Source organism: Falco biarmicus, chromosome 8 (genome assembly GCF_023638135.1).
Source record: "Falco biarmicus isolate bFalBia1 chromosome 8, bFalBia1.pri, whole genome shotgun sequence".
Lineage (NCBI taxonomy): Eukaryota > Metazoa > Chordata > Aves > Falconiformes > Falconidae > Falco > Falco biarmicus.
In genome coordinates this window covers 31,212,235-31,355,349 of record NC_079295.1, presented here as the reverse complement: position 1 = coordinate 31,355,349, position 143,115 = coordinate 31,212,235, and the positions used below count along the sequence as shown (strand labels likewise).

The following is a 143,115-nucleotide window of genomic DNA, read 5'->3' as shown; positions in this document are numbered from 1 at the left end:
GAACAACCTGTGGCATGTTAGTTGTTAAATAAGGCTGATCGGAGAGCACTGTACTGATCATTTTAGAGGAGATAAACCAGACATTCAAGATGCTTGTGACAGAATAATTCAGAGGACATGATAAGATGCAGTTGGATCCCTTGAGATTAAGGTTCTGATTCTCCTCTCATCTGTTCTGGTGAGAAGCAGGAGGAGCTGCCTTGTCAGTGGAGCTAGACCTGTAGCAAAATGGTTTGATAGGAAGAATCTCCTCCCTGGGTGTTGGCAGGACTACACTGAATTGAGGACATCTAGGTCTCCAGATCTCAGTACCATCTGGCTGCTCAGGGAACCCAGCTCATTTCCACAGTGGGTGTAACACACTGCAGAATGCATGGACCCCCTTGGGGTCCGGGGACTTCCAGGCTCCCTAGCGCAGAGGCAGGAGTCTGAAAGCCCCACAAGAAGTTTGCAGTTCCCGTTGCTGCTCTTGGCAGGGAATCCAATACTTCTGGGGTCTTCTACACACATAGACCTGAATCTGCTTGAGCCATGTGAAGTGCCCTTCAGATCCCAGTAACTAGCTTCGAAGGTACATATGCTGGGTCATGGATATGAAGCCCTCCTCAGAGACAGCAGAGAGAAAATATGAGGTACATAGAGGCAGGAATTCAGGCACTGATGACTGTGAGACCACTAAGAAGGGGGGAGCTCAATTTGCCATAAAAATCATAGACAGGCATATAAAAAGCTTTATAAAATATTCATTCTGCCTTAGAATTCATGCACAGGAAGAAATCTGTCAAGGCAAACATGCCCCAAGCAAGCACCACCTAGGAAATGCTGAGGCAGTTCTCCTGCCCGCTCCCCTCAGCACATTGCCATGTCAGGTCAGTAAAAACAGGGCTGGACAATACTTCAGTTTATAAAAAGGTCAAGGCTATTTTCAGCCAGCTGCACTTGGTATGTGGAGCAGCCCCAGCTCATCACATCTGTCTGCCCCTAATGCTCCATCCCTATGGTATTTCAGAACAGCTACTTTGACCACACTTAGTAAAACCAAATAAATCTGTATTTTTAAAAAGGGCTGTGTGGGAAACTCACAGTGTGTAAGTCTAGAATAAACGGAAGATTGTAGAAAAATTATGTCTGGTCATTGCCACACAGAAATCGACCTTGGAATGAATCATATGGGGCAACCAAGAAAAAAAGAAAGTATCGTAAATGAGACTAAAGAGAGCAGACCTTGCTGAGACACTGCATTGTGAATGAGGGCGAGAGGGATCTAGCTGCAAGTGTGTACAGTGTGAGGCCAAGGACACTGCCTCTTGACTTGGTTGAAAGCAGCATCGCTGCCAGATGCTCTCACATCTTTCTGTTGTACTCCAGTGCTACCCACAGCCAGGGAGACAAGCAGGAACCAGCTCACCCAGTCTGTCCCCATGCCAGTGAAGAAACAGCAATTCAGTGCAGAAAGTTGACACCTAGGCACAAACACCTTCCTCAAGCCCCTCACGTCACCAGGGTGGAAGATGGATCATTACTAATAAAAACAGAATGATTTGGTTTCAAAATGATCTCAGGGAGTCAACGGCTGCTGGAGCAAACAGCCTATTTCACGAGAATTTAGCAAGGGAATAATTTAATGGAGCTCAGATAAAAGGCAATCACCTGGAACTCAGATTTAGAAGGAATTGCTTTTTTTCTGAATTACTGGTTTGGAGGTTAAATAAGGAGTACTCATTTGACTGCACTTTTCTTGCATGCTTTCCCTGATCAGTGCACTAATGAACTCAACCATATGGGGAAATGCTTTCAGTCCCTCCCCCACCTCCCAAGTAGCAAGCTCTTTATTAAAAACTAATGATTCTCATTTTTAAAATTAGCACTCTGCAAATTTTGGGGCAACTTCAACCCCGGAAAAAATAGGAGCAATCCCCTTTGCACTGATTAGGAGTTCCTCGTTCTCAAAAAATCCCAAGGATCTCTTAAATTGACTGTCTTGATTAAAGATGGGCTTAGCTTTAATTGAGTAATTGGTGTGGTTTGTTACCGTTGGTTATGGCAGACATTTCCTCTGCTGTACCTTGGCCAGACAGAGTTGCTTCCTTTGCACCTCAGTTCAACCCTCCTCAGGCTGAACTGTTCAAACAATTACAGGTATCATATCATCAAAATACATATGAGTATGTATACATCTTGGCATTTTAATATGCCAGCATTAGAGGAGGCATTGTCCTGCCCAGTGGCAGGTAACACACCAGGCTGAAGTTGTGCATGGCATAGGTGGCCGTAGAAGACCAAGAGGAGCCTGTAGGACCAGATCTGCAGATATAAGAGTGTAATTCCACTGATTTCAGTGGGTTGTCACCAACAGTTCTGTGTGCCAGGGACACAGAGCTGGAGCAAAGTCTATTTAAAAACTAATACACGCTGCAAGGAGTGAATAGATTTACTGTGGTGATAAGCTGTTGGTAGCTCATACCCTTGTGCCTCACGTTATGAGTCAAGTAGCTACAAGACCTAGTGTAAGGGGAAACTTAGCTGAAGGTAAAACTAAAGAACATATATTTTCTTAAAGCCCTTTATAGGGATTTGGAATCAACTGCCAGTGAATGAGTAGTTAATGTCTTTGCTTGCAGTTAGGACTGTAAAACATGTGGATGTGCATCTCTGGTGTCTCACTATCAAATAATTTCTAGGTGCTTTATGAGGCTTATTACTGTAATTTTCTGATTCAAACCAAAGACAGAATTACCAGCATTTAAAAATGAGCTTGAATCCAGGAGAAACTAGTTCTGGAGTTAATTTTATGCCCAGTAGTGACCTCTTTGCCACCATTTAGCATTCAAGAGATAAACTGCCCGACTTTGCAGATCCACAAAAGCTCTAATTAAATCAAGCAGATTTACATTATACCAACTGATTATTTTTGTTTAAAGCAGGAAGTAGGGATTCACCTAGACCCATGAATAATGTGGGCTTGCAAGGGAAAGGAGTTGAGAAGATTGTCTTTATATCAGAAATGAGGGAGAGAATAAAGTTTCAAAATTATTCAAATATGTCATTTCAAATATTTAGTTGTTACAGTTTAAAAATCTGTAAACACATAGTAAATACAACTGAAATAGAAAATGTCAAAAACATTTTGACTGACTCAAGCCATGTTTTTCATGTTTTCATTCATTTCAAAATGCAGGCAGTTTGTTCAGCTTTGGGATAGGAAGATTTTCTAAATCTCAGACATTCTGGTGCTGTGGAAATGTGCACCTCTGAGCCTCTAAGACCATTACATTCCCAGATCTTCTAGATCCAGAGACAACTGCATTGCCAGTGCACTCTCCTGCCACTTTTCCACCTTGCTAATGGTACACTAGCATGGACAAAGCACATGCAATGAGGCATGTTATTGACAACGAGTGACAATGCAGGTCTTCTCTGCCTCAGCTGCCTCTTCAGTAAACATGATTCACTTATCAGTCAGCCAAAGAGGACAAGCTCTGGGGTTGTGTTTGCTGTTAGGAAACACATAGCATAGCTACCTGCCACCTGCATGGGTCAGATCTGCCCCACCTACCCACTCCATCTAGCCTTCCCTTGCTGGGGCAGACTCTCAGATACCTTAACTATGTGCTGGCTGCCAAAGCAAACTTCTCCATGGAGAGAGCACTCACCACTGAAACTGAAGCTTTTTGGGCATCCAAAAAATTGGCAATATGACAGGTAGCACAACTCTGCTAGACATTGTGGATCCAGGTGGTTTTAAATGGGGAAGGAGCCTGACTCATTCTAGCTCAAAGGCAACCACATCAGGGCAGAGCTATTGCTTACAGTGACTAAATTCTGCTCTGTAGTCATGGCGTTGGAGTACTCAGTCCCTCACTCTTTACAACAGATCCCAGTGGTGCAGAGATTTGTCAGATGCTGGTCAGTGCCATTCATGCAGAACAGATGACTCTGGTCATGCCAATGAAAGCTGTGGCTGCTTTGTAAAGCTGTGGCAGATGCACTGGGTGGTTGCCTGAGACAGTTGGTATTGATGTGCAAGCCAGGGAAGGGTAGTAGGTCTGCCCAAATGGCAGGATGTCCAAACACAGCTTAGACAGCACAGTGAGCAGCTTCTCTTCTCCATTAGACACTGGGCAGATGGCCTGGAGAGGGACAAGTCTGCATCACTTAACACCTTGCTGTAGGACAAGTCACAAAGTGCTTTCTTGGGCAAAAGAGTCATCGAAGGCAACAGGCTTCCTGCCTGCTCACAGGCTAAGGAAAGAGCTTTGGGACCACAGGCTTGGACCGCACAGCTGTATCTGGCCAGTGAAAGCAGGCTATGCATGTAGTACCTTCTGCTCTACTGTATTTTTGGCCCATACCCCACCCTGGCAGGCAGCAAAAATGAAATTAATTTGACATGTGATGAATCAAGGTGAGCCAGAAATGGGAAAGCAAAGGAAAGCCAAAACCAAGACAAAGGATTAGCTTACACAGAGCACCAGAGCCAAGCACCTGCCCCAGAGGATATGATATGAAAGGTCACTGCTAGCACTGGGTTGTTCCTGAAATAAGCATTCTTTGGCTTCAGGGCACACAACAGAAGCTCGCTTCATTGAACCTTCTGCTTCCAGCAAGCAGCTGGAGAGTGGGTGTCCTCCAAGTCACTCCAGAACCATGGTGATGGGCTATCACTATCAGCTGACAGAGGGATTTGCCTCTCTGTTCTTCAATATGTGGAGGGCCATTGAGCCACAGACTCTCCATCCCTGGTCTTTTCTCTTTCTATCAACTGTGGAAGCCCCCACACTCATTCTAGCCCTGATGGGTAAGGTAATCAGCCCTGGATTTCCCCACTGGTATCAAAATACAATTGCACTGCCATTCAGCAGCTCTCCAGCAGCCCAGCTAAAATGAACTACTGATTCCAGTTGGGTTCAAAGGAAAAACCAAACAGATATCAAAGCCAGCCCCATCTGTCTGACTGCAGAAAAGATGACTTAAGAGTCCCTTGAGAAACAGCTTTCCAGGACAAAGCAAGTCAGGCTGCTATACCCATCCTACCATTGCTAAGTTAACTAAATTGACTAAGCAACTCAAGAAGGTGCAGCTTACTCCTTCCAGTGGAAGTAGGTTATTCTTTAAACTTGATCAGGCCTGAGAAACCAGGCCATAGCTCAGCTCATCCCTGTTGGTTGCAAAGGAGGCTTTTTTTACCATTTGCACTGTTAAGAACTTCTTTAATGAGGAATCTTCCAGAATGGCAAACATACAAGGCTTAACATTCAAATTGTCTGGGAGGCCATCACATAGCCATCTCTTGATACACTGCCACAGCCCTTCAGGCAACGAGCAGTCAACCTAAGCTGAATTATTGTCATCTTGCTACTCATAAAAAAAGGAAAGGATCAGAGATAAAAAGGCCAAATATAATGCAATGCATGTCACTGCCTCCAGTTACACTGCACTGAATCTGCCACCACCATTTCTTTCCTTTTGCTTGAAAATTGCAATGATAGCACTTTGCAACCAACTTTCATGAGAGTTTACAAAACAGGAGTCAGAAGGGAGGGTGGTTTGAAAGATTACAGAAAGGAAAACACAGGGCACTGACTCCTGTTTGAAACGGGTCAGCTTCAGGACCTCAGCATTTTCCACAGCGCAGCCATGAACATAAAACATCTGTCCCTAGTCAGGTGAGAGCAACACATTGAGTGTAACATTCAAATTGATTCAGAGCGGTTCTTGTTTTGGAAGAAGATGGCAAGGGACTATCCAGACATTAAAGGGGCAGAAAGGATAATAATTAACACATCTGCCTAGATGTTCAGCTGAACAGATTCTCCTCAGAGCCAACAGGAATTGCCTTCCTGATATAAGTAAAGTGGTGATCCTCAAATCAACCACAAGCATAAACCCATCTAGAGTTTCCAGACAGAGGCATGATGGGTATCCTTTGACTGACCCAGGCTCCTTTGACTGGACCTAGAAAATAAGAAAATCAAAAGCTCCACAGCTCCACCCTTGGAAGTGATTCGAGTGTGAGCTGCCGCCACTTTGCTCATCTGAGAGAGTGCAGCTTGGGAATATAGTCATGTGGAACAAGCTTCCCCATGCCATGAGCACTCATGAAAGTTCAGCCCAGCAATATCTCAGTGATTTCTTTCAACTTTTTAAAGCAACATTGTCAAGAGAATTGGAAAATTGGCTGCCCTATGTTTTTGGATGTCATCAAACCCAGAGCTTTTCAAAGTTGCTCTTCTCTCTGCACAGTGCTTGTCACTGTATCACGGAAAAGTACAAAGCCACTTCTTTGGTCTCCCTCACTACTTGGTTACAGCTGAGGGCAGGCTGGGGTTGAGGGATGAGGACAAGGCACAGCCGAGGAAGCCCAGTTCTGTCACAGGACCAAGTCCTCCAACTTCACGCAAGATGATTCCTCTTTCAGACACCATTCACCCATTGGCTGTGCCTCATACCACAGAAATTTTTCCCCACCATTCTCCCTCTCCCCTCCCAACCTCCCTAACACACATCCATACAGAAAACACCTTGCCACACTTTGAACAGCCCCCCAGTCAAGCTTTTCTTTTTCATCTGCCTGACTGCCAGCCCCAGCGTAGCAGGGCTGCCCATTTGCAGAACTCCACGCTCTAATCCATTGACCTTTTACACATTGTACAGGATTGTCTATTTCTTACCACCATAGCCTATTCGAAGTAATTTTCTAGAAGTTCAGTTCATTCTTCTGCTTGCCTAAGGAAATATAAAAATTTACACCTATTGTAACAGCATGAATAAAAGCTGATTGCAGAAAGTAAAGACAATAATGTGCCCATAATACTAACTAGCTCACTTGCACTGCATTTCTCTTTAAGGGAAGATTTTTCTGATCATCAACAGGGTGTTGATTTAGATTGCTGCTAAAATTACCACTGTAAAAGTAAATCCACTTTTATTGCATTAGTACAGAGAACAGTTATGTACAGTTTAAACTTTATGCCTGTTGCCAGTGGTGATCAATCTCTTAATAATTAAGCCGAATGGATTCTGTGGCAGGAGATAACATATTTAGTGTGCTTGGGATATTTTTTGAAGAGGTTAAAATTTACAAAATAAAAAACAACAAAACCTTTTTAAAATAGAAATCAGCAAAGTTGTAACAGAATCAGGTAGAGAATTTGTGCCATTCTCAGATAAGGCTGTTTGAGAAAGCAAAATGAGGGCAATGCTCTAGGATTTAAAAGATTCACATTAACTTTCCAGTTCTGTACAGACTTCCAGTGTGACTGAAGCTAGTCTTTTGGGTTTGGGGAATGCTTTTTTGCACTGATATTGTGCAATTTGGCCTAATATAGAGAGAAAGAACTACATTCCCCACTAAGAGGCAGTCACATTCAGTGGCAGCCATATGCATTTTGATGACTTTTTACACAGTTCTCTGGTAATTTGATACTTGAAATGCAGGACACAAGTTTTGTTTGGCAGCAACTTCACCCTCCTCACACTCATGCATTTCTAATCTCAGTTCTGTAATGGGTAACCACTAAAAGCAAAGAAGTAGCTTATGTGTGAATGCACAGAAGGAAGAAGTTTGTGTGCATTCTGCATGTAGTTTGCTGTGTAAACACAAATAAAACAGGAAGGAAACATTTCATGTGAACAAATAAGAGAGTTGCTTGGATCTCCCAGTGTCCAGGTGCCATCACTTTCTGATAAGTGGAGAACATTAGAACTGGAAATATATCTAGAGGCATTCCTCCATTGGTTTCAGCACAGCACCAATCCACCCTTTACGCAGTGTTCACACTGTTTAGCAAGGAGAGCAAGATCCATCTTGGCCTTCGTGAACACTGCGACTTTGGGACTGTTTCCCTTTCATGTAGCTAAGATGCGAGTGGCTGAGCTACAGGCTTTTCAGCCCCACACAACTCACCTCCTCTCCAGGACTATACCATGTGGTCAGCAAGGGGCATGTATTGGCAGCAGGACAACCTGAAAAATACCAGTTGGAATCACTTTTATGAATCATTTACAGAAAACACATTCACAGATGAAAAGCACATTTAGCTGAAGAGCATTTCATCAGCCAGAAGTCACTCGGATGCACTGATAGGGAGAGCTTTGGAGAACACTTAGTACTCAGTTCTTTTCCATACAGCTTTGTTATGAGATTTGCATAGACTGCTTTCCAGTGGGTGATGTAGCTGTTTAGGAGCATCATTTTGACTGACAGATAACCCTGTTAGTGCAGGCTAAGTGGGAAGGCTGCATGCTTGGAATGGGCATTGCAGGGACTGCCCTTAAGGGCCAATTAGATCAGCTCTGAGAGAAACTCATTGGCTAGAACATTTCGAAAAAAGTGAGATCATGTGGCTTTAATGACTAATGAGAGATTTCTAAGATAACTCCCCCACCAAAGTAACAGAACCACCAGCCGACAGACTATATGGAAGAGAAAAAATCCTGTATTTCAGCCTACTTCAGTGCATGAGAGATGGCACACAAGTGGAAAATCAGGTTGTTAAGGTACCAAAGTAGCACCTTGGTTTCCATTCTCAGCTGTGTCTCATCTTTCTGTCATGATCTTGGGCAAATTACTTGACCTCCCATAGCTTCACTGCCTCAGCTTTGACATGGGAAAAATTCTGCTGCCTTGATTACTTGGCTTTTAAACAACTTCAGTGAGCACCTCTTTGTGGGGGGTTGTACAAGTACCTAACATATCCTCTGTGTGGTTGTTTTGAGCGGGAAGCTGCACCCTTTATAAACCTTTGTAAATATCACTAATTAATAATCACTGAAAATTTTCCCCTGTATCTATATAATTCAAGAGGGGTGTTCTCATTCCCAGGCCACAGAAATAAGCAGGACAGACTGAATTCCTCATACCTTCATGAGAGGACTTCAGATGAGATACTGGCTGTCTGGGGGTTAAAGGTTTTCAGCAGCCCTTCCATGGCATTGCCTGTGGAGTCTTCAGCCCAAATAAAAAAGCAAAGACTCTCCAGGTCTTTTGGGACTAAGAGCAAAAGAAATCTTCCTTTGCATTGAGGAAATCTTTAAAGAAGGGACTTCAGACCTCCAGTGATAAAGGAAGTAAAAAGCATCTGCACTGACAGCTCCAGTTAGGAGCAAAGAGGCACAAAGGGCTTTGAAAAACAACCAGCCTTTCATCTTCAATAGCAAGCTCAACAGCTCTGCACCAGCTGCTCTGTAAACAGTATAGCAAGGGAAAGCAAATCATTGGCACCAAATGCATTAAACATGGCAGTGTCTTCAGATGACATATTTTGTAAGCTTCCTCCTTACAAGTTATGCCATTTCTTAAATCTAAAGGATTACCTGCTCTATAGCAGCAGAGTCATTCCTCCAGGCAGCTGGGCAGCTTCATTACCCATGTTTCTTGCTGAGTTTCCCATAATGCAGACAGGCAGTTTGGTTAAGAAAGCATCCAACGGGATATCAGGTGACTTGGGTTCATCTCCTCTCTCAGCTTTACATTTTCTGAGGGACCTTCAGCAAACCTTTTCATCTTTGGGACAAGTTTTCACCTGGAAAAGGAAATGAACTATTCTTTTGTCTTAAAGCATTCAGCCCTTTATAAAAATAATTTGCAACCTTTTATTGACTAAGGATAAGAACTTTTTCGGGAGACAAGTAGACACTGCTTTGCAAACTAAAGCCTCCTGAAACTGAGCAACTTTTCTCAGCTCTGGACCACACAGCAATAGCCCAGGAGCACCCAAAAACACGCATAGCACAGGATGAACTTATTCCAAAGTGTAGGTTCATAAACAGCAAATAAGGGAAATTTAGCCTAAACCTGGTGTGGTTAATTTGTCATCTCATGTGAGATACAAAACAGTATAAGCAAATTTTAAAAGAAAGCACTAAGAACTGCCCTATAGTATTTTGGGTGCTGAAACAGTTAAACACGCCCAGCATCTATGTACATGTATGGAGAGGGATTACAGCATCTGAATGTCTTGATTCTTGTGGTCTATTAACACCAAAGTGACATTTTCTCTAATTTCCAATTCTGTTTCTATCATGAAAACTAAGTTAGAAATAAAGAACAAGCACAGTTAAGAACATCCAGTTATCACTTCTAATGCTTGTGGTAAGGCATGACAACACCCCCACCTTTCCATTTTCTCCTCACGCAGAAATCTGTTGGAATTCTAGTCACTTAAAGTTCCTAAACCTCATTTTACTAATAGAAGAATCAGAATGCCAGACATTTCTGGAGTGCACCAAGGCTTAACAGTAACACGATATACATAATATGTCTGTACTGTTTAAAAACCACTATAGGCTCTTTTAAGTAGCTGCCTGCCCTTGCAGGGAAGCAGCTGAAGAGTGTTCCTGTAACCTCATTCCCCAGGTTCACTCTGCCAGTGGTAACTCAGAGTTACAACAAAGAGTGAACAAATCCCACTAAACACATGATAACCACTGCTGCTGAGCCTTAAAAAGCCCCATTGCATAGGTCACAGCCCCTTCTCACCTGGCACATGACAGTCCCGTGAAAGGCACCTGACACTGCTTAGTGGGGAGTGTTTGGGACTGGCATCTGCCCCTCAGTCTTTGCCAAGCTGTCACCCAAAGACTTCCTCAACAGCAAGCATTCGCCAGCCCCTCCACTTCGGGCTAACTGGCTGTTGTTGCTGGGCCAGATGCTTTCCCTTCCACCAAGCACAGATAGGCGGCTTCTCAGGAACTGCCTTGAGAAGAGCACAGCTGTCTCACTGTGCTAAAATAGGCACTTTAACTTGTTCTTCTCACTTTGACCAGTGAAATAGCATATGGGCTTCTGCTCTCTTCTTTAATTTGCTGCAAAGCAGCCTCAGGGTTTCAAGAGACAGCATTTGGTGATTATACTTGTAATAACCCTGAACATGCGTCCAGCTGGTATCTGCACACTGGCTAATCATTCAAGTATGGGGAACAGCAACACTACATCCCACATGTCCTCAGGTCTGCATCTCACATCTTCAGAGCAGGTCACACCAGTGGCTCCACCCTAGGCACTACACTGCAGAGAAATTTTGCTAGCAAAGTCCTTTAGTTGCTATTAAATACCTGGGACACAGGGGCAGGCTTTGCTCGCACTCAGTACAGCCTTAAAAATCTTATCTTCTTCTTTTAAAGTTGATTCATGAAGCAAATATAGCCTGTGGAAAGCCAGCGTTTTATATACCCTGCAGTGGTGGGTCCTTACGACTCGCCTTGAAGAGACTAGCCAGAGGCATGACACTTTCAAATGGTGACCACAGACTGGCTGGTACACAGCTAAGCTTAAAAAGCCTCTGGTGCTGCTTGGACCTGGTGGGATCTGCCTTCCTGTTTTAAGGAAACAGCATGAAGAGGTGTCACCACGTGGCCAGAGCCAGCCACTATTTTAATGGCAAAGGCAAGTACCCTTCTGCCTTAGTCCCAAAATCAACCTCCTTTCACTCTCTGGGAGCAGCAGCCCCTCAGGCACGGACAGCCATAATGACACAGACATCCTTCCTCATGTCCTCCCTCCCCTTGGTAGACCAGCATTATTATCCTATTATAAAACAGGGGAAACTGAGGCACGGAGCAAGGTGGCAACTTGTCCATGCCTGCTCAGGGCATTGCAGTCAGGAGGCTACATGAACTGCCACTCTATGGGCAGCAACTGTTTGCCTACAGCAGCCTCAGAAAGCCAAGCTCAGTGGCTGGGAGGATGCTTTTTTGGGTGTCTACATGAGACCTGAAGAAGACCAGGGTGACCAGACCCTGATCTGCAGCAGGGTTAAGGACCCCTGACAGAGCCTGGCTTTCCTAGGGACAGTCGGCAGGAAGAGGTCACCCCTGTTGCCCTGGAGGCCCCTTCCCCCTGCCAGGCAGAAAAGGGGGAGATCTCTTCCCTGCTCCCCCAGCCCGGCCTGCTTCTCTCCACGGCACAACTGACCCCAATTCAAGCTGCTGAACACTTTTGCTCAGGGTGTTTCAGAGCTTCGTTATTTGTGAATGCCTTTTTGTGTAGCACCATTGGCACCAGCACAGCCTGTTCCCAGCCTGTTCCAGCAGCTCCCCAATGACTGAGGTGACAGACTCGAAACAAGGCATGGGCTCTGAGCAGGTCCGCAATGGGGTCAGGAAGAGACAGCAAGCATTCTGATGGATCTTCCTTTCTTTTCCAGTTTCCCATCCCTGTATACCTCCATACACAGCCTTCATTTGCTGCTCTCCAAGAGCTCAGTGCAGAGAACTGCTTACTTAAAAATGCATATATAAATACATTTTTAAATCCCCAGCAGCAGACTGGGTATCAACAAACTGCACAACGTTGGGAGAAAGGCAGCAGAAATGGCTGGGAGGCTTTTGGGATTGATTCGTGAGGAACAGATTAAAACACACTAAACATCTATATCCTGACTAAGTAGTGGCCAGCCCTAGGGCAGGGAGCCAGCTGCACACATCAGGGAGATAAGTGCTGCGAGGGACAACCCAGCATATCTGCAGTCACCTTAAGAATCCTCTATTTAAGAAAGGGAGGCTTCTCCTGCAGGGCTGCTGCATTAACTGACAGCCAGGGACCACTACCTGAATTGCTCATTGTCCTCTCCACATCCAGCTTGTAGATGATGCCAGGCTCAAGTTAGGAAAGCGGCCAAGGTGCATCCTCAATCAACTTCTCAGCACAGAGATCGGGTGGCAAAGCAGTGTGAGAGAAAAACAAGAATAACAATAAGAGAACAGCATTGGCAGGATAAATATGTTTCCACCTTAGTCAGAAGCCTGCCTCCAACTGTGCAAAAGATGCTCAGGGAAAAGTACAGTAACAGGGCAAGTGGCACATTCCCAAATGCTCCTCTAGCATCTGAGTGTGCAGCTCAGGAGCTTCTGTTCCAGAGGAAATTAATGACAAAGAGAACCCCAGGTGGGAGAGCAGAGCAGTCTCCTAAGAGCTGAAATCCTGCAAAAGCATGCCAGATGAGTAGAGATCCTTTGAAAGAACATTGCTTTCTGTATAGAAACGATATCATCTGTTCAAAGGAAAACAGCTATGACCTGTATAACAAGCCTTAGTAGGCATCTTAGTACCTACAACGTGGACAATGTAAGATATTTTTCTTAAAGATACTTCATGTTTGAAATTATGTCAAATGAAGCTGTTAGGCATGTTTTTCCAGTCCCACATAATTTGGAGAATTCCCCCTTAGCATGGCTGGGGTAGTGAGCCATTTTGCACAATATCTGCTTTCTGCAGGGTCTCATCCAGGGCAGTGGCTCTAGCAAGCAGTCTGCATTTTGACAGGGCTGTTCTGGTCCTGCACACCCACACACACGTAGTCCAGCTCTACCGCATTCCTGTCAGACCCTCACTGTATCTGCAGCCACAGCACCACTCCCAGACTTCTATTTACAAATCACACCTTCTTCACTGCCAGAAGGGGAATTACTTTTTCCAAACAACAATAAACACGGTTTATTGAACACTGAACACAGCTATCAATGTTAGCTAGCCCTGGCCACTCAGGAATAAAGACAAGGAGCTTTGACACACCCAAGTAGGAGGTCCAGTCCTGACTATGCCGTTGAGAGGGGACAAAGCTAAAAAGCATCCTCAAACATCCACAATCAGCTGAGCTTGTTCTTGCTGTCAAAGGCTAAATTTCCCTATTTATGATGCTCAACATGAATGCCTTATTTTTCTATAGAGTGCAACATTTGAATTTCTCAATTACAATTTTACAAGTAGTCTCCCGTGTCAGTCAATGGAAAACTATTAAAAACCAAGTGCTTCAAATGCAGGCTAAAATAATGTAGGCCAAAGCCCAAGAAAATAGCCTGTATCATTGCTACAATAAAAATCAGACTCCTAGTACAAAATACCCCATGCTTTTTCTTTTCCCCTGACAATGTTAACAAATTTATGCAGTTATCCTACTGATAAATATCTGGAGGGAAATGTAGCTAAGCAGGTACTTACCAAATCTGCTGTCATGGGATGTGGGTGATAGGACACCAAAGTACCTGAAAGCAGCCCACAGCTTAACCTTCTAAAGCAGCATAAATCCAAACAAATGCTGCTTTCATTATCCTCAAACAATTGAAGGAGAAGAGCATTCAAACAGCACTGCAGAGCCTGCAAAATTTAGCCTTGAATATCAGCAACAAAGCCTATCTCATCCCCTTCTGACACAGGCAGCCCCTCTAACAGATGTGCACCCCAACAAGCACCAAAGTGAAGGACTTCGATGTAGAGACACATCAGGTCAGACACCAACCTGGGGGACAACTGGGGTCCCAGAACTGTCCCCCCTCACTTTTGCCACCACAGATTCCTGCACAGAGAAACCAGGTCACCAATACAATGGTGAAAAGCAACCTAATGGGCATCACCTCAGACAAAATACAGGAATGAGGGACGCTTCTTCCTGATCCCAGATGGGTGCTGAGTGACCTTCAAAATCAAACCAGATCAGGGTAAAGGAACTGAGCCCCATGACCAGTGGAGGATGGACAGGTGGATTCCTGCTGCCGGGGCTGATGCCGCATCTCATGCAGTTCATGCAATGTCCTTTTTACACTTGAGAAACCCCTTGTTTTCTTTCCTTTCCCAACTTTCCCTTGTTTTCTTTTGCTCTCCTCTCCCTATGGCTATTACGGAGAATCTAACTACTTCCCAGTTTAATTGCTTTCAAGCCATTTCTTTTCCCACTCTAATATCCCCAGCTGCACAACCAGGAGTGGGAAAGGGAAAACCACAAGGAACTGTGCTGGTTAGTCATGGCTACACCATCGCTGTGTTATCAATCTCCGTGGGATGACTTTCCAGTGCATTAAGAGGCATTTCTGAACTAAAGCCAGAGTTTTAAGACCATAAAGGACCTACACACTCCATTTAATTGATGGAAAAATCACAGCCCATAATGCCAAGGGAATGAAATCTGGTCTTTTTTCTCCAGGCTGATATTTCCTTGTTAATTCTGTGGCTTATTGTTGTTTTTCACTTTCTTTATCACTGACCTTGTCCACACTGCACCTGCACTAGACTGAGAAAACCCATCCTGCAGTCAATCACAGTGAGTCACTCAACTCAAAAGGTAAAGGGTTAGGCCCACATTAGAGGTCAGATATGAGTAAATACTGCTCTGAAGGGTTTTGCATTTTGGCACAGGTAAGTGTTTGTCTTACTGGAAAGCTGCTTTAATTCATTTTTTTTTCAGTTAAATAAACCCAAGGGCACAAGCAAGCCACTGACACACTGAAGTGCAGGAAATCTCTGGCACATAACAGAGTGGCCAGAACACAAAAGCATGGTAACTCATTCAAGTGCTTAGACATTGTCAGCTGAAAATTACATTTTATTATTTACAGGTCTGGAGTGCTCTGTCTGGGAAGACAACCCATTTAATCTGATCACTTCTCATGGGTAAAGCCAATGCCCAGGTTCTGGACCAAGATCACAGCCTTCATGATAAGGCAAGAGCAGCGTTTTATACCTTTCTCCATAAAACACCATGTAGGGCACAGACACAAGTACCTTTCCCTGCCACATGAGTTACAGGCTACAGGATTGATTGACCCATGAAATGAAATAAGCAAATCACCCCCAGCCAAATCAGATCTCCTCAATCCAGAGGGCAGCTGGCAGAGCCAAATCAAGAGGGAGCTAAAGACACCAGAGATTACCTTGCACTGGAAGCTCCTTCCTGCCTCTTCTTCATCTCAGCCCCTCCAGGCTCAGCACCAGGTATGGTATTAGCATCTTGCACCAGTCACCTCTGCCAAGGGATGGTGAGAAATCAGCCATATTACATCCACTCTGCAGGGTGTGCAGAGGGTACTGAACACAAGCAGCCCTCTGAGGGGGCAGTTGGCATTGTCTCGTGTCTGACAACACAGCACTGATCAGCAGGAGGTGTAATAGATTAGAGTTAGCAGTAAAACTCTCAAGGCAGAATGACCGGCAATGCAATGATATCAGACAGCTAGTAAGCACCAAGGATAATTCCAGACAGTGAGCCCTTTTGGAAGAAGTTCTGACAAAGGTTTGCTCTGACAATCAGGCCCTTGGGAGCATGATTTCTGGCCCTCACATGGATCTAATACAAAGTCACAGAGCTTTATAAGCAGAGGACTTGGAGCTCATTACAGCAGCAGGCCCAAATCTTCAGTGGGATTACAGTTCCAGCAGCTGTAAACAGACACGCACCCTGCATTCAAAGCACCAGACATTAGAAGGAAAGCAGGCTTCTATGATCTCAAGTGGAGGTTCATTAAAAAAATATTAAGAAGTATTTCTGACTGTGTTTTTCGCAGACATAAATAAATTGATGTAGTCTCTGTCCAGGAAGAGCAGGAAAATGCTACCTTGTCTGGATTGCAGTAACAGATTTACCAGCTTTGTCCCTGCAACCAAAGGGCATGTCTGAGATCATCCAGCCTCATCCAGACATGAGCTGAATGAGAGGCTGCCACTCTCCCATGACACCAGTTCAATCAGGCTCTTCCTGGGTGACAGTCCGGGTTAATGGCAGGGGTCAACACCTGAGCTCAGGGCACCAAACACTGCACAGGGCAGCTTTCACTAACACTCGCCTGAGGCAGAGGAAATCTATTTCCTTTACCTGAATGGAGGAGATGAAGTCCCACTAAGGTCAGCAGATTTCATAGCTCTTAATGCATGTGATGGGCTGGACTGAGGAGTAGGGAACAACCAGCCACGGGTGTTTGACTCCTGGATCTTTTCCTAGCAAGGCCAGACACTAGCTGCTACACCTTAAAGCTCTGGGACTTTGCCCTTTCCTTGGTGGAGCAATGGGACTGGGTAAGCAGTAAGCTCCAGGTGTTGGAGGACTCTGCTGAGACTCAACAGTTGTTTTTACACACGGACCCATCATATGCCTCTGCACCTCAAATCTCTCGTCAGACACACCAAACTGCTTGGGGGTAGGAACAGAGTGCTAATAGACTACCTAGAAAAATGGAACCTCAGGCTCCACTTATGCCTCTGTGCACCATGCAAGAGAAATGCCAACAGAATACTTCCAGGACCAGGCTATGTTCAGAAACTGGGAAAAGCCAATGGCACACAGAAAGGAGCCAAGGAGGAATTGGTGTGGAGCAGATCTGAAACAGTGGCCTAAGTCAGCATAGTTTCCATGTACACCTCCAAACCAGCTGGCTGGGCACTGACTTTCCTGACATTGCTGGAAGCCTTGGGCCCAGGGGACAGGTAGTTTGCAGACAGTTCACAAGGAATAAAATCCTCTCTCATAGCTGCCAGATTGCCAGACTGGCCTACATGCTCAGGAACACATTGCTCAGCTCATCAAGATCAAGAAAAGAGACCTTCTTCATTTACAAGAGACATCTGAATGCAGTGAGTGAATGCATACTCAGACACATGGGCCAAACCTTGTGGCCTTAAAATATGAAGGCCAGCACCAAGGAACCCCAAGTGATGCACAAAGAGCAATTCAACCAACATTAGAGCAGAAGGAAAGACAAAGGAGACCAGAAGACCAGATTTCACTGGTTTTCCCAGCCAACACCTGAGACAACAGAAACAAAGTCACAGACCAGGGCTATGCCCGTGTGTTGGGCTGCATGTTAGTGAGTGGTGGTGATGCTTGGCTCTACATGGGCACCAGCTGCTCCAAACACAGTGTCTCACAGGAAGACAAACGTGCTTCCTGGTTGTGGCTCAGACCAGGGTCTCACCATCCCTTGGGACCACCAGATGCCACTGGTCTCTTCCTGGCTGCATGGGCCAAGCATACAGGATGTGTCCCTTCCACAAGGCAGGGGCTGATGAAGAAGCAAGCACTGCAGGTCTGCCACTGAGAGAGAAAGCTGGACTAACCCTGGCTACCCTCCAAATGCAACACCCACCAGCAGGTGAAGGTCTTCGTCCAGGAATACACTAATTATAAGGAGATTTGCACTTCAAGGCGTATCAGAGCCCTTAATCATCTCCCCAGCCACACTCACCCAATTCTTACCTCTCAGCAGCCCTGAAGGTAGGCGATCCAACCACCCTGATGACCAGCCAGGGAGGAGAAGTAGCCAGGCCAAGAACTACTGTCCAGCTTTGCCTCCCACCACAGGTGCCTGCACACCTGCAGGAACAAAGGACAGGCACATTTAACCTCCCCAGAACTAGGTAGCAAAATTGTGATCTTTCCAATGTGGATAAGTCACTTCCAACTGAGCTATTAAGTTATTACATTGTATTATTATATTAACGTCATTGCCATTTCCAGGAGAAGATAAACCTAATTTTAATCTGTTCTTAATTGAAAGCTTATCAAGAGACTAGCTCCATCCCTATGCAGTGAGATGGCTTTTTTCCCTTCTCCTTCCCTTCCCCCGCTCCATACGCTGCACTCTTTATGCTGATGAAAAGAAACATCTCTATTCATTAGAGAAAAAGCAGCTTGGAGTCAATCAGGCCTGTTAACCTACAGCCTGGGCCGTTATCGAAGATCAGACCTTTCCAAACAACAAAAAGCTGCTGGGGTCTGTGTTTTTGCAGCCTGTTGCAGTGAGTTTGCTAGTAGTTTGTTTTTATGTTGGGGTACTTGACAGTTTCCATTAGAGGAAGTGAGAATATTAGAGATATTTGAGCAGCTCTGGGAGAAAGTTAAGTATATAATGCAAGAAGACTGTGCAGATTTTAATTACAGATTCCCCCAAAAATCCATAGAAACTCTGATTAAACTCCTAATTACTTTTAAAGAAGTGAATAAGCAGTCAATAAGATGAACACCAGTCTCTCATTCTTTCTTCTTCTTGTGAGCAAGCTGCACACTGATAGCATGCTGCAGATGTATTAACACAGGCAAGTTAACATGAGACCAAGGGACAAATATTTCTCTAAAGACTCCTTCAAAAGAACTTTTTGCGACATCTTCAATACTTTCTGGTTCAGGCTGGTCCTGAAATCGATCAGGTCACAGTGATTTACACCAGCAAAGGATGTGTCCATTGCCTCCAGCTGTGACTTCACTTTGCAGGATTACATTGGCTTTTCCAACAGAGCTCTACTTCCCCACACAAGCAGTGCTGGCCTTCAGGGAGCTGTGATGGGGTTTCCTGCCTTGTCTAGGGCAGGGAGGTGATGCTTACAGAGACACGGGTTTTGTCCCAGGGGGCTGGATCCAGTCCTCCTGGCTGTGTTTTACTAACAGCCTTCCCAAACATGTCATGTAACCACACTGAGTAACTTCACCTATCCCCTCTCTGTCAGACCGTACAGCTGGCAGCAAGTCTCCCCTGAGAGCTGCTTGTCCAATGTCATTGCTCAGCCACAACTAATATCTCCATAGCTGAAGATGGGCACCTCTGTGCTAAGCAAAACACCAGCCCCTGGCATAGAGAAATACTCTTATTCCAATTCCAAGGGGAGCTCTTACTGGGTGGAGAGAAAGTTTTCAGTCCCAGACCTGTAGGCCATGTTGCAGCCCCTCCACCCAGGTCCAGCCACGCAACGTGGATGCACCTGATTACCCACACATCATGAAAAACGAAAATGGTTTCCTGTAGAGGAATGCAGGCAGCAGGCTGATTATCATTGATAACACACAGCTGTGGTCTTGCCTCAGAGGCAGTGGGTTGATTAACACAGACAATGTACAGGTGTAGCTTGTTGCCACTAAGTGGTTAAATAGCCCTGAGGATTAGGGAGAAGGGGTCAGATAGAGGAGCAGTGTGGTCTGACCTCTGGAGGAAGGAGGTACAGCACGGACAGTAGAATTGGACCAACAGTAAAGCCTTGTTGCAGTCTATTAGTTCAGTTGTTGTAGTCTGAGTCCAACTCAGTCAGCCTCACACGGGGCACCAACTGCTGCAGCACTCTCCAAGCTATCAAGCTGCAACAAGGTCTCTTACCATCTCATACCAGCATACTCTTCATACTAGTTCCTCTGCTGCCTTCTCCTCACCTCATCCAGGGCCTGTGTTCTCTTTTCTCTTGCTTCTTCCTCGGCTACTCTCTCTTCATTGGCTCTCAGCCACTTAATTTAACCAGCCACACCTGTACCTTATCTACATCAGCTAACCCACAGTTGTATATTATCAATGCTACTTAACCCAGCTTCATTCCTCTACGGTTTCCCAGTGAGGCTTTTAAGTTGCCTCCCCAGAACTTGCTCAAACATGATGGATTTGTGAAGAAATTTCTTTCTTCTGAGCTTAGCTGAGACCCACAGTAAGCTACAACCCGTACTCCTAATCCCTGTGAGCATTGCCCCTCTCTTCCATGAAGTCTCTGGCCCTCACTTAGCCAGAGCTTTGCTACAGCTGTGCCAGAGCAGGACAAGACCTGCTCACTCTCTCCAGGCACAGCAGTGCTAAGAACAGTGAAAAAGAGATACCTCCCCTAAAGTAATTAAAAGTCTGAAGGTGGGACCCACTCTGAGCTGGCGTACAGCAGCAAGACATGCTGAGCAAGCAGTGACTGTTTCCAGGGCACAGCCATGCTTCATCTTCCTGTCGACTCTTCAAGCCATTACTGTTTATTTTGCTGTCTCCAACGCCCATAACTTTAACCCTGGAAATAGCTTTCATTTCCACATCTCAGGAAGCAGAATGGGAATGCTTCTAGGGGGTCAGCTGTGCTTGTGTTCAAGGGCTCTCATTCTCCATCTGCAAATATCGCTGCACTCTGCCTCTCACCTGATTCTTTTTTACATTTATCCCACAGAAAAGACTCACAGATACCAAAACCCTCCCTCCTATACCACTGCCAGCAATTTTCTAGCTAAAGCACAAGACTGTAAAGCAGCACCCAGCTGTTGTGGGGCAGTAACCACCCATCTCTCCCATGCCTGCGCAGCTGCAGTGCCAATGCAGTTTTGTGCTGGTTTTGGCTGGGGTAGAATTAATTTTATTCACAGTAACTAGTATGGATCTGGGTTTTGGATTTGTGCTGAAAAAACTGCTGATAACACAGAGATGGTTTTGCTGTTGCTGAGCAGTGCTTACACAGGGTCAAGACCTTTTCTGCCCCTCACCCCCACCCCACCAGTGAGGAGGCTGGGGGTGCACAACAAGCTGTGAAGGGACACAGCCGGGACAGCTGACCCCAATGGGCCAAAGGGATAGTCCATACTATGTGACATCATGCTCAGTCTATAAAGCTGAGGGAAGAAGAAGGAAGTGGGGGACGTTCAGAGTGATGCCATTTGTCTTCCCAAATAACCGTTCCATATGATGGATCCCTGCTTTCCTGGAGACAGCCGGACACCTGCCTGCCCATGGGAAGTGGTGAACTAATTCCTTGTTTTGCTTTGCTTGTGTGCATGGCTTTCGCTTTACCTATGAAAGAGTCTTCATCTCAACCAATGAGTTTTCTCACTTTTACCCTTCCAACTCTCTTCCCCATGCCACCAGGGGGGAAGTGAGAGAGCAGCTGTGTAGTGCTTAGCTGCCAGCTGGGGTTAAACAACAACAGTTCTTTTTGGCACCCAGTGTGGGACTCAAAGAGTTTGAGATAATGACAGATTTGATTGGAATATGCTAGATATGGAATATCTATAGCTGTCGTTGATATTAATTGACAGGCTTCTGTGCTTGCCATGGGGCTTGCTTGCCTCACTGTATATTAGAGTCTAATGCTTGTTAGTGGCTGCTTTTTGCTTTCACTGCTTGGTGCACTGCTTATCATCTTATGCTGCTGTGCCTGGGAACATTTTGATAACAGCAATGGCAAGGTCTGGGCTGGCAGATGACCACCAGGGCATTGCTGCTGTACTGGGCAGGCTGGAACTCCAGTGTGCACTCGAGTCAAAGGACAGTGACCTGTGGATCAGTCCATGTGGGAGCAGGACACCCCAAAGCATCTGTGGCCATGAATAAGTCTGCACCACAGCAGGTACATCTCAAAGTGTCTATGGCCATGGTTATCTCTGTGCTGCAGCAGGGGTACCTCTGAAGGGATTGTGGCCCAAGGATAAGCCCACGCTGGAGAAAGCACACCTTGAAGCGGCTGTGGCTGTGGATAAGTCCATGCTGCAGCAGATACACCTTGAAGCATCAGTGGCTGTGCATGAGGTCATTCTGGAGCACCTCAAAGTGTGTGGCCTTGGATAAGCCCATGACAGAGTAAGTACACCCCTCCAGGGACTGCAGCCATGGGTGAGGCCATGTTGGAGTAGGTTTACTTCTGAAGGGACTGTGGCTGTGAGTAGGGCCACAGTGGAGCAGGTCTGTCTCTGAAGGCATTGTGGCCCATGGATAAGACCACGCTGGAACAGGTACACCTCAAAGTGACTGGCTGTGGATAAGCCTATGCCACAGCAGGTATACCCCTGTGGTTCATAGTTAAGGCTCCACTTGGAGCAGGTGCACCCCTAAGGGACTGCCTCATGATGTGACCAGAACTGTCCTTACTTTATCTGACTGCCCAGGTCCCACATATCTTTCGCAAACCTTTCAGACTAGTCCCCAGACATGAAGAGACCTTAACCAGAGGATGCAGATGACCTCTTGTAAAACTGCTGGTGCAAAATGGCTAAAGCTATCTTGTGCACTGGGTACACCACCTGACAGAATGAGGCTCAGTGCTGTCTGGGAGGTCTCAAGGCTTTTGCCATAGAAATAATTTTGACAGAGAAAACACAGCTAAAATAGTAAGGTTATAGGGCATGGACGTTTGAAGCCTGATTTGTTTTTTTGGAAGAAGGCTACAGTGAGGTCTTCAAGGGGAGAAAAGAATTCCAGGAAGGCACTTTTGTATCACTTGTCTTCAAGGGGAGAAAAAAATTTCAAGAGGACACTTTTCTATCAGGAAGGGAAGGAGTTTTTGTGGTGCACTGGAGAGGTCAGTTAATTCCTAAGCCTTAAGACAAGGGGATGGGAGGGTAGAGAAGAGGCTTGGAAAGGGAAGGAGGGAAGGATTTTGCTCTGCAACCAAAGCTGGGTAATAAGGCATATGTGGCTTCCAGTGACAGTGTGAGAATTTACAGTATAATAAAGATATATATGGCCATTTGGAACAAGCTATTTCTAACGTAAAACGACTCTGTATATTGATTGCCTGAGGAATTTGTACAGAACCTTATTTCCAGACATATAACTGAGCATATTATTTACTCACTATAAAAGCTGGATAAACGGCCAGGCTCCAGAAGGGTGTGAAGCAACAGTAGTCGTTCATTGGCAGATGAATGGAAGGAGGTTTGAGCCTGACACAGAATGCCAGGGTACTGGGATCTATCCCACCCAGGCAGCAGTTTCCACAAGTCACTGCTTGTGTGTACCTGCTTACTCTTCAAAAGAGCCCTCTTGAGAAGGCAGGAGCCCAACATATAGGAAAAACATGTTTTCTGCTCTGGAGCAGCACTAAGAAATGAGGAGTCTGAGGTCAGCAAGTCCAGAAATAAGAGATTTGTCATGGTTTAACCCCTACCAGCAACTAACTCACTCATTCACTCCCCCCCACTCCCCATCCCCTAACCCTGGTGGGATGGAGAGGAGACTCAGAAAAAAGGTAAAACCTGTGGGTTGAGATAAGGACAATGTAATAACTGAAATAAAGAAAAAAAAAAATAGTAACAATAATTATAATGAAGAAGAGGGGGAGAGACAGGAATAAAATCCAAGGGGAAAAAAACAAATGATGCACAATGCAATTGCTCAGCACCCCATGACTGATGCCCAGCCAGCCCCCAAGCAGCAACCAACAGCCACCACAACTTCCCCCGGTTTACATGGTCAACTGTCCTGGCTCTGCTCCCTCCCAGCTTCTTGTGCACCTCCTCACTGGCAGAGCACAGGAAATGGAAAAGTCCTTGGCTTACAGTAAGCACGACTTAAAAGCTAAAACATCAGTGTGTTATCAACATTATGCTCATACTAAATCCAAAACAATGCACTGTACCAGCCACCAAGAAGAAAATTAATTCTATCCCAGCCAGAACCAGGACAGGTCTGAAGCAGAGCAGGCTTTTATACAGCAGCATATGAGCAACTGCTTGAGGCCCCCAACCATGGACACCCAGTTAGATCCCACATCAGTCACTTCATGGTGAGAGAGAGATGCCAGCCAGTTAGCCTCTGCCTTGCTTCCCATGAACCCAAGGCCATCCTGGTCTGAAGCAGGTCCCCCTCAGCAGTACTGAGAGCTACTGGCTCATTTCCAGCTGCAGGGAAGTGCCTGAATGGCATCCTATGGAATTCAGACAGCCAACACTTCCATATCCCTGTTCCTTTTCTTGAGAGACCCCTAGACATACTGGTGTCCAAAGGGAAAGGGCTTTGCAGCCTTCCTTGTCTCAAGAGCAGACCATAAACTTCAAAGCATTTCCCAGGGAACGTGATGGACACATCAGCTGGGAATTTCCTTCCAAAGTAAACAAGACCTGAAGGAAGAAAGAGTCTGAAAATTAGGGGAGGAATAGAGAAATACCTTTCCACCTCCCAGCAGATAAGCAAGCAGTAGGGCCATCCCAGAGATAGGGAATTCTGCAAAGTTTAGCAGCAACACTGCAATTGTATTTAGACTATTGATAGTTTTCTCTCGACTCATAAAACCAGCAAACAAACAAGACAGTAATCTTGAGCATCCTTGTTCCCCATCTTCAATACTGAGTCCAGACTGAGATTCCCTAGGCAGGGATGGCATCATTTCCATACTGTTAAATGTCCAGATTGTCATATCAGTTACAGAGACCCAAAGGACTGCCCAGACAGGTGAGTCTTGACTCATGACTTCAACTCATCAGCAAGTTGCTCTAATAATGAAAATAAAAACACATGTGTGTTAGGCTGCGAAAGAGTTGTAAAACTAGGTTTATGTACAGCAGGGAGCCGCATCACCACAGCAGCCCAGAATATAGAAGAGGGTAAATATTCTTGTACTCCTGCTGCCACCTAAAGGAAATTTCTCAAAAATGTTCTGAAATATCCTGAAATAAACATGTTTATGTTTCCAGGCTAGGGTGGACTTTTAGTCAAAGAAGGATCCTTTTGGAAAAAGAAGTATTACAAGCAGGATATTTCTGCCTCCAGGAATCAGCTCTAGTGTCCCGGCAGATTTCCAGTACAACCATAACTGCAAATGGATGGGGCCAGGGGACTTCTGCTGTCAGCACTTTGAAGACTCCAGCTGTGACCATCTTGGTGGCCATGGTCTAAGGCTAGAGATGAGAGAATATTTGTAGACAGGAGCAGTATCTTTCATTACATGAGTCAACCTAAATAGAAAGCCAAAACAACTGTAGGGTCATAAAAATATCTTCTTCAAATAATTTAGGGCTCAACACAAATATCACCAGTTCTTGTTCAAGAGCTCGCTCTGAAATAGTTTTCCTCAAAGCACCCGATTCCTGTGATTGAATTCTCCTCATTATCCAAGGTCACATGTGGTCCTTTGGTGCTTTTGAAGAGATGGTGACCAGGTCAGGCCAACTTTAGAAATCTGGCATCACATCCTGATGGTGGCTGCCTATGCAGCTCACTTGGACTAATCCATTCCTTTTGGCTTTTTTTGGCAGAATTGTGTGTACTCCAATGGCTCTGGTGGTAGCTGGGCAAAGGGGAGATTTCTGAAAGGAAATGTTCCCATATTGTGCATAAAACAGCAATAACTTTGTTCAAGCTTCTATGCTGAATAAATGCCCAACACCAGAAGTTCTGTACAGTCAGCACTAGTGAGCCCAGGGAAATATTAAATTGCCTCGTAAACTGGAAGCCAAGTGGAAGTATTACTTAAATGCTCAAAAAGTATAATTTGCTGCTGCAGATCAACGAATTGCCTTATTAAATAGAGGGAACATTACTACATGAGTTATGAAATTGGCTTTACAACTTTAACTATGGAGTTCACATTTTAATAACCTTCTGCTCAAGGGGTAAGAGAACAGAGCCTATTAAGTTTTCCACCATGTATGCTCATGAGGGCATGCATGAAAAAATGTGCATATGACATTCACAGTGCTCAGGTACAGAAATTTCATTGACATGTATCAGAGGGTAGGAGCACTTCTCACAAATAGGATGATACCTCCCACTCAGAACACTGGTAAAACTCTCCAATCCAGGATGATTAAGTAGATGCTTCTAGATATTCCAATATGAAATTGCACGTTTGTCAAGAACAGGCAACAGTGCTCAAGCTTCAGTGCACAGTACACTCTGATGTATCTTTCCATGACATGAATATCTAGTGAACTTACCTTCCCTCCATATTTACTTTCCGGGATGAACACTGTATTGTTCTTATTTCACAGCGATTTAAGCTGAAATGCATATGCATTAAGCAATTTGCCCCAAAGTATCATATTGTGATGTGTCATTTCATGATAGCTGCGATTTCCTGGTGTTACTCAGGAAGCCATTTGACTTCCAGCCCGTGACTAATGTCTTGCCTGAGCAGTCTTGTCAAGAAATGTGGTTTGTACATATGCCTGCCTTCTCCCTGTGTTCCGCAGAAACTGTATCTACCCAGTTTGGTCTGGTACTTATCCTTACTTACCCTTACTAGGGAATTTTAGTTTCTCTTGAAAGTGGAAGCAGAAACTATCTAGGGCACCAGGCACAGATGAATATGACCTTTTAATTAAGTGTTATGAAACCGCTAAGGAATTGGGACTAGAAGACAATATGGTTGATTTTGAAAAAGAAAATGACATAAAGAAAATCATCCTTTCAAAAAGAATCATCTCCTTGTGATGCCTGTCCTGCTTTCCCTCACAGACCTCATCACAGGTCCAGCTAATATTCCTATAAACCCTCAAAACCAAGGTGACACAGGAACACTGATGTGCTCTGTTCCAAGGCACTGTGCAACATTAACTCCACAGCCAGCAGTTCTCATGACAGATATCAGAACATACTTGATATCAGAAGATGAAAACCAACAGGGAAATCAGAATGATGGGATTTTATTTTACAATTTTATTCCCCAAATGCACAAATTGGAAAGTATTTTTTTTCTCCAGTACTTGGGAGCATGTACTTTCAGCTACTTGCAATGCATAGCATTCACATCTATCCCCAGCGGCCCTTTAGGTGTTGCCTACAGAATACAAGAACACCCAAAGCCTTTAAGTATAGAAGTAGTCAGGTAATTCCCAATAAATATCTCTGCAAGTGTGACCACAGATATGGGACACCTCTCACCTACCTTCAGCTATCCAGCAGTGATATCTGTAGTCTAACCTACTCATTGAGATGGTCTCTCTAGTCACTGGAGGGAGACCAACTCCTCTGGCGAGTAATTCGTCTGCCCATCTCCAACCTTTCCCTTAGCAGGAGATGAAGTCTTCTCAGCTTACATTTAGATGGCCTGCAGGCAGCAGACAGGACCCCTGCCTCAGAAGATTCAGAAGGCTGTGTGCCACAGTCCTGCTGAAACAAAGGCTTGAGGAACTACTCGGAACACACTCCACCTCTTTTTTTGTCTCTTCCAGCAACACAAAGTAAATATACACATTAATAATCAAGCACAGAAAATCACAGGCACAGACCCCTCTGAGACAGGAGTATCAAGTTCATATTGTAGCCATACAAAATGTGTCCCTGAAGCCTTGGAGCAGTGTTTACCTCCCAGCCAACTGAAATTAGTTTTGCTTGTAACATGAAACAGTGTTCCTAATACTTTATTTTACACACTATGTTCTTACCTACATCTATTATTTTTTTGTAATGGTACCCAGGAAAGAGGGCAAGCAGATTTGCTTGGCACACTTTGGTTCTGAAAACAAAAGAATCCGGGAGCTATCAGCACGATTCTCCTCTCCAAAGCAAAAGTCCTCACTGCCTCTTGTTGTTATGCCAGAATCATAACTACCCCACGACAATGCCTTTATGTCTTACTTGGTCTCAGTGCCCTCCACTTTAACGCAAGGTTTGATGTTTCAAAATTCCAGCAATAAAGCTGAGCAATACGAAGCACAAGACATGCTATGCGTGTGCCAATGCTTGTAAGGCCTTAAAAGCATGTCTCTAGCTTCTGCACACCAGGAAGATGGAGTCATACTGGCATAGCTTTTTTGTCATTAAAAAAAAAGACGTAATTGTTCCTCAAGATCTTTCCTTCTCTGAATAACCTGTCTTTCAGCTCTCTGGCCTTTTTTGGGTTTTCAGCGGAAAGTCATCCTGCTGGATCACTTATCATCATTATTGCCACAGACAGAAAGGCAAGATGGGAACTCAGGTGACAAGTCATGGAAATGGAGAGCACTTCATTTTATCTCAGCATTGTGAAGGAGAAAGGATTTTTATTTTCACTCTGTTAACATGTTGCCTGTAGAGATGTTTCCTTCACGTCAGCAGTTCCATCTGAAGCATTTCTGCATTGCATGTGGAGATAAACCAACGTATTGATCAGAGTAAAAGTTCTCTGGGATTAGGAAAAAGTTCATCTGTGGTCTTTATTCTCTTTTTAGCACAGATTGCTGTGAAGAGCCTGAAGACAGCAGTGGGAGTGATACTGACCCAGATGAGGGCCTCATTGCCATTCACCCACTGTTAGTGTTGCCAGGCCACAACACACAAAGCAGACCCCCAGCCTGCGTGCTAGTGAAGCAGGACTGTGGTTCACAGGGATTGACTGAATCAGTTCTGACATGGGTACAGATGGAAGACTGGGATGAAACCTTGCTTGGATTTGTTCCTGATACTGGAGCAAAAGAAATTGAGCACATGTTACCTTGCTTCACATGCTTACCCAGCTGGGGACTAGTTACAGCTATCTAACACCAGTCTTGCACATACAATCAATGTCATCAAATATAAAAAAGATCCGTGAAGCTGAACAGACTATCATGAGGATTCATGCCTTCTTTGAGGGAGCCTGATCTACAGAAAACCCTAGTATCTTCTACCATCCATTTCCATCAGTCATGAATCTCCTGAGTTCTTCCCAGCTTTAGTGCAACACTAAGATATCCTCAGATTTTTTTCTAACTTACACATTTAAGGTTTGAAAAGTGCCCATGTAGAGAGACCAGTGTTCACTTCCACATGCCTTAGAGCACACAGTCAAATACACCCCTCTGCTTTCACTGAGAAGGCATTGGATTCTCTGCAGATAGAAGCCAAAAAATGAGAGAGAATGGCCCTATTAGTACCACCAGGGTGACATCTTTCTTATCTGCACGTGGGAGACACCTGCACGCCCAGCTCCACTGTGGTAAATGCCAAACAGGCCTAATAACAGACGAAGTTAGTACCTGAAATAACAACAGGACACAGAAAAGAAAAGTAACAGTACTAAAAGGGACCTCTGCAGCATCAGTGCAGACACGGTTTGGGGAGCAGAGAAACCCAGGCTCTGCCCCTGGGTACTCTCACACACAGGTCCATGGGCAACTGTAAAATTACCGTTTGACCTGCTGTGAGCTCAGGGCTAATTACAGGAGTCTAGACTAGGAGCAAAACCCAAGGCATTAGAAGCCAATGTGTTAAGGCCAGAAAGTAAAGAGGAGTACAAGCAATAAAGAGAATTGGATTAAAGATATGAACTACCTAGCAAGGGGAGTAGAAGACCTATAAAAACAAGGCTAAGTGAGTTAGGAGGATTATTAAGGAACCAGAAAGAGATATTGAGTATCAGACTTACAGAGAGGTTCCCAGGAAGCGTAATGCACTGTACACAAGTCTGTACCAGACAGAAAGTAAACAAGGCGATTACTCCAGTTAAAATGATAGGGGTGAACTGGAGTCAGCAGCTGATGAAATGGGGGAATTTATGAAGTGATTTTTTTTTCCTTCTGCCTCTTTGCAGGGAAGGGAAGACCCAATGCTATGACAGGGACTATATCTCTAGGAGGAAAAGGAATAGATAATGTATAGATAGCAACAAAAGTGGTTCTGGAAAATATAGGGTATTCACCATCACCAGATACATGAAACACCCAGTTAATAGGGAAAATACACCTAACAGCTGTGCGGGAAATGAAAATAACAGCCAGAGAGCATCAGATCTAAGGAAGCTATTTTAAAACATTAGGTAGTGCTAGCAAAGGAATACGATGAAAGACATATTTTGATTAGTATTGGAATATTGCTACTGTATTAGCACACCACTGAGATACCCGAGCAGGATCAGGCGAACAGGCAGTAAAGCAGACGCCCTGACAGCCCCAGGACTATGAGACTGGTGCAGTTACCCCATGAAGCCCCATTTCAACAGGCACTGCAGAGCTCCTAGGTACAGTTAATCCACGCACATACAGGAAGAAAGGCAGATCCAGAGCACAGAAGAATTTGGCAATCTGCTTTTAACAGTACCTCAAGGTAGCCCTGGACAAATAGGTGAAGTCTTTTCCCCCTGCTTTACGATAATATCCAAGCAGGAAAAAATGATGTGCTTTAGATATGTGTGGCAGCAGGACAGCAATAAGGCTCATGCCATAGCTTCTGGTCAGGACTCTGAGGATCTGCCATTAGCTCTGCCCATGAGCCAGAGCAGACACTGGGGATTCACTGTATTTGGTGCCTTCCAGTCACAGCAATAAACAAGACTGTAAATTTGGGAGAGAAGAAACTGAGGCACAAAGTATTACAGAAGCTTGGCCTCTTCCTTCACATAAGAAGTCCATGGCACAACTGGCAATTCCTTCTTGTAGATCAGTAACCACTCCAGTCAAGCCAGTGCAATTGCTAAAATGAAAAGAGAATCCAATCTATTTAACCAGATCTATTGACTTCCACATTAGCCCTCAAAAATCCATATTTCAGACTGAAAGCAGATTTGCAGGGAAAACAAAGTACAGAAAACAGCTGTATTTAACCTCTTCCTTAAACTCAACATGCTGGGTGGTAAGCAAAAGCATGATGATACTAAAACACCAGACTATTTGCGAAGGAAAAGCACAGTCCCTTGCCACACCTGCTCCTACAAGTGCTTCTGCATCGGGTGAGTCCTATTGAACAACACTGCCCTCATGTAGGTGTTCAGAAAGGAAGAAGAGCAAATATTCAAAGGCCTGATCCTGCCCCCTCCTTTGTACATTATCTCACATAATTGCTGTATTCCCACAGACACACACACAAGATTTTTCCTTAGAAACAAGGCAGAACTGTTTTCCAGATCAAATGTCACTAGGCCTATGCTCACTGAAAACAGGGAGGGTGCTTTCAGGTCTATATGATCAGTTAGGAAATAAATGCCTAATGCTGTTATGCCTGTTTGGTAGCTGGTTCACTTCTCATGACCCACAGTCAGCCCTTAATTAGTCCTTAACTAGTCAGTAGGGGCAGTGATTAATAAGGTGAATTGCCACTCAGGAGACCTAATTTCCCTCCTGCTTCTTCTATTGTGTCTATATGGACAGTAAATTCTTTATAGTAAGGACTGTGTGAAGTGTGTCCACCTATTTTCAGGTTTTGTACCTATTCCCATGGCAATGCTGTTCAGGCTCAGTTTTCCATGACAAATGAATGTTTTAAATTACATCTCCCATAAGCATTAGCTCAAGGGACTATATATGGAAAATTTACAACTCTTTCAATTTGTCTACAGGAAGATGAGGAACATGACTCCTTGTAAATAACAGGTTTGAGGATATAAATCATCCCTCTGCTTCCATCCGTCTGTCCCAGAGACTACGAAGCTAAAAATGCACAGTTCATTACCCCATAGTTGTTACTCAGCCAAGTCTCAAATAGCATTAATATGCATCTTCATGTATTGGTGACAGACGAGGGTCAATCAGTTCAGGCCTGTGCTGTGCATGGCAGAAGCAGTAATGTTGGCTGGTAGAACACCTTCACAGGTGCTGCATGTGCTCAGGACAGTCTCCTCTGCAACACTGTTCCCTCAGCTCAAGAGATCGGCATGAGGGAAGAGGCAGTTTAAACCAAACCCAGTACAGGACTCAGAATTAAGTTATTGTCCTGCCTTTTCTTTCGAGCTTTCCAGAGACAGGACCTTGTCTGAGGAGTAAGACACAGTCCTTGGACAGAGGTCACTGGCGCCACCGATCTGGGGAATCCAAAACAAGGAGACTTGTGTCGAGCTGTACCACAGGTTTCCACCTGATCACAGACATGCACTTCCACTCCACTCCCCCTTTTGTGGTGACGGCTGTGCAAACTTTACCTCCTTCCCAAATGCACTGAGGCTTAATATATTGATTTGTGTTGGGAAGAGGGCAAAGCAGACACCACGAGAAGTGCAAAGCAGCGTCTAGCCGGCATGGGTAACCAGCTGAGTGATGGGTGCTACAGGAACACTCACAAGTAAATAATAAATCTGCCTTGTCTGGGATGCATGTTGCACAGCAACTAACTCCTTCCCCTCCATATAGATGCTGCTGAAGTATGGTGTCTGGCTGCGTGCTCAGCAATGGCCTGCCCCTGAACACAGCATAGCAATGCAGGGCCCTACCGCACTGTCTTGACTTTGAAGAATATTATAGTAGCTTTAAAGCTCTCAGACATTAAGAGACCATTACTCACTGTCTCCTCGGAGCTGATGGAGTCCTTGCCCTACGTGTTCTCCATTTAACAAATGTCACTGTTTTACAACACATTCCAGGGAGGAACAGAGGAATCTTTCAATTCAAACAGAACTGCGATATATTTAAACAGCCAGGAGTGCTTCATACTTGCTTGGGAGTGAAGCATTTCTGCAAGCTAAGGTCAAGGTAACAGGTCCTAAGAAAAACTTCCCTGAACAGAAGGACTTTCTGCTGGCAAACCCCGCCCATCCCTTGCAACCAGTTACAGGTGGCTGTACCGCAGATCCAGCAATAAGGCTGAGATCAATCATGCAGTAAATCTGCAGTAAATGTGCAGGATTAGGGCTCACAACACTCCAGCTCCTGCCCAGCTGAGCAGCGCCATATGTGATGAGCTCTGGATATTGCAGTCAGGGTTCCAAGGTACCTGATGCGGGATGAAAGACCTGCACAGAGTTAGGAAGGAGCTTCCCATGCCAGCAGCCCTGGCTCAGCCATGCTGTTGTTTCAGCTTCCATACAGTGGGAGAATGAGCTGACATAAATCATCATCATTTCAAGCAAACATGAACATTTCCCCTATGCTAACCCAGGAAATAATGTGAAAGTCTACAAATTTAGTCAATGGTAATCATGAACCTACATCACAGTAATGCTGCAAAGGACAAATAATAGTTATATTTCTCTTAATACAGAGAAAATGCTGCATCATAGCTGAGCATTTTTTTTTTATAATGTGAACTCAACAAAGGTAAAATGGCACAGAAAAACTACAGCATCATAAAAACTTCCATTCCCAGTGTACAATGGATTTAATATCGTTATCTAGAGATAGTATGTGTTCCTGTTCTTCTGAAATCATCCATTCCTCATCCATGGTTAATTACTTTGTATGAGAGATGCTTGAAAATCATTTCCCCCATGTGGAAAACTTGGATGAAAATGAGAACATTCTGGTTTGGAATCAAAATTCTCAGTAGAAAACTGTTGGGTATTTTTTTTCCTTTTCCTCAACTGCACAAAGCAATGTATTAAAAGTTTTGAGTTTTGGTTTTCTATGAAAAAGTATCAGCTCCCAGGTTTTTTTTCAAAGAAAGCAAATGTCCTCCATAAGCTGCTTTTTGCTATATCAAAACTGAAATTTTCTAGGCATTACGTCTAACCACACACCAGTCTCACTGCTACCACAGCTGGCTAATATCCAAAAAGGACTCATTATCGCTGACAGACACTTTTTTTTCCCGGTGCTCTGACACTGTGCCTTGCACCAATACCCTGGATTGTGCTCACCAGAACAAGCTCCATGGAGAGGAGATGAATTTGCAGATTCAGACCCAGGGACAAGGGTACAAAATATTTTGGAACACAGCTCCTTTTTCCTTCAGGATACTGCCAGAGGCAGTTTGGCAGTTCTCAGCACTGGTTTCAGGAGACAGAGTGATTCTGTGCAACCACAGCTGGAACAGACTTTTTCACCTTTTAGCCTAGGACCAAACAACCTTCCCCCGGGCCTTGTCAGACCCATCCATTTGTGAAATGGCTGTGCAAAAGGGGCACAAAAGGCAGAAGGAACATGGATGCTATTTCAGCCCTAATGTAATAACAGAGGTGCTGCTCAGGAGTGATGTACTCTGTGTCCCTCAGTGCCTCCAAGATCCCAATTAATATGATTCCATTAACTTCAAAAGGTGTGCTAAGTAGTAATGCTCTGGGCCATTAATTCCAACAACGTCAGCATGCTCTTGCTATGACATTTGCCTCAATTAGTACTATAACCCACTACCTGACTGCAAGCTTTGCTGGTAATAATTCATATGCAAGTCCTCCATAAACAGAACTTTGGGTGCTCTCTGCTAGAAACTACACAAACTGGTACTTGCTAAAAAAAATGGCACTGAGTCACAGCATTTAAAAAGTTGTAAGAGAAAAGAAAGGTGTTTAAAAAGATGTCAGCAGAGTTACTGTAACTCTTAGAGTCTCAGTTACCCCCTAGGGGTCTGTTAAGCTTCAAAACTGATGGTTTATGATGTTCTTCAGAGATCCACCAAAAAGCAATAGACTGGAGAAAGTGTCTCTGGATGGCATTAGCCTGTAACAAACTCTAGGTAGCTTCTAAAATCTTTACATGGATTAGATTGAGCTGAAAATTATTTGGTCCCTTGAAAATGAGAAGCAAGGTCCTCATCCACCCTGAAAACAACCCCTGAAATACTCAAAATGCTGCCAGAAATCAGTATGACATATGTGTCTTTATTTCTCTCAGTGGTAACAAGATTGTCCTTAGGGAGACAACCCTTGGGGGGGTATCTGCAATTTAGAATGGGGCAAGTACATATACCCTGGGAGGCCATACACTGGAAAGAGGGAAAATAGAAACAGCCCCAACTTTCCCATAACTTCTCTGTTTTTGCTGTAATGTATATCAAAGTCTTATGGAAGAAAAGTGGGGATAAATGGGACCCAAGATCACTGTAATAAGAAATAGGTGAGAAGCACTCATACACAGGGAAACAAGCAGTGCAGGTCTGTCCAGCCACCAGGCACCCACATACAGTGTCTTCCCACTCATCTCCTGCAGCAGCAGCTGCCAGAACTCTCATCTTACTACCAAAACAAAAACAACTTCCACAGGCCAAAGGATCAGGATACCTAACTTCACGTTAGGATCCCTTACAGATCTGAGCTTAGTTCACTTTCCCCTACACCTAAAAACAGTCAGCAAAGCAAATGCCCATCTAGGCAGTGTTTTCTGAATAAGCCAGCTGCAAATAACTTAAGACAGAAAAAGCTGATGATGCCCTGTAACATCCAAGTTCTTGAGATAGGTACATTTTGGCCAGAAGTCTTCCAAGGTCAAGTCTCCCAAGAACATGCAGATGCATTCTTGCTAAAGAGTGAGATCTCCAGCAAGGCATGCTGGAAAGGAATCAGTACAAGAGGGCAATGATGCTAGTGGTTATGTGCCAAACAGTCATGCAGAAAGATGTAGGCTGATGGAAGGACAATGAATATTGAGTAAAGACAGGGAATGTAACCAAAGATGTCATCTCCTTCAAAGATGGTCTGTTTGGGATTGGCTCTAGAAAGCAACAGAGATTCAGATGCATAGAATGTCTTCTAAATGTTATCTTTCTCCACCTAGACATGAGAAACAGGTGTTCCTGGTAACAATCCCTCCTGTAGCTGAAGTAAATAACATGGATGGCAGAGAGATGCCAAAAATGTTGTTTCCAAACCACTCATTCCTTGTTTTTCCAGCTGAGACTGCCAAGAGAGGCACTGACTGCCAGTTAGAGTTTCTGAAGGCAACACTACTCCAGAAAGAATCCAGATGAGACCAAACCATTCATTTCCCCTAGGATTTAATTTTCATCAGCAGGAAAGAAAATGTAATACAATCCTACAGGCCTTTTGACACTGAAGCCTGAGGATCTCGGTCTGATCTCTATTATCCTCATGTAAATCAAGGTCTTTTTGTGCCACAGAGTCAGTGACATTTCACTGCTGCAGTATTAATAAGGTCCCAGATATCATCTTCCCTGACATGCATTCTGAAAGGAGATGGAAGATGCCTTGATTATAACTCACTGCCCTTTCCCTTACATGTGTGACTTGGCCGATTGCTAAAAGAAAGGAAGAAAGAGTCCTGAGGTCAAAGGTTAGGCCTGTGCCGGTGCAGTAGCTGGAGCAGGTCTTCCCCATACTAGACCAGTGCAAATTCACTGGATGAAGAGGTTAACTGACACAAGAAAGGACATCAGTCCCTATCTCCCAGCTCTTTGCCACAGCACTTGGATTTCACACGTTACCAGTGCAGTCTCCTGCCTTCCCTCCAGCTTCACGACATATGAATGGCATGAAAGGAACCTAGCAATGCCTGGAGCCAGCGTCAGCAATCCTGCACTTACCCACCCACAGCACACAACCCCAACACACGAGTTTATTGCCTGTGGGGTGTTCAGACTGGGACACCATCCACCCCACCAGACTGACGCCCTCCCCACACCAGCATTCTTCCTCTTTCCCACCAAGACTCTGAGAGCCTCAGTGATTCTGGTCATTCTCCAGATTTCTGCTAGAAGTAGACCGAGGAACAGCCCAGAAAAAAATACCTGTTTGAACCAAGCTGAGTGTGATATTTTGATGGAGTATGATGAGTTTTGCAGCCACCAAGGGATCAGTCATAAACATCCATTCCCACTAATGCAGTCACGAGCAGTTGCTCTCAGTAGATCTGAAAAGCAATACAAGACAGCAGCCATCAGCAGGTTAAATGAAAAATAAGCAAAAGACATGGGCATAATCCAAATCATTGCTCCAGTCTCTGTGTGTTCAGTGCTAGAAATAGCTCAGACTGAGGTTCAAGCCACAGGATTTCCAAACAGCTCCCTGACCCCTCACACTTCAGGAAGGCTGAGACTGGTTTTTGTGGCTTGACTTTTACTGCCAAAGACTTTTTCTCAGGGGCCGGTCCAAGTCTGTAGATTGTGCAGCCTGCAAGACCTTAAATGCGCTACAAATAGCCCTACCTCTCCTTCCAAGTGCGAGGCCATTTCCCAGTGAGGCAGGCTATTTAATGCCACTCATGCTTAAAGTGAAAAGGTTGTGCAGTTTTTTTAAGTTCTCCTTCTACTGTCTTCTGCTGGGGCTAGGAGAAAAGTGGAAGCATGTGAGGAGCCATTGGCTCTCCTCATTTAATGTGACAGACAGGCACCTCAGCACCATCAATGGAACAGATCTCTAATGGCTGGTTAGAAGCTGCCAAGTCTCCATCCAAGCTCAAAAACAGCACCCGATCAAAACCACCCATAAGCATCAAGAAATTCAGCCTGGATTCTGATGAGGGGGGCAACGGCCAAACTATACAATTTTCCACATCACTCTGGAAACACCCTATCTGCTGAGGAGAGAGTCACTAAACAGAAGTGCCACTTGTTTCAGACACACATAGCTGGCTTTGGAAGGTGTCAGCTCTCATATAAATTAGACACTATAAAACGGAAAGCCCAACACTCGGGGAAAAAAAAAAGGAGGGAATAATATGAGAGGCTTTTCTTGGTTCATGACTGGAACAGCTACTGTCATTTAAATTTTATTAGGAAAGATTAAAATGAGCCTTGGAGTGAAGCTCCTGTGATGAAGTGGTCCCAGGGTCTCTATAACTGTGATTGGCACCATACTGATGTGTCAGCCTGACAAAGTTATGATAGTTACTACACTGGCCCTAAAACAGACCCTTCAGCCTCAGGCAAAATGATAAAAAATGGGGAAGAAATCTCCAGAACTCGGGAAAACTCAATCTGATTGGGCACAGAGATAGACATTTTCCTCAAGGTTTTGTTTTTGGTTGTTTTGGGGTTTTGAGGTGATGTGGAATAGGCAGTCAACACTGCCAAATCCGTACACGGATGACTTTTCACAGATGTCTTTGTAGTCTGGCCTGTAGGTGAGGTTTGTTGCATGCCCGGTCCAATGCCTCCCCTCCCCTATGAAGTGCAGCCCCCAGGGCACAGGAAGAAGCAGGCTGAGAAGCCTCTCAGCAGTTCAGGACAGTGCCTGCCTTACTTACTGGCTGTTTCTGTCTCCCCAAAACATCACTACAACAGGCCCTGTGAGTCAGGCTTAGCACTCACTAAGCAGTACCTCTGGTTTTATATCCATCTTCACCCTCAGCCACAGGTAAGGAAGCAACAAAGGGTTCTTAGGCTCTTGCCACCACTCTGAACGGCTCTGGAGAGAGCTGTCACCTAGAAGTCACAAATGCCCATCCGCATGTCACCAGCCTTACAGCGCAGCTGTAAGAATCTCAATTTCTGCAGGCTGCTGCCTTTGAAAACTCTGCCTGCCCTCAAGATACCTTTTGACGCATGCAACCTACTCACTGGCCGCAATACACCACACATCGAACATTATCTCAGGCCCCAAGAGACACTGCCTGCATAAGCACAGCTAACAAACAGAAGCATAATGAGCCCTTCTCACCACCCCAAAGTTGAAGGTGAAATCCCTTTTTAATAATAGGGTATTTGGAAGGATTTATAGGCTCTGGTTGTCTCAATACACAAATGACAGCATCAATCAAAGCCAGACAGCAGAGGAGGAAAGCAATATACCTGCTAGGTGAGGAGAATGCTGATGTAAGGCACAGGCAGCAGGGGCTGTGACTGGCAGGAGCTGAGGTTTGTAACTGTACCTGGTAGGAGGTGTGGTAGCTAGCAGTAAATATGAAAGAAAAACTGCATTCTGCATCCCAAGCATGTTTGGCTTGTATTTAGGACAGACTAAGCCGCCAAAGAGGCAGCTTCTTCCAGGTCTGTTTGCACCCCACAGCCCCTCACTGCTGCTGAGGTGGTAAATGTAGAGTGCAGATCATTGCTAACTGAAAGCCCTATGATTCCTCCACCAATTTAAAGGCCAAACACACCAGGCAAAATCGAGGCTATATTCTTGTTCAGAGGTTGAAAAAACAGGAGTTGAGCTGCAATATCTGCATGCTTTGAAGACACCTTAAGGAAAGAACAGTACTTTGAGGTAACCAAAGATAGGCAAGGAGATGATAATCCTGTGTTGCTGTAAGCACACCCTGAACAATATTGCATATGAACTCAGACAGTCTGGGGCACTAGGTTATCTGCCAGTGGAGTCAACCGGCAATCCACAGTACATCTGTGCTGGCCCACCACCCTTTCTGTCCCTACATATGGGAGGGAAATAGCTGTAATAGCAGCACAGGTGATATTGTACAAGAACAAGGCAGGTGATACTCTGAAAAGGGGCACAAGGTTGGAGAGATTGTTTTTACAGTGTTAGATCTGCAGAGCCAAAGCAGAAAGGGAGTGTTCCTCTCCAGTGTTATTATTTTAATTCAGATTCACCCAGAGAGAACTATTTAATTTGAGCAGGTCAGGGTTTCAGCTTGCTCTGTGCTCGCCTAGTTATTTAACAGATAATACCTAATACAGTTTGAAAGGAAACTTATGCTCATGTATTTTCAAAGATTTCCAGCAAGTCTTCTGGGCAATGCTCCCAATTTAGAACTTATCTGGAAACTAGAGAAACCTAATGAGTTGAGGTTTAATTGTCCTATTCCATTAGTAATTGCAGGCATGTGAACACACTGTACAGTAAATCCTGCATTTCGCTCCTGTGGCTGCTCTAGTGAAACAAATACTGGCTGGGAACTTTTGAAAAAGCTTCTCAAATCCTTTCTGAAAAGAAATGCATGTGTACCCCAGTGGCTAGGGGCTATCAGCTGGGCTATCAGGGTGAGACTCTTCAAGTCCAGGTTGACTCCTCAGCAGGTCTCCCACAAGCAGGCCACTGGGCATGTCATCATCTCTGCTGGTGGAGCTTCTTTGCACTCCATAAATACCACAGCTTTAACCAGTGACTTGAACCCGGCTTTCTCAGGGCTAATGAATATTTCTTTTCTACACAGTGGAACAGTTTCAATAGGACAAGCTGATAAAAACGTGCCCCAAAAAACCCATGAACCTAGTACATGAAGCTGGGATACGTTCATCCAAGCTCACATTCAGCAGTCTCTCACAGCTTCTGCTACCCAGGAGTGCTACAACTCCTATGCTATGCACTGTAATAGAGCATGCAATCATTTCTCTGTATGTCCTTGATCCTAGCAGAGTTTAATCAAAACCACCTCCGTTTTGAGAAGTATTTTCTGAGCAAAACTATTTCATCATAATATTTTCAGCTATTTCAAGTACAACATCTCAAACCCATTTGTTGCATTGTGCACACTCTGCAATTTAGCAGATCAATAGGCAATCTTTGCCTTTGTCACTAGCTACAGTAAGAACCTTTGCTGCTGCAGACACTCCCTTCTTTCCCTGTGCTTTTAACAACACTTCTGCCTCCAGCTTCTCTTTGCTTCAACGCACTTGGCAGATACACTTGTGAGCGAAGTCAGCATCTCATTTATGGGACAGAGGAGGCAGAACAAGAAGAGGACTGAAAATACACCTCTCTTGTAGAAGGGGAAGCTGAAGTCTCTGTCACTCTGCAGGGCAAACTGAGCAAGCAACAAAGACTCTCCTTCGGTAACAGCCTCCATGAAATCCAGACGCAGAAAGCCAGCCAGGAGGGCAGAAGCATATTGTGAGCAATTGGGCTAACACAGTGAACTCCCAAATGGCACAGGACTGAGCGTGTCCCCCTGTACTCCACAAACTGCAGCTGATTAATTCAATTCCTTCCACATCCTCCCTCCATCCTCCTAGCACAAGACAGCCTGCCCAGCACCTCCCTTGTAGCTAGCATACACCTTGCCAGAGCCGATGTCTGGGATTTAGCTTTGCTTTCAGTGCCACTACATGGCCAGCCCGAGGACTGGCATGTGCTCCACTAACCTCACACCTGCCTGCTACAGCAGTGCATTACAGATGTGCTGTCCAACTTGCAGAGCTCACTGAGTCACTGCTGCATTAGGGACATACAGGAGTGCCATGCAGCACACAGGAGACTCCTTCATGGACATCCACAATTTGATGGATAAGTCAGGTTTTGAAGATGATGCTACATATGTTTTTCAGACATTTTATCACTCTTGACCCTTAGTAATCAAGTCCTTACAGAAGAATATCTCAATTTCCCTAACAGCACACTCAAATAACTATAGTCACCAAGCACTCTCCCTCTCTTCCAAGAAAAAACACGCAGCATTTCCTGACATAAAGACCTCACAGTCACCACCAGATCTTGGGAAAGAGCTGCAGCAGTTTCTCCCTCTTCCTCCAGGGCCTTAGGGCTCATTACCAAACTAACAGATAGACAAGGTTTACCTGTTCGGAGCTTTTTTGTAAGACAATCTGCCTACAATTCAGTTCAGAACACAGCATGAATGCAATACAATTTATCTTAACTGAAAGCAGCTTCAATCTAGCAATGTTTCTCTTAGAAAGTGAGTCTCCCTCCTAGGGTCATTTGAGTTACACAAAGCTGTGTCACAATAGGTATGTAAAGGATGATACTAAGCACTTGCTACTCAAGGGGGAAAGCAAGGCAGGGAGCCCTTCTGGGCAATCGCTCTGTATCTTACAGCCCATCCAGCTGAGGAGCTGTAGGATACAGTCACCAGTTTCAAGTAGTTCTTTGGCTGGAAACTGCTAGCGCTGCTCTGTGCACCTCACTGAGATGCAAGCTGAATTCTTCCAGCAGATGAAAGCAGCAGCAAACTGTAACTCTGAGGTAAAAAAAAAAAAGTATCAGGAGTCTTTTTCATCAGCCCAGGTTTATCATGATGAGGACCTGGAGCTTTGGATGACAGCTGAGCAAAAAAATTATCATAACCCATAAAACAGGCTGACCTCAGGCAGTTTCAGGCTTTTTTCAGGCTTTTTAAGTCAGCTCTGAGCCCTTCCCTCCTCCAGGTCACTCTAAGTGTTTCACTTTCCTCCCTAGAAATTGTAGTGATTTAAATAAACATCACTTTCAAGAAAATGTGTCACCTTTTAAGCAGAGGCCTTCAGAAAAAAACCTTCCTTGGAAAAGTTCTCCTTCTTCATTTTTGGCCCAAACAATTCACTGAACTCAGCCCATATTCCCAAATAATTTTGTTCCAGAAAACTGTATTTTTCAGTCAATTAAGTATTTCTCAAAAGGCATTTCCCCCTTTTTGTAATGACCTCTACCATTTTATTCTTTGATGTGGTAATAACAGATGACTAAGCAAGAACAAAACACTACTTGAGTGTCGCAGCACTCTCAAAACTAGCCAGCTGCAACAAGGTCTTTTACCATCACATACCAAGTTAACTTCAATAAGAAGTTAGTACGCCTTGCCCCAGCACGGCCACCAATCCCCCACAAGGTCTCAAAGGTCCATCTACTGTTTGTGCCGTTTCTTCATACTTTTCAGGCCAGTCTCTCTGCTTCTCGCCTCTGCTGCCTTCTCCTTGTCTCTCCTCCCTCCCTTTTTTTTTTTCCCCCCTAACATTTCATACCTTATGTTTTTAACAATCATCACAAACTTTTTACAAATAAACTTTTCATACAGTCCTCTATAATTCCTTTACAGCTGACCCTGCATGAACTGAGGAAACAAGGACGCAGTGTACCTTGCCTATTTCTAGCTCCTACAGCTCTGTGAAATCTCAGCGTGATTACCAAATTCTCTTCCCCAGAATCCCAGCTTCAGTCAATGCTTAGCAATGACTGAGCATTATGCCCTCCTCCTTGGGGGGCACTGAATTCAGGTGCAAGTAAGACCTGTATTTATTTAACACTTCCACAGACTCCATGGGCATGCCTGCATAGACACGCACAGGTCCACCAGTCCCGAGCTCTGACCTGCCTGGTGCAAGCCAAATCCCGCCTGGAAATCTGTAGCACAGTTAGTGCAGCACTGCCTGCTCTTGCTCTTGCTCATGCTTGGGGTAGTGTCAAGGTACCTACGCAGCCCCCAGCATGCATGTGTGACTGCGGCAGTACACAAGCACAGCGTGTCCCACCACCTTCACCCAGGCAAAGCACTCTTCCTGGGGCTTCTTGTCACTAGTAAGATTTGTACATTTTCTTTCCTGCTTTCTTATAATTAGCATTCTGCTGGACGGAGCAACTCCAAGGAGTCCCAAGGACATGGGGAGCGCGTGGCGCACACTGCACGGGATGAAGCCTGGTCTCACAAGCACTCGGCAATCAGCAGGCTGTGCATTTTTCAGTAGCTGCTGAGCATCTCTGCCCCTGAACTGGTATGTTTGAGAAACACAAGTCTATAAAGGATAAAAGCCCACGTTACCAAGTGAGGAAAGGGATGGGAGAACAAATCCAAACCACAAAATAGTGCGTGCTTTTTTGGCTGTCTGCCTTACTTGTTAAACAGCGGCTGCCTGCTAGCAGTGAGAAGGAGTTCCCAAGCAAAGAAGACCTTGCTGTTCCAGCTGCTTCTGAGCCCTGTTTTCACCTGGGCTCTACTCATACCCCTAGCTGTACTCCGAATTTTCCCTCCCAGCCCTGGTGCTGGTGTTTCATCCCAGTGCCGAGGCCGGGACTGGGAGCGCTCGGGGGCGGCCGGAGGGGCGGAGCTCTCCTCACGGAGGCAGCGGCCGTACTGCGGGAAGGGGTGTGAGAGCCCGGGCAGTTCTCGCAGCTCCTGGCCGACGCTCGCTGAGCCCCCAGCCCGTGGACCCGCTCCCGTCCGGGCCCCTCTGAGCTCCCCTTTGCTCCCCATCCCCGCTGTTCCCTCAGCGGCATTTCCCCGGCGCTCCCCGGCCCGGCCTTCTGCCCCTTCTGCCGGGCGGCGGAGCCCAGAAGATGGCGCCGGCCCCTCAACCATTGCCGCCCTCCGTGCCGGCGAAGCCGCGGGGTTGTGGGGGGCGGCACCTGCTGGGAGCTGAGATGAAATACAATGGAGGAAACCTCCCCTGGCCCCCGGGGCTGAGATTAAAATAAAACAGCCCCTTGCCGTGCCCGCAGGGGAGCAGGAGCCATCGCCCACGCAGCTTAGGCTGCCGGTCGCGGTGCGGAACGCGCCCGCCTGCAGGGCGGGAAGCCGGAGGGCGCTCGGGGCGGTGCGGCCGGCCCTTCCCGCCCTCCGCGCGCCCCCAGAGCCCCACGGAGGTCTGAGGGAGCGCTTCGGGCCGCCAACGACCCCTCTCCGGGGCGGCCGCCTCCAGCCCGGCCTTGCCCGGGCACACTCCCCAGCCCCAGTGGCACAGGATTAGGCGAAATGGGAATATAAGGGGTCTCCCCTGGCGGGGGGGAACACTAGTTTTCGTTATGGCAGCCTTCAGCAGGCAGAATTAAGCCGTGACCTGCGGAGATCAGATTTGCTGCCTGTAGAAAAAGTTTTCTGGCACCAGATGGAGCAGTCTAGGGAACCAGCAAGTGAGGCAGCCTGTGAACACCTAGGCCTGGACCTGCAGCCAGGAGGATATTTCTCTTTCCTTTGGACTGGGCTGCAGAGGAGTGATGCGCTCTCCCTGGCATTCTCCTCAGCCATCACTACCTTTAAATCTTTAAATTGCCGCTGAGCTATTGCCAAACAGCTTTGGTGCCAACCTGGTGGTTTCAGGCTGCGGCAGGAATTCTGTCAGGGAAGGTCTGACATGACAGCTGGGACTAGGTGCTTATGACAGACCTCAGGAAATACCAGAGAAAATATCCACTTACAAACAACAAAGATGCAGCATAAAGTTGTTTGGTTGTTTTTTTTTCCAGGGCTGGAAATGTTTTTCTGTCAGAGCTGCTGTTGGGAAGGTGATCCTTCCCAAGCATGGCAGTCTCTCATGGAACTGAGGAAGGAAATAGCTCCCTCCCTTCAGGAGCTACTCCTGTCTCCCCTGTAGACGTACATGTATACATCAACAGCAAAGCCTGATATCTCAGCAGTGACAAACTGCATCACAAGTTAAACTGGAACATCAGGAGTGCTTTGAGAAAGGGAGTCAGAGATCCCAAACACCATCACTCTTCAAAGACAACAAAACGCTGGGCAGCTGCCTCGTCTGGCACCTGGCCTGAGTGCCAAGGCACATTATGCCCACTGGAGGAGCAAGACAGGAGAAGGTCCTTGAGTAGGAGCAGGGGAGAAGCAGAGTGGCAAAGCTCATGGGCTTGGTCACAGTGACACCCAACAAAGAACCGAGCCCACTGGAAATGATGTCTAGCTATGCATTCAATCCCCATTATCATACTGTCGTCAACATGAAATGATTCTCTTCTTCTCGTGAAGTTAGGTTAGTGGTATATCTGTATCAATGACTGTGCCCTTAAAGGAAAACTACAAGCCTGATAAAGGGAACTTGGAGGTATCAACAACCAGTTGATTGCAACAAAGACAAGAAGTCGGCACAATGAGACTGTAACTAGGGCAAAAGTAAAGGCAGCAGGGGGAGATCTTGACCACTGACTCAATTCAGGACTAAAAAATTCACCCCTCCCCCACTGCCCTCCGACATGACATGCACAGTAAATTAAAAATACACTGTAACTTTAAATTGAAGCTAGACATATCTAGAACAATAGAAAACTACTGTGCATACCTCATTACCAATAGTATCTTTTAGGTAGAGTTTGGAAACTACATATATATAACTAAACTGTATAAATACTATTCTCGTTCTTCCGAGTTCTAGGCTTGCTTTGCAGAATACCACCTAGCCCGCAGCTTTGCGCAGATCTGTAGTGAAGAAATACCTCAACTCTAGTACACTGGGTGAACAATTCCACTTTTTGGACAACAGATAAAGGGCACACGCAGCTGCCATCTGGGTGTTTGTACAGTTGTCAGAGTTCCCTCTGGGCTAACACCTTCTGTGGGAGATGTTTCAAAAAGCTCTGCTCTATTTGTCTTGTCTATTTTCTATCCTTGCTAGTAATCGGCCTCATATTTTAGGTGCCCAGTTCTTTGTGTCTTTGTTAGAAGATCTGATGGCACTCAGGCCATCATTAAGAAATCCTTTAGTAAAAGGTCCTGCTATGGACTGCTCTGTGGAATAACCTTGGGAAGGCCTCTGAGCTCTGTGAGTCCAAATAGATACTGACACCAGCTCTCATGGGGCTGGTTCCCATCCCAAGTCTCAGAGGATCTCTCCACTCTCAAACTGAGGTTGCGGAAAAATGGTCTGCCTTCCTTGGCAAATGGTGGTTGCACAAGAAGAAAAGCACACAGCATGCAAAAAGAACAGATTTAAGAAGGCTGTGGGAAAAGGCCCCAAACCAAATTGCTTCAGATTTCCTTGCAAACCAAGAGTCCAGGGAACCAAACTATTCCTGAACACAGAACCGTATCCTGTCTTGCACACAAATCCTCCAGTGCCATGTGCTGAAATACCAGTTTGAAGGAAAGTTACATATGCACTTCACCAGCATGTGAATGTAGCTCTTTGGAGAACTACATGCTCCTGGAAACAGGTGTGTGTCTGCAGGAACTTAAACTTAAGTAAAGGTTTGCCCAGAGAGGGTACAAACCAGACTTGCAGCCAATCTGGTCAGATGTGTTAACGATTTGGAATGCTGGGTTCAGGCTTTTGGAAACCTGCAAGCACAGGAAATGCAAGTACTTTCGCCAGTCGAGGTGTTTTTTAATTGCAGTTTTTAAAAAAATTAAAATCCTGCTTTGATTTAAACTTCTTTGCCGGGGAGCAGCTCTAGCTCTAGCTCAGCCCACATCCAGGCACCAAAACCTCCAGGAGAGGGGATGCTCTCAGGACCTTTACCCTCTTCCCACCAACAGCCCAGCTGTGCTAGTGCATAGGGATGAATGGTCCTGTTGGCAATCACTAGAAGAGTGAAGTGCAGAAAGACCAACCAAACCACACCAGTCATTCAAAATAAGCTGAGAAAGGGGACTGCGGACATCACTGTGCATGTATCTAATCCCTGTGGAAATTACTTTTCCATGCCCTGAAGAATGCCACTTAGATATTTGTAAATTCAAGTTGTCATTCTGGTCACATGGAAGTCAGTCAGAGTTTTGCAATTAATTTAAATTATAGTCAGAATTTCAAATCCATGTTACTACCCTGAGGCATTTAAAGCTGTTGTAAATGAAAAAAGAAATTTATCAGCCATTTCTCCCTCACACTGAACAAGTGCCCTTCACTGAACAATTGCTGCATAACAGTTGTCTTCATCCTGCTGAAGCTGAGACCAGAATCTACAGCACCAAATGCTCTTTCTTCAGAGCTGTCTGTATCTCAGCATACACACACAAAGGAGAGTTAACAGCAGGTCTTGCAGACATGTGGCTTTATCTTAACACAGCTAATACATTACCAGCTAATTCCTGGAAATTCAAAACAGCCAGGTCTCAGACCCTGCTCGCACATGTTGCTTGTGATAAGAAGCCACACTTTTGTATTTATGCATCTGTTTGTCAATGTGACTGAACAGGTAAGCTGGTTTACTGCTAAATACATCCTGACCATCTCGTTTCCTCCCAGCCCAGTGCCAGCCAGCTGTAAGCCTGCCTCTCGGAAGAGTTATTTTGGCACTACTGGTTGCTAGCAAACAGCCATCACACTCAAGTCTGGGGGAGGCTGTGCTGTGGCTGGGAATGAGTAAATTTTAAGCTGTACATACAGGGCCTCACAATTAGATGCTTAATTGTATCATACCCTGAAAGCCTCAGGTAAAGCCATTTGGGAAAGCAGTGCTCTAATTTCTAGTTGTTTTGTTGTTCAAGAACTAGAAATGTTAAAAGCAGGAATAAGATTCTAGTCAGTCAAATGTCTCTGCAAATTGCCAGAGATACACAATTAATACTAAACTGTCATTAACCCTGTGTACAGCTTTTCAAAGCAGACTATAAAATAATCTGAAATTATGTCCTTGCCAAATTCATCAGGACATGCCTTTTCAATACAAAGACGTCAATTGTTTGAAACAGCTCCTAATGAGTCACTTTGTGCCACAGATAAATTGTTTCTGCCTCAAGGGATTCAACTCTTTGTCAGATGCAACAGTAGCAACAATATATCCCTGGTTTGCTTTTTGTCATCAGTTTTGTGATGTCTCCATGTAAATTCAGCCAGACCCAAGCCTGGGATGCCATTTTGGAAAGGTGGCCCAGGATCAGAGTTAAGACGTTCCTGCATCAGCAGCACCTTCAACACCACCTTGAGCTTCAGCACAGCCAGATCCGTTGCCTTCAGGACAAATTGGGAGCAACACCTGCCTGTTACTGGGGTGGGTTAGTCAGCACAGCCTCACCTAATCCTACTCACCCACCATTTGTTTGTGACTCAAGCATTGCATTTTATGATTTATCATTCTTCATGGACAGCAGTGCCAGAGACTGGGAGACCATGCAGCTGGGTGGGTTATGCCCTGACAAGACTGTGAGCTTGGATGTGTGACTAACTCAGACCCAGAGGGTAAAGGACTACCTAGTGTGTTTCCCATGGCTTAGCTCCCTCCTGAGATGCCTGAGATGCAATTTCTTTATGCTTTGAAAGTGGCACCTTTAAGAAGACTGGGCCTCACTCTCTTTTGTCAGAAAGGACACAGTAATGAAACACTATTGCATTAACTGGGCCAATACAGAGTAGCTGCATGAAGAGTCATGCCTGCTGGTTATGGACACAGGACCAGTTTACTCCATGAGACCAGGCTCAGGAGGCCTCAGCAAAGCCAGGAAGAAGCAGGGGTGTATTATCATTTCCCCATAGCAGATGCAGTTAACACAATTGTAAATACCCACTTCCACAAGAAGAGGGAAGGGAAGCTCATGCTAGCATGGGGGGAAAAAAACCTGTGAGACCAAGTGGCCTGATTTCACTGGAACCATGTTGCTTGTCAGTCTGGAAAGGCTGAGGTAGCACAGCGACCTGGGTGGGTGTTAGATTGTGCAGCTTTGTCACCAGAGCAGAGTCCAGAAGCTAGGAGTCCTGCTACTGAGCCACTGTGCAACCTTGAACAGTCACCTTACCTTATTGTGTGATGACCAAAATATTTCCGCCCGTGCTAAGCATCCTGCCATTATCCCTGTAAACTGGAAAGGTGTGAGAGCTGCCAAGGCAAGCAAGCTTGAAATTACAGTTTTCGTTTAGCTTGGAAAACAAATTTGTCATTTGTACAGCCCCTCCTCCTTGTGAAGTAAGTACAAGGTGAAGAAAACACAGCTGCGAGGCAGCCCCTTGCAGCTGAACATCTATATCAGGCAGGAGGTCTCTGTGTGGTGTGAGCTGCTGATAAACCCCAGGAGATTCTCAAGCTACACACAGTAGGGAGCAGTCTGCAGTTTCTGCACTTCCAGCAACCAATGCAGCTGCCTGGGGGTTGCTCTCCAGGTCCCAGAAAGCATCCACCAACACCTTCACGCACATCCCATGGACACTGGCTGTTTGCCAACCTGCCGTCACAGAGCTGCTCCCATTTGGCTGAAGTTACCTGACAGGGATCATTCTCCAGTACAGCACAGACAATCTCACACATATTTCTGTTAGTTTTGGAGAGATTTCTGCAGCACAAGCACTTCTCATTTCCAGAACAGAGGTCATTTGGATCAAAGGTTCGGATGTAACATGGCAGATTCTTTAGCTTACCCGGCTCAGAGCCTCTCTACAGAATTATAAATATAGCCAAGATATTATTAACATTTTAACAAGTTTCTCTCTCGGGAATCTCAATTATTCACCTGTGAGTAGCTGTTGTTTCATCACCAGGAGGGAGTCAAATGGAAAGTACAAAAGTAGGGATGGGTTCTAAGCTTTTAGCAGTCATTTTGTTTTACAAATTACCGGGGATAGAAAGTCCCCACTAAGCTCAGTACACTCCTTCCAGGTGGTACTTTCTAAAACTTACTGATTGCGGCAAGAACATCTTAAATAGCTTAACGGTCTTGCATCCTCTGTTAAACATAACCACAGGTGCTGATCATCAATATTCTTGACAAATACCATATCTTGGTGAAGGTTACTAGGCAAAGTCTGGCTTGTAAGGCGGAAAGGAGCTCAAATAAGGGAGCAACACAAGTATAGCTGCCAATCTGCATGGAGTTTTCCCCACCTACATTCAGGTCACATTTGGCAAACATTTTTGATAACCAGTACTTATTAAAAAAAATTATGAAATGTTAGCGAGATGTTTCTATTGGTAACTTTCTCACAGGGCAAAAACCTCTCCAGGTTATCATGCAGCACGGAAGCAGAAGTTGTTCACACTGGTGGGAGAGGACTGTAAAGCATGCAACCTTTCCAGAAGAGCTGCTGAAGGACGGCTAATTCCTAAACAGTTTGTCTGACCTTGATGCTCTGAGGGGCCCATTACCCTGTGCTGCCTCGGTTGTGCCCTCATTATTCCAGCAAAACCCAAACCTGGCACAAAACCTGTTCTTATTTGAAGGGGAAATCTCAATTGGACATCGGTCTTTAAAGCAGCCTTAGCTTTTAGGAACACTTCATAGTGGGATATTTTTTAATATTACCATAAACACTTGCATCAAAACTCTGGTAAAAGCCAAGATCATTTCATAAATTGTCAGTGTGCAGAGAGTCAGGTGTAAAAAGGAAATTGGTTAAGGTGAAGAGATGAGTTTGTATTTCAGGCTGAAACCAGCTCCCATGTCTCTATGGGAGCTGTATATGAGGACATCCGCAAGTATTTATTCCAAAAATTGTGGCAATGAAAAGGTGTGGGGAAAAGGGGAGGTTGCAGATTTTATTGGAAACTCAATACATTGAGGATCTTAGAAAAGGTACAGCCAATTAGGTGAGCTCAAGTTTAATTCTGCTGGTTGCTAAGAGGAAGTCGTCGTGCAACTGTTTTGCAAGAGCATTGAAACTGGTAAAACAAGATACACAGCATGTGGAAGTGAAACTAAAGATATTAAAGAACAGTTTGGGTTGTTGGGTCTTCTTTAATTACCTTTTTAAGACACTCCACTTTTCTTTAAATAACAGCATGAAGAAGGCCTCATCTCATAGAGGGAGCAAATAATCCTCTGTCATGCGTAAGCACACTTATGAGAACAAGCCAGGTATGAATTTTCAGGAGACAAACCAAGCTGCACAGAAAAGACAGCATATGGGAGATGAGAGATGGAGAACAGGTTCTGTAACAAGGGCCCCTGTTCAAAGCGAGTCAAGAGAGGTCTCAGTGGCTAACTCACCAGGTATGTGTTGTACATCAACAAAGCCTTCTCTGTTGAATGAAAGGCTCCTTCATCTTTGCCTCTAACCTCCATTCCTTCCTCACCACAGCAGAGGGATTTGCTGTTCAGAGAAGGAAAATCTGAGAACACACTCATTTCTTCTATGGATTCAGAAAACCACAGAAACAACTAGAGCCCAAGCCCTCACTGTTCCCAGCAGGCCAGACCCTTCACTACAGCAGATACAGCATGAAGTTGGTATCTGTGCTTAGGAGCTGAATAGTTCTTCCTGCTGAGACAAACTCTGAGCTCTGACTCTGCACTTCAGGAGCGTTTCTCCAACCTGAAAATCTGCAAGCAGTGAAATAAAAGCCACAGTAACAGATTCTTTAGAGCTTTCCACTAATTCAGCCCACTCCTGTGTGTATAGCTGGTAAGCAAGGAGCTGCCGCCTGCAAATACCCAGGCCATCATGAATTATTCTTAACACAGGGGACCAAGATCACTTGGGACATAACTGCTAACCAGTCAACAGCCAGAAGAAGCTGTCACACAGTTTCATTGAACGAGCAGAGTAATAGCTGAGACACATAGGTCTTTCAATCCTCCCCTTGGATGTGGATGACTACTTCTATCAAGTTTTAGGTCTAAATTGTGAAAGAAATTATCATTTCACACCTTTTTTCTCATTTCAGTACATCTTCACCTTCTTTTCACATTCCCCCTACCTCCCCCAAAGCAGCAGGAATATATATTTTAACAAAATGCCAACACCTTATTAGAAACTTCTCTTTTCCTCATTCTTTTTACATCTCCTCAAAAAGCTGCTCTGAACTCCATACCTACTTAGACTGTCCTCAGCACCTTATGTGGTTAGCTGAATGACCTCAAAAAGTAGCGAGAGGAAGAATTCACATGTACTGCAAGCTTCCAGCCTAGGAACCATCATAAGCCAAGTCACCTTCTTTTTCTTCCTCTGGACTTCTTAGTTTCCATCCCGCCTAGGCATCCTCATGTCTTCTGTTTAAGAAGGACTCAACAGTCTGCTTGGCTGTTGTCAGAAACCTTTCTGTAGAAATGCTGAAGAAAATAAAAAGTGTTGGCCAGCAATGGTACAAATGTTGTGGGCCAAAATCTTGAGGACCAAGGCAAACTATTATCTGAGATGATATGTTCATATTTGGTTCCCCAGAAGCCAGTCAAGAAAGACTCAACAAACAATTCTTCTTAGAAATACTGTTGATCTGCTCTCAAGATGATTCACCGTCTGTTAGCACAGAAGTGACTTACTAAAGTCCTTCAATCTGAAAAATGGTTATTGCCTGCCTTCCTCCAAAATAAAAAACAAAGCTTATGCAAGTAAAACTGATCATATCAGGTTCCTTGACAATAAACTTCACAATGGGCTGTGCTCCAGCTTATGCTGATGTCATGACTTTGGTGAGCAGCTGTTTTCAGTAGTCCATGCCTAGGCATCAAAATAATTTTCAGCCATCATACAGGAAATAAGTACTTACCAAACAACTACAAAACACATGGACAGTATATCAAGTTTGATACTTATAAACTACAACTTCCTAAAGGCCCGTTACAGCATTAGGGGCAACGATCTCAAAGAGAGAATTACAGATAGACAGAAAACCCCAAGTAAATGGTGGTCCCAGTGTTAGTCATGGAATACAGCAATGCCAGGGCTGCCCTGAAGAGATCACCTCAGCCTCTCCACCTGCCCCAAGGCAGGGTTCATGGAAAACAAGAATATGACAGAGATCTTACAAAAATTGGAAGCTGCCAGGCAAGGTAGTTACAACTGGTAAGTGTACATAATCACCTTCTCAGGACTTAACAGGGGTTGAATACTGCAACCGTGAAGAGATAGTTACTCAACAAATTGTGCACATACCAGGTGCCATGCAGAGAGAAGGGCTCTGTGAAGGTGAGCTGTGGCTGCAGTGGTCCTTAGCACTGCAGTAGTCGGAAGACAAAAAATTTTTTTTGCTGGTTTTGGAAGATATATTTGATTTATTGATGTAAGTGATATGCAGATGTTCCTCAAATCCAAACTATATACAATAGTTTAATTATAATGTCACAATAAAATAAGTCTTCAAATGTATCTACTGCTTAGAGATACACACACACGCGCTTTAGATTTCTAGATGTAAAGTCAAAATAGCTGAAAGCAACAAGATAGAAGCAGATACATTTCAGAAGATTATTTTGAAAGAGGCACTCAGAGGTCATAGGAACAGTGGTCATAGGAACTTTGAGCAGTTGCTGATTTTATTCATTTCTAGTTAAGTTCACATCACAGGAATAAAACTGTTTTTCAAGGAGAAGAAAATAATTTTCCAATCAGGATCCAAAAAAACCCCAACAACTCCAAGATCAAAAAGATCAAAAAGACAACCTAATTTGGTTTCCTATTGCTAGAATAACTCCCTTATTTAGGCTTCTAAATCTCAATGCAACCACCTTCTCACTCCATTTGAGAACAGCCTGCAGTAGGAACAGGGGCCCAGCATCGCTCAGGACCCACAAACCAAGCCTTTGGGGAGGAAGTACCCTCAGCAAGTCCCAAATTACATCCAACCCAATCCCCTCTGTATGATGACAGGCCCAAGCAAGCTCTGTAGCTCACTTACCTGTGTTTGACACACAGAGGAGTCAGATCACATATATTTGGGCTGGGTATGGCATACAGAGCTTTTTTCCTTCGCACATTTAATGTTTATTATCTTTTCCCCATTACCTGTATAAGAACACTGTTCCTCTCCACTGTTCCATTATCTGTATAAGAACACTTAATACCCTGTCTTGATATTTAAAGAAGCCTTTCCTGAATTATTACAGCTGTGCATTTGACAGAATATATCCATCTATATCACATACTTATTTATACCGGGTAGTGCCTGACTGGCCACTAATCACTCTGTACTACATGCTGTACAAAAGCTTAGCGGAGACTCTTCCCATCTTAGAAAGCTTTCAACCCAAAGATCAAATCCTAAAGATAGAATAGGCTTAGTTACAGTCCTGAGACTCAGGAACTGGGAAATCTGCTTTACTCCCAGAGCTACATAAAAGCACCTGTATACACGTGAGTGAAATTATATACAAATACAGGTAGACCGTACTCAGCAGTTACTGTCGAAAAAGTGATTATAATCCATGAGTAAACACACTCTTCATGATTTAGACCCTGGCCTGATCAGCGCTTCCACACATCTGCTCACTCCCGTACACCCTGAATACACAGAAAAACCAGCAGCATTCTGGCTAAAATTAGAATTCAGCACTGGCCTAAAGGCAGGTTTTAATGCAGATAAACCACTGGGGACAGAGGGAAGGCAAAAAGAGGGCATTTCAGCTCAGAACACACCCCTTATCATGGGCCCCTTTCTATTTCGCACACAGAGCTCCTTAGTCCTAAGATTACCTGCAATATCTGAGCTCCTCACAGTGCCCTGGCAGACTTTGTTAGCAGCAGGTGCCAAGAACCAAGTACTCTGCAAGAGTTCCCACACCACAGCGATGATCCATCAGAGAACTCTGTGCCCTTTCACTTGAGACAGTTTCAAGTATCTTATGGAGGTTATTACCTAGCATCCTTCCTCAAGGTTTCTCATTAATCCTTTTCTTCTCAAAGACCTGTTCTCCCATAGTTATTAACTTGAGCTTCTCCCTTTGAGTATAAACAAGAAAATGTTTTGCTTTTTATGATACCAACTTCAGGAAGCTGAAAGACTAGCAAGCTGTTACCTGGTGCAGAGCATGGGCCAGTGCCGTAGTTCGGGGCACAGAGCACAAGGTGTGGAAGCATCAGAAAGCAGCATTTCCAATACCACATTTCTGCCTGGTGGTACCAACAAAGGTTCCTTTGTGAGGAGTAGACATGGTTTCGGCCTCAGTCTGTGTAGAGGTTAAGCATAGGCTGATACTTGCAGCACAGTTGAGAATAAGCTAGTCTAGTACCATCTGCTGTATACATTATGGTTTAGTGGTGGACTTGACAGTGTTTGGTTAACAGTTGAACTTGATCTTAAAGGTTTTTTCCAACCTAAATAATTCTATGATTTACTTAGCGTGCATTTTTTCACATCTACACATTCAGGGTTACATATAGGATTCAGTCCTCCCAGTTTAGATACAGAGCTGAGACTCAGTCCCTACAATATAGCACAGGAGACTTCTGTGCAAGACTGAACAGATTTCTCTCATTGAAATTCATCCTACACACAGTTGCTACTGCTGGTTACAAAACTCTTCAGTAGTAAACTACAGGATGAATTCTGGACTCCTACCTGCAGTTCTTCAGGTCTTGAAATATAATTTCAAATGAGGAAAAAAAATAAGACCTTTTCTTGTCTAACGCAATATCGCTAATGCAATGGCATTTGGATATAGTCTGTAACAAACAAACATCAGTACACTAGCACCACCATAAACTTTTGGCAAGCTCTTATTAGGGCTTGCCTCAATGCAGGCAAACACTTATGGGCTCCCCACCCCATCAGTGAGACTTATGAGCTACAGTTTCATTGCTTCCTACTTCTTTGCATGACCCTTTCACTGGGTAGATAGATAGAAAGTGGAACCCTTAACCAGTTAAAAAAGAATCATACACATGAAAATGATAAATATTGCTTTATTAAATTACTTTTATACTCCTACAAAGAAGTTTTCTGATTTCCGTTACAGAATTAAATGAAAGGAAATTCATTGCTGTCTCTGCAGTTATCTAAATTTAGATACAAAAAGGTTGTAAAAAGACCAGCCTATTCAAGTTACATAAAAAAAGGCAGAGAATAGACAAGTTCCCTTAGGAATCTTGAGGCTCAGAAATATAAAGTCCTACAATACAATGAAATTAAGAATTCAGCAATGTGTTGAACAATTGTAAACTGTAACTGCACTAGTGGACCACATTATTCAGCAGTTTCCTTAAAGGTATGAACTGTGAACTGAACAAAAAGTGTAGCTGACACAGCAGACCTCATTTAGTTGTTCTCCCTTTCACTCCCTCCAAGTAAAAGTTGTGAGATCAGCATTCAGCATTTAAACGATAGGAAGGAAACTTGCCTCCATAAATATCAGAAATTTCTCCATTCCATAACTATTTATATAAAGTAACTAGCTGTTACAAATCAGTTTCAAGTAAAACAGGTGGCTGAGGCAAACATAATCAAAATCAGATCACATACAATTTTACTGTAAATACAGTAATTTGAAAGATAAACACATAACCATAGCACTGACAGGATATCAATGCCGCTGTATTATAGACATGATGTGTCAGTAGAAAATTAGGATGTCTATTATCAAAATCGAGGACATTCATTCCAGTCTCTGGTAATCTAATCTTAGTGCAAAACAGATGCTAAGACATATTTAGCAAAAAAGGTGATACATTTAAGGCCAAAAAACTGTTCAGTCATCACTATCGCTTCCAGATTCGCTCAGCTGCAAGTCATTTCCTAGAAGAAAGAGTCATCGTGTTAGTCATTTTCAACGAAATACTTTTCTTTCAAGATATTCCCTCTCCCAATTAAAGGCTTACAAAAACTAATACCAAACAGGTCTGCAGGGTTGGACTCTATAATCTTTAAAAGGTCTTTTTGAACCCAAACTATTCTGTGATAAGAAAATAAATAGGTGTAGAACCAAATTCCCCAGTGACACAACCTTAGGAAGATCACTTTCCTACAATTTTAAAATCTTGGCAAGGAAGCCATTAGCTTATTAGCCACAGTGCATTTATTTAATATCACCAGATCACAGAAGACAACACCTAGCTATCTTTGCCACCCACATTTTCATGCTTCGTAAGTGGGAAAACTGCTGGTGAATGCAGTTTTCTGAAAAACAAGTTGTTGGTTTTTTTAACGCATCTGAATGCTACTCAGCTGTGCTTGAAAACAAAGTGGTGTCTCAATCAAGAAGAGCAGCTCTTTGATGTGCCATTTAAAGATGTATCAGTGACCTACTATTTCAAACAGGTTTTGGAACAAGTGAACAAACAAAACATCAAAAGAAATTTTACACAGCTCTTTAATTTGGTGGCTATATATGTTTCAAAATGGGGAAGTAAGAAGAAAGACTGTGTTGTACTTGCAATGGATGTCCATAAGCTTAGGGGGTGGGAGGGAGGGAATCTTTCCAGGATGACAGATAACTAACAAAAAATACAGTAGCACACTATACAGAATCTACATCTTATCCAGCAATTTCCCGCACATTAAGAATTTGTTCCAACTAGTATGCTTTTATTCACACCTCCCTTGCCAAACCGCCATTTAAAAAAAAGAATGTATCTCGGGTTATGCAGAAATGGCCTAAAAAGCAAAACAAAAAAACCCAAACAAACCAACCAACCACTGACACTGAGTAGGCACACTATTTTCACATGCCCTTTCCTCAGCTGCAGCACCATTCACAAATCACTTTTGCAGATGGGTAAAAAGTAACCTCAAGAGGGTAAACCCAACAAGACACACAGATTGGATCTTTTGTTATCAGGCATATAATTTCTGCCAGAACACTGAAGTCTTTAACATGGCTGCATCTAGCCTTCCTTTGTTTTCCACTATGTCATCACTAAAGCTTAGAAAGCGGTACATGATTTTCTGCAGCAAAACAGAAAACACTTTATATAAGACAAGAATAGTGAAGATGGCTGTTTCCAGCAATCTTTAGAGTACTACTGTAGCCAAATCTTTTCCAATCCTTTATATAGAGACAGCATGTACAGCTGTGTTATTTTAATATAAATTAAAAAGCAATTTTGAAAGAACAAAATAATTTGTCAATAATTATTCAGGACACTATATTATCCTAAGAAATAATATTTCAAGACAGAGAATGGTATTAGTAGATTAAAATCATACATTTATCACTCAAAGGAAAACTTAAAGTGAATTCTTAGAAATCCCAGCCCTGTTATGCACTACCTGCTTTAGGAGAGGACTGGGAGTATGAACAAGAAGATAACCTTCCAAAAAACTTTTGAAGACTGCAGGATAACTATTTCAACAAAGTTAACAGAAATTACACAAACCCTGTAACACCAGCCAAAAATACCAGTGCTTGTGAAAACCAGCAGATGGGAAAAGCAAGAACTCCAAGTTCCAGAGTCAGAAATAATGCATTAGGATTTACTTCAGGGAAAAGTTTCTGCCCCATTTTTATAGCCCTATCTCCAAAACCACCTTCAGAGATATGGCAAAATAACACAGACTGGAGTTAGTAGTTTTCAGATGGGTTTGGTGCAAGAACGGAAAGTTCATTTAAACTAAGACTCTGATCAAACTTCTAGACTCTGTTGTACTTATGAGGCAGCAATAAAGTGGGGAAAACTGTTGAATTTGGTTTTTCACAGTGCCAATTGCAATAGTAAGTAGGGAAATAGATTGCATTGCAAATTTCAACATTTCCTAAACTTTTACATTGACTATTCCGTTCAACTGAATTCTTGTGAGTTATAGGGGACAGGGAAACTCATAGGAGCGACCCGTGTTTCGCAGATCTTGGTGGTCACACCAACACCAAACTAATACAAGGGAAAATTATTTCATGACTAGCTGCTTGTACTAGCACTACGTATCAAAAGAAGTTGTCCTGAATACCACACACATAACACAAGGCCCCAGAATAGCCAACCTACGTTAAAGTAATTTTCCAAAGAAAAACCAGTGTAACACTTGCTTATGTCTACTTTCTGTTTAAAGCAACACATGATCAAGTATCTATAAAGAACAGATTCGTTAGCGCCACCATTTACAAACTTTCTTATAAGGCAAGTTGTGAATCTATACAATCATCTTCCGAAAGTAGAAAGGGGAAGAAGCAGTATTCTTGGAGTGAGGGGAAGTCCTGAGCCCCAGATTCCTGAAGAGGTAGACTATGTATATCTGACAGAAGTATTTGGTTGCCATGCTCTAGACACCACCTCCTGCGTTTTCCAATTTCCAAAGCCTCAGCTGTACGATTTCTACATGCAAGATGAAAGTCTGCTCTCTAAGCTTTCCCCCAGCCTTCTGCCTGCACACAGCAAGCCAAAGGAAAACTTCACTAATTACCCACTATGGCCCCGATTCTACAGAGGTGCACAAAACTAGTCACACACATGAGCAGTTAAACCTCAAAAACAGGATTAGACAAGCCAACAGCTTGTGCTAACATTTGTTGATTCAATATTTTGTTTTTGTAAAACATTTTTTGAGATGGAAGAAATGACTGTACAGGACCCCGACTGAGAACTCTTGCCATTCAAGCTAGAACCATGTGCTATCCATTTAGTTTCTCCAGGTTTCACTCTCCGGCCAAATTCACTCAGCAAGGGAGCTAGAGAAATGCATTCTACTTGAAAGTAACTGTTTTAATCTTTGACTAGTTGAAGTGTATTTTAAGTGTTAACCACACTGGAAGTGGCAGACAGAATTGTTTTAAGCAGTAAATAGATCTCTAACCATAACAGCAGTAAATGGGGTTAAGTTAAAGATCTAGGCAAGCTCAGATAGTGAAGCCCAAGGCTTGATGCTACCTATAGAGGTTCTACCTGTCAACATGGCTCTTGAGCACCATCAAGCCACCAACCTTCTCTGTAACAGTTTTGATGTTGTCATGTCTTAAGCAGCGTTTTTGCACTCTGACTGTTTGAACTGGTGGACTTGGCGACCTCTACTTGTAAGCATATTTCTTAGTGGAAGCTTTGCCAGCTGGGATTCTGTCACTGGGGATAGAGCTTAACCTTGTTTTCGTAACAGTTTTATTTAAAGCATGAAGAACGGGAAATCCCATTTGTGAACAAGGACTGAAATAAGTGGCACACTCTAAAGATACGCAGATTATAAACATGAAGACATTGTTCTCTACCATGACAGTAAAATGAAAGCAGCATTTAGTCCTGCACACAGTCACAGGACTTTTCAGTCTGATCTTATCTGTTAATGCCATATATAAATAACCAGCACAGATATTTAATTGAGTATTTAAATACTAGCTACAAAAAAAACCCAAAACACATCCAAACCTGTTCATGTTATCCATTAAGTATTGAAATAAGAGTAGATCTGCCAGAGTCTAAAATTTCAGCGTAACAAGTTTACATATAAATGATAAACCTGGAAGATCTCAGGCTGCAAACCAGGGTTGATGGGAATCTCTTCAAACCAAGAGCCCGCAGCTAAGCATCTAATTAAAAACATCATCATTTCTGAAGAGTCACCATAGCTGAATATTCACTTCTATTTCTGAATACTCCTGCTTTTTAGGTGGCAAAGTTAAGGTTCTCTACCTAGTGGGATTTTTTTTCTGTCCAAACTCTCCTTTTTTGAATACACTGAGCACTCAGTTCCAGGTGGTGCAGCAACCACTTCTTGGACAACACCACAGCTACTCTCCCATTTACATTTTTACTTGCCTGAATGGGTAGGATAAGATAGTATCACCTGAATGCAAATCGCCTCCTTCCTTATGTGCAAAGGACAGTTTTGCCATGCTGTCCAGTGGAGCAGTGCCATGAATAATAGTAGCTGAAGTAGCTAAGAATGCTCCACCTCTTCTGTAATTCAGAGTATTGTGAGTAGTATCTTTCCCATAGCTCTGCCCAAGAAATTATAAGCATATGTTTTGGGAGTGCCCTGGTAGTTCAAGTATTTTCAATATAAAATTGCTGTTCTCCAGTCCCAATGTATATAACTGGGAAGAAGCCAGAAGACCTTAGGAAATATTTTCAACTGCATCAGCTTTAATTTAATACCTCTGGGGACCAAGAACCTTCTAGCCCAGTGTCTAATTCAGACCGCTGCTGAACAATCAAACCCTAGCATCACTTCCCACAGTTTTAATTATAACAGAGACATACTTAAAAACAATATGGTTTCCTTTCAGAATCTTGATGTCTGGAATTGTGCACTAAGAAAAGAACAGCTTTTGTACTTACGTAGTGTATTCATCATATGACCACTGCTCTCTTGGGATCTGTTATGACTGGCATCTTTGTCAGGGACAGCCTGTTGTGGTATGGCAGACACAGTAGGCTGCGGCTGCAAATACGGCATTGACATAGGAAGAGAGGGCTTCGTTTCCTCATCTTCAGAATCACTAGAACTATTTTCACTACTTGATGAAGAGGACGAAGAACTTTTAGAGTCAGATGAACTGTCAGAGCTACTCAGCTGGTCCATGATACTGGCTTCTGCTTTTAGCTCTGCAAACAACATGATTTGTTTCTCAGTTAACATTCATCGTAATTGAAATGTAAGGGGGGAGCGGGGGGAAACATAAAAAAGAAAAATCAACAACTGAAATCTGGTACACGCATTATAGCAACTAAAAAACCCAAACCAAAGCCACCAACTCTCCAGACAAACAAAAGGGCACAAGCAAACATCCAGCCTGTCATGTGGTTTTCTTCTCTTATAGCCTGGGCACTTTCTCCCTTTCAAGCCAAGTGTTAGAATAAGCGTGACTGCAAACCCAAATGCTAACCCCACATTCCACAGGGCAGCGCATCTCACATAGTCTTTAATTTCTGCAACTAACAAATCATCTGTATTTGCCTTAGCCCCCCAAAGATGCTTTTCACTGACTAAAATCTGCAGTTGCAATCACAGAGATAAGTTAGTTGTAAGATGTCTGCAGCTGCAGCCAAGACGCCTCCCAGCAGTTCAGTGTTACCATCAATACAGTTGTTTGGACTATGTGACATTTTGCTCAAAACCAAGTTAAGCATGAAGAATATGCAAAGGAACCATCCAGTTTACTACTGGGAAGATTTCACCAAATTATTGTTCTCTTTATAGATCTCTTTAAAAAGACTAGAACAACATGAGCTAGACAATAAATACTGGAAATTAACAGATCAAATTGACTCAACCAACTTGCATTTTTGATGAAATAACTCACCTGGCTACAATAATATTTAGGAGAGTGTGACTAAATACAACATCTACACAGTGTGCAATCGTGATATATACTAGCCGAAGTACAACAGAAGAGATTAAGTTTTGCAGAAAGAGCACACATAATAATTGTAAAAAGCATCTACTGATGCAAGAAGTCCGAAACAGACGGATGGAGATTTTATACAGCTACTTGAGGAGTTACCCAGAGTACACAAGTTCATCGTTAAACGAGATTGTAACTACCCAGCCATTTGTTAAGATGGTCTTAGAAGCACTTGGAATACTTCAGGACGAGCTTTGATGTACCACATATAAAAAGCAGAGTAGTTCATCTTACTTCAAATTTACCCAATACAGAAGAAGAGGTTGAGGATGAAAGTCACTGTGATGCAAGACAGCTCAGAGCTTAATCAAGAGAAGGGACAACAAAAGAATAAGCTTCAACACAAACTTGTATGAAGCCTTCCAATTCCGAGTTATCAAAGCCCACTCTAAAGAAAAATTACTTAGGCCAGTAAGCCTTATCAAAGGCCAGTCTAAAGGAAAACTGTGTTCAGGAAAAATGGCACCTGGAATAGTGCAGCAACGGCTACAAGGACAAACTAACCCAATGCAAAGGAAGAACAGAAAGCACAATGCAAGTCCATACTGGCTGACTCAAACATAAAGAAAGAAAAGGCAAGGAGGGGAATAAATGGAAATATGCTCCATATACATCCAAGGACATGTATAAGAAAACAGCGTAAGGACAAAAAAGAATACAGAAAAGCTAAGGCAAAAATTAGGATGTAGCTAGCAGAACAATCGAGAAAACATTTCAAAATTAAAGAGAAGAAAGGCCGAAGAAACAACTGATCTACCACACATCTGGAGCTGTAAACTAACAGAAAGATACCGCTCAAGTCCTACGCATTTAATTCTACTTCCTCCATGCTCTCACCAATGTCTAATAAGAAAAATTTTTAGTGGAAGGCTAATACCAAAAACTAAGGAATAAGACTTCTGCCTTGAATTTTGACAGAATTTATCTGACAGAATTCAAATTAAGTATTTTCAAACAGTGAAAGAAGGGTTGTATGCATACTAGAGGACAAAGGTACAGTGATCTCCCCCCACCCAAGAAAACAAAGTTAGTAGCAAGTTCAAGGTAGTGACAGGAATAGTCAGTTACACAGCCACGGGATGAAGAATGATTAAGTAGGCAACATATCTGAATAGTCTTTGACTTACAGTGGATCACTACACACAGTTCTACCACACCATGCTGTTGTGGAAATGACAAGCATTACACTGGGACATGATAATATTTGGTCTTTGTGCATAAAGATTAATAGTGCCTGTAAGACAGCCTTCTTGTTCAACTCAGCACTGATAAAACCTTACCTGAAAATAGTAAATCTATTTAGGCACTATATTTCAGGAAGTTTTTGGACTCATAAGACAGTTAAAGGATTGTGACAATGAATCAGGGATCTAGAAAACTTAACTTCTAAGGAAAGGCTGAATCAGCTGGCATCATTTCACATGAAAAATGGGAAAAACATAGCAGCTTCCGAGTACATGAAGGACGCTAAAAAGCAGCAGAATAATCTGGTCTATACTTGCATGATCAATATGAAAGTAGTAACGGGCTTGCTGTCAGATTATTTATTAGGAAGAACCTGAACAGTGAGGAAAGCAAAGCCCTGGAACAGATTGCCAGAGAGAACACAGGATCTGTCACTGGAAGGCTTTAAAAACAGGTTTAAAAATTACATCAGAAATCTGACTTTAGGACAGAAAGATGGATTAGATGACTTTAAAAGGTCCCTACAATCCCTATTTGTCAATTATTCTGCATTCTTTAATAGTACTCAAAATTGGACTGGCATGACACAAGAGTTTGAATACATGTTGGCAGCCACTTTGGTGGCCTGCAACATGTTTGACACGCCACTCCCCCCAAAACAACTGACCACTAAGAAAAAGCACAATTTTATTCTACTCACTCAAGTACTCCTTCCTCTTTGAAACCTTATATGTATCCTAACCCTGTTCTGTAGTATAGATTTCTGCTCAGAGTTTAAGACCAAAATGGAAAAAAAAAAACCACAAACCACCTTCATAATGACACATCTGAAAAAAAAAAAAATTCTGTTTAAAGGAATTCAGAACATCTTGGGAGGCAGATGTCAATTCCAGTCAATGAAACTGCCACCTGTCAGCATTTCTGTAGCAAGTAATTACCACCTGCCATCTTCCTTGTCCTCCAAAAGGAAATAAGGCCTCCTATTAAGTGAAATATGAGTGTTTCATCAAACCAGAGTCCCTCAAGAATACAGCACATAGCACTGTTCAAGGATTGATTTATGCAGGTTTTGAGCCATCTTTTTCATTGGAACCTCATCTTTCACAAGGTCTTATGCAGTAATTTAAAATGTATTCCGAGTTGTAAATCACTGTAACCTATACGTTTGCTGAGTGCAGGGAAAGAATGAGAAGCAGTGACAAAATGGAAGGGACTCGGTTCCAGTGCCACAATACAACCAGCTATACACTCGATTAAAATAGCAGCAGAAGACAGAACCGAAGAGAGAGCAGCAAGATCCTTGGCATTATAAAACCTGACGGTCCATCTGATTTTTTTACCCTAGCAAGTTTGAAATACTGCTTTATTACCACTTGAGCCAGAGTGTTCACCTTCATATCAGGGTAAAGTGCTTACATAATTAGCTTCTAGTGTGAATCTCAAATTAAAAACAAAAACAAACAAAAAAACCCCATACACAAACAAAAACTCTTGGCTCTCAAAACTAATTGCTAGTTAAGAGCAAAGTTTCTGAAATTTATGTGCCAGCAGAGCTTACCTCGTTCAATATCGTCCATAGGAGAAGATGGAAACATCTTTTCTTTTGGTGGAGAATTTTTAACGTTGTTTGGAATCTTACTTGCATTTCGCATTTGTTGCTGTTGCTGCTCTAAGCGAGACTGGACTTTACTGCTTCCTTCAGCTCTGTGTGTAAAGGCAAAAGACTTTGAATTAATAGAAGACAAGATGCAAGGAAAAAGGCAAGAATACAGGGGAGTTAACACCTTAATTTATAGAATTATTTATCATGCCTTTCTAAATAGCATAATTAAATTTCTAGGTATGTTATTATATTGGCATATAATTATATATCGATATATGAAAATTTGTTTTTTAATACAGTGCTAATAACTTTATAACCCTTTGCCAGTTGATTTGTTTTAATACCTGGCTGCCCAGGATCACTTCATAAGAATCCCACTGGAAATTACTTACATGGAATCAGCAGTAGAAAAAAAAAAATTCAAAATTTGTTATGAGAAAAACAAGCCATTAATATTGCTGAAACATGTCACAAAATTTATTTTTTTACTTTTCTCATTGAGGAGTCAGAAGACAGTAGGCAAGCTACCTTCCAAACAGATATTTTTTTCCCCATCTGAACTCATCAGAAAATAGTTACCATTTCTTTCAACCACATGACAGGTTTTACTTAAAAAAAAAACACCAAAAAAACCCACACACCAAAATTCCCATTTCTTCCACCAGTCAAGACTCGAAAGCTGTGAAGTCAGTGTGCTGAGAAAGCAGGCTTTTCACCCTAGCGAACAAGGCCAAGTACTTTCTAAAAATTATGTTTCACCAAAAATAGTAATGGGTAGTTACGGATCTCAATTTAGACGCCTTAACAAATTGATTTTCACAATGAGTAAAGCACACTTGTTTCTCCTGTAAATCACCCACCTGGTTTTTTTCACAGTGATGTTGCTACTAAGTTTCTCCAGGCGACATTCTCCAGTGTCATGGTTGATAATTAAGATACATTCTTTTAGGTAAGGTTTCTTTGAGCCCTTGAACACAGTCACTGGTGGAGTTGAGCCCTATTAAATTAGAAGTCCAGTGTTACTCCTGTAGTCTTTTTCCCCCCCCTTCCCTAGAAACAGCAACAACACAGTGATGACAACTTCTCTACAAGTGATCATCTCTAGCCTCTAAAAGTTATCAGTTAATTCAAGTTAGATTCACAGTAACCATGACCAAAAGCAGCTGGTGTCTGAGTGCAACAGGATTTCACCCAGCTTAGCTTAGTTTGAAAATTATTAAGCTTATTTCCCAATGAGAGCCTGCTCACTGTAGGACTCCTTTTACCAAAAGGGGTTTCAGTTACCATATCAGTAGAGCAGTAAAGTGTGGCAGGTAGTAAATTTTCCCTTTCCAGTCTTTCCTGCTTTAGAACTGCACTAGAGCAGTAAATACCAAGGGGAAATTTGCACTGCCAACACACACACGAAGCTTTTCTGTGTACGCAACACTCCTGGATCATCCTACAGCATATTTCCAATGTGGTGAATACACTTAAAGTTATAGAGCAGCTGTTTAACCTTTAGGTCTTTTGTAATTTTATGTGCTTAGAGCAATTGTTTTTCTACTCTAAAAATCACAAGCAGCTCTGAAAAAGTACTGTAACTTCATATCCTTCTGTAACCAGTATGCAAGTATGACAACAAAATAAGTAATTTCCTTAGGCCAAACACTCTTCAGCCACTTCACTCACCTCAATATTAGGCAGTGTTATTGTCACCTGTTCACCTTTGCCAACTTCAAGGTCTCCTTCACAGGACATATCAATGGACGCAGGCTTAAAGTCATCTAAATATAAAATCAAACTGGATTATTTAGAGGCTTTTCAGGAATCTTATAAATGTAGACACCTTTTAATTGCAGTTGGAGACTATTAAGTTAAAGCCTTTTTTGCTAGTGTAACACTTGGTATTCCCATGAGCAGATTATTCCATAAGTCCGTAGAATTAAAAGACGATGGTTTTCTCAAGAATCAGTATAAACTTTAAAATGTTTTGGTTAACATCAGAAAACGCTCTTAGGTTTTAATGAATAAAAAGGCTGAACAAGTTGTGTTACATTTCAAAAGACAAATCCTCACCTAACTACTTTCAGACAAATCAACAAATAGTTCTTGAAAATGTTGATCCCAAACATGGGCGATGTAGACAAGTGACTAAAAATGCAGAGAACGTCAGTCCTCAGTATCCATTTCCGTATCCATTTCTGATTTTACTATAACATGCAAATCAGAAACTGACCAAAGCTTGAGTTTCAGTATATTTATTTTTGTCAAAAGTGAAATTACTTCCCAATTAAATATTAATTTCCTCTTTCTTTTTCAACACCTGAAGTATTAATTAGAAGAAGTTTTAAACAAAAGAAGGTATCAATTTCTGGTCCCTTTCAAAAATCTGAGACATTGAAAATGAGCATGTGTTCAGGCATTAGCACTGCAGCCACGTAACATACCATCATCTATGAAATATTATTTCCACCACAAATGAATGAGGAAGGGCTACAGGGCTGAAAGGCCTGCTGGCACAGATCTAGGGAGATAGGACAGCATCAAAACGCTCTGCAAGGCACGTGGTAGAGGGCTTGAACCCATGGTTCCAGCAAACGCAGGCACATGGCCAGCCTGACACCCCGGGGATGTCCGGTGCCCTGCCTCACATGCTGTGGAGAGACACCCTGTTGCAGCCGAAGAGAGGCATGGAGGGACCAGGCACGTAAAGGGGACCCACTAGCTGGCACACTCCCCTGCCTCACAACCTGCTGGTCACAGGCACAGCACTCTGTTATGGCTGGGGAGCTTCCCAGTTCAATAACTGCCCACAGGCCACAGGCCAGGCAGCACAGACCACAGCTGGGAACCGTGGCTCCAGCCTGCACACCGACCAGGCAAGAAAACCGAGCTTCAAGAGCTGGTGGGCAGGACTATGCACGCAGCAGAAGGCTTTGCACTAAGACTCAGGTAACAGCCCCTGCTAACCTCGTTTACGGGAAAAATCCCACACATAGTCTTACAGGGATAAGTGTACAATAGTTCCAAAGTTTCTCACCCAATTAGAGAATGTTTGCTTTAATATATGGCCACTGCATTGTTAATACTTCAGAAAATTAAGATACTTATTCCGGTGTCCATAAACAGATTTCTGATCTTAACTTTTAACCAGCAGATGTCTTCCCCTTTACTCATTCGTTAACAAAAAATTCAGGTGTTGGAGGATATTTTTGGATGGGCACTTGACAGAACTGATTGAACACGCCAGTTTCTAAGTCTCATTTGTTGGAAAGGAAGAGAGATTTCCAAACAGATTTCAGAATAAATCATCAAATTGCAGGAGTCGGCAAGAAATCATAAGGGTAGGAGGTAACTAGACGTGGTTTTTAGTCCTCTTTAAAATTAGGGTAAATTTCAAGTTACAGCATTTGTTTAATTCCATTTATAGCTTTTGCTTGCTCCCTCCCACAGTTGCAGACAATCCCTACCAAGTGCCGTGCCATTTGCTCACGGAAGGCACTTTACCCATCCCGCTGCACTGCGCGAAAGCATATGGGCCATTCTCCAGAGAACCTACGTGAGAGCGAATCTTGGGGATCGGTCTATAAATAATGAGACATCAAAACCAGAAGCAGCAGTCCTAAATTACCAGAACTATAATCCTGAGAGCATTTGTTTCCTAGCTACCCTCAGAATCTTTGAGCACACACCTCTCTAGATAGTAATTATGTACTCAGGGAGGGTGCACTCACTTTGTGATTAATACTGCCTGTAACCTTTGATTGCTGAATGGTACTTCTAAAAACTAAGCACGAGAGCACAAACCCGGAGGCTGAGCCCGGCTCGGTTTTCAGCAGAACCGCACCGAGACGCTGCTGGGGGCGCAGGGGATGTACAGAGGGACGTTCGTGCCTAGCGCGGGCAGCGCCGGGACGCAGCGGCCGCGCACCCCGTCGGCAAGCGGCGCTGGGCAGCGGCCGGAGCACGGCTCGCAGCGCCCCAGCCACGGGGGCTCGGCCCCCCGGCGCGCCCCGCCACCCCGGGCCGAGGCCGACCAACCCGCCTCGGCTCCCCGGGCCCCGCCGGTGCAGCCGGCCGGTGTTTCAGCGCCCAGCGGGCTGCCGGTGCGACCTGCCTACCGCACACGGGCAGCGCTTCGGCGTCCGCCCAGGCGGGGGGGCCCGCGCCCGGCCACGACGCACGCCGGCCCCGCGGCGGCTCTGCCACGCCGCCCTTCTCCGCCTCCAGCGCCCGGCCGCCGGCCGCACCGCGCCCGCCCTCGCACCGCTGCCCGCCCGGGCCGCTCCGACCCGCCCGCGGCTCCCGGGCCTGCGAGCCGGGCCGCGGCACCTGCCCAGCCAGCCTCCCCGCCCCGCGGCGCGGCGCGCCCCTGGGGGGCTGCCCCGGCCCCGCGCTCACAGCGGACGGTGTGGAAGGCGCAGCGCGGCTGCTTCTCGAAAGTCTCGCCCAGCTTCAGCACCCGCTCCTTGGGGTCGAAAAGCGAGGGGACCGTCCCGTTCATCGCGGCGCCTCAGACCGCGCCTCAAACCATGGCGAGCCCGGGCGGCCCCCGCCACTGCCGCCGCCGCCGCCGAACATCCCTCGCACCGCCCGGGCACGCCCACGCACCCCGACGGACGCGCCCCCCCGGGGCCGGCCTAGGCCCTGCCCACCCGCACTCCCACAGGCCGCCGCCGGCTGAGTCCCGCCCCTCCGGGCGGTGCGTCACGGGCAGCGTGGTCTTGGATTGGGCGACCAGGCGGCCCCTCCGTGCATTTCCACGAGTGGAATCGTCGGAGGCGCCAGCCCGCACGCGGATATGCAAATGACACCCTCCTCCTTCAGGGGAGAGCCCTGGTTGGTGGGGAGCGGCCGCGACCACACAGCTGGGAGGGGAGGGGGGTGTGTGGAGCAGCGGGCGGGTTCGAGCCGTCGGGTTCGATCTTCCAGTCCCCCCGCCTCGAAGTGGGGGAGCCCCCACGCGGCGGTGAGAGGGGCCGGGGAGCGGGAGGGGGGCGCTGCCCGCAGAGCGCTGCGGGCGGCCACGCTCCTGGGAGCTAGGTGGCCTCGGGACTGCCGCCCGCGCAGGCCGGGGGGGCGCCAAGGCGACCCCAGTGGGACAGGGCACCTCTCCCTCGCCGCCCTGCTGGCGGGCAGCGCCCGTCCGCGGCCCCTTCCACCCCCTCCGCCCCTGGCTGGAGGAACGCCGGCGGCCCCCAGCAAGGCCGCCCGCCCGCCCGCCCCGCGGGGCCTCTCTCGGGCGCTCCAGCGGAGCCCTGCGCTGCCGGCAGAGCCGGTCCCGCGGCCTCGAGAGGCGACGCGAGGGAGCGCGACAGCCCTTCCTCCATGTCCGTTCCCTTCCTCAGGGGGGAGACCTGAGGCGCCCCGCGGAGCGGCAGCTCCCAGCCGGCGGTGCAGGAGCGGGACGGCTGACGGACGTAGCGGCCTAAGGACCCCGCGGCTGCGCCGGAGCAGTTCAAAAGGGGGAGAGAGGTGTGAGGCGGTGGTCGCGGCCATCCCGCCGCCATGGCCGGCGCGCCCCGCGCGGCTGCGGACCCCCAGGTGCTGGCCTTGGCTGCTCAGGTCACCGAGAGCAGCGAGCAGGACATCCCCCTGCTGCTTCTGCAGTTAAAGGGTAATTAACACCGTTTCTAAAATAAAAGGATAGGGTAGAGAAGTGTAGACAGGCCGCCTTTCTTCTGCCTGCTTAAATATAGGAGGGTTCTCTGAACACTTGTGGCAGGGCTGGAAGCGCTGAGGTTGATAATTCGGGTTTTCCTGGGAGTGGTGTTGGGTGGCATTTGGCTTGGCAATGGTGAGGAGGAGCTGGGGACAAGCTGGAAACGATGTGTTTTCTCATCAGCTGTCACCCTGTTTGTAAGCCCCTGCTGATGTGGGCAAGGATCTCGCGCTTGCTCAGATCGTGTCCCCGTGCTTTTATGTGGAGGGTCCGAGTGCTCGCTTCGATTTTTAATTCTTGACATGGAAGTGCAATTGCAAGCTCCCGTGTGACTCCCCCTGCCTTGCCTTTTGCTGCATAGCCACTGCTCACAGGAACGGTAGAAACAAGTTAGGTCCTGTTCTAAACTGGGATGTAATTATAAGGAAGCTATATGTTTCACAGCGGTTGTGGTTTTAGCTGGCCTAGGAAATTCATACAAATGGGCTATATCCCAAGTGATGTATGTTTTACTACTAAATGTGTAACGAGAAAATGTAAAAACCGAAGTGTAGCTATCCTTCCTAATTGTCATATCACCTAACAAATGGATTCTAGCTGTATGAGTGAAAAATGCTGACAAAATACTTTATGCTGATGTTAGCACTTTTAGAATTACCTTAATCCTGGCTCTGTGTACACATACTCCAGTTACGTTTTGGAAAAAGAAGAAAAAAAAGTATCTGGCACATTAGAATCTTATGCTTTTCTGTCTCCCTCCTGCTTTCTTCCCACAGGAATTTTAAATAGTGCCTCCTTGGGATCTGAAGAATCAAAAAAAATTAAGCAAGATATATATGATTATGATCTTACTCGATACTGCCTGCTGGTCCTTAGACAAGACCACTCTCGACTGTGTGGTGGCTGGGCTACTGCTACCCAGCTAGCAGAGATTCTAAGGTAAAAAAATTGCTAGTAAGTTGTATTCTTGTTTTCTTTCTGGCCTTTCATCTTGCCTTTTTTCTTTTCAAGCTGTAATACATTGGCTCCCATCCAGAACAAGGCTTGTTGTTCAGGAAAGGCCAGGGTTAAAGTGCAGGGAGCAGTCAAGAGCAGAGGGGTCAGGCATAGCCTAATTGGTCCCCTTTAATTCATTCGAATTGTGTTTCATTGAGCTGGGTAAACTGGTGGGAACAGTTTTTGTGTTGGCTTTACCTTTTTTTGTGAACAGTACTCATCAGTGTCACAGTTCTTACCCAGTAATTGCTTACCCAGTAAAGTAACTGCAGTTACTTTAAAAAGTTTGTGTACTTAAAATTTCATCTTGCTAAAATCGTCAACCTGATTGACTCATACCTTGGCTTGGCTCTATTTAATATACCCATTTTAAATATCTATTTCCATTTTAAACATAATAGAGGACACAATTCATACATTCATACAGACTAGATAGCTTGATGTAGTGATATTGTGAGAATGGCATTATTAAATTTAATTCATAGCTAGTAAATAAGACAACTTTAAACTCAAATCCTCAGTGATCTAATCTCAATTTTCGATGTCAGGAAAAATAATAAGTTTTAAATTTTCCCCAACTTGCACTTGATTTTGGCGTAACTATGAAGCAAAATTCTAAGGCATGAAGCAATTAGGCAACAATCTCTTATTTATGCTATATCTGCAGTATGAATTTTTAATGCCAGGAATTTCACTAAGAGATGTGAGATTTATCACCAGAATTGTGTGATACTTAAATCATCTCCTGTAAGCTATTTCAGTTTGCAGAGAAAACTGAAATTTATTTTAGCTATAAAAATGTCATTTTGTAACTAGATGAATCTCGGCTTCGTGCCTGGAATTTGCTTTCCAAGGGCTTTGGTAAGCAAAGCTTTACGCATGTGCATTCACAAAAAGCTAACAAAGCCTATCTAGAAAGCAAAATTCATAAAACTTAAGACTTTTTGGTTGCACTAGTATCAGTGCGGAGTAGAGAATTGAAAATCTTCCCAGCTGTAAAACATGCAGTTTCTTGTAAAAATTCTTCCAGAAATGACCAACATGTTTGCAGCGAGTCATATAAGAAAACTGAGGTCTGAAGACCTGATTTCTAGCCCACGTGTATCCCTCAGTTAGGGGAAAGTTGTAGGCAGACTTGCTCAAAACTTTGCAGTAAGTAATATTTCTTTTATACCTGTTTTCCTTGCTTGATCTGCACCTCCTTCATCATTGGGCTTCCTTTGATAGGTTTTTGTCTACCTTTCTGTTTTGCCTTTTGTTTTTTTCTTTCCTTTATGACCATCGGAGCCCTTCCCTCGCATGTGTAACAAGCCTGAACTGATCCTATGAAGCTAAAGGAGAGAATGTGCTTTGGATGTGTTTTAAACCAAGACAGGCTATAATACGCAGTAATATACTTGCTGTCTCCAGCCTGCCAGTGATTCCCTTTCCTTTTGAGGCAGCTACCTTGGAGCCAGTCACAGCAGTTAACTGTTGTTAGTGCTGAATTGTCCCATGCCAGTGAAGCATTTCTTCTCCGATGACGTGACATTCATTCAAAACTGTTCAAACAGGCCCTCAACTATTCAGGTTGATTTTTTTTTTTTTCCTCTCCCCCTCCCCCCATTGCAGTCGTTGCTGTGTAGGACTAGAGGTGAAAGAAGATCCTGAGGAATTTTACAAGACATTTCTTCCTTCAGCTATAGACAACCTGCTGGTTTTGGGAAGACGCTTGCAGGCACGATTTATCCGAGCAATGAAGGTATTCAAATTTCATCCTTAAAAGAGCAGAAAACCTCTGTAAACTTTCCAAGGTTACATACTCTATGAGTAGGATATTATTTTAGGGACATTGTATTATGAAAACTTGTTTTCCAGAAATTACAGTAGTTTTTCTTAAGCCTTGGAGCTTTGAAACTGAAATCTGTGGTTGTGGAGGATTTGGTCCATTACATGTGCAAAGCTGTTTTGTTACCATAGGCTTGTTAGAGAGTTTGGCTACTACTTTTTGCAGTTTTTAAAAGGCAGGGGGAAGGAATGCCATTGCAAGTAGGTTAGAAGAATTCGAGCAGTATGATAGAAAAAAAAATGCCTTACAACAAAAGGCAGCATCCCAATCATGGTAGTGTCTTTTTAACTTTGCATATAATTAGTTCAGTCTTTGTAATGGCTGTGTTCCCACTGCTTTGTTCAACTTTACAAAAAAGGTTTAGGACATCTAAGATTTTAAATTGTATTTGTTGAAGTTTGTTTTGCCATACAATTTCTGCCATGAAATTGGCAAAAAAATCTGAAAATACTCACTGCTGCTGAACCTGCACATTGGGAACCCCAAAGGCAGACTTTGTGATTTTGTGGATGTGAACACTTTCTCACATTTCTCTCCCCCTTTGCAGAGAAGGGTTTTACCCATCTAGGTTCCCTTGTGCTTTTGAAGCATTCTGAGTTCCAGAATCACAAGACAAAAACAACAGATTAAACCCACGAATAATTTAAACAACCAACCTCATGGATTCTGAGTTTCTTTTTAATATCCCCATTTTTCCAATTTCTTGGCTTACTGGCTTTTTGCACTTGGTCAAAGTTTTCCTACAGAGTTTTGTGATGGACAACACAAACACAGCCAATTCTCAGAAAGTATCAGTATAGTAACGTTATTTTGTTAGTTCAATACTTCAGAAGTGCATTTAGTACTTAAGAAGGAAGCTTCCTGAATGACGTCCCAGGAGACTCAAGTCTTACCCGCAATATGTAATTTCCCCCACACTTTCTTATTATGTCTCAGCCTACATGCAACTTGAGTCATGCTTGTGGGCAAAGATTTCTTTTGAATGCAAATGCAGTCTACATTATAATTAGTACTTTGGCTTTTAAACCTTGTGGTCTCAGAGGTGACTGGGCACCCAGACTTGGTGCTTGCTCAGTGGAACTCTGGAAATCCCACTCTACCAGTGGAGATTTGTTGGTTGTTCTGCCCTCATTTGCTTTTTGTACAAGTCTTTGAAGTCAAGGGAAGTACTGAAATAGCTTTCAGAAACTGACATATTGCCAAAACACAGGACAGATAATATTACAGCTTAAATTATTACTGTGATTTTGTATCTTTCATTGTCAGTAAGAAGCAAATACAGAGTTGAAGTGTGACTGATGGCTGGGACTTGCAGCACAGATCTAGGAATAGGCTTTCCAGAGTTTCATTTGTGGAGGCTCAATTAAAGCACTTGGCCTGATATTTCCACATTATAACATTTGTCAGCAATGTAGTGCTACCAAAAGGTCCTTTGCTGTCTCACACACCAGGATTTTACATTTCCTGTGGCTTGCACCTGCAATACAGTCTCTGGACTGCACATCTGTATGTGTGTTCACATGTTAAAGACCTCGATTATTCCTGGTCATTTTTACCAGTCCAGTGTTATCACAGGCAAGCACATAACAGTCTGTTTGGCAAATGGATCAAACTTCAGCTTCATAGTCACTTGTTTGCTCACAGACCTCAGACTAGGAGGTGCTTCTGAAGCCTCACCATACCAGTTTTTAGGAATCTCTTCCATTTTAACTGTGTCCTTGGCCACTTTGTACCCCTTTTTGCTGTGCTTTAATCTTAAAGAATATATTCCCACTTTATAGATTAAATCTGTGATGCATTTGTATTGAGCTATTATTTGTCATCTTAGCCCTCTTAAGCTATCAAATATTTTTTAAGGAGTAAAGAAGACTTCTCGCTCTCTAGTATGATTTCTTAAGGAATGGATGCTTTTTGTAGCATGTTTAGATTTTCTGTATTGATCTCTGGCCTTGAAGGACTTGCAAATTGGTTATTTTTGACTGGTTCCTACAGTTTCATCAACCTCATTTGGGAATTTGATGGAGTTTTGGTCTCCACATCCCTGAAGCATACCAACCTTCTCACTACAGCAAGCTGAAGTCTTCAGTGAAGACACCTGTACATGCTTTTACCTACTTCTCTTTTGTTTAGGATGAAGAAAAACAAGATTTTTTACACTGGTTCCGAACAGTAACTGATGCCATCTGCTGGCTGTTCGGTGGGCATCTTCAACTAGCAGTGTGCGGTAAGGGAAAAGTAAACCCATAAAACACCTGAAAATTTATTTATGGCAACTACAGGTATCAAGAATCACTTTTAAGCTAATTTCTACCTAGTTTTCTAAACTGCAGTAGATGTTATCACTCTTAAAGTAGTCCACTCAACAGAAATAGCAATATCTAAAATGGAAAAGATCGACTAAAGGGAAATACTGAAGAGCTGCCCTTCTAGTCTTTGAGACAAACATTAAAAGTCTTTTCCTGTCATTTCCCTTTGTAATTCTATATCTTAAAAAACCCATATATTTTTTTTTCTGATAAGATACAGTTGATCTTTTTACCTGTGTGTGATTAACATATGCAGAAATTTGACCAGAGCACATTGCTGGCCCTGAAAAGTGGATAGACTTGAAAACAGATTTCTGAAGTTGTCACCATGCCAGGAAATTTTACAAATGCCTAACAAACTTCACTATACAGTTCTTGCCAAAATAAGCTTTCAATTAAGTTAATGTTAATCACATTGATTTTAAAAAGCAGAATTTGGTTTTGTTTCTAATGTAGACCAAAACCCTAATGATGGTAAGATGCGTAACTAAAAAGACATATGGCCAGAAAAATTACTAAATATATAGGCAGTGATACACTAGAATAAAAAAGATCATACTTTAATGACATCAGTGGACTTGCATTAAATAAACCTCATGTAATAAACTGTCAAGGTTAAAGTCCTTATCTTTTCCGGATATTGTTGCCCTAGTGATAATTCCACTGCTGTAATAAGCAACTGGTACTAGTGCAACATAAAAGGTTTTAAAGCTTTTATTCCGTTGCAACACCAGTGCCTGAGGGATATCCAAAGGCAGAAAAAACAGGGCTCAACATGTTTTTTGGCTGTTGAAGTAGTTTCTTATTCCAGTATAAGTGTAAAAATTATAAAAGAGGGAGTTTGTTCCAGAAACAGTATCTGTTTTTTCTTGCTATGGCTTATGTTCCATAATTAAGTTCATTTGTTTTATGGTATTTTCAAGTCTGGTTCTGACTGAGTGATTTCTTGTTTGCTTGTGTTTGTTTTTTTGCAGTACTGCAAAATGATCACTTCCTGCAGTTGTTAATAACAGATGATGTTGAAACGGCAGTTATAACGATGTCTGTTTTACACAGTATTTTGAGGGTCAATAGGTTAGTTTTCATATAATTGATTTTTCTGAATTTTATATTTAAAACTCAGTTCATTACTGCTTGGTAAAATAGAACTTTTTTCATATACATATGTGGTGGGGTTTTTTCTTCCTAGTCTTTGTTGTAGAAACAGAAAAAAATAGCTATTTTCTTTATGTTGTTGTTAAATTGTGGGAATGGGAATCAGTTGACTGAAGCAGTAGTACTGCCTGAATCAGATTGCTGGTCCAGCTTGCTGGATGTTGGCTTGCTGAGTGCCTGACATATCTAAAAATAAGTCACTGTTAAAAAACTTATCGTTTGTAATTAACACTTCAATTCTATCCCATCTCCCTCTTTTTTTTTTTTTTTTTTTTTCCTCTTCTTTTTGAAGGTCTGTCTTGTATCAGGTTGATGAAGAGACCCTTCACTCTGTTTTGGATGAACTTGTTTATAAGCTTTCATCTACTACCAATCCTGTCGTGGGAAATGCTGCTACGAAACTGCTATTGTTGGTGGCAAAATTTTGCAAGCAGCTTGTGAAGTTACTCACAGCTCGCTACAAAGGTTTGTAAACATGCATGGTACTAATCAGTCAGCTTCCTCTTAAATTCACTGTAAAAAACCACAAAGATGTCCGATCTCTGTTCAATAGCTGCCCAATACAGATGGAAATTGAAGTGCTGTGGTGTTGATTTTCCTTCTTTTCTGTTAATTTTCATTGTAGTTTAAGGTGCCACACCTCTTTCTGTTTCCTAGATTTATTTTCTTCTGTGTATTAAGGACTGCATGTGGCAACTTGCCTCTTAAAGCTGCTGTTTGTCACTTCCAGGCAGATGGGCTTTACTTCTTTCTGTGTGATGTTCTGCATCTTTTTTCCTGTGCAGGTTGGATATTGAGAGATTCTAGAAGCAGGGTGCCTTACTGCCGCAGTAAGAGCCATGTGTCAGACATCTGCCAGTGTGCAGATGGCTCACTAATCCATAAACATGAAAGTTTTACTTAAAGCCAACTTCTGACCCTGGCTGTTCCAGGCCTGTTCATGTGATAGGTGCTGTCCTGTTACTGGGGACTGACTGCTTTTGATATCCAAGCGATTGGAATGAACTCTTCCCAGGAATTAATGAAATGAGTTTATTGTTTTGTCTTGATGCTTTAGATGAGGAGGCTCATTATACATATCATTTGCTCTATTTTATTCGTTATTTAATGAGGTGTCCCGTTTAATGTTTCTGTCTCTAGCCTAGGAGGGAGCTCCAGGAAACCCCCTAGTCCGTCATGCCCATGGACACTTAAGAGGCTTTGCTGTTTGCCAGGTCTTCTTTTATTCTAAATGTCATTGGTGGTGAAAACTATTTGTGAGCAGGCTCAGTCCTTTAGGGACAAGGACAGTGAGAAGTGGGTATGCTGGACAAAAAGGTCCAATTCCCTTTTTTGATGCATGTGCTGACTATTTACTAGGCAGTGCCAGCCAGACAAATTTCTGGACCAAATGGGCAGCCTTGCCGTGCTTTTCTGAACAGAACTGAGGGAGAAGGACTTCCTTTTAGTGTGAAATTAAGTATAACATGCCTAAGGCACGTTGTGGATTCTTGTGAAGCTGCTCTGATGGTCTGATCATCCAAGCTATAGAATGCTGGCTTGTCTGAAGAGGTGCAAGTCTCCATTAAAGGACTATGCTGTATTTTGCTCTAGAATCACAATATGCCACAGTTATTTAGAGACTCTTCATCTTTCTTCCATACATGTTTCTTGTTTCCACTGAGAAAAAACCTATCACTTTTTTTCCCTCTATTTTTTGTTTCAAGTTAAGAGTCCTTATGTTTTCACTCAGGCTTTGGAATCCTTTAGATAGTTTGATGAATAACAGCAACAAAGAAAGCCTTGCAGCTTTTCCACCATCTGGCCATCTCATTGAAGTAGCTTGGCTTCACGGTGGCTCAGCTGTTGCCAGTATGAGGTACTTCAGTGCGAGCTTTTTGTCAGTAAAGGCAGCCTGGTGGAGGTGAGGACATCACCTGAACCTCATGTCTCCAAGACTAGCACAGTCACTACGTCAGGTTTCCTGGAGGGCCTGGCATTTTTGTCTGCATGGGTTGACACATCAGAGAGGCATGCTTGAGATACCCCCATTAGTAGCTGAAAGCTGCATACGGCTGTGTAGGCTGTACAGAAACTGACAAATGGTTGTGTCAGACCCACAGGACGTCTCTGAGGGAACTGCCCTGTGTAGCCAGGCTACATGCTTTTTGCAAAGCTCAGGCAGCCTTAGGGCACTCCATTTGAAGTCTCACCTGTCTCTTTCCTGAAGTGTTTAATTGTCATTGACTTTCCAAAATGGTGCAAGTATGATAGAATGGAGGTGCGTCTTCTGTTTGCATGCAGGACTTTGTGCTCCATATCCAGACCCGGTATGTATGAGTGTTGTAGTTGTCCAGTGTATGAATATGCTTATGAAGAACGACTTGAAGATGGAAGAGTTACTTGAATCTGCAGTTCTTTGGGAGACTATCCAAACACACGTCTACTTTCGGCCCTTCTTCCTTTTTCTTCCAGCTCCCTGCATACTCTCAAGGCCTAGGATTTATCTGATAAAAAGCCAAAAAGCATGTGTTACTGTCTGCTTGTGTCCTGTGTGCAGCACAGGGAGTGTGTATGTGTTGTGAGGGGGGCACTAGTGTGCTTTTTAGCTACTGTGGACCTAAAAAGCTGTTTTGTCTCAGGGATTGGATGCACAATGTGCTCACAGACTATGCTATGCAGATAAGACATCAAAGAATTCCAGTTATAAATAAATAAATTGTATTATCAAAAATATGAAAGCAGTGCTAATAAAACCTAGCACTTGCCTGGTGCTTTACATCCTTTTAGTACCTGACAATGACTCGCTGATAAGACTCTGAAAGTACATTGATAATTTAACTGCCAGTTTTGTAGACACAATAGATAGTGACTTGGACATACAAGATTACACTCACTCTGTAATGCTTCTCTGTGATAGCTGGAGCACTAGCTATTAATTGATAATATTCTGCATTGAAACTCAAAGATGACTGGTGGTGTTCGGCTCTAGTGTTCCTTTGCATACAGAATCAGATTTGATATTTGACTTGAAAATTGTTACTTTGAAATGCTGAAAAGAAAAATTCACCTTGGCCAGTATCATGTGCTGCTTCTTTCTCTCGTAGGATTAAAAGGGCTTTTAAGTAAGCAGTGGACTGGCAAAGGGTTTGATGGGGATCTCAGTCAACTCTTGGACCTACTATACTTGGAACAATCCAATGGAAAAGGAGAAATACAGGTGCTGAAGTTTAATGAGACTTTTGTTTGTGGAGCCCTAGTTACATGTGATTTATGTATGTTTGAAATGGATTTACTGTATCACTCTGGCACTTTTCAAAGTCTGTGTTATTTTTTCATTAATGGATTTTTAAATTTCCCATTTATTATTCTTTTTCCCTCCATCATTTTTGAAGACATCATGAAATGGTGAAGTGATGAAGGGACTATGACTCAAAGGATTGACTTTCTGTTGCATGCTGACCATAGATTTCTGTACAACTGTAGGGGAAAAATAATTGATTTTATTGTGATAACTACAAAACAAAAATAACTGTATCTGCTTTTCTCACATCAGTGTTACAGATTTAGATCTGTGAATTCTAAGCAGCATTCACACAGAATTAAGGCCTATAGAGGAAATGTTCAGTAAGAATACCTTCTGGGCTGTGTTCCCAATAAACAAAACAATATGTGTTTTATTAATGTCTTAAAATTTTGCATGCAGGTTTCTCAGAGACAATACTTTAAAGGAAATCAGAGTTATGTTTGTAGAGACCTGCTTTAATCTTCAACTGAGCAGGGTCTTTTGTGTTTGGGTTTTTTTTTGTTGTTTGTGGGTGTTTTTTAAATCTATTTAAGAATAGAATTGATTTTTTTTCCATGTTTGCATTTCAGTGACTTCTGATCATACTGCAAATGTAACATTTTTTTTCTGCTGCTAATTCTCCAAACTTGTCTTTCTGTCCTGTCTAGTGTAGGTATTTTGATTGAATCACCACTTGAAGTATCAAGTGCTTTGGTGTTTTAAATACAAATTTCTAACCTTGATTAATGCAGCTAATATGTATTTTATATTTGTGCTGTGGAGTCATTTGTTCACCACAGGGAGCATCAATTCAGATGATTAGGTTAGGTGCCTTTGAAGCAAGTACAGGGTTCATGATCGTAACTGCCTTATGAGACCTTAAATTCTCCAAGCTGTTACAAATACTGAATTTTGATGCATTTGAAAACTGATGGTGTTTGGTCCAATGTTGAGATGGTTCCAGATATGCAAGCAGTAATAAAGGGGTTTTATATGCAGAGAAAATATTCTACCAACTGCTTTATTAATTTCAGAGGCAGCATCAAGCAGCTTGTATAATCCAGGCTATGTGGAGGGGATTTCAGACAAGGAAAAGGCTGAAAAAACTACCCCAGGCAGTGACCACTTTACAGAGAAGCTTCAGGTAAACAGTATGGCTTTGTAAAAAGCACTAAGGAAAAGAATGTAATAAGGTTTGGTTTGGTTTTTCTCAGGTCACAGAGTGACAGGAAAAAATTAGGTCATCTAATTTAATATCCTTTTTGAAGTAGGGTTAGCCTCAAAGTGGGATCAGCTGCTCAGGGTTGTATCCAGTTCTGGAGGTCTCCAGGGATGGAGATCCCACCACTGCACTTGGTCCCTGTCCTGGTGCTGGATGACTTGCCTTGTGAAGAATTCTTCCATTAGAGCCAGTGGGAGTTTCTTTGTTACAGCTCTGCCTCTTGTCCTATTTCTGTGCACCTCTAAGAGTCTGGCTCTGTCTTCTCTATAACACTTCCTTTAGGTAGTGGAAGACAGAAATCAATTTCCATTCCTTTATGCTAAACAAACCCATCTCATCTCCTGCCCTTGTATATCATACGTTCCATAGCAGCCCTAATTCTTGTTGGACAGCATCTATCCCTCCAGTTTGTCAGTATCTGTCTTTTACTGGGGGGGGTGGGGGGGCAGTAGTGTGACCATTATTCCAGCTATGCCTTCAAGAGTGTAGAGTAAAGCGAAATAATTATCATCTTTGACCTGCTTTGTCTGCTTTTGCTAGTGCAGCCCACTACACAGCTAGCCTTTGTTACTGCAAGGTTCATGTTCAACTTGTCACCACCAGGAACTCCAGGTACTTTTCATTGGAGCTGCTGTCCAGGTAGTCAGTGCCCAACCTGTACTGGTTCATGAGGTTATCTTGTACCAGGTGCAGAACTTCCCATTTGAACTTCATGTGGTTTCTGTTGACCCATTTTCTGTATTTGTGGAGGTTCCTCTTGAGTGTCAGCCCTGCCCTGTATGGGACACTGTGATGACAGCCTTGATAAAAGTCAAGGAAAATGACATCCACTGCTCTCCCCTTGTCCACAGAGCCGGTCATCTCATCACAGAAGGCAATCAGGCTGGTCAAACATGATTTGCCTGTGATATGTCTATACTGGCTGTTCCCATTCACTTTCCTGTCCTTCCTGGAAATAATTTCCCTGAGGATTTGGTCCCATGTCCCAGGGTGTAAGTTTGGGCTGCCCAAGAGTTCCTTCATCTTGAAGATGCCTTTTTCCAGTCAGCTGTTATTTCTGAAACATAAAGGTAATGTAATGCCAACGTGAGCTGTCTCACTACAGTTTCTTTTAGCAGAAACATCTAAACTGTGATTTTTCCAGCAGTACCAAACTGCTACTTCTGGTGCCAAAAGTTCCAACTGTCCCTTTCCCAGCTGCCAAACTTCTCCATGAAAAAGCTTGCTTCTGTGATACTTTTATATGTTTTCTGTGTAAAAATTTATAGCGTCTGGAAAACTAAAAGCACAGCACACTGTAGCATGGGATTGCACTAAATAGCACTAGAAGGTGATGTACTGATGGTAGAACAGTCAACTGGTTCACAGTTAACTTGACACAAAATTCCACCATAAATTGACTGTGGAGCTGTCCTGGAGTTTCCAATCTGCCTTGCCAGAGTGCTGCAGAAACCAAGGCCCATAGTACTTGTTCAGTGTAGTGTTTGCAAGACCTTGTTCTTCATTAATATTTGAAATCTTTGACTCTCAGAAGTGGAGCCGCTTCAGTGACCTAGAAATTGTATCCTCTGACTTGGAGTACCACAGGAGGAGGAAGCTACATAAATAATACTTGTCCTGCTTGAAGAAGAATTTCAGCAGTAATGTTAGCACGTTAGGCTAAGTCTTTTGAGAAAGCTAGTGTGAATTTGATGTAGGTTAAGGGATCTAAATCAAGTTTAGACTCCACAGCAGGTTTTTTCAACCTGGAAAGCAGGCGGTTATGATTTGTCATCTAGAATGTAATTCTTACATTCTGGAAGATTTGCTGGGGCAAGCAGTGTGTGTATTGAGGGCCACTAGCCGCTCCAGCTGAAACAGCAAGAATGACATCCTTGTCCCTGTTTTTACTTCACCATACACTTTGAGCCAATATTCCTGCCCTCATCAGGCACCTTGCAAGTAACTTGCAAAAAACATAGCCTGGAAAACTTGGGTGATGGGCTAACATGTAACATTGTAAAGCAGAAGGGAAAGGTGGTGAGGCTGTCAGCAAGCTACTTGACTTTCTTGTGTCATATTTTCAGCATTGTGTTAGTGAGTGCCTCTTAAGTAGTTCGTGAGTCATTTAAATGGACTTTTGAATGTGTTTGTTTAATATTAAGGGAAATGGAAATGTATTAATGTCCTTATAGTTGCATGCTTACGGCTTAGTAAGTCCCCATGTAACTACAGCTCCAGTATTGGGTTTTATTCTGTCCAGCTCAAAGCTGCACTTTAGTGTTATGCTGAAAAATAGTGTTTGGGTTACTGTAAGTGTGACTTTAGAAAAGTTTTCAAGAGTACTTTTTAGTTTTTAACAGTCAGGGTTTGGTTATATTCACAGATTTATTTTAGAACAAGTGTGGCTAAATACTGCTTGAGTTTGAAACTCCAAACTTCACTCGCAGCCGCAGTGGAAGATCTTAAACTCTGTGAGTTATAAACTTCTGAAACTGTGGTTTCAGAAATGTCTTCTCAGTGGATATTAGAGACTGTAATCTGTCCTTGAAGTTAGTTCGCTGTTACATAGCTAATTGTACAACTGTTAAAATGACAATAATTTTTATTAATCATGCATCAAAAATGAAACCATTTTTATGTATATAAAGAGATGATCAGAGGGAGGCTGATCTGTGCCATGAACTGCTGAAGGAAGCTTGGATTATGCTCTGGGTATGTTTTTGCTCTGTTCAGAGGCATTTCCCTGTCACAGCATGGTCTTGTGCAAACAAATGTGTCTGACCATTAGGAGGAACAGAGAATGAAGAAGAGCATGTGTTTTGCAGACTACACAGGAAAGAATACATATCAAAGAAACATTTAAATACCTGACAGACACTGTTGGCAGTTTCACGGATGCACATCTGAGAAGTTCATGAAATGTTCTTGTAGTTTTCCACCTAGTGGAGCTGATAAAAATTTCTAGGGAAAATTATTAATAGTTTTATCAAGAAAATGTCATCATAAGTCCTGTTTGATGCTGTGACATCATTACACTTAGAAGTATAATATGTGCCTACCTGGATTAAAAATGTGAAGATTTACAGATCTTAGTTCGTGGAAATGTGTGGGCTGAAAACCTCTAGTTTCCTTGAGACCATTCTGACGTAATCACAGATACCGTGATCTGTCTCTGTAGGCAGATGTGCGAGCACGGTTTACATCTGCATTACTGTCATAAAAGGATTAAAGTCTCTCAGGTTGTGGTGGAGGCTGTTCTATCAGTTAGGACCAGATCTTTAAATCCAGTGCATCTTTTTACACAATAGCTTCCATCCCATCTTTCCCCACTCAGTTACAGAGATGGAGGGGAAAGTATGGTTGGTGGGAAAACAGCAGCTTATTTATACTAGCAATGGGGAAACACACAAATAACTCAATAGTACTGTGAGTCTAAAGGTATGTGACATGCAGCAGTACCAAAATTGCTGGACATTAGTTCTAGTCTATGGCCTTTTTTTTCCTCTTTTCTGGCATGCCTTATGCCTGTGCGTTGTCCATTTGTTCTCTTTACTAGTGCTTAACGTGCTCCCTTCATTGTCCCTGGAAAAGTGCTAGAGGAGAGCAGAACTCAGGGCAGTGGACCTAGTGGGCGTACTCAGGTCCTGAGTGGGCAAGTGATCGTGCTGCGATAGGAGAAGAGGAAGAGTAACATCACACCTTATTGTGGGGTGAACTCATGAAGTCTGAAGTTAAGCTGCTAATGAGGTCAGGTCCATTGGGATGAGAAGGGGTAGTGAAGGGAAGGGGGGTCCTAGCTCACAGCTCCTCATGTTTTGCCGAGACCATGTTGAAGTGGTCTCAGTAATTATAGTAATAATACATCAATAAATTTAGTATTAATGTATTAGTCTCTTTATTGATATATGAATGTATGTATAATGGATATACAGGCTATTACTAGCTTAAACACTCCAGGGCCATTAACAGAGTTTTCAGTTGTCTCATCTGTGAAACATCTGCTGGGACTTTTCCAGTGCCAAGCACAGAGAGGCAGCGTCCTAATGTCAAATTACAACTAGTACAGATCAGGAAGAATTTGCAATAAAATTCTTCACTAGTGTCTCTGAACAAAGTCAATGGAGAAAATGTGTCAGTCTGTATTTCCTGGAGAAAAAAAATCCCTCCAAGTTAAGCGGTGAGCCTTAGCAGCCAGCATTCTGATCTAGTCTTGCAGTCAGTACAAAAATAATAGTCTGTATTATGGAAAGCAGGTGCCATGCATGCTAGTGGGTGCACTGGAAAAGGTGTGTACTAGATCAGATGGCTAATCTTGCTTTATCTCCCTGATGATGGATTCAAAATTGTTGTTCTCATTCATGCGGATTGTGAATGTCCCATACAGAGCATCATTCCCTTCAGGGTCCTTAGAACTTTATCCTAAGTGAAAATATATCCTTTGATTTGATCCCAGATTGAGTGACTGGCTCAGAATTTTTTGTGGCTGTAGATACTGTGGTAATTTGTTAGCTTGCAGATGATTTCTTGTTGCTTGGTGTAGTCTTGCAGCCAACAGCTGGGATGGCAGATTATATTGTGGATTTTCTCCCTCAGTGCTGAACCATTTAACAGAAAGAGAGATAATCTTAAGAAATGTACAACTGAAGCTAATTGTTAATGTATTTGTGTATTGCAGAGCTAAACGAGAACAGGAGTTGCAGCATTTAAAAAAACAGAAGGAAGATGAGGCTCTAAAACTGCAAATGAAACTTCAGAGGCAGAGGGCCATGAGACACTTCCATGAAAGACAGCTGGCCTTACTGGAAACAATCCATGCCAGTATGATTTTATATTAAACTGTATCAGAAGTTTAAATTGTCTGGGTCTCCTTAAGAACAGTTTCCCCAAATTTATTTCCTAATCTTGTAGGTTTTTTTGCACTTTAGCCTTACTGTCTTCTCTCCTGACCCAGTTATCTGACAGAGAACGTGCTGATTCTACAGGGGCTCAGAACTGCTGATCAAGATCTGCAGCCTCCAAAATGGTGTAGGAGAAACAGAGACCCAGTTTTCTTGGGTTGCAAAGCTGCTTTGCACCTGTGAGTCTCTGAGACATGGCCCATAGCTAGCACACCTTGGATGAAGAAAGGTTTTTTACTGATAGCACCAAGCTTTTTTAGTACTATCTAGTTTTTGAATTAAAAATGTAAATTGTTAAGAGATCTCAACCCACAGTCTCATAACTGGATTTTTGTTGCATTTGTAGGTCAGGTAGATAAGTACATGGAGGGAATGGAGGAGAAATCAGCATTAACTATCCAGAGATTCTGGCGAGGATATAGAGCAAGAAGAAATTTTCATCAACAGAGACAATCTCTTAAGGAGTATAAAGCAGCTGTGGTCATTCAGAGAGCAGTAAGTATATATACTTTGTTCTAACATTAGGTAGGACTTTTTACGATTCCTCAGAAAGCTCTTTTTGTTCTCTTAGTGTCAATGTAGCCATAATTTATTAAAAAATTATTCAAGGGATGATAATCTGGAGCCACAAGTTGCTTAGACAAGTTAAACCTTGCATAGGTTACAAAGCCTTACAGTCTTGTAACTAAAATATAAGAGCTGCCACTTTGAAACCTAAGGTTGGAATTTCGGCATACCACAGATGAGTCAGTACTTTATGATAAGTGTTCTTACCTGCTATTTAGTATTCATGCTGACCATTGTATGTTGTCTTTTCAGCATCACAGCTAAATTTATGCTTTAGCAGATGCAGTACTGAAACTTTTTTTTCACTGATTGATTACAGACAAAGCGAGAAGACAAATGTCCTGTCTGTGATTGTCATATTCTTATATGTTCTTTACAAAGGCTTGTAAATTCTTGGAAAAACTAAGGAGGAGGAGACCTCTCTCTCCTTGGAAAGAACCCAAGGCACTGACTGATGAGCGGAGACTGGCTCTGCTGCAGAAGGTGGATGACTACATCAAATTGCATCCGGTCTGTTTCTTAGTCATTTCATAATTCTCATTAATGATGCAGCATAAAATACTGTAGGGATGAAATATATTCAGCTTCATAAATTCCAATAAAGATAATCCATGTGAGGTATGCATATATTAACCATGCTTGTTTGACAGCAAGGCACTAGGATATTGGGGATTTTAACCATTAATCTAATTAAAAGGGTCAAAGCAAACTGTATTTAGAAAATTTATATACTTGATGATGGATAGCTTTGGAGAGAGCTGCAGAGGAAGCACAGTTATCAAGTTAACAATTAAGAACAGATTTTCATTCCTTGTTTAGACAATATTCTCCCCCAAAAAGGATTTAAAATAGCCAGCTCCTAATGGTAATAAACTCTTATTTTCCTCCAGGCTTCCCAGATGTCAGAAGAAAGGAGTAAAGAGTTACATATGCAGGCCCAGGAAAAGCTGGCACAGTTCCTGTTGAGGAACAGACTGGATCAGAGAGCAGCACAGCGAAGAGAGACGTTACTGGCTCAGGTCAACACTGATGTGGAGCTGCTAATGAGTATGTGACCGCTCTGGTCATAGTTTTGATAACCATTTGGATTAAACTAATTTAGAAAGAAAATTAGAGGGAACAGTGGCAAAGCCTCATTTAAAAACTGAAATATCTTTCTTCCTTTGCCATATGCCTTGTCTTGAGATTCAGGCTTTGTTAGACGTTATCCAAGTGTTGCAGTTGGTTAAGTATACATACCTGCTTTTCAAGGAGCATCTTACTCATCTGCTAAAAGTACCTCTCTGATACATTCACAAGAAAAGCAACGGCCCTGTAAAAGGCAGTAAAATTTCTAAGAAGGGGATCTCGCAGAACCTCTTCTTCTACATTTGTTCTGCTTTGTTCTGTTTTCTTGTGTTGTAAGCAAGCTACTGATTGAGACACTCACCTCTTCCAGATAGAGAGGGAAATCTTTGAGCTATGAGTTCCAAGTCATGTTTTCATTTTCTTTGGCCTCACTTGATTTGAAAGGAATTTGCTATTGTGCTATTTTAATTCCAGACAAGGAACCCAGAGTGAAAGAGTGAGAATAGCGAACTGCAGCCACCAGAGAGCACCCAAGCCGGACAAAATCCAGCAAGTTACTGAATTCTATTGTTTTCCTGTCACATGCTGTGTCACTGCAGCTCAATGCTCCCTGAACAGGCAAATCAGCAGCACACTCTTAGACTCTGCTGGGTCCCCCAGGCAGGGAATACACAGTGCTGCTGTGCCAGAGCAGTGGAAGCACTATGCTGATGTCACCCTGCGCCAGGAACAGTAGCCAGGAGCTACCTAGCAGTAGTGACCAGGAGCTCCTCTCTCTCTCTTAGATCATAGTTTCACAAGAAGTCATTTTGGTGGATGACACCACTGCATCTGAATGAAGTAGTCCTGCTTTCCTGCCTTATTATCCCTCCCCCATTAGGTATTTATTTTCTCAGATTAGGCATATTTTGGATTGCTTCTCCAGTCAGGTTTATCATGCAGCCATAAAACTGTAATGCCAGCATGGGAAAAGGAGTGACCTAGGAGAGTGGGAAGTGGGAGGGTGGTGCTCCTTCTTTTCTTGTTTGAAATACTTGTAAAACCGCAAACATCATGCAGAAAGATCTTTCTCTTTCTTCTTACAGATGCTCCAAGGTTAGCAGAGACCACAGAAAAAGATCTTGATGTCTTTATGAGTCGATCAGTCCCTGTAGCTACCAAGGCAAGACAATCCCACAACACTATGCTGAAATACACTCACTGCCCATGGTGGAAGAAGCTTGGAGATGAGTTTACAGAGGATGATGTCATTCCTGATGATGCCCTAAATGCAGAACTGGGGACTTTATTTATTGGTGGAAGGAAATCCATTTAGGTAACCAGCAGAAAAATTTCTTACTCAACCAGACTCATGCCTTGCACTATGCATTCATTTGTGTGTGTTTTTAAGGAAGGAAAACATTTGAATTTGAAGACAAAGCACTGAAAAAAAACAAAGCTTTCTTATAGTGCATTTTGCTTGTCATATTAAGGATCTCCTGCTGTGCATCAGCAGTTAGATCCTATTGATTGTGCTGTTGCAAATAGGATTTAAATACTGTGGTTGTAAATGAGGATATTTTGTAATTTGTGTCACTTTAAAAGTAAGTTCATAAACTTTGGCTTTTCAATTCTTTTTTGCACACAGATGCATAAAGAATCATGCTATTGTAGAAGCTTGGGCTTTTATAGCAAAATGTTTTATCAGGTGATGTGCTTTGAGATAAAGAAGTGTTCAGAAAGACACCAATAAGAAAGAAGTTAAGCAAGCACTAGGCAGGCTGCGTGCTTACGGAAGGGTAAAACGGCTAACTCCAGTTAACTTAAAGCTCATCTAGTTCCACTCCCATTGCCATGGGCAGGGACACCTTCCACTAGACCAGGTTGCTCAAAGTCCCATCCAGCCTGGCCGGGGGGATTGATAAAAAATCTGCCTGTGCTCCAGAGTCCCTTACTGCTGCTCCCAGGGCTCTGTAATCCTTCTTGATACTTCTCAGACTGCTGCTCCTGGCTGTATCACCGGTGCCCACGTGAAACAACAGCAGCAGATAAGTCAGTGGGCTGTACAAGACTTAGCAGTCTCTCAGTGACATCCCTGATACAAGCCCCTGGTAAGCAACGTGCCTCTCTGGAGAGCACGTCAGGGCAGCAAATGGGTGACTCTGTACCCCGCAGAAGAGACTTGCCTGCTGCTATCACCTGTGGCCTTTTCTTAATTGTGCTGGTTGTTACATGGGGAGCAGATCGAGCTGCCTTGCTCAGCTCCAGCATCTCTCCTGATGTAATGGGTCTTTCCTCCAGCCAGCAGAGTGGTGAAGTAGTTCTGCAAGGATACCTCATGTTTTGGGGAAAGCTTCTTCCTCCTGCTGGTCCTTGCTGTTGCAAGCTTCCATTTTTCTGCATTGTTGCCCCCCCCCTCCCTTTTGTGTGTGCCAGTGGGAGAGTTTTTGACTGTCTGGCCGTGGGTCCGCTGCAGACTGTGTTCAGAACGAGCTGTCCCTGATGTTATGCAGCCTCCTCGCTGCCTCCTGTAGCTCAGCCACCTGCTGCAGCAGGTCCTTCACCTGGGCACACCTTTTGTAAGCAGGTCTGCTGCCTGCCCCAGGGGAAAGGTCGAGGTCTGAGGTCTGCAGCAGCTTCTCCCTTCAGGAGCTCCATCTACGTGGAAGCATCGGCCACCACCGAGGTAGATGGTGCAGACCCCCCAGCCGAAGCTGCAGCCTTGGCTCTCAGAGCAGTGCCCACCATTCTGCCTTGAGGGTCAGATAGGATTAGTGCCTTTGACCTGTGCAGCTGGTCAGTTGCTGGATTATGTGTACTTCAAGTCTCCCCACTCAGCAGTGGAATGACCCTCCTTCGAAGAAGCACCTTCCCTGCACATCCCCCCTGTGCCAGCTGCTGCACCAGGTGCCACGCCATGCCCTGTTTGCCTGTCCTGTTCACAGCGCTTCCTAGGGCTGCCTCTTTCCCTTAAAACATGCAGTTCTTGCCGCAGCCAGTGCAGTGCATTGTAACATGGGCACAGTCCAAACCGTTATATGGGATTGTAGCCTCAGTGACCATCTGGACCACCAGCTCTCTCTTCTTAAACCATGCAGGTGCTGTTTAATCCAGAAAAGTCTCCAGCACAGGGCCTCTGCAGTCGTCATGACCCAGTACACAGTAAAAACCTATAGTCGGGGGCCAAAGGCTGCTGCTTACTGATGGGCCCAGGAAGCAGGGAGAATTCAAGGCTGCAGCTAGTGCTGTAGATGCCTACGCTATGTTTTAGGTGAGAAGCCCAGAGAGCTGAAAGAATTAGATCTTACCTCACTGCAGAGGAGGAAAATGTGATTTCTGCCAGTTGTATGTGGGCAGCAATACTGGTTCAGCATGTTTGTTTTCAGTTCTCTCTAGAAGGTTTTGAGTTTTAATTTTAGCAGAGATGAATGGAAAACAAATAAATAGAAATAGTGGGCAGAAGCCCAAGCCCATTCAAATGCAGCTGATACACTGAAATTAATAACTGGACAGCTGCCAAGAGGAAGAGCCATGCTCTATGTTAATTTTTTTTTAACAGAGCTGTGATTTGGAAGGCACTGAATTGGCTCTCAGTTCCTTTCTTGGAGATTTAACTGGTGGAACAAGCAATTCAGAATTTGCCAGGGCACTTGCTTGTGTCTGTTGAGTTACATACTGTTGTGCACAGCCCTGCTATTAGTTTTAGGGCGTGCCCGTAAACGAGACAGGTGCCCTACAGCCACCAGGGTGGAGGGGCTGGGGGCAGTCCCCAAGCACTCCAGGGGATGGAAACTACCCCCCAGCAGCTGCCTAGCTCTGGCACTGGAAAAGGCCCAGTGTCTCTGGATGAGCCGCAGCAAGCCATGAGTTCTCTGTGCACATCATAGTCCCCTCTGCTGTGCAGCCACTGACCCAAACTATTTTGAGACAGCAGCCTCTGCTGTTATGTTTATTCCTAATCACTCTCATTATAACAGCTCTTTAGCGCAGGGGGATGCTCACAAAGGTGCTTTGCTTAATGTACTTTATGTAAAGAGATGAGCCCCCTGGCCAGTGTTAAATACCAAGTGAATTGTAGAGGCATCTTACCAAAAAGCCATTTATTGTAATGGCCTCTGCCACTCACTGCCATTGGAGTGGATAATGAACTCCCCCTTTGCAATATGCAATTTGCTGGATAATGGGGTTTGTTAAGTGGACAGAGATGCTGGTGGAAGGTGCGATCTTGCTGGAAGAATTCAAATTGCTGGGTCATTTACCAGCCCAGCAGCACAAATTCCCCTGCCCCGCCACTGCCCTGATAAATAAAATTGCGCCTTCTTACTTTGTGCTTGTCACCAGGACATCTCGCTCCTCTCTATTTTACAGACCGGGGAAACGGAGGCAAAAGAGCCATGAGGAAACATGCCTGCAGCCATCTAGAACTGTATAGCTTGTCAGTTGTTCCCGTTACTGTCCCAGGTAGATCAAGCCAGAAAGGAGCCACTGCAGCACGCCGGGGCAGAACTGGGATATGGTTTCGGATGCCAGTTGCTGTGGCCAGCTTGGAGCCTGGGCCAGCAAAAGAGATCCCTGGGTTCCCCTCCTGCGCCCCTTTGCTCATGGGTGGGAGCGATCTGGCATAGCTTGGCTCATCCTCTTTTCAAGTCCTCCTGCACCACATGCAGGACATGTCACTGGTTATTTATTTCACTGCAGCTCCTTCTCAAATAAAATACTCCTGTCTGAATCGTAGAATAGTTTGGGTTGGAAAGGACCTTAAAGATCATCTAGTTCCATCCCCCCTGCCATGGGCAGGGACACCTTCCACTAGACCAGGTTGCTCAAAGCCCCATCCAGCCTGGCCTTGAACACTTCCAGGGATGGGGCATCCACAGCTTCTCTGGGCAACCTGTGCCAGCATCTTGCCACCCTCATAACGAAGGGTTTCTCCCTTATATCTAATCTAAGTCTACCCTTTTCAGTTTAAAGCTGTTCCCCCTTGTCCTCTCACTACATGTCCTTGTAAAAAGTCCTTCTCTGAATAATGGGAACAGATGTAGACAGCTGACCAGAAGCCGTGTCCAGCCTGCTACCAGGTGAACAGTCCTGTCTGGGTTATATGATCACCCAAAAAAAGACTAGGCGAGGCCATGAGCTGGGATGGGTCCAGTCCTGCTCCTGCTTGTCTGCTTGCCACAGACCACAGGCATGGCCAGAAAGCTGGGAGCTTGGGCAACACAGGTGGTCCAGCCAGGTAGGACAAGGGGCAGAATGTGGTGATGTCCAGCAGGTCTGGGCTGTGCCACTTTGGATAGATAGCAAGCAGCCCTGCCCCAGCAGCCTGAAGACAGAGCCTGCTCATCCCAGAGGAAGCGTTGGGGTGCCCTTCCCCACTGGTGGAGCGAAAAACCTGAGGGGGCACGCTGTGACATGAAGAGGGGCAGAGGTGAAGCTGGAGCTGCAAAGGCAGCAGCGCTCAGGTCATTAAATACCGGCACCGTCTAAGCTGGCCTGTGGGGGTGATTTAGCTGAATTGCAGGTTTCTGTTGCTGTGATAAATTGGACCAATTTGTCATGTGGTTTTGTTTCTTCCCTCCCTTAAGTAAAGCTATACAGGAGCGTTATTGCTACAGCTTCAGCAGTAACAAACAACCTGGAAAACAAAATCCTCTGATGGATATGGATAAAAAAGAAGGGACAGCGACTATTCTGCCAAAAGTGCCACCAGAGTCATGGAGCAGGAAGAAGGCAGCAAAAGGAACAGAAAAAAAGATCACTCAGCCCTTTCAGAGCCGGAGACAAAGCAGTGTCCTCTGCTGGCTCCTGCAATTGAGGAAAATTCCTATTTATGCAGACAGATCCTTTTTTTCCCCAGCTTTAGCTGTAACTGGACTCTGCAAACAGGATGCTCACCTCCAGCAGAGACACAGGCGTGTGCTTGAGACTGCGCTGCTGAGTCCAAGGGCGTCTCCTGGCCTTTCAGACTGGCTGTAACAGGAGCTCTGAGCTGAGGACAGGAGATAACTGCGATGCTATTTCACCTCTCGTCTCTGAGTCTTCTACTGCTGATTTCCATGGGAGCAGAATCGGGTACAAATACCTGCTCTCCACTGCAGAGTATCACATACAGCAAGTACAAGGAGAAACGAAAGCTTTCTCCAAGTAGTGGAATTGGGGCTATTTATAAATTGGCACACATCAGAAAAGGAGGCAGCTCTTTGTAGTGGAGCTGCAAAGATGATCGCAATAGGTCTCCAAGTTCCCCTTACCATCCTTCTTTGTAGCACAGTAACAGCGGGGCATCCTCCAGGCATCCTGGAGTACCGTGAAGAACCAAAATAATTTGTTTACTAAATGAGTGATACACGGGCCCAGATTTACCAAGGGGAACTAAAGAGCAGGTGCCTCCCGTCCCCTCTCCGCTGCCTTCCCTGAACCTGCAGGCAGGGCTGGGTTCACTCTGCTGCCGCCTTAGGACGGAATGACAAAGTTGGCAGGTGAGGACCAAGGTCAGGACACCGTAACTCTGGCAATTTTCCCCAGCTGTGCTGGAGAACTCCTCTGTGACCTTGAGCACGTTCTGTCTCTGCCTCTGGCTTTTCCTCTCTCAGATGAGGCTTACTGAGGAGGTTTTGTATGTTGCATTTGTAATTTGTTTTAACTGCCTTCAGTGGAGGATGCTGTGTGAGCCCAGTGCCACTGAAATCCCTTTCTACTAAGGTGAAATGGGAGTTTGACGGGCCCCAGAAGGAAAAAAAGCATTTGTATAGTCAGATGTTGAACACAGGAAAAGCTTAGGGTTGCCATGCTATTTATTTCTCTCCGCATTCAGCTGTTCTCTGCAGGATTTAGTTTTTCTCTGTTTAATGATGTCCTTGAACAGAAACAATGTCTTTGCCTATGCTTGATCACTTAATAAAACCAAGAAAGAGCAATTCTGATCAGGAAAACCTCATTTAACGTGTCTCACCAATACAGAACCTGTCTGTTTGGAACAAGATGAGCACACACGCATACAAGATGGATAATAAGACCCAGCTCAATCTAGCATTACATGATAGAGCCAGTGAACTGCAACACTTAAGCCTACAAACAATGACAGCAACTGCTAAGTTTGCCAAATCCTCAGTATCTGAAAGGGAAGAGGCTTTCACGCTGGCACTCCTACCCCTAAAATAGCAAATTAAAATAAAACAGTTGAAAGTGCAGAATACAACTCATTTCTGTGCTCAGGAACAGGGACAGACGGAGGCTTTACCATCACTCGGGCTTCATTCCCTGAGCAGCTCTGCTGGTCCCAGCGAGGTGCCATCCCGCGTGGAAGCCCGCGGGGCTGATGGGGGCAGGCAGTGGCCAAAGTCACCCGGGCCACGCTGGCTTTAGGACAACAGCAGCCTGGACCTCGGCTAAGGGCAGCCTAGACCGGCTGCCGGCCGTGGGAAACGAGGGATCCCAGGCACCGTAGGAGGGAGCCGAGAGCCAGCCCGCGCCCGGCCGGGATCCGCCAGGCACGCTAGGCAAGGCGGGCGGCTGGGGAGCGGGGGCGAGAGGGGGGCGAGCGGGGGGCGGGCGGCCGGCCGCCGAGCCGAGCCGTGCCGAGCCGAGCCGAGCCGAGCCGCCTCCCGCGCTCCGTCCCGGCCGCGGCGGGTCAGGCCGGGGTCCCGCTGGCCTTGGCGAGGGACCGGCCGTGCTGCCGCCCTCCGCCCTTCCAGCCCGCCAAAGCCGAGCGCCCCGCGGCCGGGGGGCCGCCCGCTGCCGGCGCCCGCCTCAGGCCCCGCGGGGACACCCGGCCGGGCCCCCAGCCGCCCCCCTTCCCCTTCCCCTCCCCCCCCCCCCTCGGGCGGGCGCGCGGCGGGCGGGGCCCCGCGGCCGTTCGCGGCGGCCGTTACCCCACCCGCGCCGCACGCGCCGCCGCGCGCCCGCCGTTGCCGTGGCGACGGGCTAAGCCGGGGCCTGGCTGCGGCTCGGCGGTGCGCGGAGGGGGCGGACGGGCGGCGGCGGGCCGGCGGCTGGGCTCGGCGCGGCGCTGCCCTGCCGGGGCATGCACAACAAAGGCGGGAGGCGACGCGTCCCGGGCGGGCTCTGCAGGTAGGTGGGCGCGGGCGGCGGGCGGGTCCCTCTCGGCAGCCGCTCCCGCAGGGCGCCTGCCCTCCGCCGTGCTGCCGGGGCCGCGCTCCTCGCGGGGCAGCGCGCCCCGGCCCCGGCCCACGCCGCACCTTGCGGGCGCGGGGCTGCAACAAAGGCAAATGGCTGCGCGCCGGGGAGGGCTGCGGAGCCGGCGGTGGCCTCCCCGCCTCTGCCCGGCTCTGCCCCTCTCGGGCGGCAGGCGGGGCGCCGCCGGGCGCAGCCGTTCCGGTATTTCTCCGTTCGTGGGTCTCGTTCCCCGGGTCCCCCTGCGGGCCCGGGCGGGACCTTGGGGCGCAGCAGCTCCGCGCCCAGCCCGGGAGCGCTGCGGGAGCGTTGCGGGAGCGCTGCGGGAGCGGGGGGGACGCGCACGCTTCCCGCACCCTTGCGCACCTTCCCCGGCTGGCACCTGCTCGTCGCTGCGGGACCCGCGGGACCCCCGCCCTGCACTCGCCCGCTCCCTGCCCGCAGCGCTCCGCGGTGGCTCCCGCCGGCGCAGCCCGCTCTGCTCCCCGCAAACCGTTCTGCCGGGCTGCGGGGGCTGCCCCCGCTGCGCAGGGTTTCGGGTCAGCCCCCCCGGCTTTCCCTCTCCGGGTCCTAGAACAGCAGCCGCAGAGGCAACTTCGCAAACCGCCAGGTTAGAGCCTTTCAGGTGCCACGGGGCTTTTGTCCTGTGCGGGGTGGGATGTTGTGCGCTGGTACGGCATTAGCCCGAGTTTAATTGCTGTAAGGGCTGGCTGAGCAGCACCTAGCTCTTTACATCTACGGGGTGCAAATGAGGCATTTCTTATTTGTTTCCATGTGATTCATAACGTTTTCAACTCCAGGATGCTTTTTCCCAAATTCATAATAGGTTTTGATACCTGAGCTATTAGCAAGGGCATCTGTCTGAATCCATAGGCGTAGAAGTTTCACTGCATTATTGAAAATAGTAGCTACGACAGAATTCCCTGGAGGGATATGTATAAAACCCGCTCCTACCATTTTTATTTACACTGCAGCAAGGCAGCGCTGGGTGCATCTGCACTTTTGCTTTCTCTCGTTTCTCAGTCATTGTGGCACTGAAAAGCATTATAAACAAAACTCTGCATTTTTTGTTGGTATTGTAGTAAGGCCTGAGGGCTTGGTGATGGTTTCTTTCATTCATGGCTCTCAAAATGCTTCACGGACATCAATTAAGACTGGGAGCCTGGCTGCAAGTCAGGGAGCTTTTTATTGATCCCATTTTACAGATGGAGGAGCAGATCGGAGACCTAGAAAGGTGTAACTCAAGTCCAGAACCAAGCCATCATCTCACAGATCCTAAATCCTCTGTTTAGGGTGCTCTTCCCCCACCTCCTCTAACAAAATTCTCTCTCAGTTCCACTGGCTGCTCCAGGAACTGTTTTGGGCATTGACAGGCCATGCATGCTTTGGGATTTTGAGATACTGCTCTTGCATATTGCCAACAATTATGTGCCTTTAGTGCCACACTATTGAGAAGAATGGTTTCTGATTAAACCAAGTCTCTGATCGTTCTTTTGTTTGTATTGGGGTAGAACCTAAGAGTTCCATCATGGGTGAGGGTACATTAGGCAAGGCATTGTACAGCCAGACAGCAAAGCATGCCCAGAGCTGATGAGCCAAATGCAGAAAGCCTAGGTACCTGCGGTGACTTCTTTGACAGCCTCCCTCACAAAAGAGAGAAGGTCTCTCCTCACTGAAACCGTCTTTGAAGGGTATGTTTCCAAAAGCAAAGCAAGTGGTTCCTGTTGTGACTGTAACCCAGAAGACTCCTGATCCTAGCCTGCTTTTGAGTCTTTCCCCTTGCTTCTGTGGCCCAGACAGGGCTGTGTTTGAGATCTGGTTCCCGTCCTTAGGCATTGCTTATGTTGATCTCCTTTAAGGCCTTTAACCAGAGAACCCCAGATGCAGCCTCAGATTTTAGGCTTGCTGCCCTCTCTGTAGAGCACCGCATAGGGTAACCGGTAGCCCCAAAGCCTTTACAAAGTTTTAAGCTTCTTAAGCTTTGTTTGTGTGAGAAAAGCCTACTGCAGACTAGGTAATGATGTACAGCCCCCAGTAGTCACAGAGAGAAGAAAAAGGAGCAGACTGAATGCTTTTATGGCTTTTCTGGGCTTAATACCCATTGGGTACGTGCTGAATCTGATCTAGTCTTACAAGGTGTTCTGGAAACACTGATTTCTTAATATTTATATTTGTAGATCAAGCTCCATTATAAGTACATTCCTGCCCAAAACAAACACCCCCCAACCCCAAACACCTCAGTGCTGCAGTTGCAGGAAGCATTGTTCATTGCTGGCAGGCAAGATGCATTATCGCAGTTTGTTTCCTTTCCAGTGTTTCAGAGGACAGTTCTTTTCGAGGGGAGAGAGCAAGCGTAGCTCCAGGGCCTCCATGGCTGGGCATGAGCCAGTTACTGTCATATCAGATTAGCTCTATGGCACATTAGCACTCGTTTATATTTATACAAATGCGGTGTGACTGTTCCATAGTATTGATGGAATTATTGTATTTACAGCCCTATAATATGACTAATTGAAAGAAAGATTCTGATTATAAAACCATGGACTTCCCAGGTGATGCATTCTGTGGCTTCTATAGAGGCCAGCTTTGAACCATAAAAAAGAAATGAGCTACCAGAAGACATAATCCAGATTTTATTTACCATTGATGCAGTTACCCTTTTGGCAAACTCTAGGGCAATAAATCCTGTATCCATGATCTTGACTCAGTAGCCTGAGCTACTGTAGCTACTTCTTGGGCTGTGAGAAGATCTCTTACCTGCCTGTACTCTGCAGGAATCTGGCCCTTGAAACAAACCAGCTTTAAGCATCCTCAGCTGCCACTGCAGCATGTGAGTGTGTTCTCCTTGTCCAGAGCAGCTTGGCAGCAGCAGTCGTGGGTGTTTGTGAGATGAGGAGGCATCACATGCGGCATTCTGTAGTCAGGATTGTAAAAGCTGTCTACAGCTTGGTGACTTTCCTGCTCACGAGTCACCTGCTGACATTCAAAGGATGTGTCCGTTTGTCTCTGGGAATAAACTAGGCACTTCTGGCCAGAATTGCCACAAGTTTTGCAGACCCTGCTTCATAATTAGCTCAACCTCAGCTTCCAGCTGCTTTGCAGTTTGCAGCAGCCCTAACAGCTGGTTCCTGGCAGCCATTATCAACTTCCAGCACAGGAACAGCTTGAGCTCTGAGTCTTGGGGGATGGACAGGGCTGGCAGGATCAGTGATATTAGGAAAAATAATGGAGGAGCAGAAAACAGGGGCACAGGCACGGGGAGGGAAGGTAGACTGAGAACACATGTGACAGTGAGGGGAAAATGAACCAGCGGGTGGGAGGCACTGCAAATCCCTAGACTTTGTGGTAGTCGCAGATGAGGTAGAATGCCAAAGGAGTCAGGGAGCTCCACAGCTTGTAGGAACAGGGTGAGGGATCTCCTCTGCTGCCAGGGAAGGACTCTGTTAGTGCTGCCAGCCCGCTGCCCAGGCTTCAGGGCTGTTCAGCAAGCCCTGAGCCACTGCAGAGTGCCATGCAGCGTTTGTTTCAAAACACCCTGGTAAGTTACAGCAACAAAGGGTGAGTAGCTCTGGGAACTGCGACAGGAGTGGTGGGGTCAGTAGCCTTGTCCACAGTGTCATCCCCGCTCAGGGAGCGTCCTGGGAAAACCTGGGTCACCACAGCAGACACCAGCATCAGTCATAGGAGGAGCAGGGATCTGCTGCTCAAGGACAGCAAGGACAGTGAAAGTCAGTGATTTCAGGAATTAGTTATGGAAAGCTGGGACCCTCAGGCTGAGGTAATGAGAATAGCTGGAGAATTAGGCAATTCCCATATTCATGAGATGACAAACTGCAGTCCCTTTGCCAAGGCTGTGTTAAATACACTGAGGGGCAGAGGAGTTTTGTGGCTTTGCTAACAGCTGCTTCAAGGTGAAGCACAAGGGGAAAAAGAAAAAAAAATCTCCACTGTCTGCTGATACTCATTTTGCCATGTAACAACTCAGAGCCTGAAACAACAACTCGGCAGATGTTTTGGAACCTGGATTTGAGAGTCCCCTCACCTTCTAGAAATAACCTGGCCAGGAATTAAACAGTACCTGTCCTGAAGGCTTCTTTCCAGGAAGGAACGAAAGGAATTGAAGTTTTTGAAATCCTTCTCTGTCTCCTGTCCTAGAAAGGAAGTCAAGGTTCAGCAGCAAATTTTTTCTTATAAAGAAAAAAACATGGCTTTGTGTTTTTAGCTAGGGAGTGTCTACGCCCTTGCCTTCTCTGCTGCTGAAATGCTTAGAGATACGTGTAAGAAAAAAATCCCATTTTTCCACTGGGATATGAAGCTTCAGCAGATGCTAGTGGGAGTTTACAGGCTTGGTTCTTTGTCGGTGCTTGCAGAAGCAACCAGACACTGCACTAGCTATGGATGCAGCGCTAGAGCTGCTCCAGTCAGACACTGTGCAGCCCATCTTGTGGCTTCCCCCACGTCTGGGAGAAGTGCTGGCGATGTTCTGTCAAAGCTCATTTGTTTGCAACACAGCAACCTGACTGTTTCTGCAGGCATGTTTAGGAAGCCGGTTAGCGACTGGAAGATGACAGCAGCTTTGACCACAAGCAAGCGATTTACAAGACTCAGAATACACAAGCTGAACGTTTCAGGTGAGGTTCGTCCCCCAGGAAGAAGGGAACTGAAGACCCTGAGATGCTGAGAAGAGACAGCTCCATTCAGATGTGGCACAGAAGTGATAAACGTTAAGTTTCTAGTGTCACAGCCAGTCAGAACTGCTGTGACAGATTTACCTGCTAGCCTCATAGCTTGTCTCAAGGACAACTTGCCTGCCATTCCCTCTAATCAAGTCCTTGCTCATCTTTGTATCTCAGGCACCTTGCTCAATCAGCCCATCCTGCAGAAAGGTCTAGAGGCAAAGCAGTGGTTCACAGTTTGACTGGAGCAGAAATAGCACCAGCTGTGGTTGGTATTGGATTGAAGCTGAGCCCTCTGGGCTAACAGGACATCAGTGCCTGGGGGTAGCTGAAGTACTCCTGTCACTCATGGTGATGTGCCTGTTCCTTCCAGCCTGCTTCTAGGAGCAGATGGAAGCAACCCCTTTCAAGAGGAGGTCCCTCTTGAAAGACCCCTTTCAAGAAAGTGCCTTTTAAGAGCCAGGGAGGTAACTGCTTCTCATACAGGACTGATACACTGCTATCCGTGCTGTGGTAGTTTAAGCTGGAAAAACCTCAGGCCTGAACTGAACTGAGACCTCTCAATTACAGGAAGATCTGAGAGCACTGCCTCAGGAGTCTTGGTTTGCGGTGCTGAACTGCTTTGCGCTGATGTGCCCCATTTTCTACCACAGCTGTTGCAACAGCTCTGTTCTCTGCGGACAATCAGGGTTCAGGTTTCTGCAACACATGATAACCTGTCTATGAGCCCCAACGTGGCAGTCCTCTTCCTAGTTTTAAGAGCTGGATATGGTTTTGGAAGTTGGTGCTTTATGCTTGCAGAAACCGTACCTGCAGTGTGGTGACATCACAAGGCAGTAGTTCAGCTTCTCTAAAAGCTCAGTGTCATTGAGAACAACCATCAGCCAAAGTCACAGGAGAAAAGAAGAAAATCTGTTTCTGAACGAGAAAGGAGGCGGCCATGGAAGCCTTCCTTATGGATAAGCAGCTCCTGAACTGATCAGCCTTTTAAGATTAAGGTGCATAGCTTGCTTGTTTGATCTGCCACTTGAGTCTTGCGACACCTTCTAGCAGCTATGCAAAGAGCTGACATCCCTTTCCTGGCTCTGAGAACCAGGTCTGCTAATACAAAAGTGCTTTCACGGCCAGTCGTTGCCTTTCAGGGAGGATGTTCTGTCCTTGATTCCAGGTTCAGTCCTACCTGGTTGCCATATAGCCACGACCCCAAGGGACACAGTCATTGCTTATCTGCATAGTGCTGCGTTACTTTTGGTAGTACGCAAACATTAGAGCAATAACTCTGCAACATTTTTTATGCTGGCGCTCGGCACACTCCTTGGGCTTTTCTTCATCACAGCACTAGCATGAAGTAAATCCATAAAACAGAGCTAGCCCAGCTCACAAGCCACTTGCACTTACTATGATAGCCCACAGCCGCATCAGCCATCCTCTCCGTGCTTACAACAATGCAGTATGCGTTAGTGCATAGCTTGGATTTTTTTGTACAGGATGGCTTTTGACCTCCGTAGGAAGAAGGCCTGACCAGAGGGGTGAGAGTCAGCAACTTCATTTCCTCACTGCGTAAGAGCCATCCTTTTACCCATATGTCATCTCCTGTAAAGACAGTTCTTTTTGAGTAAAGTCATATTCAGGGCAAAACTCCAGTTATTCCTCAAGCTAATGCTACCTTAAAGGGTAATTCCTTTGAGAATGTCTACACGTTATACAAATCAATTCAAAGTTGTTGTAATAGGAAAGACACACGATATATTTATTCTATGTAGTACATCATTAAAAATTATGTTCCTACCCCATTGTAAAGAGAAAAATTTGGACATACTTTCCCTTCTTAGGTTCTGTGAAAGAAACACTTCCCCTTAGCTGGTCATGCCTTCTGCTTTCCTCCCAGAACAAGACACAGCCTTTCCCTCCCACAGCAGCCAAGGTGAATGCACCTGCTGGCATGATGCAGCAGAAGCTCATGCTGCTCATTTTCAGTGGGCGGGCTAAAAAGGTGTTCTAGCAGAGAAGTCCTGGGTTTCTGGACCAGGACAGATGGTCTGTTACTTTCAGATGTAAATAAGAGAAATGAGGGAGGTTGGGTCCTAGATAGATACTTATTTAAGGGGCAGATTTCCAGAGGTTCTCTGCAGTTCCTGCTGGATTGTTTTGAAAGACGCGAGCACTTATTTTTGGTGAAATGATGTAGCACGTTCTGTGAGGATATGGCTATGAATGTAGGTGCTGAACGCTTTTTAAGAGTGAGGCTTTTGTGCTTTTCTTTGGTGGATCTGAATGTTGGTTACAGAGGTGGGCATGTGTCAGTAGAGTGACAGAACTTTTGAAAGGCACACTGAGGCAAAGCTAGGTCAAGTGAGGTGTCCGCTTTCCAGACAGTGAACGAGATCATGGTATGTCTAGAGATAAAACTCTCCGTCCATGCTTCCACCTGCAGGACTGTAGTACATCAATCTGTAGAACAGCATTAACAGTCCACTTTGGATTATGTCTGTAGATTATTGTAATTACTGCATAGTAGATGTGTCCATGTGTAAAAGTCCTCAGCAGAAATGTATATGTGCAGACTGGAGTTCACAAGCTATTTAGTAGCTGCATAATCCTGCTGATGCCAGCACAGCTTCCATAGGTGGAAGCCATGCACAGGGGGTGTTAACAGGAGATAAAAGGTTCGTAAAGTTGAAAGCTGGACAAGAATGCAGAGATCTAATCTCTTGGTAGACATGGGCTACAGGACTTCCCTAAATAGATTTATTCTGTTGAGTGCCTCCCTCCTTTAACAGCTGTTTCCAATCCCTGAGCCCTGTGAAACAAACTTTGCATTCACATCCCCAGTCCTGCTGGCTGTCAGCAGCCAGCGGCACCATCAGCTGCTTCACTGGGTGCCTGTGTGGTGGCTGCGCTCCCACCTCGTGCTGCAGTGCTGCTTAGTTGGACGCAGTGCAGCGTGCGGTGACGAGGGGTGTGTGTCCTGTGCATCACACTTCCACTCAATGGGAATCAGCTGTGGGACTGAGCTGAGACAGAGCCACATGGGGCCTCACAGGGTGTGGGGCAGGGTACCGAGCTGTGGGTGGTGGATGCTGCTTCAAGTTGATGAATGCTGCTGATGGATGGCAGTTGCGTATTGACTTGGGGAGGCCTTGTAATCGGAGTAGGAGCCCCACGTACAAATGCCTGGAGCTTTTGAGATTCTGCCCATCAAGCACCAAAGCAGCAGGAGTGCAGCATGACTCCAGGTGAGGAAGAGCAAGAAGCAGAATGACTGACTCATATGTAGCTTCCCCTCTTACCCTGCCCTATTGTCTCTGCCCATTTTACCATTCCTGCTGCTGTTTGAAACATGACATCTGGAAAAAACAATGCCCTTGTACAGTGCCTTTGGCTTTAGAGAGTTGAGAGTTCTTCCAGCATTAAATTTGGCCCACGGATTTTAATTACTCTCCACTGTGATAGTAATGAGAGCCAGTGGAATTGTACTGATTTTATTTCCTTTTAATTTGTTATGATGCTCTGGATGCAGATTAACTTTCCCAGCTCGATACATATTATTGATTCATCCTGCCTCATGATGTGGTAAATGGCTCGAAGAGGTGGCTGATTTCACTGTAGCTTCCCTTGGTAGCTCTGTACCTCATGCAGTGTCCTCCTCACACTGGCAGTAGCCAAAATCAGGTAACTTTGCTTGCTTCTGATCAGATTGTCTGCATCCGTCTGAGGATAAACTTGAGCCTATGGTACCGCTTCTTTATACGCAGTGGTTCAGGTCTGCCAGCTTCCTTTCTGTTCAATGTACTGACTGTGAGGACAGGTTTGTAGTCATCTGATGGAGATGAACCTGCTTCTAGGTTCGGCACACAGAGGTGGCACTCACTGAGGGGAATTGTCCAGAAAGGACAGAGGAGAGCTGCAGGCAGAGGTGTCTTCCACCAGCACTACTCCAAGCACATGCCTGTCCAAGAAGCCTTTCGCGAGGTGGTGGCTGGCTTCTTGCCCCAGTACCCACGTGCCAAGCTTGGCCCATGGGCACATGTACTGTACCACTGTCCCAGTTGCCCATGGGGTCATGAAGCAGCAGGGAGACTCTTAGCCTCAGGGCTCCCTCCCAGTGAGGGAACCTGATGGCAAAGCGTGTGCTGGGAGACTACAGCCTACTGGGGGATCCTCCCCCACTTTCTTTAGAGGAAGACCCAGCACTCCTTGATACAGAACATTTAATGTCTTTTTTTTCTTTGCTTTCATGTCACCAAAGCGGTAATGGGGATGAGGGACAGAGCACGAGTTCTCTCAGTACAGAGCCCTACCAGAGCAACCCAGGCTGCTGGGGGCTTGCTGGGTCTGGCTGCAAACTTGGTGCTCCTCCTAATCCAGTTAGTTCGGGGGCAGTGCGGTGCTTGGCAGCTGTGGGGGTGTTTTCTGTCGCCCATGGTGTTCGTATCTACATCATCTTGCACAGCAAAGAGCCAAAGGAGAAAGGGAGGAGGAAGGCAGAAGCTGGACTTGGCAGCCCTGCATCTCGCTGCATGCCAGCCCCGTGGCACATACTGCAGCAGGAAGCCTGGTGTGCTGGGACCCATCTTAGAAAGCTACTTTTTCCTCAGCCACGCTCATAACCTCCCAGCTTAAAACACCGCTTTGTGGTAACTCTAGCTCCATGTGCTGTTGCAGTGTGAGACCATTGCATCCCTCCCCAAGTCCGGAGGGACACTGGCTGCATTGCACAAGTGATGCAAGTGGCACATCATCAGAAGCCATCAGGTATCCATGTGCAGTCATTGCACTATGGATGAGTGGCCCTGCAGCTCAGTGATTATTATCTGTGCTGATGATGGTTATCAGTGCCTTGGAGGCATCCCCTGGAGCAGAAACTGAACTCAGGCCAGAGTAGCTTTGCCTCAAATCAGAGTCCAACAGTCACTTCAGATGGGAAATGTTTCTTGTTCCTCTTGAAAAAAACACCCATCAGCTCTGTGGACAATTCTAATGTATAGGATCATATGTACTGACCACGCAGCACTGGGCAAGCCAAGATAAGGGAGATAAGAGGTAGGTATCAGTTTGTCTTGTCACACAGCTGACATCAGGACTTAGAAACCTCTATCCAATTAAAGCAGCCAAGCAATTAACATCAAAACAGCTGAGCCTGGTTGTCATCTACTGCATGTTAACATGGCTGCTGGAAGCCTCAGATTTATCTGAGTGGGTTTGCCCCAGCTCCCCTTATCTCCATCTCACGGGTTTGTTTCCAGACTTTGCAGTGTGTGACTTGTCCATAGCGTCATGGTGGAAGCAGTCTTCTGTCCATCTCTGTCTTCCTTCACCTCCAAAGCTATCCTGTGTGCCTGCCTGCCAAGATCCCACTTGTGCTGACCCCTGAACAGTGAGGAGCTGCTGTCTCCAGCTTCCTGAAAGCTACTCGATAACAGACTGGGAAAGTGCTTTTTGGAAGATTTGAGAATAGCACTAGGCAGAAAAACTGAGGTAAATTGGAGCACAGTGAGAAGTCAGATACTGGGGATTAGATCCGAAATGTCATCATCCTAGAGAGCTTGGAGCAGAATCCTGCAGACCCTCAGTCATGGACACCCGTCATGCATTAGCCCAGCAGTGTCACAGTGTCCTTGTACCTGGCAGCGTTTCCTCATGATGCTTGGCATTCATTTAGAAGGAGCAAAAGCTTTGGGGACCTGGTGATTCACCAGAGAAGGTGCTTATGCCGCCTTAGGCAAAGCAGTACAAATACACACTTTTGGCTTGGTTCCACCATATCCTTAGAGAAAATAAAAAAGCATTTAACTACCTTTTTTTTTTTTTTTTTTTTTCTTCCCCCTGCTTAGGCTAAGCCATGTTTAACACTTAGCTGGGCTCACCCGTCAGCAGCAGAGTGTGCCTTCAGCACAGCACCACTGAGGGCAGAAATGGGAGAATCGGGAGAAGGACCCTTCTGTACACTGCTGTACCCTGGGGACACAAATGTGTCTTTTCAAGCAACTTATAGACTGTTTTGTGATCCCAGCCACACCAGTGTCCCCAAAGTCCTAGCCAATTCAGTTACATGCATTTTATCTTTTAGGTTAAAAAAAACCCCAACAAACAAATGTAACAGAAGCATCTAAGTTGCGCTACTCTTGATTTACACCATTTGCCTTCCTTTCTGCCTGGAATAACAATTAGGTTGCTTTGTGCCCTTCTCTTAACTTTTTTTCACTGTTCAGGCTGGGAAAGTGGAAGCCAGGTGAATATTTGGACAGGCTCCAGCCTCTACCCTTCCCCAAAATGGTTTGCATTGAAATGGATTTTTAATATCTTCCTGAAAAAAATGGGATTGTATTTGAACGGGTAAAATTCTTGCTTCCTGACTCTCTTACAGTCCCTCCATCACAGAATCACTTGGAAGGAAACAGCCATCTCCTCCAGGATTTCTCTGAGGTTTTGTGGTTGGCTTTTTGTGTAGTGTGGTGTTCTGGTTTTTTAACGATAAAATCCTTTAACCTCTCAGCTGGAATTCCCTGAAGCACTCTCACGTGAGCATATCTCAGGGATGATGCCTTGCTTAGAGAAAATGCTGTAAATACCAACTGGTCTCCTGAAGGAACAAAGCAAAGGAAGCCACATAGCAACTGCTGTTGTCTGGCAAGTCAGAGGGCCACCGTGCCTCCTAAACCAGCTCCCAGTTGTACATCATTGCTAGTCAGGTGCCCTTTGCAGAAGATAAAAGATGACTGTTTAAGGAGAGAGGGAAAGGAAAAAAAAAAAAAAAGAGGGAGAAAGAAAGAAGGAAAAGGAGAAGAAAACAATGGTGAAAGGCCAAAAGCAGCTGCAAAGCCACAACCACACAGACAGTTACCCTGGTAGCATGTACAGAGAGGCACGTACGCTTCATGGACAGGTCCTTTGATACCACAGTCCTGTCCTTGCCCACATACCTGCATTTTCTTACAGCTTGAGAGAAGGCGGCACCCATGTCCTTTGAGGTAGCCAGAGCCCTGCCAGCTTGTGCTCAGACAATGGCTGGGAGCTGTTACACTTGAACACAGGTCCCAGAGTTCAGTTAGTTCCAAATAATCACACTTGAGTTGTAGAAAACTTTACCCAACTTCCCTTGGTGCTCAAAGACTGCAAGGAGAGGAAAAGTCTAGTTTTTGCAGATGCTGGAAGGTAGTTTTATTATCACCTTTTGTAGATATTAGAGCTGAAGCACGTGAATTGGAGTGTCTTGTCTGGGAGGACCCCAGGAGATCAGGGGCTGGATGTTGGTCTCCCATGTTCCCAGGTTACAACCTGTTCACAGCATCTCCCACTCCGCAACTGTGTGAGAGTTACAATATTTGCTTCATCCACACACTTCAGGGTGAGAAGTCACAGTGTCAGTTTGTGGCTTCTTCAAATTATCTTAACCTATGTCCGCAGAAAGCTCAGAACTGTAAATCAATGTCCTGTGACCTCCCACAGAGAGGCTATAAACAGGCAGCAAAAAGGAGAAAGCACTGCCTCCATTTCAAGGCAAGAGGAGTTGGCTTTAATTTTTAAAATACAAGTGATCGATGAAACAGTATTTTTGAAGAGGAAGGAAACTGTCAGTCTCCTGGGGCTAGGTCAAATGTCTCGTGATGCCAATTGCTCGTATTGGAGTACTTCTATTAAAATACTGCAGACACAGAGGCCTGGCCAAAATCGTCTGCTCTGGCTGAAGCGGGAATGGTATCTGGAAAAAAAATCTGGTTTGAGGCAATCAACAAGGCATCGGGATCACTCCCTATTTATCAGGATCTTGAGTCAAAGGCTGTCTTGTCCAGCTGCCTTAATATGATCCAGAGCTGCTGTACCATCAGCGCATCACGAATTCCTAGGTGCCCGGTGGGGGACAAAGGAAGGCAGTGCAAACCAGAGCTGCACGTATCAGTTTTTCCTCTTTCTATATTAACTACAATTCCTCTGACCTCTGCAGGAGGACGTAGAGGAAGAGGAGTATCAGCCATCTAACTGCAGTGCCTGATTTTGCTGCTGCTTTTACACATTCGTCAAAGGTTTTACCATTGACTTCAGCAGAGTTGAAAAATGAGCCCTTGTTTCATCAAGTGGCACCAGATTAAGTTAGCAGGATTCTGTTCCAGGGCTTCTGACATGCTTCCAAAATGCAGCCCTGACACTGCCCAGGCTGTGGGTAATTTGATTCTGCTGGTGCTGATGAAAGCCCTGAGCAGCAGCAGAGATTGCACCTTAAGATATGCATACTCAGATGGTAGTGCCTACCTCTTTGCATGTCCAGCTGATTTATTTTCCTACGTTATGATCAGAAGAGCAAGCCAGCACCCTCAGACATCCCTAGCTTATGGTAAATATCAAAATCTAAACTTGACTTCAGTAAGAGTTGTGAAAAACGGAGCCATTCTATTCTACATAAGTTGATGGCTTAGGCAGAATGCTTTGTGCCCTGGCAAAAATCAGTGATGTTAGCTGGCTGGCTTCCGTTTGAGAGACCTTGGCAGTTTTCACAGATGGCAGCAGTATGACCTCAGTGATAGGAGTTGGGGTCTCTTCACACGGAGAAAGCCCTTCAATCTTAACTAGCCAATCTTTGACTTCATTTTATTTAAAGATTTTAGACACTTTGCAGCGCTAAAGAGGATCTTGCTGAGCTCCTATTACCTCAGCAGCAGCTGATATGTAATGAATTATTCAAGACTAGCCAGTTCCTTCATTAATTTTAATAAATCAAGTTTTCCACCCTGTTCTTGGCAGTGCTGCCAGCTGGGATATGATGAGGTAAGCCCATTATTTCCTGGGGCCTTTTTCATTTGGTCCAGGTTTACATACCTGAGGGCCTTGATAGTTAACAAGAGATTAGTAGCAGACAGTGCTAATTTGGAGTAGATCTACGGTGGGCAGAAGAGGTAACAGAACTCTCCCATCATCCTTCAGGAGGTCACAAGCCCTGTCTTTACACAGCAAAGATGGCTTTGCATGTACAGAAATGGACTCAGCTGCTACATGCTGACCTCCAGGGCAGAGTGTAACCCTTCAGACAGATGTCTTGGACACCACAGCAGCTGAGAGAGGCACTTCCCATCTTTCATACAGACTCACTCTCATGAAATTGTTCTTAGGTCTGTAATATTTCTCCAGAGCAGGCAGGTTGTGGTGTTTATGAACCAATCCCATTTAATGTAAGCATCTACGTGGATCAGTCCTATATGTAACACATGCATATATTACCATGCACAACTTAATACACATGCAAGCACCATCTTTTGGTAAATTGCATACATCCTGTCCAGGCTGCTCATCAACTTTGTGTTTGCTGTGGGAGCTATTGCACGGTGAAGAAGTTTATCTGGTGACTGTTGTAACCTATCCTTCCCTCAGCTTCTGCTGAAACTCAACAGCAGAAAATACTTTCTGTCACTGAAGCACTATTAGCACTTTCTGTACACGTCTTGAATAGGAAGGAACATGTTTGTCTCCTTTTTTTATCAAGCTCAAAATTGCCCAGTCTGTTCTTTGCTTCTGCTGTCCTGGCCAAATAAGAACCAATCTCATCGTGGAGTCAAAGGCAAAAAGATGGTGTACGTTCCCTATAGAATTTATTTTTACCATATTGTGCTGCATTGCATGAAGAAGTCAGATTGACCTATTTCCTCCTTTCCTCCTCCTCTGTAAACTGAATGTTACGTGAGAGCAGGGGATTTCTGCAGCCCAGGTTATGTAGAGGGTCTTGTCCTTTCTATACACCGGACGTGCAGTTTCTACTGGAGAGAAGCAGAGCATTCAGCCCAAACCCATTCCTACTGCAGTTGCATCTAGCTCTGACTCTTCTTGCCTTCAGAGAGCTTGAATTGTCATGAGGACATGATCAGATGTAGCATAGCAGCACCTTACACACGTGAGAAAGGCAGATATCTCTGTAACTCCTTTTGTTATATATGTATTTTAGGAGAGGGAAGATGAACTGCTGAGGAGAAGAGAGGCTGGACACCAGCACTGCTGACTGTTAATTGTTTACAACCGTTGTGATAAATTCAGTGTGTGGTTTAGCCCCTGAGTATCTAACCTGCCAGCATCTATGTGGTGTGTACTCTGATGAATGTGCTTCTGGTAAGGTGTCCAAGTACAGCAGCTTATCCATAGATCTGGCACCGAGGCTCAGTTTGGTTGATAGATGAAAACCAGACCTTGCTAAAGGAAGGTCACAGTTATGGGAGGTTTAATGATTTGATCTTTGGGGATGAAGCATGAAATAATAGCTCCTAATTGGGAGAAATGAGTGTGGCTTCTCACAGTGTATTAAATAGCAGTATCCGTATATCTATGTTTCAAGAATTGGGTGGGACATTTGCAGATCACTGCAACCGCTGCACCTTCTGGCTCTTCGAGTCTGCCTCACACAGATACAGGGCCGTTTCCCACGCCTGAGCCATTCCCACTAATCGTCACAGCCCCCAGAAAATTATTCTAGAGGTTAAATATCTTCACTATGAAATCACTTACCTTTCTGTAGTCTGCTTTCGTTTAGTTTCTGTTCCCAGCCAACAGGGATGTGCTGCTCTTGTGAAATGTATTTTCCAAACTGACCTAAATCTTAGGCCACTTATTTCATGTTTTGGTATTGAAAGAAACAAACAAAAAAAATGAATCATCTCAGATTAGTGTTGCAGAGCTCCCAAGACAGTTATTCCTGAGCAGCTGACAGAAGTAGCTTTCTACTTGCTCTACATTCATGGCACTACTACTGACTGTAGTTCCACTTCATTTTTTTGAATGATACTATGCTGGTTTTAGGACCCAATGTATTTTAGCTCCTTCATGCCATCATTAATCCTGAAGCTCTTTGATTCTGGCTGTGTTTTTTTTCCTTTATCAGTTTTTTACAATTCTTAGCTTGTCATTTTTATTTACTACTTTCCATTTTTCCAGTGTTTATACACATAACGTGCTTGCTTTCATTTTTCCAATAAACAAGAATCCTCTTTTTTTCTAAACCAATGTATTTGCTGTCCTCAGCCACAGGATTGTGGCTATTAGAACATTTAGGGGGGGAAAAAAAGCGCTCCCAATTATCATTTGTATTTCTCTACTCAAATTTACTTTATTACCTGGTTCACAGTTGTTTTCAGCTCTCTGAAATTGACATTTTTAGATCATAATGATGGATAATTGGTTTGCACTGGGCTCTGTTTGCACACAGCAAATGTAACTGTGTAGTGATCATTGGTAACTAAGCAACCAGTTATGTTTTTAATTCTGCGATGAATGCCTTCCTATCTGTTAAGATTGACTCTAACACAACATGCCCACAAGGGATACAACAATTTTCGGAGTTAAGAACCCATCATCTGTAAGATTGGGAGTAAGCAGCATGAAGCCCCTGACTTACTGCTGTGACTGCAGTCTTTTATAGGCATGTAGCCTTTTTCTCTTACAGTGAATGTGAAAGTTTAATGGTCTTGCAGTCTTGATGGGTAAGGTAAACATTATCCAGAAGTAATTAATTTGTTGCCACATTTTTTCTGTGATTTAGGCAGTGACAGCAAACACATTTTTGCCCTTTATCTGTCAAAGCAAATTATGATGTATTATATATACACATTCAAAAGCACCCATTTGGATGGTTTGCCATTCAGAAGTCCACTACTGACAGGCTTGTGTTGCTTGGCTCCTACATCCTGGAAGGTCTCCTGGCAGTGGTTGCCACATGGGACATCTAAAAACTCTTTGATTTCTATGCTCTTGTTCTACATAAACATTTCTTTCTTCTGTTTAACCTGGGGAAGCAATACTTAGCAAACACAAGGGCTCAGAAAACTCCTTGTCAGGGAGCAAGTAAGGATGGAGATCCCAGGAAAGGAAGGTGAGCTGGAAGCCAGGCAGCAGGGCAGGTTGAGACAGCAGCCTTGGATAAGGCGTACAGTCCCACTGCATCCAAATGAGAAGAGCAGAGTGGGCTTTATGACTATATCTTGATTCAGCCAACAAGCCCTAGAGAAAACCATAGTACCAACACAGCTCTGATGTCACCCAGGCTAGAAGCAATATATATACAGCCTGGCTCAGGCAAGGGCTTAAATACAGCTCCTAGACCAGTGGGGTGGCAGGAGCCAGGGTGGATGTCCCAGATGATGCTGGTCAAGGTAGTTAGAGGCTGTTGTACTATGGGCTCTGATACTCCTCAGCCTAGGTCTGGATCTGCTCGGCTCCCCAGCTTCTGTTCCAGAGGGATCACTGGTAGATGCTTCGTATAAAAGAAATCCATTTTAGCTTCATGCAGAAAGGAAAATGCGGCCCATCTGGAGCGGGTTGTAACAACTCTTCTGTCACTGTCCATCTGCAGTGAATTTTAGATGCTGCTTAGAAAGAAATCTTTACAAGCTCCATCTCCAGACTCGCTTTGCAACTCACCCTTCTTGCTGTTGCTGCTTGCTGAAAGGGGCCATATGGATTTTGTACTGCATGTTGCATAAATGCTAATATGTAAGTATATTTAGAGGTGGCATATGGGCAATAGTAAATGGAAATGAGTGCTTTTTTGGCATAGATTATGCAGGCAAGTTCAGTGAAGCCAGATGCTGCAGTGGGTTAGTCAGGAAGCATCATTCACCTGGAGCCCCAGGTTCAGATCTTGACTGGGGTTGTTGCTGCACTGGCTGACTTTGTCAACAGTGCTGATGTTTGCTAGCAGATGTAGGAAATCCTAAAGGCTTCAGCCGTTGTAAAAAAGCCCCACGACATGCAGTCTGATCTGGGTGATATTGCAGACCTGTCTGAGAGAAAGATCTCTGTCCTTTGGGGTACTATAGGCACGAAGGTACACGTTAGAGCTATCTGTGTCAATATAGAAAAGTCATGTTGTAGTCTCGTAGCTGACAGAACAGTCTGCTACAGGTAGGAGATGAAGGAAATTATTTTACTTTTGAATCCTTACTGAGCACGGGAACCTCCTGGGATGTGTGGGAGTCTGCAGGCTTCAGTGTGCTCCCTGTGGGGGAGGGTGACGTGATTCATAGGGATGCAGTGTGTCACAGCTGCTGTTGTGCCTGCCCCTCTCAGGGAGCAGGAGTGTCCTCTGTGCTCGGGCAGCAGGTATTTGAGCTGGATCTGAAAGCTCTGGAGTGAGTTCCGTTTGGCATCAGGTAAGCTGATGTCTGCACAATAAATGGCCGTGTTAAGAAATCTCCTATGAAGTGGACTTCACTCTTCTTTTTTTTTTCCAGTGTTTGAGGAATTTACTTATAGAGCCCCAAGCAAAAAAAAAGAAAATCCAACTAGAGCAGAGATGGAGATTTTTCATGGAACTGTAGACAGAGCATCCCCTTTGATGATAATACCATAATTTTATCTGCTGTGATTAAAAGGTTCATTAGATTTAGAGTATTTATACACAAAGGAAAAATGACAGCATCCTGATGGATTTTTACAACTTGCTCAGGGGTTGGCTTACAGCAAATCCACTGTGGTCACTACACTCACCACTTCTGTCGTAGCCTGATACCTCTTGTTTACAGCCTTGCCTGCATTGTTAAGTAGCAGCCGTAAAGCATTTTGCTGCTGGTCCTGCCAGCTGATGAGGCCATTTTAAAGCCTGCTCATTGCATTGCGTGCATTTCTCTTTGCATAGGGCAGTAGTTAGTTTTGAATGTCACCCAGTCCTATGGAGGCAAGTGGGAAGATGGATTATGTTGGCAGTGATCCATCCATCTATCTGTTCATCTGCCAACACTAATGTTTAGCTTTTCAGGCTCCCAGTTGTCTTAAATAATGCTGACCTACAGGATCTGGGGTGGGAAAGGTCATGTAGCTCGTTTTGTCTTCCATTTCTTAAGTGGTAATTAAACTTTCTGAGGTGGTGTAGCTACGTGCAGGAATTGTTGATGGGCAGTGTTTATGAAGCTGAGGTTAAATCCTTTTCTGAGGTGCTGTGTTGCATGAGACTCTTACAGTCACATTGGCTGCAGCATCCCCACTGTAACTTCTGAGAGGACTCCTTAAAAAAGGTGTTTACAAAGGATTTGTATGTTACCCGTGAGTGATTGGGTGTCTCCATCAACAGTATCTCCTCTCTTTTGATTGGCGTTACCAAGTTATATCTATAGAGTGATTTTGTTTCTCTTTGCTAAGAGTGTTCAGCTTTGGGTAGGCGTGGATACTTTGAGACAACCACAAAGGCTGCAGACTTTCAGTGCTGTGCAGTTACTAGAAGTTACAGGCAGGAAGCTGGTTGTTTGCCTACAGCTCAGCTGTGGTGCTCTTGGTTCAGCTCTTAGCACTGCCTTGGTAAAATGTGAATGCAAGGACTCATATCTACCTACTGTGATCTGTATCTTATGTTTTCCCAGTTACAAAAAAAAAAAAAAAAAAGTTAAGAAGGATGTAGCAGCCTTTGTGAGACACTTGGAATGTTTTGCAAAATGGCATGAAAGTAATGATACCCAACTCTGATTGCAAGGGAAATACAGACCCCGGAGCTGGCTGGGAGCAGGCAGCTTCAGTCCCTGAAGCAAGTTGGCGTAGGAAAGGGCATGGGCTATCCTGTGACTCTAGATCCAGGGTGAGTCTTCTTTATACTAAATGTCATGGACACTGTGTGATGTAGCTAGTATCTGAGATGCACAGCACAAGGAGAAGGGATCTGGTTTACTGTCCTCCTCCCTCACTCACTTAGAAAGAGCTGCAAAGCTGCTGCATTTATTTTTGCTTCGCAATCTTACCTGTGCAATGGCTAACCTGCACCGCAAGAAGATGCAGCTTACTTGCACAAAGTATCCAGTGCATTTGAAATAAGCAAACAAAACAGTTTTCTTAAAGCTGGCTCTAAACAAAGGGGCATATCTTGCCTCCTCCTCCTCCATCACCTTTCAACATAGAGTATGAACTGGTGGAGAACCAAAACAAAATACTCATAAATGAAAATAGATAGTTGTCTGTAGAAGCATTCCAAGAGCATATGCATTGATATTTTTCTTGGAATTTATTTCTTAATGGTGACTTTAAAAACATTGCCAGTAAACCACATATGACATTGATGTATGTGGGGGCAGGTGAGGCCAGGTTTGTGTGTGGTAAGAAATCCTGTGAATCTATATTGCCTCCAGTCTGATCTCTCCAAATCCCATTCCTGTGGGGTCACCTGGGAGTTAATTCCCAGCTGGGATCAAAGACAGCCCAGAGAGATTCTCCTATCTCGAATGCATCTGATAATCATTTTAAGTTAAATATCTTGATATAAGGGATCTACTCTGAGAAACCTTTGGTGACCAGGTGTTTAGGGCAGATCACACTTGGAAAGTTGCTGTCTGGAATGTGTACTCTTTCCAGCATGCTGGGATTTGTACCTACAGGTATTTATTTACCCTGGTGTCTCCCAGGTGGAGGAACCCAGAGCTCCAGCCCAGTCCAAACTGGCTGCTTCTTCTCAGGCCTGAGCTGCTCTGGGCAGTTCACCACCTGCCATGTTGCTGCAGTCACAGAGTGGTTAGCAGAAAAATAATAGTTGCATAGGCAGTAGAACAACAGTTCCCCACAGGCAGAGATCCTATTTCAAGAAGCTTTTATGTTCCTATAGCTGCCTCTGTCTCCCAGTGCAATAAACTTGTTCCTGCCCCTGTCTGGCCCCACCTGTTTGTGGTGATATCTCCATTCTTCCACCCATAGCAGTCACAGCCCCCACATCCCCTCACTCCTAGCTGGGGGGACAGGCAGGACGCTGCAGTTGGTTCTGTGCTCTCCACCCTGACCAGCAGCAGGTCAAGCAGAGCAATTAGGCATGCTAATTGCAAGCCCACAACATTCCTACAGGGAAGACACCAACTAGAGTCTTCTCCAGCCATTGGCCTTCCTAAAGCTTCTAATGACAGACAGTCAAAAGGAGCTAGGGGAAAAAACAACCCCAAACCCCCCCAAACCCTAAATCATTTCCATAGGTAATTTAAATGGAGAGGAATGGAAGAGGTGCAAATCCAACTTTAAAGAGCAGCCTTTGCCTCTGAGTCAGCTGGGAAGAATAACTTAGTGGAGCATTCAAGAATATGAAACACAAGCAAATAAATGATGCTGACAGTCTGATCAAAGGGTTGCTATACAAGAGAGAGTCTCTGTCAGTGCTGGTCCGGCCTCCATGTGCCTGGGAACCTTGCCCAATAAATCTGATGAACAGCTACATGTTATGTCGGAGAAACTAACTGAATTTTGCTCTTGGGATCTGTTCCTGATGTAAAAATGCTTTCAGACTCCATAGTCCATTAAAATTACATCTATCAAAATATGCAAAGAGAGGGGCAGGGTAATTTTGTCTCCAGTTCCTGAGTTCACATGCAGGCAAAGGATCTGAACACACAAGTAGATGGAAGAGGTGACGCATCAATTGGATCTGGTCTGTACTGGGACATTTACTGGCAAAACTGTCTGCGTAATGATCCTGCTATAGATACTACTCCCCTGTGAGTATACTTCTTCTGTAATAACAGTTCCAAACCAAAAACAACTTTCTGGAGTAAGGATGCCCATCATGTGATGGAACAGTACAGGCCTGGAGCGGTACCACTGTTCGGAGTGAAAAGTTCTTTACTGAGTTTGTGTGTGTAGGGGGCAACTCCTAGACATAAAACACAGCAGAAAATACAAGTCTTTGCTAGGACAAAAAGCGTACTGAAATTTACTAATGGTACTGAAGTCCCCTCCTAAAACAAGGCATCTTGCAGTTTGTACACCCCTTGGTGAGCTTAGATAAATAGCATGCGCAGAGGAAGAGGGAGCTCCACTGGGATTTATCACTTCTTCATTAATATGCCACCAACCTGAATTAGGATTGTTTTTCCCAGAGGAGGCAAGGCCAAAGAGAGAACTGGTGTTTTAAGAAGGCAGTTCCTGTGCCCCAAATCCCTAGAACACTTGTGCAAGGTGAGAGGGCCCATTTGTGACTGGAGTGCAGCCTCTCATTGCTAGTGGTCGTTGCTCAGCTAGGATGAAGGGTAAAAGATTATGACACCATCTTTGGAGAGTGCACAGCACTGAGCCTCAGGGAAATAGAGCAAAAAGACCTGTGCAACAGCAGTTTTTCCACGCTTGAAACAGCTCTGGAAAGGCAGGGGGTTCCCAGTGGCTATCATGGCAGCTGAATGAAATTGTCACTTGTGATAAGGCATCCTGAGAGCTGGGGAAAATCCTGGCTCTGTGCCCACTGGCGCAGATCCAAGTGATTTCACTGGAGCCAAGATTTTTACGCTGTATGTGAAATGAGTGGTCGGAGTGAAGCTGCAAAAATAACGCCTGGTAATGAAATCCACTTGCAGCAGTGCGCCTATGAGCCAGAGCCCTGCCGCGAACAGGAGTGCTTGCACTGGCTCTAAAGAGCACGATGTTATTGTAAGAGGGAGGATGAGTGCCACTGAAATCACCTAGGATGTGACACAACTGCCCATTTGTAGGCAAACTCGTGTTTTCCTGGGGGATTTTTGGCACCTTTTTTTTTTTTTTTATGCTAGCTTTCCCTGGATTCCCACCAACCCCAGGGACTATCCATCAATATCACCATAGCAACAAGAACTCATTAATGGTATCCTGCCTATTGACAAAGTCTACATAGCGCTGAGCTGGGTGGCGAGCCATTGCCATCAGCTTCAAGGAGAAAGGCAAGAAGAGCTCAGGGTCTCCGAGGCATCAGTTCTCTCATTCTCCCTCCCCTTTGTCTCCCCAGAGAGGTCCTGCACTGCGTAGTGGCAATAAGGGATGTATTTCTTCCCTTAGCAAGTTTTGTGCGGTGTCTGCTGTATGGAACTGCTGCCGGGGAAAGATGGGGCTGGATTTGCTGCACAAGTAAGGATAAATGTGCCTCTCATGGGTTTGTTTGCATGGGGCTGTGGCGCTAAGAGACATTTTACATTGCAAATAAGCAACTTACCCTGCAAACCTACAGGGAGATCAGAGCAAAGCAGGAGGCTCGGGGGCCAGGGAAGGGGAACGGTCAGGTAGGCTAAACTGCGAGGAGAGATAAAAGATGTATCATATAATTCTGCTAAATGGTGGAGGAAGGGAAATTCTCAACGGGTGTAAATTAGCGTTGACAAGCTGTACTGATTTACACCCAGCTTATGGTCTGGCTGTGGTCTAATCAGCTGAAAAGCATCAGCATCTGAAAGGGAGGGCTTGTTTAGAGAGGCCCATAAAAGGAGTTGAGGATTGAGAAGTTGAAAAGCTACAAAAAAAAGAAAAGAAATTCTTCTAGGTAGGTAGGGGAAAGCTTGTGATGGTTCCTGGGGTTGAGACAGAGGCAGAGCCTGGCCAGCTGCACCAGTTCTGTGTCGGGCTGTCACTGCCTGGTAGCAGGCAATATGCAGCACTGGGCCTTCTGAGGACACATCCCTCAGCTGTGACAGCTGATGGGCACACTACTCCCAGGTTTTCTGTAGAAGCATTGTTAAGTACCTCCACACAAGAGGAATGGAAGTGTGACTGCCCAGGGCCATCCACGCCCCAGCCAGGACTGCTGACAGTACTGCCTCCTGCTGAACCTGCCTCCACCAGCAATATGCCAAAGTGCCTGATAGCTTTGGGATGTGACCAAACAAGCTGTGGGATGAGGTCATCCATCTCTTTCACCTTCCTGAACACCTCCTTCCTCCCCCAGGCCTCTCTCTGAGCTCTCTGATGAGGTGTGTGTTGCTGGCTCGGAAGGACTCTGCTAGCTCACCTTCCATCAGCTTTGGGGTGTGCTGGACTAGGTTCCAGTGCAAAGTTAATGAACTGAGATCGATGGAGTTATGTTGGGGGATTTTTTCTTTCTCACTAGTGAGATGAGAGTCAGCATTCATACTGCCTTGTTGGAAGGACCACAGTAAGCCACTAGTGCGCTCAAAGTTTGAGGTTTATGGCTGTGCTGCAAAATACATCTTCCATGTGTGATTTCATTCCTCTGCCCTATGCATTTTAAGGACTGAACTGAGACTCTCGGGGCAATTTTACAACAAGGAATTGGGAATCCTTTCAGCAACCCTGGTATGTCCAACTATATAGGACTGGTTTTCTGTTGTCTTCCTGGGTCTGGTGGAAGCAATATAAGAGGACATGGGAAAAGCAGTGTTTCCGTGTTCCCTGTTGGTCACGTATTGCTAGTTGAGCCAGGAGTATTTCCACCTTGAAAAAATCCAGCATCATGACTCAGGTCCTGCACATCATGCAATTAAACGTGGGTTAAATTATGATGTTAAATAAAAAGAGACTGATTCCCCCCCACACATACGTAGTGTGACTTGGCCTTTTACCTCTTTCTTGCCAGAGAGTGAGTGCAAATTGTGAGTTGAAAAGCCAGTCTTCAGTGCACACAAGAAGAAAACAGTTAGCTGAGTGCTTAGGTGAAGGCTTTGTTGATCCTCATCACGTGCTGCAAGGGGAAGGGAGCGCCCAGCTCATTCCTACTCCTGGCTTACTTCTCCCTCTCAGTTGTCGTGTTCATCCAACCCAATGTGTCCATTGCGTTTTTTGTGCTGTCCCCTCTGCCTTCATAAAACACATGCAGAGGATCAAGACTGGTTGATCTGAGATGTAGTTCCCCAGCTCATCAGCTACCTGCTACAGCCATGCTCTGTGTCTGCTCTTTCCAAAATTACCTGCCGCTGGTCACTGCTGGAGGCAGGTGTCTAGCCTGGCGGTACTGGGCTGGCTCACGAAGGCATGTCCAGCAATTGACTGAGCACTGGTGGGGTTGGGCTGGGAGAGGACCTTTGTCAGGTGTAAACCAGAGGAGGTCGGTCTGGAGCTGGCCCTGGGAAGTTATAATTGATGTTGGACCCTTTGCTGGGGCTGAGCTTCAGGTCACAGCCTTGGACTTTTCTGCTCCCCACCCCTGCCCTGAGAAATGGTAATAAATTCAGTTGTAGCCGTATCGCAGCCATTTTCTGTGGTTAGCGCTGACGTTATATGCATGCAGAGTAGGAATTTGGAGGAGCGGAGGTGCCAGGCTGTGTAAAGGGGGCTCACATGTGGCTTTGTACTTCCCAGGTCTCACAGGCGGCTGGATAGGTTTTCCTGGCTCAGGTTTGCCTCTGAGAACAGCTGCACGTGTGTGAGCCAGGGAGCTCGGAGGCAGGTATGGAGCAGGGCTGGGGGCTGTGCTCAGCTCATGTCTGGTCCTCACGAGGCGAATAGTAGTACTTGCTGTGTGTGTATGCCAAGACCAAGGTGGGTGGTGGGCAAGATTAGCTCTGCGTGACTGAAAGGCATGGGAATGCTTGGTTCATGGTGTGGACACAGGACAGGGGAACCCACCTGGGTCCTGAACATCAGCTAACTCAAGCCTAAGCATTAGCTCTGCTTGGTTATAACCCCCATGAGCTCTTTCTCCAACTGTAAGAGGGGAGCGGAGTGGCTCCTGGTGTTAGAAACAAGTGCAGGATCTTCAATAGATCAAAAGTGATCTATCAGTCAGCGCACCCTGCAGGTTCATAGGTGCTGTGGGTGATCTATGTTAGGAGAGGACTTCATTGCAAATAGGAATTTCTTCTTCCTGAGGAGTCATCCAAGTGAGCTTTGTGGCCAGCCAGAGCATTGACTCACTGAAAGCTTGGCAGATGACGGGTGATGCCATCTCCTTCACAGCTGATGCCGCCAAGCAGCTGCAGCTGGGACACATGATGGGGTTATCACACTGGTGTCTCCAGGAGCACATTGCAGTAACCAGTATACTCAGCCTTCCTTTGCTGCAAGGTGAATGCTTATCCTCTCAACCTCCATTCCCTCTGCTGCATTGTCAAAAGGACCGTTGGAACAGTATTGTGGTGCATTGGTGAAACAGAAATGGTTACCCTTTCCCAAAGCAAGGAATCAAGAGGAAACACAGGTCACCTTGAAAGTGTGCTGCCTGAAATCACTGCTGGAATGCCTGCCCTTAGAGGTAAGGCTGGAAGTATCATGTCATCACAGCCTTTCTGAAGGAGGAACACACAGAGAAAACCATGCTGTGACACAAGAAGGAGAAGCTGCTCAAACTTAAAGAGCAGCCAGAAAAATTCATCAAAGATGCTGCTGCCAAGTGCACAGATGCGTGAAGCAGTAGGGCTTCTTAGGTGAAACCTTTCATTGGGAAAGCAAAGTTCCCAAACAGCTTAAAAAACTCACAGAAAGGGAGCCAAGAATGCTTAAGACCTTAAGTGATTCCATCAAATTTTGCAATTAACTTTTCCACTGCCTTGAGACTATTTAGAAGTCAATCTGACCAAAATGGAAGTTCACATGAAGTTATGGTGATTCCCACACTCACTGATGGAACTGTGTGTGCTGTATCAGGATATTCCCATGATGATCAGTGGATAATGTGGATAGATTCTTCTCTGGCACATCTGGCTGGCACGTGTATACCTTTGGGCTGCTCCGATCAGCCAGCCCTTACCATGGCCAAGACCAGTTCTTTTTCTGAGGGCGGTGGTAATGGTGGTGATGCTTCAGAAGTGATACCTGTTAAGCAGCAGCTACAGATGGGTTGTATAAACTTGTGTTGAATACCTTGGGTTGGGGAAGCAGGAAAAAAGAGCACAGAAAGAATGAGAACAGTTGTGAAAGGTGGACAGTAGACGATACCATGTGACAAGGCGAGCAGCTCATTGCACAGCAGGAGTTTGATGCCATTGCCTGTGCTCTCAGCAACCCCCTAGACCCTGGACTGCACTGGATCTTCAGGGGTTCCAAGAGAGACTTTGTTCCCAATGTCAAGCTGTCTCTGAGGTGACACAATCCATGCTTATGATTGAGCTGAGAACACAAGGACTATAAATACAGTGAGCAGACTGTAGAGGTTATGGTTTTCTCTCTGTTACCTAGTTTTGAAACCAAGATGGCAGTTGTTCCTTTTGTTAGCAATCCTGATTTGTGCCATGGAACAGACAATGAAAGCAGTGATAATACTGTGAACTCAAGGAAAGTTATACTTGGCTGTTTACCCTAGGAAGGAAAAGAAACCCAAGAAATTGTACTGGTTTAGATAACTTTAGGTAACTACTGTGGCTGTACCTCTCCTGCTGTGATTAACAGACACTATATAAGCCCTATTCCTGTTTCAGCTACTAGAACAGACAAAAAAACCCCAAGAAATGTAACTGCAGTCTCACCTATCATCCTACTGTGTCAGCTAGTTCCTGCAGCACAGCTCTGCCTAAGTGAATAGCTAAGAAAGTAAATACAGCCAAGGCACCTTTCTTTTTCTTGTTAACCTTTACCTTGAAAAAATAGATGTATCTGGCATTTTTTCCCTTGAGATGGCTGGTGTTCTGCTAAGCAGCTGAAGTGATGTGCATGACACGGCAGTAGACAGTTCATGCTGTGTCCGTAAGGTTTGCAGTATCAGGTAGCAAAAAACTCACAGCAGTATCATAGATTGCTAAAATCCTTTGTAGAGCTTTTTGAAATGTGCCATTTGCATCCCTCTAGCTCATTAGATCTCTGAAATAAAAGAGGGACTGTACTCCAGAATAAACAAACCTCTGTTCAGTGATGCATGGTGCAATTTGCAAAACCCAATGCGGAGAAATAGAGTAAGACCTGAAGGTTATTTTAATCTCTTATTTCAAGGTGGAGTAAGGTGACTCTGCTTACTCCCCACCCCTGGAAACAGGAGTTTGGTGTGATGGCCATGACTCAGAAGTTAATTTACTTGTGACTGAGGTATTGTAAATGTGGAAAGTGGAAAATGTACCAGACGCACTTGATCTCTCTGATCAAAGCAGGAGAGGCCAGACTATGGTTGCTTTCCACCATCTCATGGAACGAGTTTCCCTGTTTGACAAGTCTGTTGAGCAAATCTTGCTGCGAAGCAGCAGTGGCAAACCTACTCAGCCCTGCTAGATTTGGTGGCCTCTTTTCCTGAGGCCTTGTGAGGCTCTGTGGTCCCTTGTCCAGTTGTTCCTGGAGTCCTTGGACATAACTGCTTTTCTCCACAATTCTTTTCACCAGCACTGAACAACCTATCGTGTGCCTGCCTGCTTCATCCTCCTGACACTTTGTCTGGTGCTTTGCTGGGAAGGTCAGCCAGGCAGAACAATTCTTATGTGTATGGGAAGGGATAATTTATCCTTCAAGCTTTAATCCTTGAGAAATAAGTTCTTTGGGGGGATTTTGCAGGAAAATGAAGGTTAGTGGCAAGTGTCCAAGCAGGCACTTATCAGAGTAGTGGAGAAGTTGATTAAACCAGAATCATACGGTAGAAAATAAGCTGAGCACACGATGCCTTTAGTCTTATGCTCACTTAAGATGTAAGGCTCGTAACCACCAGGAGCTTTTCAGTCCCTGAGCTAGGGAACAGGCAAATGTTGTACAAAGTGATCAAAGAGCAGCGATGTGCCATTCTCACAGCAGCAGTCAACACTAAGCTTTCTTTTGCTATTTGGTCTGGAATAAGTCATCATTGGCCTGGAGGATTGCTGGACTAGAATAAAGCCCTAGCTTCAGGGAAGTGTGGACTGGACGACCTGGAAGTACCCAGGTGGGCAAAGAGAGTGCAGCATCAACCCACAGTGCTCACATACACTGGGGAGCAACAAAAAACTGGCAAGTCACTGCTTGGTTTAACTGGAAGAGAGCACAGGGTGCATTAGGACTGCTCTGTACCTTTAGGAGAGGGTGAGTTAGGGCCCAGGTTTGGGTCACTGTGTGAGATGAGCATTTACTTCCCTCCATTGCCTCACACTTCTGTGGCATTTGCTAGTTCCCGTACCTGGGATCACCTGCTGTAGATAGTGGTGGGAGGACAAACTCTTTCATGTTGCTGCAGTTCCCAGTGTTTCTTTGATGATGACCATGTTAAGACTGCAGTTAAATGTTCTGCATGTACAGTGAGCCTGCAAGGATGTGCCATAAGCATATTAACTCATTGGGGTTTTTTGTCTCCATCTTCTGCTTTCCTCCGGTAGAGTGCTTAGAACATGCTTGTGGTCATGTTACTTTACAGCTGAGTGTGTAGACGCATGCTTTATATTATAGCATATTCACAGACCTGGTAAACGTAGGCATCTGAGCTGAAACTGTGATGCTGTTGCTGTGTGCCATGAGGAACAGAGCGCAAGAACAGGGGAAGGAGGGGGAAAGGCTCAGTGTTTCCTTGTTACAGACCAGGTCAGAATTATCTGGTGTTTTAGAGACCTCTGCTTTCTTCCTGCTCCAAGCATCCCTGGGCAGCAGGGGAAGCAGGCTGTTGCCTCAGCACAGGTGGTCCCCCCCCCCTTCACAGGTCAAGACTTGGGCATCAGTTGGCCTGAGTGCTCAGTGAAATTAAGTTTAGCTACGTGCCATGCTGTGCACAGCCCTCAGGGTGGTGACATGGAGGGAATAGGCAAGATAGAAGAGTTCAGTAGGAAAGAGATGGTCCTTTCAAGGATGGAGTGACAGGGAGGAAAGGTGCTTCTGTCCGAGCTGGCTGTTATGAGATCTCCAGAGCTGCAGGCGTGAGGCAAAACTGAGCTCACCAGTTTCTGTGGCTCCCTCTCACTCCGGCCAGGCAGCTTGCACACCCGCCTGTCAGCTACAGCCGTGTGCACCTTTGCTCTGAGCTCTCCTGAAAGTATCAAAGTGACTTCCCATGTCTGAATTGTTTCCTTAGAGCAAAAAGCCAATTTTTAGAGAAAGAAAACTCAGCTCTGATGAGTGACAAAGATTAAAATATATTATTTGGCAACAAAATTCCCCTCTTCCTCCACTTAATCTGGTAATTTTTGGTGTCTGCTTATGTGTCAGCAAACTCTGCGCAGCCTCCTCTGGAAAGACTTGTCTTCTGCCGTCTCTTACACCCAGCTCTGGCTGTTCTCTGTCTTCTCTGTGCCCTTCACTCTGCAAACCTGCCTCTGGCTTCTCCTCTGTGTCCCCCACTCTCTGCCTGCCCCACTCTGCCAGCTCCCCCAGCTGCTCCTTCCCTGAAAGCAGCTTTTGCCATCGCACACACATCTTCTGGAAAATCCTGCCCTGGCAAAGCAGCAGCAGGTTCCTGCAGCCTGGCAGTGCTCATGGGCACTGGCACCTTCCACACCCGCTGGGGAAATGGGCCTCTGCTCTCCTGCCGGGCACAGGGGTCCCCTTTCCTGCCTGCGGGTTTGAGGCATTCCCCCGTGTAATGGAGGGATGCAACCCCTGCTGCGCGTCTGTGCCACGCGCCTGAGCAGGCAGGAGCAGAGTGGCCATGGCCACCCACACCTGGTGTCACTGCGGCTGTCCTGCAGCCCAACGAGGGGTCAGCGCTACAGGCCCCAGCGGTGAGCTTCTGTCTGAAGAGAGACCGTAAGGACACAAGTCAGTGGTATTTTCAGTGCTGCCCTGTCCGCTGGCAGATCCCACTCCGTTGTTTCTGTGCCTCTGCTTCCTTGCTCTTCTCATGGCTGCTTCTGTCCCCCTGCCTGTGCACTCTCTTCTCCAGCTGCCTCGCTGTCACACGCATACACGCAGAGCTTGCCAAGCCAACGTGTAGCCCAGGAACCTGCCTCACGTGGGTCTTGGTTTCTCTTCAGGCCTTACCATATACAGCTCCCTGCCTTGGGCAAGGGCTGCTTTATTCTCAGCTCTCACTACAACAAGGGCTGTTGTCTCTTCCTACTTGGTCTGAAAGCAGAGTGCAGAAAAGTACATGGTGGCTTTTAGTCCTGTGGCTGTGACCTGATCACAGACCAACCTGACAGTCCGTGGCATCTTTCATTAACAGCACTTTCTCACAGGAGCCCTTTGGTGCTACCAGGAGCCCTATTCCCTGCTCAGTAACTGGCTCTCACATCATCTCATTCTCTCTTTCTTGACAGATCATGTTATAACCTATGATCACAGAAAGTCCTGATCCTCACGTTTCTCTGCTGTCACCTGTGGGCTCCTCCAGAGCCGTGAAGAAGGGGGAACTCCAGCCCCACCATGAGAAGACTGGGTGAGAAGTGCCTGCGACATCTTGGGGAACATCCACGCTTTGAGAGCTAGTTTTAATTTTTATTTTTAGCAATTATGAAGAAGAGAAATAATGTTCTCCATTCAGCAGTGATCCACAGGAGCAGTTCTGCCTTCCCTCTCTGGGATTAGATTAGAGATACAGTTCAATGTGGGGAAAGTATACAGATTTGAACCACTCTAAGGAAGGGGTGAATCAAGCTACCAGTGAGTTACCAAGATTGGCTTCCAGACAGTACACTGCCTCAGACTTCTCCTTAGACGGAAGATGTCTGTTGGTGCCTCACACGCTCAGATGCCCGAGGTGTCTTAGCCTTCAGGGAGTAACAGGCTTCTTCGTTCACCTGGTCGAGGTGGCTGTGCTGCCTGAATAGTTGGCAGCATGTGGAGAACCCAGCTGCACTACAAAGCAAACAGTCTGGGCTGTAACTTACTTGGTCCTGTCTTGCTCTACCAAGACCTCTTGCTGGATGTTCAGCCTGCTTGGTTCTTGCCTGGCTTATTATTAGAGACTGATGCTCCACCATGCCAGCTCTGTGTTGCCCTTTTGAATCCCAGGCTAAGCCCATATCCCCTGCCCAATCTTATTCTCCTTTACATATGGCACTCACTCATTCCCTTTGCCTCTGGTTGCTAAGGGAGGGAGTGGACAGGACTGTAGCAGACACTGATGTCTTGTGTGACTGCTGGCAAATCCATGAGGCCTAAATCCTTAAGAGAAATTTGGAGTCGCTCCATTCAATGTAAGGAGGCTCCTTCCACTTCCGAGGATGACTTAGACACTTAATCTTCATCCTGCTGGCCCAAACTGAAGTTTTGGGATTTAGTTCTCTGCATTGCTCTGAACATGTGATTTAGTCACTTAGATTCCCTGTGCCTTAGTGCTGAACACAGATCATAGGAACAGCCTTGGAAACCACAGCTGCTCTTTTTGGGCCTCCGCTGAGCTTCATGGGGGGTGATCATTCGGGCCTGTGGCTAAGGGGTCAGGAGGGTGCACTGTGGAAGTCTGTGAGGTACCTTTGTCTCTGCGCTGGAAAGGCCTTGGGAATGCTTGGCTACCAGTCACTAAAGCGTATGTATCTTCCCTGTGAAGTTAAATCAGAGCATCAAGGGGCTGCAGTGTGACTACCAGGGACAAAACCACCACCAGCCACCCTTCTTCTTCCTCCTTGCTACTTGAGCCTTCCGGGAGACCACAGTGTCATGTCATCCTTTCCCACCCCCAGCCTCCTCCTTAACCCGCAAACTCTTGTCTGCACCCCATTTGAGGGAAAGAACCTCGGTGTCTCTTGTAAACCTCCCATATCCTTAGTGCTGCTGTGTGAGTAAGCTGGGCCTGCAGCAAGTGCTTCCGAGCGTTCATCCCTAGAGCTGAGCAGTGTTACTGTGAGGAACTGTGAGGGAGTTGCTGAGGGTAGATAGGATAAACTTCTCCAAATTCAGGTGTGTGGTGCAAGGCCACTGTTGGCTTGGCTAGAGATGGAAAAGACTCCCTGCCCCAAGCCCCACGGCTCATCTCCTAGTTATGCTGCTGTTTCTACCCAAGCTGTTGGTGTTTGGCTTCTGCATTCCCTGGAAGCAGACCTGCTGTTGCACCCTGCAAGTCATCACCAGGCTGCTTCAGTAACTCATCTTTCCTTCCATTCACAGGTCTTCTACGCATGGCGACTCAACCCATGTGAGAGCTCTCTTAAGTGAGTACCCAGCAGCATACTTTGCTGTCTGTGGTTTGTGGACATTGACTGGCACCTAAGCGACACCCCAGCTCCCTCCTCTCCCCCTAGACGCCACTGTCTTAGAGCCTCCATGCGCATTTGCTATGACATACATCAGTGTTGATGAGAGACAGGAACACTGCCGGGTGATCTTGAGCTGCCAAAATAATCAGCTCTATGCACAACATGCCTTAAAGGATTTTTCGGTTAGCAGCATGCATCCACTAAAGAACCTAGACACTCACATTTTTTCTGGGGACTTCCACACTCTAGCCTACTGCCACACAGGCAAGGCACCTTTGGCCAGTCCTGTGGAAAATCGGATGTATCGGAGCGTGGAGAACCTTCACTGGGCAACAGTTGCTGAGTCTGGGCTGTATTCTCACTGCCGGAGCCTGGATAACGAAATCATCTTCCGCTATAGAGATACCAGTCAGTGGACGGAAGGCTGTGTGGATGCGGCCCCAGTACAGAGCACATCAGACTCTCTGAGAAACCTTTCCCTCCTTGCTAAACAGACATCTCCATCGACACAGAATGTGGTCCTCCCTCCCTTTGCCAAAGTGCCTCAGTGGCTCTTCCCTTCTGCAGAGGAAAGAACCCTACATGGGGATGCCAAAAAAGAGCTGAAGGAGAAGCTGAGGCTGCACAGCAGTAAGGTGGCAGAGCCCAGTAAGCCAGTGCGTCCACAGGTGGCCCTGCCTGACCTGATGGCCCAGGAGTTTTTTGAATGCCAGATGTGCCGGCAGTGCAAGAATGGTTGTGCTGTCAACTCCTGCACGGTTTTGGTGGAACACACTGCTCTCAGGCACAGCCTCACAGGGAGGCAGAGGCTGTGTTTTGCACACAGGATCATCAGTCCAGGAGACATCAAGCAGGAGGCTCAGAGGAGGCTTCAGCTCCGAAGGCAGAATAGCTCCCCCAATTTGCCCCTTCAGCATGTTGGGGAGAGCCATGAGATGGCCAAATCCAGAACAGCAGAAACCCTAGAACAATATAGCGGGGAAGCAGATGTCAAAGCCACATTGGGACAGAGCAAGAAAGGCCGCTGCAAAGGGAGGCTCTACATACCCACCTTTGAGGAATTCAAGCAAATGAGAAATAAGGAGGAAAATTCATCTGCCAGTAGCAGTGTGACAACAGATTGCTTGAATAAGGGTCTGCCTGCAAACCAGACTCTGGAGGAGGAGAACAATAAGAACGTCTGTCCAGAAGCTCTGGGGACCAAAGCTGTGAGTGAAGCCACTGTCACAGCAGAGGATGACGATGATGTGTTCCATGAAAACCACACCTCTGCTGGCTTTTCCCATTATCCAGCCACATGGGATGGTTTCAGGATGAGCAGCCCTGAGGTGAAGGACAGAACCTTCCAAATCTCCAGCCCAGATAGATCGCCGGTCCCCATTTGCTCTAGCCCTATTCCACGGTCACCTTTACAGGCAGGAGCAATACACAGAGCTGGGCAGGAGATCTTCAGTGATGAGCAGCAGAAAGGAGATACAAGACAATTGAATGATGTCCTCCACCTTGCAGGGCAGTCGCTGGCTTCTGAAGCCCAGTCCTCTTGCTGTTCATCGCTGCTGTTAGAAGCCACAGACTTATCCAGCTATGGAGCTAAGCTACAAAAAATGAAGGATGAATTCATAGGTTCAGCCTTGGAACTTATTAAGAAAAGGTAACATGCTCTGTGGGGTCACCTGAAAGCAGTTCCCTTGTTAACAGTCTGGTCTCTCTCCTGATATGTACATTTAACTTCTGTAGCATAAATACGCTGTTGGCAGAGCCTTTCATCTTAGGGTCTCTGATAGCCACGTGGACGTGTCTTGAAACTGTTAAGCTTAAACTCCATCTTTATGTGGGATTAAACATCAAAAAGCATTTTCTTCTAGATTTTGCCTTTTTGTACACCTTAATCCTGTTAGGACAGCAGCCATTAGTAGTACTGACACCTAATTTTCCACACATTTTATTTCCATAATAAATGATTGAATATTTTTTTTAATATCTGTCAAAAGTAGAGGACAGCTGAGAGATACAAAGTACTAATGATTCCTTCGAAAAAAGATGCAGAGTCTGTCCCAGCACTGCAGGAGTGACATGTGGCAACAAGTGCTTTTGGGTGCTGCCTGTATGTAGTGAGCTGGCAAACAGAGAAGAGGAAGGTGGCTGCTACCAGTCTTTAACCACCCTCTGGAGACCAGCACAGGCAGCAAGTGAAAGTACTTGCAAATACTGTCCTTTGCCAAATCAGCGTAAGCATTAAGAGAAAATACTTGAGTAAAGCTTACCACCTTTTTCTCCAGTCAGTGTTTTCCCCTTCTCTGGGTAAGATGGTCACAAGAACTGCCTTTTCTATCCTGGTTTTGGACACAGCAGTCCTGTTACCTCCCTCCTGCCAAAGAAATGGATTCCCTTTCTATGCAGGCAGGTGGCCCAACAGGAATCAGCAAAGTTCTGGAAGCTAGGAATTTGGGGCAGTTATCACTGTCTTATCACTAGATAAGGCTGGTGGGAAGAGGACGCGTAAATGTTGGTGGAATGGTTTGTTTCCATATGCTTGGCTTTCAGGCCTGGCTTTGCCAAGAATTCTATTTGACTTAATTCCTGGCTGTTTGTGACATCCACAGATGTGGTGTGTGAGATGCCACACCTTATACACTGGTTTGGTATTTTTGAAATGCTAGCACTCTGAGACTGAACTCAGGTTTTAGAGGAGATGATGGTGACTTCTGCACAGGAATGAAGAGTTGTCTGGAAGAACTTGTGTGGAGCTGAAGCTCCCCGTGTAGACGGAGCCAGAGTGACAAGCAGAAATACTTCTGCAACTGTGTAATCCAAAGGGAAGTAGGTGGTGTCAGGAGCCCTAAATGCATCCTTCAGCTGTCCAGTCCAGCCTTTGTGCTTTTGTTCTAGAATATGAAAACCCAATCAAGACACAGATGAGAAAGTTACGGTATGGAACCATTTTCATTGAGCAGGCTGTTTTTATCATCGATGTGAAATGAAATACACAGAGTAGCATAAGCCATGAGTAAGAGCATAGAACAGCTGTCTGCATGCAGATCAGAGGTTTGACTAGTTTCTGGAGCCTAAGGTGCATGCATAGCAAAGTCTAGAGGACATGGGTACTGCATACGATCTTTCTTCCCACTGTTCACCCAGCCTCCAAACACTTTCTGCCTAGGGCCTTTATGGTTTCAGTGTGGTTTCTGTGCTTTTAATATCTGCAGTGGTTCTTGTTTCTGTGAATGTGTTCAGTCTCCCTGGTTGGGTTTGTTAAAATATACGAGGTGATTTTATCAACACCAAGATGATAATTGATCCAACAATAAGAATGACAGTGGTTCCAGTATTGGAGAGGTTTGTTTCATGTGAAGGAACCACTTTGGCCTGTTTATTTTCCATAGTAATAAAAATTAATGTTAAAGATTGTAATTTCTTCAGGATAGCGGGAGGAAAACAGATCTGTTGGCAGTGCCAAAGTACTGGTTAGTGGGAAATTCCGGTTTCCTTTGTCTGGAAATGTCTCAGTTTTCCATCATTTTCACCTGAGACTGTAATGTGCCTGAATATTCATTTATAACTCAAGATGATTGTCATTGCAGAAGTGGGAGACTTTTTGTGTGGATGTTTTGGGTCCTAAGTTATGGTTGCTGACATCCAGGCACAGTTTTTCTAAAAGGCTGAAATGAAATGAGCTGAAGGCTGGGGATTTGCCCCCACTTTCACAGACAGTGAGCTCAACAAGCCTTTGATAGAGATGTTGTGATGGAGCATCACAGAATAAGATAGCTGAAATTGTCTTCTCCTAGTGGTTCTGTGTAAGTGTTAGAGTTTTACAAAGCAGTTTTCTCTGGTACGTTAATTGTCTCCCTAGTAATTCATAGTTACTATGACTCAGTCAAATGGTTTAATATTTAATCAGTGAAGATTTGATTTTCAGCTTCTTAATTGTGGTGGCTTTAGCCTTCGCATAGGTCACTGGATACCTTTAACTTAGGTTGTAGTCCTGGCTGTGAAGGGGTGTTGAGATCTGGGTGGAAATCCTGGAGGCATTTCAATATATAGTCCACTTTCTGAAATTGTTTAATCAGAGAATTGCTCAGGATAAGGATATGCAAGGACCTGGTGTTCCTGTCTATGAAATTGGGGATGAGGTGACAACAGAAATCTGCACAAGGAAGCAAAGGACATGGCTAAGAAAGAAGGCTTCCTGCAATGAGTGATGATTTGTATTTGGGATGACACCAGGGTGGTGGGTACAATAACAGCTTCCCATAGCAGAGGATACCAAGTCTAGAAGGCAGGTGACAACAGGGAAGGAAGGAAAAATGGACAAAAATGTTTCCATTAGTCAGCAAAAGTCAGGAACATGTGGAAAGGGCTGGCCTGGACAGTGATACAACCATGAAGAGGCCCATAGAGACCGTGAAAGCAGGTGCATTTGCAGTTGTGTGCCACACACCCAGTGCCTCTGCTTCCATGAGACACGATGGCCCAGAGGTTTAAAAGAACACTCAGAACCTGTCCTCCTTGTGCTGGCCCAAGCGCATCATCTCTCTTGGCGAGAACAGTGAAAACTGACACTAACTCCCTGCGTTAACCTATCCCAGTAAATGATTTGATCCCACAGAAGGAAAGATGCTAGGGTCCCCCCTCCTGCAGCAATGTGTGAGGGCAGGGGCCTGCTGGAGCAGGTGTTGATGTGGACCTGTTGGCAGCTCACATCTCTGCCAGGGGGAGAGGACTGGAGGAACGGACAATATCCTGTTTTCTTGGCAGTGTCCCTTCTTCCTTCCGAGCCAGGGGCAAAGGATAAAGGAGCAGCCCTAAGAGGTGGTTCTACAAAACTGCTTGTATCCTCCCTGTTTTGCCTACATCCCTCTGGTCACGCCGGTGGTGCAGTGCAAAGTGACTGCGTCGTGGAGCAGCACTTGCCCCAACACTGCATGGCCAGTTCATCGTGTGGCAGGGATCTAATCACAACTAGAAGCAGAGCAGTGAAACCAGGGATGAAGAAATCTCCTTTCAGACAGTGTGGGCTCTGCATCATTGCCTTTCTTACTGCTACCTGACCAGCCATGAGGTGGGTTGAATTTCTCAGCCTCCAGTCACACTTCCTTATTTCAGCTGTCTAGGTAGTAGTAGCTCTTATTCCCACTGTAGGTCACATCTGGAGATTTTTAAAAAATATCCCTGTTGGGTTATGGAAACCACAATAAGCAGTGGCATCTGTTCTGCAGACCCTATCACCAGAGAGCTGCTGTGAGCTTCACTTAGAGGAGCAGTAATACTGTGGAGTACTTTCGATGTTTAAGGGGATGATCTTGAAGCACTGTGAAAAAGCCAAGTGAAAGCTCTGTTGCTCTCTGCGAGTATGGTCTGTATGATAGGGGTTGGTGTAATATTCCAGTTCTGAGCTCTGATGCTGACCTTGGACGCATCCAGTTGCCCTTCTGTGCCTCACCATGGTCCCTTTTTTCTGCATGTTTCAACCAGAAGCTGTTTGAGCAGGAACAGCTTTTCAAAATGGTGGTTTTCCAGCGGGGGCAGATCCTCTTCAAGAACTTTCTTGCTCCTTAACCTCAGCTTTCCCTCCCACAGGTGTGCCCAGGTGAACTGTTCACAATTTACCTAACTCGGTGAAATGGTCTGGCTGGGAATACAAGATTATTTTTTTTTTAAACCCAAATTGTTTTAAGACTGATTTTATATCATGGCCACACAGACAGTTTACAGTGGACCAGCTGAAGGAGTGGTACCCTAAGTGTGGCTGGCAACGGGAGAGAAGAAAGAGACAGGAACCTGCTAAGCTGGACCAGGTCAGGACAGTACCATGGTGGGACCGCAGCCTTGCTGTGTGCTTGTGCCGCTCTTGCTGTGACCCTGTAAGGGGTAATGCAGTCCATACTACAGACTGCTTTGTGACAGCACTGAGTTTGGTATCCCCTTTCTAGAGGCTAGGGAGAAGAAGCCTGGAGGGGTGAAGTAATACTTCCAAATCCACGTGGCAAGTAGTTAGCGCAGCAAAAAGTAGAAGCCTGTAGTAGTACTACAGTGTAAAAGTAGCAGCACTGTGCCATTGCTGCACAGCTGCAGCTAAACTCATTTCTAAGTTGGTAAATCCTCTGGTACTCTTAGCTGGGACCTGGAAACATAAATGGAGGAAAATGAGAAAGCATCAGCTGGAAAGTTGCAAACCAACTTCTCTGGCCTGACAACAGAGCCAGTTTGTGTTCTGCGGGGTTTGTTCGTTCTTTGGCAATTTCAGTATTGGCTGGTGGTTTATTATCAGAGCCAAATACCATTCACTGTAAGGAAGATGCCCATCTGTCTCATGTGTTTGCTTGTAGCTGACAGTGTTGGAATTGCACATCAGCAGTATGACCTACCAGCAGAAGTTCACAAGTGAAGCTTTTAAGAAGTCATAGGAGACTTTTGTTAAGCATAAAATATATGCGAACCTGAAAATATATTCCAGACACCGGCTTCCTGTATGTACAGGCATCCATATGCAGTCCTCACAACCTTTCTTTTTAAAAGGACTCCATGCTCATAAAAATTAAGTAAACCCAAAATGAAAAAATTAATATTCTTCCAAGGAGGCTTCGTTATGCATGGAAATAAGGTGTCTTAGAGAGTCTGTTAAAGAAAGGTATCACAAGTACTATCACAAACCACAGCCTGTCAGCTACTCTGTCAAGTCAGTGGGTTTGCACCAGGCTCTGTCTGTCTGGAGCGGTGATGTTGTCTACAGAGAGGTGAACATGGGGTTGGGACAGACTGCCTTTATTAGCCAGGCCAAGCCCTTGTTAGCACCACACAGCTATGAGTAAGAGCATCCCAGAATGGCCAAGTGAGAACAACAGGCTGCCAATCTTTTCAGGATGCTTAAGTGCACCAAAAGGGCTGATCCTGAGTTCACTGAAAGCAGAAGGAATCTTTCCAGTGGTTTCAGCTGGCTTGGGATCATATGAGATGAAAAACAGAGGGAAAGCTCCTCTAATCCTCTAATCTCTTCAAAGTATTATGGTTTTTAGCAGGTGATTTTCTTCCAGATGAGCAATATGGTTTCTGTGTTGACAACATCTCTTTAAATAGCAGCAAATATGGGTATGGCCTACTTAGAAAGAGGTTTTTCTGGTCCATATGGGAGAACCTCATCTTTTATGGACACGAAAATACCCTGTGAACACTCAAGACTTGATATCCCAGATGCTGGCATGAGTGCAATTACCCAATTTGGACTGCTATGGTTGAGCTGTGTTTAGAGTCCCTGAAACACACGAACAACCATCCATGCTGACCAGGCTAGATTCCCGTCTGCACTTTCACTGGACTGTTGTGACTGATTGTTTGAACCTGGGCTTGCTGCTCAGTCTTAGCTGTGTCAGGAACAGCAGGTAAACTGCATATGTGATGTTCATCAGAGTCTGCTTCTTTCCTTGCAGCTGCAATGCTGAGACTGCTGCCAAATCCCCCTCCAAGGGACAGTGTGATCTGAGGGAAGCTGATCCCCCACCTCCGGAGGACAACCAGCAGCCCACAGCAATGTCCATGGCAACAGAGACCTGGGAGGACAAGCCAAGCAGTGAGACATCCAGCGACACTCCACCTGCAGGGAATGTAAGGGAGAGGAATTCCCCTCTCAACTCGAGCATGTATTTAGGATTTTTTTCTCAGAAACTCTAAAGGGTCCCTTCATTGTAGGAACTGGGCAGGCTGGGAGCCTGGGATCTGAAATCACACCAACTCCTATAAGCAATTAAAACCTAGAAGCATTTCTAGTGCCTTTTTTGTTGCAGTTAATGAAACAGGAGTCAGTTTTGTGCCCCTGCCTATCTGCCGCTGCATCTCTTGCAGGGAGTTCAGCAATAACCCCTTCATGCATTTCAGTGTGTCACCAGCCCCTCATTGCTGCGCTGCCTGGGAGATCAGGCAGATTCCCTCCTAAGTCCCCTCTTGGTCAAACCGCTAATGTAGGTAAGGCATAGAGGCTGGAGTTCCTGACCCTACAGCACTGAAATGTTCACGGAACAAACTAGCTGAGATCCCTGGAGAACAGGCTCAGCACCCCCCTGCAGGCTGGTTGCCAGGGCTGCTGTGCTGTTCTTCGTGGTTATATGACTTCTTCATGGACATTTGACAGCCACCATGGAGCCACTGTACTCAGAGTTACACAACAGCAAAGGGAGAGGGGCCTTGCTGTTGGGACTAAGCAAGACAGAGGGACTTGGGGGGACAGATTTTGTAACGATCACGGAGCCCGTAGCAGAGCTGCATTTATGATCCCACTTCTGATGAGTTTCCTTTTCTTTCATTTGGCAACTAAAGTCCAAGTGGCTGCAAACCAGGTGCTGCTTTGACCACTGCCTTGCTCCAAACCCTCTTGCCTTTCTTGCAGACGCCCAGTCCCAGCTGCCGCCGATCCAGCTCTGACATCGTCCATGAGAGCACGGATGGTGCCAAGGCCCAGCGGGAGTGCCGGCTGCGGCCGCACTTCAGTGACCCTATGCCGACAGACTCCGTGAAGAGGAAGCAGCTGGAGCTGAAGATTGCGGCTGCAGCACGGCAGCATGCACAGAAGCGCCGGCAGGAGCGAGACTATGGTACCTACATTCTGCACACTCAGAGGGGGGTGATGGGCCAGATGCTGAGCCTGGCTAAGCTGGTGTAATATGAAATAACTCTACTGACCTGGGGGAGGGAAGCATTCTGGGTTTAATCCAGGCATGCAAGAAATCAGGGTCTACTCTGCTGCGTCTCTGTCCTTGCCTGACAGACAGCAGGGGAAGAGTGCACCCAGATAAGCTCACAGGTGTGAGTGGTGCAGGGATGACAGGTCCTGGGCTTCACCTGGGAGCCATTTACTTCTGACTCTCACCAGTCTTGGCAGCAGAACAGGAGCGGGAACAGCTAATAGCGCTGCTTTCACCAGATCTAGCCTGTTCCCCAGGGTTCCTACCACTCGTGACTGTGCCAGCTTGAGCTCCTCAGGTGAGCTCTGTGCAGCTGGCAGTTCCTGTGGTGATTTGTGTCTCTTCTCAGGTCCAGTGGTAGCAAAAGCCAATCTTGGCCATGGTGGCAGCTTTGATGAGACCCGCCGCACCCCACGTGGCTCCCTCCGCTCCAGACATCATTGGAGCAATGTCAGCAGCCTGAGCACGGACAGTGGGATTGTTGGTGTCAACGATGTCCGGGACGACCTGGATCCCAGCGAGGGCACCCGGACCAAGTCAGCGGATGTGGAGAGGGCAGATAGTGGCATTGGTCAGATGCCAGCCAGAAAGTGGAGGAACAGGGCATCTGAAACACTGAGCTCCCTGCAGGCCTGGGAAGCCCACCGTCCCTGCACTGACTGTGGAGAAAGGGACCTCCCGGTGGAGACAGATGTCCAAAACTGCAATCAAAGGCGGGCTGACCTCTGTGAGAAGTGCCGCAAGCGCAGGACAGAGCGCAAGGAGTCTGTGCTGGAGTTTGTCAACACAGAGGCCAGCTACGGAGAGGACCTGCGCATCATCAAAGAGGAGTTCTACATTCCCATGCAGGCAGCTGGGCTGCTGAGCCAGGAGCAGCTCCTGGGCATCTTCAGCAACATCCAGGAGCTCATCGACCTCAATGAGAACTTCCTGGAGATACTGCAGGAAGAGATTGATCAGGCCTTTGACCAGGTATGATGCTGTATGCTCTAAAAGGGTCAGACTGGGCAGACAAGATAGGTTTTGTAATAGTGAGGCAGCACAGGTGGAGCAGAGGATCAGGAGGTAGGACTCCTGGGTTCTGGTCATTTGCCTAGTCCCTTGCTCCCTCAGCTATTGTAAAGCAGTGATTTCAGTAGGCCTGTGCCAGTTCACAGCTGCTGGCCTCACTTTCTGCTGTGGTGATGCCACTGATGTTAGCAGGCCATCAGCCGTCTAGCTCATTTATCCCATTAACAGGACCTAACTGTCCCATTACCAGAGTTAGCTTTAAGCCTAAAAAGTTAAGCTTTAAGTTAGCTTGGACACTGATAAGAGTGCGACCGTGGGGGCACAGAGCTCAGCTTGGTCTGGCTCACAGGCCACGCTCTTGCAACCCTGAGCTGACTCGCTTCAGGCTGGCTCGGGTGTGTTTGCCTTGGGTTGCAGTTCATTGCAGCTTGCCTCTATGCTGGCTGCGGGGCCAGGCAGCACAGGCTGCTCCCTGCTGTGGTGACAGCTGGTCCTTACAGCTCTGTGTACCAGTTGCTTCTACTGATGCACCCTGCCTTGAAGCAGGAACTTTTTTTGCACCACCAGCGCGGTGGTCAGAGGGCAGAGAAATAGAAATAAGACTTCAAAGCAGCAGTCACTGCAAAGGACATATAAACAGCTTCACATCCTCCTTTATTCAACAAACCAAAACCCACTTGCTGTATCGGTTTCACCAGGATGTTTTGTTCTTTAGGAAACACATCCCTCCTCTCCCTCTCCGAAACCCTGCATGTCACACTGAGTGGCACATCTCAAAATCTGGCAACTTTGACAACCACTCTGATGCACCTGGCACAGGGAAGACAGATGTGCACTGTAATGTAATGTCTTCTGTGAATAATTTATTAAAACAATGGCTTCTACAAACAGCCATGGGTTTTTCTGCCTCCTCCTCCACGTCGCCTTTGCATTCAGAGCTCAGTACTGCACCAAAAAGCTGCCAGCAGCCAGATAACTGCTCTTGCTGCCGAAGTGAGTAGTGATTGCAGAGTGTGTCAGCATACACCTTGACAAAGCTGAGAGCATTATGTGGCACCAGATTCTTACTGTTCCCTTATTATACATCCAGAAATCAGGGAACAATTTACCAGGAAATTTATTTTTCATTTAGGCATCAAAGTAGCCAGTAAGAGCACAACTGAAGGAGACTGCTTCCCAGCCAGGACAGTTGCTGGGAATAACTGCAGAAGTTGTTAAGTGCCTTGTCTGTTACCTGAGTTATGTGCCTCCCCTGCACATTTGCTTCTAAACACTCTCTGTTAATTTATGTGCTGCTGCATTAGCCTTATGGCAGACCTGTTGGCAAGACGGGCACCAGCACACCCTCCTGACTAGCAGGCTCACTCTGGCCGCTGGCCTTTGAGCCCCTGCTCTGTTGAGCTGGCTGAGCCCACAGCAGCAGAGAAGGTGGCTTTTTATGTGCAGAAGACAAGCATTTAGGTCAGCTTTCTTTCCCCTCGCCACACACTGCTTTCCCCCAGACCTATAGGCGCTGCCTGGCACTCTTCCACCAGGAAGAGGGAGCTCTGTTACACCTTTGTTCTGGTGTCCACCAGGTCGTGCAGTAGGTTCATGCTGACAGGACTGAATGCAGGCTCCGTGCTCGTGCCTCTCCTGAGCTAACCCCGCAGGGGCTGTATTGCATGTTTGCAGGGTGATGACGACCTGATGACCGTGTGCATCGGCGAAATATTTCTAGAGTTTGTCAACATGCTGCCAGCCTTTCAGACCTACTGTCTTCAGCAGTCCTCCTCCGTGAATATGCTCAACGCGCTGGAGAAGGAGAAAGAGTTGCTCAGGTGAGAAAAGGGCTGGGTGTATTCTTCCAGGCTTTGGGGACAAGAGGGCACCAGGCTGAAGGGAAACCTTTGTCAGCTCAACTAGACCAAGGTTTTCATGCTAATGTTCTTCATTGATGAGCTGCGCTCTCTTGGAGTGAGGAGAGTAACTTATTCTCCAAAGGATATTCAGTCCTTGATATCTCCACTGAGGCGGCCAGTGGGTCCCCAGCTGTGCGTTGTGGTTTGCGGTAGCAGTTTGCCCGCTGACCGCTGCGCTGAACTGTCAGCAAATAATGCTCAGCTGAGAACAGCTCTCATCCCCATGCCGGAGCACGGTTTGGATTTCCACTGAGGAGAGCCATTGTGTGAAGCATGTGTGACTTGAATTTTTTTCCCATTCCTAGCCTTGGCCTGTTGGACAATGTCAGGCAAGTCACTTCTCTTTCCACTGGGACAGCTTAAAATGATGACAGTACCAAATTCTTGTTTAGAGTGCTTTGTCATCTAATGATGAAAGGAGCTACAAATTAATGTAATCTGATAGAAGCTGATGGATCTGCCTCAGGCCTACATCAGTGTAGACCAGAGAAAGATGACACCCTTCTTGTTTTACGAGTTAATAGAAGACTGCTAGGATGTTACGTGCTAGTGTCACAGGCACCTCGTCGCTGTTCTGCAGCTGAGCACAGCTGCAGAAATGTTAGCTTTTGAGGAGACAGAATTCGCAAGGCTGTTAAAACCAGAGGGGGGGCTGCAGTGCCCAGCAGCTGACAGCACAACGCTGTTCATTTGCATTTAGGATTGCAGCATCTGCTGGCAGAACAGCCACCATTTCGTTCTCTCTTCTTAAATCCCTGCAGAATATTCCTCAACGTCTCCCAGAATGACAACACAGCACTGCGGCGGATGAACTTGAGGTCCTTCCTGATGGCCCCTTTGCAAAGAGTCACCAAGTACCCACTGCTGCTCAGCAGGATCATCAAGGCCACCACAGAGTACCACCCAGACCATGGCAGCCTGCGGGAGGCCAAGAGCCGCATTGAATCCCACCTGGAGCACATCAACATGAAAACGAAGCAGGAGGGGAACACGTGGACCCTCCGATCCTTTCGCCAGGACAGCAAGAAGAAGAGGGAGGTCATCAACATCGAGATGAGAGAAACTGCCCTCAAAACTGTCGGTTGGCTGCGGGAGGAAACGCGATTTGTGATGGAGGGCTCTCTGCAGCTGGCCCAGCCCCCTGATGGCCAGTGGGTGAAAAAAGGCAGCAAGACTCTGAAGTTCCAGAACATGCAGGTCCTCCTCCTGGTGAACATGAAGCGGGTGTCTGAGTCCAGCCTGGAGTCAGCCGAGCCAGGGCCTGTGAAGGACGCTGTGCTGGTACTCATCAGGGACAAAAATAACGGGAAGTTCCATTTGCTCAGGGAGCCCTTGAGGCTGAGTAATTGCATTGTCTCCACCGATCCCGACTGCGATGACACTTTTGAACTCATTGAGATCAGGCGGGAGGCGTTTGTGTTCCGGGACAGCGACCGGGCACGGACTCACCACTGGTTCAGGCAGATCAGGCGGTACTCGAGGGAGCTGGGCTCCTGGAAGAAGCGGCGGAACGCACTGCCCAACATCATGATCAGCACGCCTCACACCAGGCCCTGAGTCCTGCACAGCCACGCGCAGAGAGGCTTGGCTTGACCAGTGCCACATGCAAGGACCATCGAGAGCCTTGGTGGCTTGAACTTGCTCTCCATGGACAACACAGGGAGGAGCCTGGCCCACGAAGACTCTTAACAGCACTGGCAGCAAGAGTCACAGCCTAATTCTGGTCTCCAGCCTCAGCACTCACAACCTGGTTGTGGCTGATGTACATACAGAGATGGACTTCCCTCAAGGAGCAGATCTCTGGAGGAAAATACTGATTTTAATTTGTTAATATTGCACTGCAGGAGAATGATGTATGATGCTTGTCATTGCATGGATCGTGTTGAAAGCCAGTCTTGACAACATGAGAGAGGTTTCCACCACTGACTATATTTCGTCAGCATTAGGTAAAGCCAGGGTCAAAATTAGGTGCAGTATTATGCAACAGAGGATGAAAGTTGGAGAAAACTTTTTCCACTGCTGCTCCTGAGGACTGTATTTCATTATCCACCTCTGTATTTTACAGTCAAAATATGTGTTTAAAAAGAATGGCCTTTCATCTTTAATCCAAATCAAGTAGGTATCAATTTGCTCAGATACAGCTGCATGCACACAGCAAAAAAAAAAAAAAAAAAAAAAAAAAAAAAAAAAGGCAAACAAGAATAAAAGGAGTTCTTGTTCTCTGACACATACACCCCAAATACGTGTAGAACCTGTGGAAGAGCAGTATACTCCCACTGAAAGTCTGTTATTTAACTGACTTAGGGACTGGAACATAACGCTGCATCTGAAATATCTCGGAAGTGTATGTAAATATAGCTCTGCTACCACTAATAGTGAACTTAAAAGTTTGCGATTATTTAAATGATGTAATCTAGTGTATTTCAAAATTTAACTGAAAGAAACAATTTACATTGTATTGTAGAGTAACATAAAAGGTTTTAATAATTATGTTTCAATGATTTTAGGTGGGTATTTTTTAAAATATTTGTATTCTGGAGTAGGTATTTAATGTAGTGTGGGTGGCATTCAGGTGAACAGTGTGCCTATATCTATTCTTTGGATCCCCTGAACAGAATTCAGAGGTTACTCCCAGTGGGACTGGGAGAACGGTACAAGCCTGCTGCCCTAATTCTCACTAGACAACAACAGACTGGCACAAAATCTTATGCTCTGGCCACAGTCCTGCCTGGGCAGGTCAGGCCCTGGCACACCAGATGCAAGAGCCACAACTGAGGCCATGGAGTGCTCCCCCAGAAGGTGCAGCCTCTCTCAGTTCCTCAGCGTGGAAATGACTCAAAGCTGAACAATGGTGAAAAGGCAAACAGGGTTTAACCTTTTCAGCCTGACATTACCACTGCCCACTGCCTTGCGATTACAAGATCAGCAAAATGTCACGCTGTGACTTACACAGCAAAGGGCAGATCACAGCCCTAGAGGCTAAATTAAAGGAGCCTGAATTTTAGTCGGTGGATCTTGGAGGACAGCCTGTAAATGTTCTTTCAGCCCCCCAGGGTAAAGACAATCAGTATTATTCACTACCAACAAAGTATTTCTGTTACAGACATTTATTTTACGGGAGGATTCACACAAGCATATTTGTATTTCTCCAGAGATCAACCAGCACCACTGAGCACACAAAGGAAGGTGGACAGAAGATACCCTTACGTAGGTAGCCCTAGTCTTTTAAAGTCACCACTGACCCAATGCCTGAGCAAAATGTCTCCAAACTATACCCAGTGCTTTGTCCTCTTGCCACAGCTGCTGGGGCTCGCTACACTGCTCTGGGCACTGAGGCAGATACCAGCAGCAAAACGCGTGCGTACTGGCTGCATTTTCTGTTCATCTGCACCATCCAGTGTTTTAGTGCTTCATTTTGTCCTTGAGGAAACAGGAGGTTTTGCATCATCTGGAAGGTTTACAAA

The 143,115-nt window shown here is 45.3% G+C and overlaps 3 protein-coding genes across 9 annotated transcripts; 2 read left to right on the top strand and 1 right to left on the bottom strand.

The window, feature by feature from the left end:
• Positions 1–55,550: 55,550 nt before the first annotated feature.
• On the bottom strand, positions 55,551–69,292 carry EAF2 (ELL associated factor 2). The gene is made up of 6 exons (XM_056348560.1): positions 69,100–69,292; positions 66,388–66,482; positions 65,577–65,713; positions 64,672–64,817; positions 60,862–61,128; positions 55,551–56,395 (listed from the first exon to the last, which is right to left on the bottom strand). The coding sequence occupies exons 1-6, from the start codon at positions 69,200–69,202 to the stop codon at positions 56,349–56,351; spliced, it is 795 nt and encodes a 264-aa protein (XP_056204535.1). The 5' UTR covers positions 69,203–69,292; the 3' UTR covers positions 55,551–56,348.
• Positions 69,293–69,416: 124 nt separating this feature from the next.
• IQCB1 (IQ motif containing B1) lies at positions 69,417–94,543 on the top strand. Of its 4 annotated transcripts, XM_056348557.1 has the most exons (15): positions 69,548–69,667; positions 70,047–70,315; positions 71,137–71,299; positions 72,968–73,097; positions 75,315–75,408; positions 76,465–76,564; positions 76,938–77,110; positions 79,732–79,844; positions 80,945–81,054; positions 85,790–85,932; positions 86,359–86,507; positions 86,961–87,089; positions 87,470–87,626; positions 88,733–88,962; positions 93,212–94,543. In XM_056348557.1, the coding sequence occupies exons 2-14, from the start codon at positions 70,207–70,209 to the stop codon at positions 88,960–88,962; spliced, it is 1,800 nt and encodes a 599-aa protein (XP_056204532.1). In that variant the 5' UTR covers positions 69,548–69,667; positions 70,047–70,206; the 3' UTR covers positions 93,212–94,543. The 4 variants fall into 4 exon arrangements, with proteins under 4 accessions (XP_056204531.1, XP_056204532.1, XP_056204533.1 ...); XM_056348556.1 differs by lacking the exons at positions 69,548–69,667; positions 93,212–94,543 and adding an exon at positions 69,417–69,537 and having other exon boundaries at positions 88,733–89,243; XM_056348555.1 differs by lacking the exon at positions 93,212–94,543 and having other exon boundaries at positions 69,549–69,667; positions 88,733–89,243.
• A 931-nt stretch (positions 94,544–95,474) lies between these two features.
• LOC130154317 (kalirin-like) lies at positions 95,475–142,149 on the top strand. 4 transcript variants are annotated; one of them, XM_056350310.1, is made up of 8 exons: positions 95,475–95,696; positions 126,187–126,305; positions 127,976–129,715; positions 135,492–135,666; positions 136,445–136,649; positions 137,089–137,711; positions 139,425–139,570; positions 140,413–142,149. In XM_056350310.1, the coding sequence occupies exons 3-8, from the start codon at positions 128,145–128,147 to the stop codon at positions 141,206–141,208; spliced, it is 3,516 nt and encodes a 1,171-aa protein (XP_056206285.1). In that variant the 5' UTR covers positions 95,475–95,696; positions 126,187–126,305; positions 127,976–128,144; the 3' UTR covers positions 141,209–142,149. The 4 variants fall into 4 exon arrangements, with proteins under 4 accessions (XP_056206285.1, XP_056206286.1, XP_056206288.1 ...); XM_056350311.1 differs by lacking the exon at positions 126,187–126,305; XM_056350313.1 differs by lacking the exons at positions 126,187–126,305; positions 127,976–129,715 and having other exon boundaries at positions 95,476–95,696.
• Positions 142,150–143,115: the final 966 nt, after the last annotated feature.

Coding starts and splice junctions, on each gene's coding strand:
- IQCB1 (XM_056348557.1), top strand. CDS start 70,207: ATGGCCGGCGCGCCCCGCGCGGCTGCGGACCCCCAGGTGCTGGCCTTG. Junction 75,409..76,464: donor TCTTCAACTAGCAGTGTGCG/GTAAGGGAAAAG, acceptor GTTTTTTTGCAG/TACTGCAAAATGATCACTTC. Junction 85,933..86,358: donor ACTGGAAACAATCCATGCCA/GTATGATTTTAT, acceptor TTGCATTTGTAG/GTCAGGTAGATAAGTACATG.
- LOC130154317 (XM_056350311.1), top strand. CDS start 128,145: ATGACATACATCAGTGTTGATGAGAGACAGGAACACTGCCGGGTGATC. Junction 129,716..135,491: donor TTGGAACTTATTAAGAAAAG/GTAACATGCTCT, acceptor CTTTCCTTGCAG/CTGCAATGCTGAGACTGCTG. Junction 136,650..137,088: donor CCGGCAGGAGCGAGACTATG/GTACCTACATTC, acceptor GTCTCTTCTCAG/GTCCAGTGGTAGCAAAAGCC.
- EAF2 (XM_056348560.1), bottom strand. CDS start 69,202: ATGAACGGGACGGTCCCCTCGCTTTTCGACCCCAAGGAGCGGGTGCTG. Junction 61,129..64,671: donor TATGGACGATATTGAACGAG/GTAAGCTCTGCT, acceptor TGTTGTTTGCAG/AGCTAAAAGCAGAAGCCAGT. Junction 56,396..60,861: donor TCATATGATGAATACACTAC/GTAAGTACAAAA, acceptor TCTTTCTTCTAG/GAAATGACTTGCAGCTGAGC.